The 144,179-nt window shown below is 39.3% G+C and overlaps 1 protein-coding gene across 1 annotated transcript; it reads right to left on the minus strand.

Annotated features, from left to right (window-relative positions):
• Positions 1 to 480: 480 nt before the first annotated feature.
• LOC134872703 (roundabout homolog 2-like) lies at positions 481 to 92,465 on the minus strand. The gene is given in 28 exon segments (XM_063896113.1): positions 481 to 1,739; positions 3,393 to 3,647; positions 3,779 to 3,940; positions 7,243 to 7,451; positions 8,544 to 8,801; positions 9,137 to 9,299; positions 10,004 to 10,276; positions 10,868 to 10,992; positions 12,849 to 12,888; positions 13,052 to 13,078; positions 13,984 to 14,160; positions 15,248 to 15,419; positions 15,516 to 15,640; positions 21,092 to 21,323; positions 23,959 to 24,080; positions 24,171 to 24,337; positions 25,190 to 25,355; positions 25,474 to 25,555; positions 28,339 to 28,544; positions 37,292 to 37,463; positions 38,823 to 38,947; positions 40,827 to 40,963; positions 43,964 to 43,995; positions 43,997 to 44,103; positions 44,240 to 44,360; positions 44,513 to 44,670; positions 87,111 to 87,437; positions 92,411 to 92,465. Coding segments are annotated over 28 exon segments (4,197 nt in total). The 3' UTR covers positions 481 to 1,737.
• Positions 92,466 to 144,179: the final 51,714 nt, after the last annotated feature.

The raw sequence follows: 144,179 nt of genomic DNA on the forward strand, positions 1-144,179 counted from the left end.
TACTCTGTTAAATCTACCAGAACAGTGAGCAGATCTTTTATCTGACTTTTGCCGTAAGCCATTTGAGAAATGGAATCACATAGGATCAATGATGTCAGAACGACCCATGTGTTTAACAAGAGAATGGTAGTGATGTCTTAAAACCACATTCACCTTGTGCAATCACTTTACGGCACTCATTCTGATTTATGAGATCTCTTGAGGAATTGAAAAAATAAAATCCTTTTAAGTAAATGGTTACCACAAAGGGTGATGTGGCAAAAATGTGCATATATTACCTAAGTATGCATTGAATCTGCAAACAATTTCATATATATTGTCAAAAGGTGAAAATCAGGTGTAAAAAAAACCTGAAAATGTCTTTTGGTCGATTAGTGGATAATGTATTTGGATCAGACTCACAGGCACTGTAAGGAAAAAGCTGGTTCGTTTTCACATACACATTTTATTTTGCATCAAAGGATTGAAAAACTGCCCAAATGTATGTGGCTGCTTATTCCTGAGGGCAAACCAATATGGCAGGTAAAGATTCTTGAAAGAGTAGAGTCATTACCAGAACAATGATCAAAACAAAAACCATCCAAACATGTGGAAATACGTCACATTGTGAATCTCATTGGCAGAAACATGCTAATTGGCTAGAATTTAAAACTGGAAAATGTTTTTTGGCAGTTAGTCAAGTAATGTTTGAAATCATATATTGTTAAATTCTGCATCTCGAGGGCATTTTGGCCTGGATAGTTCCCTATTAACTGCCCGATTGCCCATTCAATATTGCACTCAATATGTCACTGTATGTAATTGGAAAAGAATTAGCAAAACAAATGCATATACATTTTTATTAACATACTCTTTTTGTGAATGGCAGAGACGCTTAACCTATCTTCCTATGTCTTTGCTTTTGATATCACAACATTGTGTTGCCTTGTTACCAATAAACTATGTTCTGGTAAACATTTGTTGATCACCATTGTACATATGATGTATAATAATCTCCCAGCGATAAGTGATATATTGGCATATTATTTCCAAGTATTTACCTGTGTTTTTTTTCTTCTCAATATATGTTTCTTTAAAACAAGTATAGCGCAGCCAAGTATAGTATATCTTCTGTTTTAGGTTCTGTTTATCATAGACGTCCCTCTCTGCCATTATGATTCTCCTCCTCAGCTCAGCTGACAATGGGTTTGTGCTTGTTTTCACCAAAACGCTCTGTGCAAAGTACAACGATACAGTAGCTTCATTAAAATAAGCTAACAGTTTGAGCATTAATGAAAATCATTCACAGTAATAAATCACAAAAGATACAACATTGGGTTTGGCTTGCATAGCAAAGCAAAAGAAAAGAGAACAAAAAAAACATTAAAAAATATATTTACAAATTATGCAAGTCCTTTTTCATATTAGTCATTTTGTTGTGATTTTCTTCATCTCCACTGTGTGAATCTTTGTACACGCTGTGACAGAAAAAAAAGAAGCGGACATACAACATACGGTTTTGCTCTTTTGAAGAGGGGGATGAAAGTAACACTGTGAGACTGGTGTCTGTGTCTGTACATGACATTTACAGCTCTGCATTTTTATCGTGCGCTCTGTTCCTTTTGTCTTCATTCTGTCTCCTCTCCGTCCTTCTAAACATCATTCAGTGTCTCATCGCAGAGAGAAAATCTCATGGCGCTTACAAACAAGGTGTCCTGGGACCAGGGAGCATCTGCAGGGAATGATGCTTCACTCTGACTCTGGAATAAAAGACACACCAAGAACAACAGTTTAATATCTCGGGAGAAATTAAGTAGATATAAAACAAATGCATCTCTACTTCAGAATCCTAGGATAGATTTCGATGTGTATGCAAGCTCAAAATTGATGGGATCTACAGCTTTTCCTAGCTGAAAATTCAGAACAATTCTTCACTTGTTTTCTTTGAAATGTCTAGCTAATATGATGATAATTTTCAGGTGTGACATGTCTCCATGATTTAACGTTCAAAAAGATCTTTCTGTTTCTCATACTGCCTGTGCTGAGGCACCTCTTTTCACCCTCTGTCTGAAACCAGAGTCCAGTCTGCTCTGATTGGTTAGCTGGCTGGCTCTGTTATGATTAATCCACCACTTAGAGATGTCCTGCCCTTAGCATAATACAAACAATGTGTTTGAGCACTAGCCATATCTCCCTTTGGCATAAACTTTGAGGTTTTAGCCTTTGCAGACCATTTACATGAACAAAAATGTACATACAGTAACACGCTACATAAAAGGGAAAACCCAATAAAGCACAATAGGGTCTTTTTAACTTTATTCTGAAACTGTCCCAATAGGTTTCAAGAGGAACATCCTCATGTCCGTACTTCTTTAGAAACTGTCAAAGAACAGAAAAGCCACAGGATTTCATAATTATATAGCAAAACATGTTTTTTGTTGCTGTCACTTCTTTAACAATATGGATAAACCAAAAATAAAACTGGATTCTAAAAATGTCAACGTTTTAAATGAAACATGCACATATGTCCTCACTTGCTTAGATTACTGTACAGTTTGGCAAAAAATATCCAATCAGCCATTGGTAATTTGTTACTCTCCTTTGACACCCTTCAGTCTGCTATTATTCACATTAAACCTCTTTTCAAAAGACAGATAAAAGTAAAATGAATGTTTTTTTTTCTCTATTTAAAAACCCACCAGCTCTGCTCGAATGGTACATTTGACCAAGTTCCTCCAGTAACTCCATCTGGATTACTTTAAAACTAATATATAGACAACCTATGTGGCAAATCCAGTATTATTTTTTTGTAGGAACGGATCATGTTTCCTATTTAGTTATAGGAAAAGGATTGTGGAAGCAACCTTTTCTCTATCAAATTATGGTCGGATTATTTAAGGACATGCTGCTATCTCCAGCCTTAACCCTTTGAGAGTGGAATTTCCTGCCGGCAGCCATGAGAGATAGCAGATATATCTTTGTCGCCCTGGGGAAATATATTTATTGCATTGATGTTTAAACATCTGGATGCTGTCTCTCACATTTTATTACTGATGACCTGTGTTGCACCCAATATAGTATCAGAAGGTGGGCTGGCCTTGCCTGTCTGTAAACTGAGATCTGCCCTCTTTTTTTATTCATCGGCAAAGAGTACGACTACATCATAAAAGACCTCCTACTATTATATTAATAACATGCATTTCTGAGAAATAATGAATAGAGTAGACTAAAACTTAAGATAACGAAAGGGTAATTAAAACATAGGTTATTGATTAATGGTGTTAAACTGTTTATTTATACGCATTCTTTTAATTACTATTTTGTGTTCTGCTTATTAAATAAAGCATATTTGAAACGATTATTATCTGATATTTGCCCACAAAAACACATCCTCATGGAGTACTAACACCTACAGTGTTCCCTTTTCTCTGTGCTGTTTGTGGACTGATGCCCGTTGAGGGAGGGATCTGTGCCAGGTCTCTTGTGGGAGCCTCTACTCAGGGTGGCCCTGTTGGATGTTGATGTCCCACTCCAGGAAGCCATATGCTGCCTCTCCAGCGTCGACACGGTCACCATGCACTCCTCAGAGGGGTCTGAGGCCGCAGCTGCCCACGAGCTGTGCATGCGGGAACCCACGCTGTGCAGGGAATTCGCGGCCGGTGTGTGGGCTGCGGAGTGGATGGTAGATTTGGCAAAGTATACAAATGAGACATCATGAAAGAAGCACTCCTCACTGGATTAACTACAACGGAGGATACTCTGGCAAAGATTGGCCGAGAGTGTAAAAGACTCAACTAACCGTCTGTGTTGGTGTCTCTTCGTCTGGGCAGAGTCCCGACCTTGCCCGTCTGTGGTTTAAGGCCTGTCAACGTTGCCCTCTTGTGGCCGAGGCTGTGAGTGCTCTGTGAACTAGGGTCTGCTGAACCGGAACTGTCAGAGCGAAACTTCTGTGAGCTTTGACCTACAGAGAAGGAGTTAAAGGGGACATATTATGCTAACGTTCAAGTTTCAGAATTGTATTTGGGGTTTCTAATACACACGTGTGTATGCTATATGGTTCAAAACACTCTCTCATACTGTCTGTCTGAATATACCATTACTCAACCTCTGTCTCAAACGTTCCGTTTAAGTGCCTGTCTCTTTAAGACCCACTACCAAAAAAGCTGTTTTTATCGGATTGGCTGGTAACAAAAACATTCAGTTGCTTTTCTTATTTCTCAGTTTGAGGGATGGTAGGTGCTTCAAATACACAAAAGTATTTGTACACAAACCAATTTATCTAATCACTTAAAGAGTTTTTCATAAAACATCGGCTTTAAGATTTGCCTAAGCAACACTCTGGCAAGCTTTTACCTTCAGATAGGGAGTTAAAGGGGATATATTAAGCACATTTTTTAAGTTTCAGACCTGTATCTGGGGTTTCTAATGGAACACGTTAGTATGGTATATTGTTCCAGAACACTTTATTTTTCTCATACTGTGTCTGAATACACGCTAAATGCTCAGTTTAAGTGCCTGTCTCTTTAAAACCCATTGCCAAAAATGCTCAGTCTGATTGGCTGGCAACAAAGATATGCCGATTCTTTGTTCGTAGTGTTATTTCTCAGTGTATTGGTTGGTAGGTGCTTCAAATACACAAACAATAAGTGTAAGCACTTCAAATGTGAATTTTCATCATACGTCGCCTTTAATGAATATTTGGCGTGAATTAGTGTGCCTGAACAGATATTTGGCTCACACCCAGTGGATTGAGCAAGACACCAAAGAGTAATGTGGATGTACAAATGAATCCGCCAGTGGATTCAAAATTGGGAAAAAAAGGGAAAGAAAGAAATCTGATACTTTAATAGATATCGTGCCAAACCTGTTTTTGACACATATTTCTACATATTTTAAAAGATGATTCAGGCCGCTTCCATTTGACGTAATGTAGAACTACCTTCTTCAAACTACTTGCATATTTTGATAGGAAACCAGTTCATGTTTTGATCAGAAGGTTTGAACAACGTTTGTTCTTTGTTGCAGCATTACAGCAGCCCGTTGTGTTGAGTTCCATACTGTATACTGTAACAGCAATTTGAGCCAGGCATCATGGAAATAATTTTTTATTAACTTGCTATTAGAATAAGAAATGCACGACTGCTTAATGGCATCCCCTGTGGAAATACTGCCAACACACCAGCTTTGTTCCTGATTTGTTTTACTGGACTGAAGATATTTTCTCTGCCTTGACAGTTAAACATGACACAATAAATGTTTGCATTGCTAATGTTTGTGTGACCTGTATTTTGCCCCGGAATGGGTTATTAAAAGTATTGAAAACACATATTCTCTATGCACAAGTCAATCTCTTAACCCATCAAACAATGGAGTCTAAAAAAGGTACACTTCTGTCCCTGTGGGAGAAGCCTTCAAGTTTCTCTCTAAAGAAACACTTTCAGACAGAACCCTATTTATAAATGCATCAAATCTTAAATGTAAGACGTGGGTTTTTTTTTCCCAAGTAGAGCACTAAAATATTCTATGTTTTGCTTTTCATGTCTATGCAAGAATGGCTTCAAGCAACTGTTCACAGACTGTCTGAATATCTCTTTGACAAAGAAAACTTACAGATGAAAAGCGTATATGATTAAGATAGGAAGTTTAATAATTCTTAAGTCTATAAAACTTTTTCCTTTCTACCAACTATGTTTTCCATACAACCCGTGAGTGTCAATCACTGTGCCTGCTCTCTACATAAACACACTCCTGATCTATTATGTATTATCCCAAATAACAACCCCTAGACAAGTGGTCAGTGGGGGCTTGTATGTGCAGTTTAATGGTCAATTGTTCGCCTTGGTCTTTGTACAATGCAATGTGTCTGTAGGTGATAGTTCAGCCAGCCAACAACCTGCACTGTGATTGCTGTCCCAGTGGTCCAAACAATATTGGCAGACAAGAGCGCTGATATTGGACAATTCTGCAAAACACTGGAAAATATTTTTGAACCTTCAAAGCCATGTCTTTTTGCAATATTATCTTTCCCGGAATACCTGTGCATGGCAGCTAAAAGGCTTTGTTAGGAATAGCATTAGAGTCATTAGAGCTGCAACACTTATGACTTATCAATTTAGTTTATTGACGGAAGAAAAATCGTCAAGTATTTCCATAATCCAATAATGGTTAAAGTGTTTTTAAGAAATGGCTGTTTTCATCCTCTCAAGTGGAGATTTCCTCTTTCTTCTCTGTTTTATATCATATTTACCGGATATTCTAAAGACCTCACCTTTGCCTTTGGGACAATATTTTTGACATTTTATCGACCGAACAACATATCCATGAATCAAGAAAATGATCATCAAATAAACCAGAAATCAATGTTATTTATAGACCTAGTAGTCATGGTTAAAAACAAACAACATTATTGGTGTTGACACATGTGCGTCTACAATCGTGGCCTCCACACAAACAGACACTTGCTGCATTAAGGACACACTTCTTCCTGCACTGAAAATTGTTATAGGAGTTGAACCATGAACTGCACAATTAACTTGTAATAAGGCAATGTGGCAGCAGCCAAATTAAAAGCAATGAATCTACACTTTAAATAACATCCGTCCCAACACATTTTCAGATAACAGTTTAATTTACGTTATTACATTTACGCCATTGAACATTTGTTTTGTTCCATTTGATGAGAGGGTTAAAACAACCCATGTCAGGTGAAAAAAAGATGAATTACATTTTCAAATATGTGTATTCAGTATCTGAAACTTAATATAAGGGTTGAGGTTTTGACTTTTTTAATGTCACCCTTTGATAGATAGCCAAGGTTTCTTTTAATAACAATACATAAAAAAAACAGCCATAAATTAAAGCTGCATGTTGATATGATTCGGCCCTAGGACCCTCCCGACCCCAAGACTCAACTGTACATTTTGATTAATTTGGGTATTGCATTTAGGGGTATTGCAACTATGTTGACCAAATGTACTTGTAGTCATACTTATATCATCCACTTAAACATTCAGAATAATAAACTTGAAATGTATGTATTGTCATATATTTATAATAAAGTTGCACATGCCAATATCCCTATGTTTGCTCCTTCATGTTTTTATTATCATATTATTTATCTAATCTAAGGCTGCATTGGAAACATTTCTCAAGGTTGCATCATATTCAGTGCAGCAGAATTAATGTGGTGTTGAAGCTAGGTCCATGAACTCTTTTGAAAAGCAATAACTTCAGTCAAATTCCTTCTTTCACAGGCAAACATACCTGAGCCGTCAAGATTATCCACGCTGTGACCAGGAGTGTACTCGAAGCCACACAAATTCTTTGACACCATAGCGTATCTCTCCTCCTCCTCTGCATCCTCGTCTTCTTCAGAAAGTAAAGTCGCTCCCAGATCCGAGCCCAGTGTGCTGGACATGAAGTCCATTGGAGAGACTGGGGTGGTGGACACGTTTGGACTGCCCTTCATGTGCCTAATTTATTGTGTGAAAATACCGTGTATTAATGGACAAAAAAAAAATATTTGAAAAATGAAACAAAGGTCAGGTAAATACTCAACCGGGTTATATAATGCAAAATGAGTGCTTATTCAGAATGTGTAGACTGTGAATGCCTGCCTTGATTCCACTGATTACTTTCTCTGTTCTGGTGTGTGTTGCTCACACAATGCAGTTGTAATTGGGCTGGATGTAGGATGTCAGGATGGGCAAGGCTGTCACCAACATGCCTCTTATCTCCCCCACAGCTGTCCTCCATGATGGCTCACATCCCGCCATAGAGGAGATGCATGCATAATTAGCAACTCTATTTACTGATGTCAGAGCAGCATGTTAGACTAAACCCAGTCATTACCCTCCAACACGTGTCGCCTCTGACTTGTCAAGTTTTCCAATGTTCCATCAAAAGGTGCAATCAATGCAGAGCTGTGTTTATCGCCCGCAAGGAATGTGTGGCGCAGGATCGGGACTGACACATGTTAATAACAGTATTGTAAGACGCTCCAACATTGGCTATTGATATGCAAACCCAAACTATCAACAGCATAAAATGAATATAATTACAGGTATGTCTCCTGTGCATAGTAAATGTATTTTAACATTATTCAGGTGCAAACATTCATTTTAAAGTTTTCAAATGATCTAAGAGACACAATAAGTAGGAGTAGGACTGAGGAAAGTTTGGCTTATTGATAGCTAATAATAATCATACAAATTATTATAATTATTATCATAATAACTATATGAATAATAAAAGATCTGTGTCAATACACAACCTGTGTGACTGGAAGGACTGATTGCACATTTTTACTTCATCTTGTGTTTAAATAAATATGTAATTACAGCTGTGGAAAAAAATAAGAGACCACTGCAGCACTATCAGTTTCTATGGTTTTATCGATTTGTGTTTAAGTGAAATTAACTATTTTTTTATTTCATTCTATAAACTACTGGCAACATTTCTGTGTTGGAATTCAACAGACACTGGAATGGAATGGCTGCCATTCATGTAGAGATTGATATTTAAGTACAATTTGGAATGTTGTCTTAATGTTTTAAGTTCCTTACCATGACTGTTTGGCCACTTCGTATTGGTAAGCTCTGGTCAGCTCATCCAAATGGGCCTGCAGAATAGATTGCATTTCGTCGTGGTGGGCAGAGCTGAGAGAGGAAGACGAGGGTTGGCTGAAGGAAGCTGTTGCTGGAGAGGAAGATCTTCCTCTCAGCGGGGGGGTGGGACCTCTCTCCTCCTCTACCTCGTCATCCAAACCCTGGTGGCGGTAGGTCTGGACAGACATCGGAGGGGCCCAACTGTTGCTGTCATATCTGACATGTGGAAGAAATATGCTTTATGTGTTAATAATCATCGTTGACATCGGCGACCAGCTGATTGCATATCGGAAAGGAAAGGGAAAACCCCCAAAATCATTCTAACATTTGGTTTTCTATATTAGGAAAATAGACATCTATTGGTCTATTTCACTATTGTGTGAACTAAGTTGCTCGTTCAACCTCTCTGGAAAACACACACTGCTGGCCACAGGTGCAGGATACTGTGACCTCTGTGCTTGCATGTGTTTCTTTCGTTGACGTGTGTTTTTTTTGTGTTTGTGTGCATCTTTTCCAGGGGTAGAGATTGATGAGATATGAGTGTATCTTACCCTCCTCCATGGTTATCCTGGGGGTAGCGGTCGAGGTCAACCTCGGTACCAGGGAGGGGGTGCATGGGTGGCGGAGGCAGGGGCATGTTCGCCCAGCACGACCCATTTGATTTAGAGGCCTTCGTCCCACCCTTCACCTTCTTTTTCTTCCCGACCTTTGCACCTGGGGGGAGGTAAGTGAAGAGGTGGTTTAGTCTCCTCTACGCAATGCGAAGAAATCCCTGTACACACCGAAATCAACACATACCTTGAAAGCTATTTTCAATCTGAACTCTCTCAATCCTGTCTCGCAGCCAGTGTTCATTATTTCTTCTTTTTTGTGTGTGCTGACAGCGAATTAGGATTTTTTGTAAATGTTGACATTTCCTTAAAGAGCCACCAAAACCTGCGGCAAACCACTTTAAAGTTTCTTCCCCAATCGCTCTACTTTATCTACGGTAAGCCTGACATTTAACTGAGCACAAAGGCTATTGTGCTTAGCAACAACAAAAAAAGAAGATATATACAGACTTCCCTTTAATGTATATACATTGCATGAAACAACTCGGAACACTGAGGGATTTTTCCGCCATCGCTAATCAAGTTAACCCAGAGAAATGCGTCATGATTGGGTGACATTTCTGGGCTAGATGAGCTCCTGGGGTAGAATTGTGATGAAGACAGAAGGGTAATTAAGGAACATTATCCTAGGGGTCCATTTCTGTGAATATGTGAATAAATTCTCTCCTTTTTCATTTTGCTCGTTCTATGGTTTCCTTTGCCAACTCTTTTAGAGTCACAGAAATAAATCCCCAATACCTGTCATTTTGCATACACAAGAGTGAAAACATCACAGCATGAAAAAGCAAAAATTGATCTTCAACATACCACTGCCAGGGCGCCTGTCAGTCAGCGAGTAGCCCAAGTTTGCCATTTCCTGCTGGGCTTGGAGAGAAGCCTTCCAGCGGGGATCAGGCCGGTCCACAGCCAGCTCGTGGAAGCTGTTGGACTGGAGTATCTGAGTGGTGGCGTAGGGGGTAGGCTGAATGCCTCGCGCCGGGCTGCTGTACCCTGCCTTCCCCATGAAGTCAATACTGCTATAGATGGCACCGTCAGACAGCATGGTGCCAGTCTTTTCCACGGCGGCGGACGGTAAAACATCTGAGACAAAAGAGGAGAGCGACAGAGCGAGGATGGGGAAAAAAGGGGATCATGGAGAGATAAGTTGACACGAAGTTAACGATCTTTAAGGTCATTAGCGCTCCCTGCTGCTCTGGCACTCGGTATTAGTTAAATACAGATCTCAAATGGACTTGATATAAATGAAAGTGATTATGTACTAGCACAATTAGCATGCAACGTGCTGTGGGGGCCCGGTGGGAGCGTACACCAGAGTGGTATTCAAACAGCGCTAACCTTCAGCTCTACTCTCCTGCAAACAAAAAGCCTGCAGCTCAGCGGGGTTCCAATGAGCTGAGAGGACATGCAAATACATGATAAACACTTCGATCCCATAAAACCTAAAAAAAAAAAAGCGAGAGTATACGAGAAACACAACTAAATATCACCCTTGTCAAAGCTAATTAGTGAAATATAGCCCTCAGAGGCTGTTTTTAATTTGTGTGCGTGTGTTTGTGTGTGTGTGATGTGCTGTCACCGCGCTTCCCAACGGATGAGCATCAAAACTGTCTGACCAGGCATTGCTAGAACTGTATTTTCTAAACACCCACAGCATGTTTATTGGTTTCTTACCTCCTCGGCCAAAGTTGCTGCCGCCCTTGGGACTCCCTAAGCCGTTAGCTGGGAGGCTAGTGGAGGGCCAGGAGTCAGCCAACCAGGGGAGGCCTTGGTCTCCCGCTTTCAGCAGCCCTGGACGGCTGTGAGATGTTTGTGGGGAAGAGACATAGACAAGAAGACGTAGATAAATATCCAGCCTTCACTGTAACATTACGGCTCATTTTCTTCCTGCTGCAACAACAACAAATTGATGTGAAAACTCATTCAGCATATTCTCGCCTGTGGAGCAGCCCGGGCGAAGAGGCGACAATAAACAACAGAGAGACATAAAATGGCAAGTCTATAAATCAGACTTCTTTCTCCCCTTAACTCCAGCACTCCTAACTCTCCCCGGAGAAACAAGGCAAGCCTAAATACACACTAAATCCACTTTAGAGCCTTAGCACAACAGAAATTTACATTTTAAATTGAGAATCATGGACAGCCTCTGGCAGATCGGCTACACTGGTGCACCGTTTCCATAGCAACAGAGACAGCAAAAGCCCATTAGGTGGTTTAGGAAAGCTACCGTGTCATTTTGTCTTAGTGAAATACAACGAGCATGAATGCAGGCTTTGACTTCAAGGTAGGAAAGTTGTGGGAGGCAATTTAGGGAGAAAAAAGAGGAGGAGGTGGAGGAAAAAAAGAGGCAATTTACCACCACTTCGTATCAGCTGCTGCAAAAACGCCAAAAGACTCACATGCCTCGTGCACCCTGTCTGCATATGTTTGCTTAATGTGCAGCTACACAGTGAATTTTTCCACCGAGGCTGATTCGCCAAATGCCAAGGGAATTGTTTCACAGCTGACTTGATGATGGCTTAAAGGTGTTCAAACAATTACATCAATAATTTCCATTTTAGAATATGCAAGCGTGTTCATACATCTACATACATTTGCTTTGAAAACACGTGCCAACACCAACATGTATGTGGAGAAGCGTGCTCACGCAAACAAACGGGGAGAGAAAGTGTTTATTTTTAGTCCATTATTTGCCACATTTGTTCTAGCTCTGGGCTTATCTGCCTGTTAAGGTGTGACAAAAGGAAAAGAGACAAAAGGAGGGACAAGAAAAAGCAGAGGACCTTTATCCTTTCACTTCTCGCACAATCATTTTCTCTTGTACACGTTGATACTAAGAGATACAAAGGCAGGCTTTACTAAGGGCATTTTTTGTTATCATTCTCATGGCCGCGGTCTGGACTCTTTACTTGAGAAAAAGTACCCATGCATTATTTTCCAAATACTTAATTACAGGTAAAAATCCTGTATACAAAAGTACAAAAGTATTATCGGGAAAATGTAGTTAACATATACAAAATAAAAGTAATCATTGTGCAGAAAAATAGCCTTTATTTCTGTATATAATTACGTGACATTTTAATATTGATGGATCAAGTAGCATTTTATTGTTGCCGACAAACATTATTTACACTTTTAGATGTAGTGGAGTAGAAGTATAAAGTAGCATAAAATAGAAATACTCAAGTAAAGTACAAGTACCTCAAAACTGTACTTAAGTTAAGTCCTTTATAAATGTACTTCCCACATCTGTCTCAAGGTACGGTGCTTTGTTGCTCCATGCCCAGACACAGTGTACTGTAAATACCATTATTTCAAACAGCACATTTATCAGGACCTCCTCCCACGACCCCTCGCTCTGCCAACAACCTCTGTTGAACTGACAGAGAGCCAGCGAACACAACCCTCACCTGCATTAATTGGTAGCGCCCACTTCGAAGGAGTGATTAATGATATCCTCAAGTGTACGTCAGGGCAAATTGTACTCTGAAACGAGTAACAGCAGGGATCTTGGAGCGTGTATGCTAATTTTCTTCAACGTGAAGGAAGTCTTCATTACAATAGGCCGAGCACTATGCTTTGTGGCGGTGAAATGTCACATGGACAGCTCTCACTGTAAGCTATCTTCGTTTTAAAAGTTCATTTAGATTCTTACCTTCCATTTCTGATGAGGCCTCTGTCTCTTTGGAATGTGACTTTAAGGGCAAAAAAGGGGAGGACAGAGAAATCACGTCAATTATTTTGTCGGAAAATGTACAACCCGGCCATCAGTTTGAATGACTGATACATTATTGCTGTCAAGAATGTGGAAGAAAAGCGTAATTGCTGCGATGTATTATGCACGATGTAAAGACATACCTGCACGAGTAAAGGTGAACGACTGGACTGTGAATTCAAAAGAGAAGAATAAAGTGTCAAAAATCATACATATTAAAATCTAAAAGATGCAGCCATATTAACATGCTCAAGAACACTCATTAAAGCAGGAGGAGTTCTTTCACTTTTTGCTTTGCTTGGTAATTTATCACTGACAGTATGTCAGCAAAGATCATATTTACACATTCCAGCATTTTATAAATTATGCTGATTTACCCTGAGGGATAAAGGTGAAATGAGGGAGAAACATTTGATCCTGCTCAGGCATCGGCATATAAACACCATTTTTTCATAAACACAAAATGTAGCATGATGGATGTCTTAAAAAGCTGTAAAAATCAAAGTTAATAATGTCAATGTTCCATCCTAACAATTCCTGTAAACACATTTCTAAAATAGAAAAAACTGGTGTTTTAGTATTAAACTCCTCAATTTGTTTTGAAAGAATGGATCAGAGAGGCAGCACTCAATCATGTAAATCCCGTTTGAATTCAGAAACCCCAGCGCTCCATCCCTGAGTCACTGCAATACACATTATGATAATAGCAGACTGCTATATGCTTGACTCACGGAGGGATAAAATATCATCCCATACGTAAACCCGGACGTGCCTCGTGTTAATGTGCAAACAACACCAGCCATGGTCTAGTAATGGAAGGGGATGTTAAATTACTTATCTCGCATGAATGTATTAGGCTGTGGAGGTGCGCCGCTGATGGAACTCACAGTTGATGCACATCACTGCGCAGTGAATTAAAGTAAATAGGGCCTTTTTTTCCATCTGTGCTGAATATATTCCCCATTGTTCTGCATTTTAGCCAACTCAAATGGAGTCGCATGTGGGATGACATCAGTCAATTGTGCTTCTGGGATTCTGTATTGGTACAGAACAATGATTTTTTTTCTTTTCTTACCTGCATAGTTGCTGAGTCCCTTCCTCTTCTTCCTCCTCCAGTACAGCCAGGCGCTGAAGCCCATGAGGACGATCCAGCAGGCCCCTCCCAAACCGGCGATGAAGGCCGGCTGCTTTACCACGTCTGAGATGCTATTGTTGCCCTCCGAACCCGTCATTACGTCCCTCAGTTCTCCACCTGGGGGCACAGCACACAAACACACACAGACAGGAGAGACAAATGAGCAAATAATTATAATCCAATAGCTGTTGTGCGTGGAAATAATGTGGGATGAATATAAAATCAATTTCATTTCCATTGTGGTCCAAAACAAGCCTGAAATGTGAACAGAAAGATAAATATCTGATAGAAGAGAAAAGGAACAACAAAACAATTATGAGTATTGTTTGTCCCATTGTGTTTGGGTTCTCTGTTTTGGCTAACTCACCAGGAAACTCAATTCCGGAAATTATACGTTCAATAAAAGCAAAATAAGCATTGTTCCGGGTCAAATTATGAGTGTATATTAAAAAGGCATGAAACTACAGCTGACAGAGGATAGAAAAACACACAAACACGCAGGGGTTAAAGCAAAACAAACAAAACACAATGAAAACAGCATCAGTGCATCCAATATGTAGGCAGAGTAAATCAATTCAGCAGTGCACTTATCAACTTGAGCTGCAAGACACGAGATTGACAGAGCAGCTCTGACAGAGTTTGATTTTCCTGTTGAGGCTACTGTGCTGTGAAATTAGATTCACAGTCTCCAGCAGGAACCCCCACCCGCCCCTCCCGTCATTAAGCTTCAGTCCACAGGCCTGTATATTTCCCTTTCTCTGTGCGTTAAGGGTGTTATTATATATCAGTCAAAAGTCACAGATGATGAGCATCTGGCCGCAGACTCAGATATTGATTCTTGGCTTATATACTCCGGGCATCCTTTAGGTATTTTATAAGATGTGATACGCTGATAAGCTCCTACAAAAACACTGTCTCCTTTGTTAGCACCAGCTGCCCACATATTGAAGAAGATTATTGATATGGCTAACAGTACTTGGCACAGTGTTACCAGACACTACACTTAATGAACTGTGATTGATTTCTCCGAAGACGTCTGCGTTGTAAAGCGCAATCTTCTTTCTTCAAGTGCAATAAATTGCTAAATCATTTTCCCAGACCCCGCACCCCCAGTCTGTGATGGAGACCCCGGTCCCACATTAGGAGGTCATTTCATTTGACGCCAGGTTCGGTGTGTGTGTGTGTGCGTGAATGAGTGGATTACCCAAAATGATGAGCTGGGGTTTGCTCTTGACCCCCACCCCTGCGCTGGTGCCGGCAGCCACCTCCACATGGTACTGCACTCCGGTCTGCAGCCCCCCAACAACCACTGAACGGATGGTTGCATCCACAGACTTATTGACATGAAAGCGGGTTTCGTTGGCCAGACACCAGATCTGACAAAGACAGACACGGCAGACAGAATTCATTGTAACGTCGTAGAGTACAAAACTAAAATATTCAGTTTGGTATCAGGCGCAGTTTGATCCTACCTTGTACTCTTGGATGATGCCGTTCTGTTCGTCGGAGGGAGGAGGGTCCCATGACACGCTGATGGACGTGCTGTTGTGGCTCCCGACTGTCAACACTGTCACTTGCTGCGGAGGCGCACCAGGTGCTTATGGGAAAAGACGGGTGAAACGATTTAAGAAACAAAGGAAATACATATGTAGAGAAAACAAAAGTAGGAGGTTATGTTTTCCACTTGTTTTGTTTTTTTGATTGTCATCCGGATTACCACTTGTCCTATTTTGTTGAAACTTGGTTGAAAGGTTGAAATTGGGCAAAGAAGAACCCATTTCATTTTGGTGGTGATCCAAATCAATGGGTACACACTCATGTACACTCAGGTAATTCATAGACTAGTCTTTGGTTTCAGTCAGAGGGTGAACGTAGTGATGCAGCACAGGCAGTATGAGAAAAATAAAGAACTTTTTGAACATTAAAGCATTTGAAAAATATGTATTATGAATTTATTTCTTGAAACTTGGTAGAACAGAATAATTTGGGCAAAGAAAACCGATTCAACCCATTTGGAAGGGATCCAAATCAAGAGGTAGACACACTCATATTGTTACTTTTTCATTCTGTACGTCATTTTTGCTGCATTGATGTGATGTCAGAATAATACAAAAACATCCATGTAAACACCCCTCGAAAAGTCGAAACAACAACCCTTTTTCTTCGTAGATTTTAAGCTCATGGACACACCAAAGCTGAAAAATGACTTTCAAATTCGGAAATGGGAACATCCGAGGAACACGTGAATGCACCATTGCCCTTCCATTCTAGTTTTATCATATCATAAAGAGGATTTGTCTCACCCACAAACTCCACTCATGTTCATACAGCAAGCCTATAACAAGCTATTTTTGAAGTCAACATTGGCAGATGACTACCAGGGCACTTCATGTCAAATTCCTATCTTGATGGTAGGATTGTTCTTTTCCAGGGATACATTGGGACCTAAAAGATATTTGACATGCTTCTAGTTTACCGAGTTTAATATCTTGCTAGCATCAAAAGCTATACACAAGAAAGATCTAAGGTGCAAATTTAACTTTATTTCACATACACTGCCTGATCCAAGCACCCCCACAAGTTTACATACTGTATTTCCTGGGCTCTGAAAAAAAAGGCCTCACTGAGTAGCTAACAACACTCTATAATGTATCAGAACCGCTATGACCACATCAAAATGAATTCAAAGCAGCTGTATTCAATTTAGCATATCTTATTTAAATGAATATGGTCGGCCTCCATGTCCTATAATGAGGGCTCTGAGATGGCTTGTCAACACAAATGTAGCGCTATGCCTCGCCGTGCCAAACTCACTCTTTAATGGGTCATTTTTTTTGTACGTACCAAACTGGCCTGATAACCTGCCTGGGTAGATTGGTGATTTGATGAGACTCCAGGCAGCGGGAGGCAAACACCATGTCTACGCAACTGAGCAAATCATCATCATCTCTCTGTGAATGGACTACACAACCACTCTGGGCACACAGTTTCTCATGATTTCCATTAAAACTATCATTATTTTTCTGACCGAGTGGATGAAATATCTACTCTGAACCTAACTCAAGAATGGGGGGTAAAAAGAAAGAATGCTATCTGCAGTGGATACATGTAGGCGAGGGAATGAATGCCGCAAAATCCAAAGCAGGTACGCCATAACAAGATCACTTTCTTTGCCACATGGCCAGAGAGCAATTTGGTCACTGTGTCTTTTTCAAATGCGATTATTTCTGGTAATGGTTGGAGAGCAATGCAACGCACAGTGTCTCCAGCGAGGATTGATTGGTAGATCAGAGAAATAAAGCCAGGCCATGTTAGAAGAACATACCCTGCCCTTCTCCTCACAGCTGGAAAGCTTTCAACATCTAGCTCTGATGATGGCAAAACAATAGATATGGTTTTATTTTTCTAAGAACAAAATGAAAAAAACTCCCTGAATGATTTAACTTGTGCTTAAAAGAGAGACTCTAAACAGATATGGCATGTCGGCAAAATATTTGACAGCCTGGCAGTACTAAGGCACTTTATTTCTATTGCATTTAACAAATTGACTCAACACAGTTTGAGGATATCTATATTCAGCCGTTTGGACTGTATTGACTTTCTGAAGCAATTACTGTTAAACTGACTTGCGCAGATATGTTGTCACTATAAAGTGATGATGGTACTGTTCAGAAAGCAAAACGACTAAATATAACACTTCTACACTTATGATGTATTTATTCTGAGAAGCCATCTGCCATACATACAAATAATCTTTGTTGAATATTAACTAGTATAAATGCAGGTGGACAGACGTGGAAGGAATTAAAGTATAACAGACTACTTGGATTGCAAACCATTCTGATAAGAACAAGACTTTCAGCAGGGCTGTCTGGCTCATCATTTTCTAAGGCAATCCATCTCCTTGTCGGCCAAATTTCACAAAATCAAATCATAATCACAAATCTATTGAAGGGAAAACAAACAATTAAAAACACCCAATAGAGCGCAAACTGCCACTAGTGTTGGAGCATGCTCAAGTTTGACAAAACTATAGCCAGGAACAGTTTGTGTTATTTTTTCAGAAAATCAAATCAAGACAAATGATAAACACAGAAGAAAATCTGTTCTGCTGTTCAACCTTTGCACTAGCATATGTGCATTAAAGAATAACTATAACCACAGTAAGATGTGTGTATATATATATATATATATATATATATATATATATACATCTGCTAATGTCAGTCCTATGAAACGTCTAAATGTCATTTAAGTAATGCTGTTTCAGCAAGCTTGTGGAGCTTGCCCCGTGTGTCAAAGGCTTACATTAGGACAAGACAGGAACCATTAAGTGTAGTTCTGCTATTTCCGTTATGTACGAGAACAATCCCAGAGGATGAATAATGGCTACAGTACCAGGAATGACTCAGGATAACATTACATTAAATGGTCAAAAATGGAATAATACTGATATCAAGACTGATGAACAGAGTCATTTAAAGCAATTACTGCTGCAAATGTCGGAGGGAACATTCCAGTTGTTACTCACAGCTGTGCAATTAAACAAAAGGCACTTAAGCTGCTTAATGTCCTGCTATTCAGGGTTTAAAGTGGTAAACATAACCTGTTATGCAAATTAGTTCACCAATTAGGCTAAGTAATTCATGAATGAGCAAACATTTCTTTGTCAAACAAAACTGTCCCCATAAAACACACATGTGAACTTAATAAACTCTACCACCTTGGATGGTGGAGCTCAATTCCAAAAAGAGTCTTACTGACCCTCATGCCATGGTCTTATATTAGTATATCCAATCAGACATACAGTAAACACATTTAGAAAATGGATGAAGTTTCTGTGAAATGACCCGTAGGTTTTGAATAGCCATAAGGCTCAAATAGGCCATTCTGGTAGAGCCACCTAAACCTTACGACCGGCTAATCCAAAAATGAGGGAAGAGGTGGATTGTTGGTGGAGGTGAGCCCAGCGTTTGATTGCTGACAGCACCGACCTGTCACTCAAAGTGGCCACGCCCTTACATTTGCCTAACTATCAGCATTAAATATGATTTTGGGTAAGATGTATACAAATTCACCTCCTTACACAGTCTTCATGCACTTGCAAAAAAAATTCCCTTCTCTGTCAACGGGAAAAACTATTTTTGGACCAAAATGAAGTAATGGACTGACAGTGAAGTGTAGTACCACCGTCTGGTCACTACACACATTTGCATCACAATGAAGCCAGCTTAACTCGTGGGGGCCAGAGATTGATCAGTTTTTTTTATCTTTGAGGAACTGCAGTTTTTGGACCTTTCACTTAAGCTCCACTAAGCAGCGGAACAGCCTCCTTTTATCAGTAAAAACTGCCCGAGGACCTTATCACACAACACTGTAGCATTTCCTTTGATTTTCAGTGAGCCTGGTGATCCTATGGTTACATGGTCATATTGCTCACGCCAACAACTTCAAAGGGATGTGGGATCATTAATCTTAATGCACAATTTCTCCCCGTATGCAGTGGGAGACACCAGCTGTTTTGACCTCCGGGTCCCCTAAGACTCCCTCTGCTATGTTTTCACAGAGGCAGTGGCACTTTCCCAATCTGGTTTTGATGGATAGAGTGTTCTTCTCATAATTCTGCAGAGCAGCACATTTCCGGGCTCTAGAGTATTGGCGGATCAAACCAATTTTTCCACAACTCCTTGTTTCCAGGATACCAGTGCACGCACCCCAGTCCACAAAGACCTCTAGTGATCCTTTGTGGCTGTGTTAATTGGGCTTTGGTGGGGTGAATTTCTCTTTGTATCCCATGTTCATGACCGTCCTTATCTTCCGACTGTGAAGAAGATGCATTAGTGGCTTCATCATGACTCGCTCTCACTTCAGAACAAACCGTATTCCACAAAGTCCAGCTGGTGGAGCATACGAATGCAATAAACTACACAAAGAAATTCCACTGCCAAGTCAGCAGATGTGAGTATCCAAGATAATTGTTACTGTATAAATTGTAGTTAGAGAATATAATCAATGTTGACGGCCAGCTTTTTCCTGAGATTTCAACCTTACATGCTCCTCATTGTTGGATTGAATTTGTTCAGTGGTTATGGTGAGGTCTCTGGGTTTTTTCCTGATGTTCTAACACATTAGAGAGAGAAACTCCCTAATGTGTTAGAACGTGTGCGGGAGAGAAACTGCCGCTAACATATATATGCTGTATAAGCAATTAGCCGTTCCTGCTTACCAAGTAACCAAGGTAATACTATCGTTACATTACTTTGATACTGTATTAAAGTTCCGAACTTTAAAATCACCACATTTTTGAGTCATAAGGAATGCCCGTCTGTTTGTCTTTGAAGCAAATTCATAGATATATTCATGATAATTCCAGACTTATTCATGTAAAAATAACTCTGCCGTGTATTTGTTCCCAGTGATTGAGCTATGACTAATTTTGATGTAAACAGTTGGTGACAAGTATTTTGGGCTATAAAAAATGATACTGCACCTCATCCATTTTTCTAGGAAAGTATGCAACAGATAATGATATCTTGCACTCATGTGTGGGACAAACATAAGTGTTATCTCTTTAATAAATAAAATTGTAGATTTGAAAAACATGTATGTGTTGGCGAAGGCAGGCCTGGTTGGTGTGTGCGGTGGAGGCATGGCAGCTGGGGGTCCACAGATGAGCGGAGAGAGAGTTAAGCTCATGTCAAAGGAGACAGTATATGCCCTCCCTCTTCTGCCTTCCAACCCACAGAGTCCCCAGACTTGTCACAGACCCCCACTGCGCTGTCTGGGAGACCTGTTTCCACACACTCAGGGGACACGGCACTGCAGAACCATGCGTGTGTGGGTGGATGTACTTGAAATGCCATTATCCGTTACTATCTAGCCATGAAGCCATTACTAGAGGCAACTAAATATAAAAAAAAGTGGGCAGAACAATTTACACAAGAGCTTCTGCTCATGCACAAGTAACTAAATCTTGTATTTCTTGCAGCATAAAGTTGGCCGAGAAATCAATCCTTTTGTCAGAAATGTGAATTAATTTGTCGCTTACCTTCCTCCATGGTGCGTGCCGTCATGGATTCACTGTCTGCACCCTGGAACTCATTGAAGTACGGCCGCACTTTAATCTCATAGACGATGCCTTTCTTCAGAGCCGAGAGAGTTATGTCCCTCTCCGAGGCGACCTTCAAGTCCTGTATCTGCCAGGGCCCGGGGGAGGGCAGTCCTGATGTCTGCCGGAACAGGACACGGTAGCCTTGAATGAACTGGGATGGATTCTCCACCTGAGAAGAGGAGGAGAAAAATGTGGATGAAGGGGATTGTGTAGGAGGTGGTGTGCAGCTATGGTGGCCTACAGGTGCCAACACTGCTGTAAGGAGAAAACCGCTGCAAATTGAGAAATATCTTCACAAACTGGAGAACACGCGCAGCCTTTAGAAAAAACATTCCCCAACTTGACGAAACATGCGTAGGGTTTACTCAAAGTACTGAATCATGTAATCACGAAGTTAAAATAACCCAATAAAATATATATTGCGTATGTATTCCAGTCACAGTGACAGTTGGCCAACTGTATAATCCCCGGACGTCAACAAGCGCTCCTGTCCCAGCTATGTGCATAACTTTTTAGTGTCCCCTGTTTCCGTTGTGTTTTGAGCTTCTTGCAGCGTTTTTTTAGACGCACTTTTACTAAACCCCTTTTGGTCAAGTTGGGAATGTTTTCTAAACGCTACTGATGTCAAGTTGGAGAAGATGTTTCTTCATTGCATGCGTTTTTGGCCCATTGCTGTTTTTATATTTGCATCGTTTTTGAAACTGCAGCATGTTTCTGTGTGAACTACATTGAAATGGGTATCAGCATTCAGTTGGTGTCCTCCGTGGTCAGTTACAATGCGCGCTCAGTTATTTGTACAGTTTTATCAGTTGCACAGGAGGAACAACCTACATGAAGGAAGTTGTAGTCTATTGGCCAAAGATGAGCAACACCCCTGAGTAAGACCTTCAGCAGATTTTGGACTTGATGTTTTCATTTTCTGCCGGTGCATTTCAGGGGAAGAGTAAAATATGTAACACATAGGAATCATAGTAATGGATTGTTAACAAGGGCAGAAGCAAGGAAAGGCTTTCACAAGTGATATAAAGCAGCTTTTTATCATCAGGCCAGTCAAATTATATTAGGATATCTTTCATTCTTGCTCTGGCTCTTTCTCCTTCCCTGTCTCTCTCCTCCTTATCCTCAGTCCACATTTCATCAACCAAATGATTTGGGAATGTAAAAGCCTTATAAACTCCAGATGTAGTGCCACTCATGCTTTTGTTGTTCTATAGCCACTTAAACAAATGCACAACAGAACTCTCTGGAATTATCTAGACATTACACAAAGGAACTGTATGCGGTGTGTGTGCAAATATCCATATCATTCTGGTATTAAACAGATTCTACCCTGCCAGCTCCCTAGAACAAATTGTATGTTATTCAAGCGAATGGGGTTCTAAAGAAAAAACATTTATCCAAGACTGAGAAAAGGGGTAATTTAGACCAAACTGAAGACTAAAGATACATTTAAAGAAAAGCGGTTGTTTATGAACTGAATACTAACTGGGTCACGATCTGTCTGGGTTTCCTGCTTGATATTGAAAGTGTTCTCTCCGTATTTGTCAGTTTTTACTTCCTGTCTCTGTGTTTTCCTTTATGTTTGATTACCTGATCTGTTCATCTGGTGCCCTTGTGTTTCTCCTGCCCAGCTGTGTATGGTCAGTTGGTTTTTGCCTTGCCCTGTTTTGTCTGAATTACCTGCTGCACAGTTTTTGCTTCCTGCATTTTGGTACATCCTGCTCTGCTCAAACTACAAACAGGCTATGTGAATGCGGTGTTATTTGTGTCATGTCATAATAAGTGTCAAAACCAAACATTGCATGGAGTACGTCCAAGTGGAAACAGTTCTAACACACTCAGTATTTTGAATGAAAAGGTCTAGGGTTAGGAAAAGTATGAGTTCATGTAAGAAAACAACCTATGTTACTTGCGATACAATGTCAACGATTGAGGTCTTAATCATAAAAAAATATATCCGCCTGTGTTCTTATCGTCTAGAAGATAGCCGCAGAATTAATCAATATAAAGTCTGGAATCAAGGTAATGGATGCAACTGTTGTATATGAATAGCATTTTTTTAAGCATCTCTGCTTTGTCACCTAACATTTCCAGGAACAGAATGTTCAAAACATTTCTACTAAAATATAAGATCCAAAGTGGACAAACAGAACATTTTTGCAACTGTTCCCACAGGAAATACACAAAGCAACAAAGACTTCAGACCAAATCTAACAGTGAACACAAACCACTTTAATACAGACAATCTTTGCTTGACATTGGATAATGGATGACTGTGTTTCACTTAAATGGATCCTAGTCCAAAAATTCCGTGTACCCATTCCTACCGACCTCAGACGCAGGTTTAAACTGTCACTGTGTCAGCCTGCAAGCAGCAGTACAGGACGTGGTTGTCGTACAGACAAGCATGAAATAGCAGCCTAGCGTAAGCCCATCCGAGGTGTGTCATTAACCTCCAGCAGCACGCTACAGGAACACCTTGCCAACAGACAGGAATAACATTTTCCAAATAAAGGGCTGACTGCAAAGTGCCTCCAGAAGTGACACATGTAGCACCTAATGGTGATGTATTCATCCTGAATAGAAACATTAGTCTTGATTCCTGCATCACCTCCAACCATTCTAAATTGATGGAGCACCAGCTGCTCAGACTATGTGTATCCAATGCCTCCGTGTGCCAACTAATCCAAAACATGCCAAGTATAAAGTTCCCAAACAAGCTTAGGCAAGATTTGTTTTGCTGCTCTGACGGTCAAACTAAAATAAATCACTGTTCATTTACAAATAAAAAAGTTAGTACTCACGGTCCATGTGACCTGCACTGAAGTGGAACTAAGGACCACAGGGTTATGCATGCTGACCACCACGTCTCCTAACTCCTTCTGCACGCGACGGTGGTCCACTCCCTGTGCCGTGGGACTGATGTCTGGGAGAGAGAAAGTAATGCCGGCATGTGAAGTGGAATAGTGATTCTTATCACTAATAATTCATCACAGTCTATTTCTCATTTCTGTACCTTGAGTCCTGACAGGCTCAGACATGGGGCTGGGGTCCCCGAGCCCTTGAGCATTGACTGCCCGGATGATGAACAGGTAGACAGTGTTGGGTCGGAGGTCCTTCACTGTGAACCCGGTGGTTTTTACATGGTCTGCCACTGTCTGCCAGCTGTTACTCACTGACTGACTGCGAAATAGTTACAGGGAGACAATACAGATGAATAAGGTTAACAGCATGAAATCACTGCAGCAGATTACTGCATATAATTCTAAAACTGAAATTTAAGCATTGGATAAAGCAAGCCTTTGGATCACTCCATAAATCAGATAATACTATAAATAGGCATTTTTTTAATGACTTATTTATTAACACTTATTCAGTAAAAAATATGTGGCATGTAAACATGAAACTGGACTAACTGATGTATTTAAATTCATATTTAGTTAAATAAGATAAACATTTGATCACTTAAATGAAGACAAGTTTTTTAAATGTATTTTTAAACATAATAAAATACAGATTGCCACTAGGTGATATACCAAACACTCAGAACTCACCAGCGTGTGACAAGCACATGTTTCTGCCTGTACTGTCCTGCCCTTATTTGAAATTAATTAAGAAGACACTTTTCAGTCCTTTAAAAGTGCTCCTAGAAATTAGGGCAAAGTCAAATTAATGACCTGCCTTACTCACTTATACAATGTAAATCTAAAACATTAATAAGAGTTACACTTGTGACACATGCCACTTTATCCACGTAGTCCTTTTACCCCTTCATTTAGTACACTATTTATGAAAATGGCACGTGAAAACTAGCTTTTTTTTACTTCTTTTCCAATTTTCAGCTTGAAGTGAGCTTCTATATGCCAAATACTAGCATTTGAATCTACATGCAAAAACATTTCTCTTGTAAAATGAAATGGGAACCATAGTGAATATCCAGAACCATATCATGAACCACCATGACTTGATTGACTGCTCCCAATACAAAGTTTGGGGTCACTAAATGTAGCTGCAGGCCATAGGTCATAGACATACCCGAAGGCCTCGATGACATAGGAGGACACTGGGGAGCCCGCCTCTGGCCCCGGTTCCCATGACAACGAGATACTGCTCTTGGTAACATCGGTGACCTCTGGCTTGGAGGGTGGCCCTGGGAGGGCGGTGGCGTTGTGAGACATGAAGTCTGAGAGGTCAGTGGAGTCTGACAAAGGACGGAAAGTAAAGAGACAAAATGAGTACCTGCAAATGCAAAGCATATCAAGCACTGCTTTGTATGCATAAATGTTAATGTCATATGAATAATTTCTTCTGAAGCAGACCTGTGACATCCAAGTATGCACTCCAGGATGTTTCTCCACTAGAGCTGGTGGCAACACAGGTGTACAACCCCAAATCAGACAGCTATGGAAGACGGATCATAATGTTATCAATAAGAGTAAAATCAAATGTATTCCATTACAATTACAAGTTACCTGTAAATAATATGTAATCGGTTACCTAATCTGAATATTAAATGCATAAGTAATGTAACCTGATGACTTTCCGATACTTTTGGATTTTCTCAATATCAAATGAAATGCAAATAAATACAAGAGAAAAGGAATATCAAATAGATATATATATTTTTTTTACTTATGTGTATTATGTACGACTACAGAACAATGTAACCTTTCAAAAATGTGTTCTCAGCTCAGAGGTTTTATTTATAGGAAGACCTGCCATTCATTAAGCATATTCAGGCAGTAGCCTATACACCAACAATGAAACACATGAGCCAATACTACAGTTTAAAAAAAAAGAACTCCAATCTGAGCTGACAGAAAACGTTTTAGTTTTATACCAATAGTTGAACTCACACACTCTATTTTATTGAGTTTGTAAGGGAAAACCATACAGCAAATTAAGGCTGAGTGACTGTAGATACACAATTAAAGTATTAGCCTACAGAACAGTACAGTTTACAAAGAAGAAATGAAATCTGAACTTTTTACAACATACACTATGTACTCTTGTTTTGTAATGCTGCTAGTAATCCCCAATTTTTAGAAATGTAATCTGTATATGTATTTTTTTTTATGTAAGGGAATACAGTCACCTTTTTTTTAACTGGATTACATTAAGCCATTACATGTAATCCATTACTTCCCAAGCCTGTGTACACTATGATACATTTAACAGTTTAACACAAACCAAATTCATTATTAAAACCAGAGAGTTAGCTGTGTGAATTTCATATAAGGTTTTCTCCAGAATACAGATTTTCTCCGAAGGTACTGTTTTTCGACTCTGCACACTTGCTGTGCTTGAGTGAATCCAATAGTCTTTGTAAGTCTGATCCCTGATGGTTTCTACAAGCTCTTACGTCACTATGGGCTTCTGAAGGAGCAACACAGCTAGTAGTACAGTAAAAATGCATTAACCTCCACTGGCCTGCATTTGGCTCGAGAACAGCCGGAGAGTGGATGAGGAAAATTTAACACCGGCCAATTAAAAAAAAAGAGCCCAGTAAGAGCCTACATTCATTTTCTTAATTGATTTTCCCCAATAATAGTCAACCCTTATTCCCAGAGGGATCAACATTATCATCACCAGTGCTGACACAGGGAATAAGAGATATGACAATCCATTTTTTTATTGCTGGTGGCGGAGGAGACACTCACAACTGTGCTATCTCTCAAGAGGGCAGAGGAGAGAGTGATACAGGAAGAGCACTTTGACACTGCGACAGGACACTGTATATTGCACTTCCTCCCTCATATTACCCCCTTTACACTCCGCTCACTCGTCCCTGTCCTTGAGTCCTTGAGTGTAACTGCTGCCTCAGAGATTCAGACTAAATAGCAACGTTTAACAACTGATGAAAATCAATACACGCTATTCATCTTTCAAAAGCAACCTGACTGCGCCTGTCCATTTGAATTACATTCAGTTGACATCAGCTGGCAGACGACATAATTTGTTTTTGGTCCTTCACATGCAATGGAAGAATGTGAAGTACAAACTTAAGATCTTCAAAGACTAATCTGTGTTTCAGTTTTTTATTGTTTTGGTGTCCTTCTTTTTTGTACGTGTTTTTATTGACAGTGACGTGAAAGCTAAGTATTCAAAATAATGAAACCCAGACATAGTATTTTGAGTTCTTCTTCAGAAAAAATATGTAAAAAAAGGGGAAATTGGTAGACTGTGTGATTATCTGAAGACACATAAATAAGAAAAAGTTACTGATATGGAAATAAAGAACTCAATGTTCATATCTGGTAACGATTCAGTCTTTATATTAATGAATCCTTGCTACCTAGAACAATCGGGAGTAAAACCTTTTGGGTGCAATTGCTTGTAACACTTCCAGTACAGCCAGAAGAATGCAAATGGATTAAATGTAGCACATGATTTAAAGGTCCCCTATTATGCAAAATGCACGTTTTGCTGTCTTTTATCCATAAATATGTGTCCCCGGTGTGTAAGGAGACTCACAAAGTGTCAGAAAATACAACCCTCTCTCTTTTCCTCCTTACCTACATTTCTAAAAATGGGGACGAGCTGATCCAGATTTGCTGCCGATATGATGTCATAACCGAAATGTGGGCTGGCTCTACATTGAACTCCTGGCAACGTCCTACCCACATGACACGTCCCAACCTATCGTTCGCAATATACAGTCGCGAGCTGAATCACCTCCGCAGTACCTCTGTGTGTCTGTGTTTTCAGCAGGAGGTCTGCAGGAGGGACTTGGAGTTGTATATATAATACATATAATGTCACTGTTGTAGCGGTAAACACTGAGAAGTGTTTTAGAAATAATGCTGGATGTGGTTTGGAACATAACATGGTATTTATTCACGGCAGCATTTAGCTGAGTATCTCCGTTAGAAACTTCTCTCTTCAGACAGAGAGCTGCATGCGCATGGCTACAACAGGTGATCTGTTTGGTATTTTGAGCAAAACTTCAGAGACATGTTTTGTATAGATATTGCCCTACAATATATTGTTGAAATATAGCATAATAAGAGACCTTTAAACTGATAAAAATAAACTGAATAAACCTTTCAAAATCTGAGGCACTATTCACCTTCCAAGAACATAGAGTATGCTTTAATTCTCTAAGGTATAACAGGCAGGCCACTATGCCACATAATGCTACATGCTAACTCCTATGCATGTCTTTGTAGTCCACTGTTACCTACCCTGGTATTCTGGATCTGAAGGCTCCCATGCTCCAGCAGCGAAAATCTCGGGTCCTTCCCAAGCAGACTGGCCCCATTCTTTCGCCAGGTGACTGTAGGCTCCGGGTCCCCTGAGGCCTGACACCTCAGTAGGGAAACACCGCCCACCGCCTGCGTTTGGTTTGATGGGCCTTGTCGGATGATGGGTGGAGGACGGTCCTTCAGGGCTAGGGATAATAATCAGGGGACAGGTGTTATTTCCCTTCGAACACACATTTTTAGCACTGCAATTTCGTGGTCACGATCTTTGCATGAGGCAATGACTCTAAATTGAAGAGTTAGATCTTGCCTGATTTGTTGGGAAGCAAAAATAACATGACCTTATCACTAGGTGTTAATTTGTGATGGTAATTGCATTAGTGACTGCAGGCGCTGCAAGGTGTTCAGGTTTAATCTGATGGATTTGTTGTGAGAGGAACTGACTGTTTTTTGAGGCTTTTCCACAGTTAGACAGTGTGCTCATGGCACTGCATCACACCTTTGAGCTTTAATTACTAGGTGAGGATTAACGATGCTTCACCCGTGGTGCTAATTACCATACCTTCTTTATAACACCCCTCAACACATTTGTGCCTGTCCTCTCGCTTCCCTCTCTGACTCATGGCTGTACCTCCTCCCCCCACAACACACGCAAACTAAACTAAAGTCTTAGCATGCCAAGCAGAACAACAATAGATCTCTTTTAAAGCTTTTTAAAGCAGGTTATATCATCCAGAAAACAGCCGCTGCACACTGCAACAGTAATTTCTGGAGTGTAGAAGCACTCACCAACTTGTAACTACCCCCCGCTTCCAATTTCCTCACTGCTGCTCTCCACTGTTATCAGGTCTGTCTCCATTTGTACAAGTGTTTACAGCAAAAAAGCCCTGCCTTATCTTTCATCACACCTCCTTCAGCACCAGGAGGAACTCGGCAACTCAAGCAGAATGGCAGAGAATTGAAGCATAACTAAAAGTGGTTACAGTAAGCAAAAACATGTGCAATGTTCAAGTGGTGGAGGAGGTTAAATAGTTTGCATTTAAGCAGTAATAATGGTGTCTTTGATCCGTGTTTTCTAAGATTTAACTAGTCAGTGAGTGTGCCCCGAGTATGACACGTATGCTTTACTATATTTGTCTGAAGTTTTTCTTGAAGAAATTCAGTTGAGCATAAAATTAGTCTTTGTAACAGCTTAAGACAGATTGTCTAGTATTGCCATCCATCCATCTCCATCCATCTTCTCTCGCTTTTCCGTCGGGGTCGCGGAGGTAACAGCTCCTTCAGAGAGCCCCAAACTTTCCTTTCCCTGGCCACATCAACCAGTTCTGACTGGGGGATTCCAAGACGCTCCCAGGCCAGCGAAGAGATATAATCCCTCCACCTGGTCCTAGGTCTACCCCTCGGTCTCTTCCCAGCTGGACGTGCCTGGAACACCTCCCTAGGGAGGCGCCCAGATGGCATCCTCACTAGGTGTCCAAACCACCTCAACTGGCTCCTTTCAACGCGAAGGAGCAGCTGTTCTACTCCGAGTCCCTCCCGGATGACTGAACTCACCTTATCCCTAAGGGAGATGCCAGCCACCCTGCAGAGAAATCCCATTTTGGCCGCTTGTATCCGCAATTTCGTTCTTTCGGTCATGACCCATCCTTCATGACCATAGGTGAGGGTAGGAACGAAAATGGCCCAGTAGACACAGAGCTTTGCCTTCTGGCTCAGCTCTCTTTTCGTTACAACGGTGCGGTAAAGCAACTGCAGTACCGCTCCCGCTGCTCCAATTCTCCGGCCAATCTCACGCTCAATTGTTCCCTCACTCGAGAACAAGACCCCGAGATACTTGAACTCCTTCACTTGGGGTAAGGCTTCATTCCCTACCTGGAGTGGACAGTCCATCGATTTCCTGCTGAGAACCATGGCCTCAGATTTGGAGGTGCTGATCTTCATCCCAGCCGCTTCACACTCGGCCGCGAACCGATCCAGTGAGTGCTGAAGGTCACAGACCGATGAAGCCATTAGCACCACATCATCTGCAAAAAGCAGTGGTGCAATCCTTAGCCCACCAAACTGCGACCCCCTCCCCCACGACTACGCCTAGAAATCCTGTCCATGTATATCACAAACAGGATTGGTGACAAAGCGCAGCCCTGGCGGAGGCCAACCCTCACCAGAAATCGGTCCGACGTGCTACCGAGGACCCGGACACTGCTCTCGCTTTGAGAGTACAGAGATTGGATGGCCCTGAGTAGAGACCCCCTCACCCCATACTCCCGCAGCACCTCCCACAGTATCTCCCTGGGAACCTGGTCATACGCCTTCTTCAAATCCACAAAGCACATGTAGACCGGATGAGCGTACTCCCAGGCCCCCTCCAGGATCCTTGCGAGAGTGAAAAGCTGGTCCGTCGTTCCACGACCAGGACAAAATCCGCATTGTTGCTCTTCAATCTGAGGTTCGACAATCGGCCGGACCCTCCTTTCCAGCACCTTAGAGTAAACTTTCCCGGGGAGGCTGAGTAATGTGATGCCTCTGTAATTGGCACACACCCTCTGATCCCCCTTTTTAAAAAGAGGAACCACCACCCCCGGTCTGCCACTCCTTCGGTACTGTTTCCGACTTCCACGCAATGTTGATGAGACGTGTCAACCATGACAGTCCCTCAACACCCAGAGCCTTCAGCATTTCTGGCCGGATCTCATCCACCCCCGGGGCTTTGCCACTGTGGAGCTGTTTAACTACCTCAGTGACTTCCCCCGTGAGATTGGAATTGATCCCACTTCATACTCCAGCTCCGCCTCTAACATAGATGGCGGAGTTGTCGGATTCAGGAGTTCCTCAAAGTGTTCCTTCCACCGCCCTAACACACTATCAGTCGAGGTCAACAGCGTCCCATCCTTACTGTACACAGCTTGGATGGTTCCCTGCTTCCCCCTCCTAAGGAGTCGGACGGTTTTCCAGAACAACTTTGGTGCCGACCGAAAGTCCTTCTCCATGGCTTCTCCGAACTTCTCCCACACCCGCTGCTTTGCCTCGGCCACGGCTGAGGCTGCTGCCCTTCGGGCCTGTCGATACCTTGCAACTGCAAGGTATCGACAACTGGATAACATATCCCGGAAGACCTCCTTCTTCAGTCGGACGGCTTCCCTGACCACCGGTGTCCACCAGGAGGTTCGAGGGTTACCGCCCCTTGAGGCACCTAAAACCTTGAGACCACAGCTCCCCGCCGCAGCTTCGGCAATGGAGGCTTTGAACACCGCCCACTCTGGTTCAATGTACCTAGCCTCCACACGGATGCCTGAAAAGCTCCGCCGGAGGTGTGAGTTGAAGGCCTCCTGGACTTGGGACTCCTCCAGACGTTCCCAGTTCACCCGCACTACACGTTTGGGCTTACCAGGTCTGTCCAGGCTGTCCACTCGACCCAACTCACCACCAGATGGTGATCAGTTGACAACTCCGCCCCTCTCTTCACCCGAGTGTCCCAAACATGCGGCCTCAGGTCCGATGATACGATAACAAAATCGATCATGGACCTTCTGCCTAGAGTGCTCTGGTACCACGTACACTTATGAGCATCCTTATGTTCGAACATGGTGTTTGTTATGGCCAATCCATGACCAGCACAGAAGTCCAGTAACAAACCACCACTCCTACTGTGCAAGCTATATTATTTTCCCCAAGCGATAAGACAGCCAACAACAACATATTGCTGTTCTTACTTTAGCTGTAGTCCAGTAAGAAATGCAATCATACACTCCAAGGCTTTTGTGACAAAACTAATAACAAAATGTTGCTGTTTGAGATTGTGTATCACTTGTGACTACCAGAGGCTCCTTGGACTATGAAATAGACTGAATTGTTTTACAGGGGCCCTATTATGCTCTTGTAGTAATATAGGTTTCTGTGCATGTAAATGGTCTGCAAAGGCTAAAATCCCAAAGCTCCCTCCAAAGGGAGTTTCTCTTCCACACAACCCCCCCAAACCCCCCCCCCCCCCCCCCCCCAAGCGTGAAATGCCTAAATCAGAATCCATTGTTTTCTTCCGTAAAATAAAGACATGACTTTCTTACACCCTGTAACACGCACTTCTTTTGGCCAGCGCTCGAACACATTACACGTAATAAAAAAAGGGGCAGGAACTCTCATAGCGGCTAACCAATCACATCAGGGCTGGCCGGCTAATCAATATAAAAATAAAGCACTTTTTGAACATAAAAGCATGAAAACATGTCACAGTAGAGGCACAAAATATGAATATGAACTTGAAAATGAAGATAATGGGGCCTCTTTAAATTTGGTTTGCAGATAAATGGTGTACTTGGTAAATCACTAAGAAGTAAGGCCTAGGTGAAAAGGGCCTTAAACCTTCACTTTTCCTCAAGCAGGAGGCAACTCCATTCTTTAAAAAAAAGTCTGATCGGCACCGATGACGATTTTCAGGTCTTCTTCAATACAGCATGGTTTTAATTTAGTAAATGACAGTCCTTTTCGGAGTAGACCAGACCCAGTGCACTTATACCTTGTGGTTGACGACTTGCTAACACTGTATTGTCTGACTTGGGTGTTGTCCGTGTCTATGAAAGCTAAAACCAGTAAGGAGACATCCAAAAGGCCAAATTAGAGTCTTCAAATGTCTCCACAAACCAATGGTTATATCACGTCAACAACGCCCATTTCTTTTGTAAAATCTTTGGTCGTTTGTATGCTGAGTTTAGGATGATCAATAAAACATGATGAGTATCAAATCAAACTCCTACAACCACCACAATGTCCCTGTGGGAACCAAGAGTAGAGTCGAGAGGTGATTCTCGAAGTCCTTGTCTGTATGCTTTGATAAAGCATTACACCGTTAGCTACTTACGCCTCGAGAAATCCTCAGTGTCTGTAGGAATTGGACGGACAGCAATACTACCAGGGTGCGATTTGACAAAAAAACAGAGGGGGGGATGTTTTTTATTTTTTATTCATAGACAAGAACATTGGACTTTTAACTTGCATAGGGAGAAAAAAACGCAAAAGGTAGGCTATATATATACACCTGTTCACTAAATAATTCACTAAAATAGCAAAACGTGCTGTCAACAATTCAGGGACAGGTCTGGAAAACTAGACTAGGTAAACAGTCGGCTCTGGTGACAAATTTGTGGTAGCTTTTTCGGTTTTCCTGTCGGGGCATTGTCTGCAGCATTTCGGCCCTCTTTTATCCACAATTCTGCAAATGTGTGCGCAGGAAAGGATGCCACCTCTGGACCATTGACACCAATGAACAGTAGGCCAATCAAAGTGGAGACGTGCATTCTGTTTCGTTCTTCCGTGAGGATGTGGTTCATCGCACTAAAGCCACGCTCGCACTCAGCCGTTGACACAGGGAGCGTGGAGACAGCGATGAGCACTTTTTTCAAAGTCTCCCCAGTGACACCATTGCACTTCAGTTCATGAAATTCTTTGAGGAGTGTGGGCATATTTGTGTCTGCTATAGCAAGGCTTTTATGAATGGTCAGAAGTTTGTCATCCCCATAAAGCAACCGTTCATCTTCATCGGAGGGCCAATTTGAGGGGTTCAGCGCAGCCGCCGCAGAAAAAATGCCGTTGTCATCGAGCCTGCTCTGGATGTTATCGGCCAAGGAGATGAAAAAACGCTCACGAAAGGTCTCTGCCTTCCGCTGTTCTCCGTCACTCGGCTGAGACACATTAACCCCCTTAAATGTTTGCTTACTGCCCAATTCCTCCTTCAGACATCGTATGTTCACTCCATCGGCATTCATCATAGCCCTCAGTGTCCGCACGGCAACGCCCACCTCAGCAGTAGCGGTGATTGCTGTGGCATCTCGTCTCTGAAGAAAGAGGGACAGGGCCTGCATCGTTTCGAGCGCGTCTTTTACGAATGCCATCTCCACCACGAAAAGCCACTGAGTCATCTTAGCATGCATTCCCTTACATTTGGCCCTGTCTTTGGTTGATCATGATGTGTCTTCGGCCAGTGACGCGAAGAGTTTGACCAGGGCTGGATAGCTTTGCCAAAGAGCCGTCACAGATGTGCAAGACGAGGATAGCCAGCGCACGTCAAACACCCTTCCTATCCTGCGAGCTTGCATCTCCAAATTGGAAGCGACAAGCTCTAGCTCTCGCATGTTCTTTGGACTTTGAGAGAAGAAGGCGTACAGGGAGTCAGTGAACATCTGGAAATGACTTGCATCTGTAATTTGTTTGACAGTGTCATGGACGGCAAGTTCTAGTTTGTGATTCATGCAGTGAATGACAATCAGGTTGGGGTTAATCTCCTCACGTAGGAGTGTGGCGACCCCCTTGTATCGGCCCAACATAGCGGCGGCCCCATCCGTCGCGAACCCAATTAGTCGGGAGCGCAACATGTCTTTTGAGATACCCTGCTTCTCAAGGCACTGAAGCACAGTGTCACGGATCGCCGATCCAGTGCACGACTGCAACTCAGCAAGTTGGAAGAAGAAATTGCAACACTCCCCTTCAAATGGAATTCTAATGTAAATGATCAGACATGTTTTATTTGAAACTGTTGTGCTCTCATCAATGAGAATGCTGAACTTGTCGGGTGAGCTTTTAAGGAAGTCCACCAGACGCACTGTCATTTTCTCTGCAATAAACATCAGCATATTCCGACATGCCTTGTCAGAATGCAGCATGTTACCGAGGTTAACATCGTTGAGTTGTTGCAGTTCAACCAGGTGAGGCTGCATTTTGAATGACAGGTCAGTGTAGCAGATCATGTAAGCTGTGCGAATGCAGTACTCTGTGGTTTTTAAACTATGCTCATGATGCTTTCACCACAGAGCTGCACTGTTCTCATTTGCCTTTTCAATTGCGGCGTCTTGTCTTTTTTGTACAATTTCAATACATTTGATATGGCTTTGACATTTTCCGTGCTTGCTGATTTTGTCATATTTTTGTCGTTTTGGCTTTTATGCCTTTAATGAAGGCAGAGTCTATATGAAGCCTTTCCTGTGTGTGTGGGCCTAAATCCCTGACGTCGGAACAAGCTTGGCACTTGACTGACCCGTCTGTGCTGACAGCTAGCCACTCACGACCCTCTCTCCATTTAGCAAAGCGCCCCGGCTCAATGCACCCTCCTACCACATGCGTTTCAGAGTCGCTAGCAACATCGGCGTTTCTTTCATCAAGTGGCTGGGAATCGTCCTGCAGGCCTACATGAACGCCAACCTCCAGCGAATTTCTTGCGCTATCACTCTCAGGTGTTAATTTCGTTGTTTTATTATTTGGTCCCGTAAAGTAGGACGATATGCTGCTCTGAACGCGTTTCATGTTTGCATCAGCGCTGTTTTTCCTGCAAAGTTCCCGCACTAAAATGTTACAATGTTTTTGTTTTCGATGACGTTCCGAAATATGCGCAGTCTGCCAGAAGGCTGCTGAATAGCCTACTCTGATGTAAAGACACTGAAGATCGTTAGATTTCAAGAGTTTAAGTAGTCTAGCAGTTAAGTTGCATTCATCGCTATCAAGGGGGGGAAATCCTTGTCCCCACCGGAGATAAAAATAATTTAGCAGAGGTAGGGATAGGAAAACCAGAGGGGGGGAAATCCTCACCATCCCCCCCTACAAATCGCACCCTGAATACTACACACAAAATCCATCTTATCAAATATGTACCACCTGTAGGCTTGGAATATAGCTTTGGAAAGAGCATAGCTTGCTCATAAACTTGTAGAGAAGCAGCCGTGGTCAGAAGAAGGTCAAAGATGACCCAGTTCATATTTATAATATATTTTCAAACCTCTTCTGTTGCATCTTAATGATTCTTCAGTGTGCTCAGGGTCCAAACTACTTAGCGCTAAACATGCCTAAATACAATGCCTTGATTTCAATCCTCGATGAGCTTGCAAGCTATGCAATGGTGTGTGAGCATAAGACTGCACGCTGGAAACTTCAAGGGAAGCTTCCAGAACTCCATTTGGTATTGCGGCACTTCTTTGTTTAAAGCCATCCATCAACTCTCCGTTCCCTCATGCTCTGCATCACGTTTTGATATTGATCCATCTCCTCTGAGTGACAGAACACCAGTCATTTCCTCTCCAAAAAACACTTCAACAGATGTTAATTTAATAATGTGTGGGAGAAAAAGCCAAGAAACAAATGGAGAAAAGGGCATAAATAGCTCCCAGCCGGCAGCAGCACAGCACTTAATGCTGACATGAATGCTTTGTCAAAAAGGAGGAAAAAAAGTAAAGTGTCTCTCCATCAAGAGGACAGCTTTACTTTAGACAGTTTCAGTCTTTTTAGACTATTTATATTTACCAAAGTGAGGTGTTAATGTAACAGATGATGGGTGACTGGCTTTTAGAACATATAGATGCATCACTGCCAATCTGAGTGTGCGCTAAAAACAACTTTTGATTTACTGAGTGTTTGTTGGGCCTGGAAAATGCTGACGACTTACGTGTGTTTTTATAAAAGTCCAACATGCAACAGAAGAGAAATATAGAATACTATTGACACAGCCATTAAAATAAACCGTGTGTTAGTACTCATTTACTCGTGTTTTGCTCAGCATACATTATGAATAAAGTCATCCTAATAACATGACATTGGCTATTTAGGGCATTTGTTATTACAAACTTACACTTCTATACTAAGGAAATCATTACAGAAAGAAGTCACTGCCACCTATAATGAGAAGCCCCTCTAGATGACACCACGTGGGGAAAAGTAATGGTTCAATTCCAGTAAAATTACCTGTGTATTGAGCCATGCAATATTGTTTTGTACCCACTAATGCGGCATATGTGCTTCCTCGATGCATACAGTCATTAACATAACAAGGCGTAACAAAATGACGTACATTTAAAATGTTTAGACATAATTCTTATTGCCACATGTTGTTGCTGGTAAATCCGCTACTGTAACCAAAGAAAAAGTAGCTCTAGTCTGTGTGTGTGTGTGTGTCCAGCCTTACCGTCTGCTACCTCAAGCTGAGCCTTGGCCATGATGCTGCCTGCTACAGTGAGGGCCTGGCAGATATAATACCCTGCGTCAGAGCGTTGCACAGAGGAAATGGTCAACTCTCCAGTCATGGACACAGAAACACGGCTTTCTCCCTGTGTTGGCTGGTTGGGAAACAGAAGATCCTACAGGGAGAAAAAATGGGAAGCAAAATAAAGAAAATGGGCTGGCATATTTGCTTGGTGGTCCAAAGGTATAAAATCCATGAACACCCATCCTCTTTCTGAGTGGCACGCACATTTTCCATCTGCCTCTGGTTTTAACACTATCATTGCCTTTAGCCTTAGTAGATGAAATAATCTTTGTGTCAAATCTCAGACGATTTTTTGTTTAAAATAACATTTGACCCAAATAAACATGAGATCTTTTAGCAGATGACACCTATATATCTTTCTCAGACTTCTGGCTAGTCTGAATCAGAGTGAAATTAATACTCCATTTTGCTATTTATTCTGGCTTGGTCTCACAGAGCTCAAAGAAAAGCTGAATGCAAAAAAATCAATTGCTGAAGGGTGTATGAAATACTAGTGCTGCAGAAGTTTTTGTTGGTCAGAAATGTTGTGCTAAGGAATGTTAAATAGGTAAATAAAAGCACAGAAAAAAACGCAACTGAGCAATATGGAGTTGAACGTGAGGATCAATTGTATGGCACTGAGCATTTTAAGAAGGTATTAGAATAAACATCCTTGGTTCGGTCTTCAAAATTGTATTGATCCACCATTTCCAAGGAATACAGGCTGCATTAGAAAAATGTCTTTTGGTTAACTTCCAAAATGAAGGGTGGGGTTAGGGTTAAGGTTGAACTTAATGTTGGCTTGCAATGAGGCCATAAACTCAGAAGTCATTTAGAGGTCCTAAATAATCATTAAAACTATATCAAGAGTTGATTGTCGAAGCATTTGATTCGTGAAGAAAACATATGTTAACTTTCATATTTATCTAGCACAACTGACTTTAAAGAAATCACTTAATTAAGAAAAACAAATGTGCTTACTTTTTGAAACAATTGTGTGAAATTCAGCTAGAAAAGTGGGTCAATGTCTCTTTCCTTTTAGGTCTGAATTGCATTTTAGAGTGAAAATCCTGCTTTAATAACCTGCAGTCATAGTCATGAAATTGAGGCATCAGCATTGTCCGTTTCTGCACCCCAAGCAGACAAGCTGATGGGCAGGAAAGGACATTAGCCTGCTTTCATTATGTCTAATGACTCTAATGCTTCACATGACATTGTTACTTGCTAAGTGAATTTGTCGGTCAGACTGGTGTAGATTGGTGATAAATGACCACTTCATTATCTGTATATGGAAAATTACCACATTGCGCTGTCCCCTGATATGATCCTTTTAGTCTTGCCATTTTTTTATATATTAGATTCTTTACACTGGTTGCTGCTGCATAATTTATGCCTGTAAGCAAGGTGTGCCTGAAAGACAAATTCTCCATCATCAATATATGTCATTTTTTTTCCAAATCAGCATCCTCACCTGGCTACCCTCTCGTTGCCAGAAGACAGTGGGTTGAGGTTTGCCCCTGGTTTCGCAAGGAAATATAGCGGTTCGTCCCTGCGCCACAATCTGGTCCCGGGGTCGCACCACAAACTGGGGCGCCTCTGAAGTTAAAGGTAGAATAAACAATGACACATAGCAACACATACTTCAAATCAGAGTAAAGAAAAAAGCTTGGACTGACGATCCAGCTGCAATCTAAATGGGTCATGCATTTGTTATTACTTCACAAAACTATTTCTTGACTACGCCAATCGTACAAACCATTCATCCAGCTGCCAGGACATTAGAATGAATGATATCAACTTATTAGCAAGTAGCCTTCTCAATTCCAGTTTTTAAATTAGGGCATATCAATCATACTGAATCTGGACCCCTTGAAAGAAAGTGAGGTGGTACATCCATTGGACGTCACGGGTTGATAGAGCCAATGTAGATGTGCGTGTCCGATATAAGTTGGATGAAAGTGTCCGTGGAATGCCACAACAGTCCATGCATACATGTGTGTGATCAAAGAGAGAAAGAGAGCAATGCATGCACAATGGGATCAGCTCTTACTTACCGACGGGGCGAGCTGATGACACAACAATGGTGTGGGTGAGATTAACACAGAGAGAAGGACAGCAGAAAAGTAGACCAGAGGGACAGAAAAAAAAGAATGAAAATCAGAAATGAATGAGATGGAGTTGGGTTTCCATCCATGAAATTCACGAGGGGGGGGGGGAGGGTGGAGCTCAGTCACCGAAAGCAGGTGATGGCATGGGCCTCAGGGGCAAATGGAAATGGCACCTTGGCAACGTTAGGGGGGAAGGGTGAAGCCATTGCCAACAACGACTGAACAATTTACCCGGAGCACTTATGTTGCAAGAATAGCACATTCACACAGTTGACACATATCATGTAAATGAAGCAAACCTTTCACATGGCAGACTTTGATTAAACGCAAATTATACATATCTATCTCCTCTCTACATTCACTTAGAGAGAGCTTAAACAGATTGTGACAATTAAATCGACACAAAAACCTTAAGGGATGCATTTGATTTGGTCTATTTCTTTGAGATGTAATAGTTCCTTTAATCTTACATTTCTCATGTCTTTCTGAAAATATACGGTCTAGTGTATACTGTCTTAAAGCAGCAATTTATTTCTAAATATATTTAACCCAAGCACAAATATCGCTTGGTTTCTCTTGCCAAACCCGGTTCTGCCAAGCTGTAATTTCTCAAAATGTGCCTTTTTTTCAGTGGAAAAGCATAGTTTCCCAAAACTGCTTCCATGATGCCGGCTCCGCAAGGGCTTTGTGAGAAACTGTGCTACCTTATGTAGGGTCTGTCCTGATATTTTGGGGTACGATCCTAGCTGTTACTGGATCTTTTCAGGCAATAAAACAATTCATGCATGAATGAGAATCCAATTTATAAAATATAAAGTAATAAAGAAGGTATGAAATGTTATGAGAACTGCAATGTAATGTGTAAATGATGATGTGTAATGTACTTATCCAAGAATTGTTTAGGTTTCAGTTGCAAGTGAAGTGTTGCATATCTCAAATTATATGAACATTTATTTTTCATGTACTCCAGATTTATGCAAGTGGCACAAAGCAGTGATTTGCCAAATAGCAATATATTTTTATTATTACAATATCAACCTTTTATTATGAAATAGCTTTCCCCGCATTGATAAATATGGAGCGAGGGGGTTGTATTGAGGATAAGCCCCCCTGGAGAAGTTATAACAGTTCACTTAAATGCTGGTTAGATTGTTCATATCTGGAGCCTGGCTGGAGATCTGGAGCAATCAGCGACGCTATATGAAAGAAAAGCTGAGGCCAGGCCCAGAGTTTCAGCAGGGGGGCAATACCGCTCGTGAAGTGGGCAATAAATGACTGATAGTTCTGCGGGCTGCTTTGGGAGACACAAAAATATAAGGGATGGGTTATGAGCTTTGCTTCGAGAGAGTCCAAAAGCAGTTACCAACCTCTGATAGTCAGGTAGGCAGAGGCCTCCACTTTACCAACACGGTTCTCTGCCAGGCAGGTGAACGTGCCCTGATCACTGACGGATGCTTTCTTTATCTTCAGCAGGAGGTCTTCCTTTTCATATCGGATGTCGTACCTGGAGACAGTGACATGAAGTCAAGTGACGCCTCAGATTGATTTTCCAACGAGGGAAGATCAGTGACAATTACGCTCATCAAAACGCCCATTCCCATAAAGTAAATACAAACACAGCAATTGAATCAAGGTTGCGTTTACTTGTGTGATGTTTAAGATTGGAAGCTTTTGTAGGTACCGTCATCTTTTGATAAACTGAACAGACTTTCTGAACAATTACGACTCCCTGCTGCACACTCTCTGCTATAAAAGCAGAAAAAAGGGCTGGGCAATTATGCTGAGATGAAGGCAAGGCAAAATGAAAGGTGCTTTCAGCTGGAACCCTGACTGTTCCACTATTTCAATATTTATAGAGACGAGCCTCCTACTGGGGTGTGGGCTGTGCAGTGGGCTACATTGTGTGTGGAAGAGAGCAAGCAAAATAGAGGAAAGGGGGGAGAGAGATAGACAAACAGTCTGAGAGTAAGGGAGTGGCCCAGTCTGACAAACTGAATTTGATGAATGAGCCGAGCAGTAAGAAATGACTAATTCATAGATATATTCCATGCATCAGTGTGCATCTGCCGGTGCAGCATACTGCAAGGCAGCAGTAGCGCAGTTAGAGTGAGAGAAACATCTCAGCCACCAGAGTTTAGATAAGCGCCTTAGAGGGGCTACAGACACAGAGAGCAGAAGAGCAAGGAGTCAGGCTCTCCCTCTCTGGGGTCCCTTTTGGCGTGAGAGATCCTGTGAAATTGTCTAGCCAGCCATACTGATTCAGAGACGGGAGACAAGTCAGGCAGAGAAATGGCACAAGGGGTGAGAAAAAGTCACATTTTGAAATAGATGTTTCAGAGGGTGTGGGCAGAATATCGATGGGGGAGTTGTTTGGTCTGTCCAGAGTGTCTGGAGGACTCCATTCACAGCACATCCCTGACCCAGATACAGCCCTCCCAGGAGAGTGACGGGTTAACAGAAAAAGAATGAAAGAAGTGGAAGGAGGGAAGTGAGGCGAGGCAGGTCTGAAAGTAGGACATGTTTCTGGAGTCAAGAGGTACTGAGGTAGAGGGCACAACACAGGTGGGCATACAGGGAGATGGGCGTTATTATGCTCTACCTCACAATTTATTCTGACAGAAGAATGTATTTGTATGCTTAGGTAGAGGTGCAACTATTACATGATTAACAAAACAAAAAAAAGGGGGAAAAACTTGATATTCAATACAGATGCTTTTTAAACCCCTTATTATGGATTTGTTTTTGCTTTTCTCAGTTGTTACATCATATTTGACTTAATATCTTTGAGTTCCAGATTCACAAAACACATACTTTAAAGAGATCCTTGGAGCTTGAGTCATTGGGTTAGACATTATTCACTTTTTGTGACATTTTATAGTCCAAGCATGCAATCAAACAAATAGGTGACAGATACATATGATACATAAAATTATAAATTGTAATTACAAGGTAACAATGGCTTGAACCAGGAAATAAGATTCACCCTTTTCTTTGTGGATGATATTTTAAGTAGCCCTCTTAAAATAAACATCTATTTGGTCACAAGGTTATCAGCATCACATGGGCTCCACGTTAACTTAATTTTATCTGCCAGCTGAAATTCTTGCGTTGATTTACTTGATGCTTGATTTACTAAATATCTATTCTAGTAGTAACTGAATACATATCCAAGAACATATTAGTTAATTATATACACACATGGTTAATTATATAAACATAATTAGTTTTAGCTGACAAATTTCCATCAATCAAACGCAGGAGAACGGTTCCGAGCGATGAATGAACCAGTCAAGCACATTATAAGACCATATGGAAATGCACTGCTATAGTATTATACCCTGTACAAGGTCTGATTTAATGCGAAATTAAATTACGCATCTTAATTAGGGTTCTTAAAATTAGACAAGGTTTATCCAGGTAATTTATACATAATAGGATTTACAGTATGTCTATAAGGAGTTTGCATAGCTACAAAGCGAATTATAAAGGACTCTGTTGACACTTTTTCCAATGTTGTGTCTGAAATTCATTTCGTCCAGCTTGTACATCATTTTGCAGTAAAAATAATGTAATTGTTTTTTAAAGATATTGTTCATTCCTTTATAACACGGAGGAAAAATGGTCTTAAACTAGTTCTTAAATCTAGCGTAGGAAGGGAAAAAAAGGCCCTGATGGATGGCCAGATTGCATAAGGAGACAAACTGTAATTAAAAGTGTAAAGCGCTGAGCAGTACAAATTAAAGCCCACATGACAGGCTAATAATGACTTAAAAAAATAAGTGCTCTAATGGGATTGCGAGGCAATTAACATGCGCTCATGATGTGGGTACACGATGGTGAACCAAACCACACGCTTTTAAATATGACGCAATTAAATACAACACAGAAATCAACACTGAAATCACATTATACACTTCATCTAGGTACTTTTCCTTATGCATTTCTTTATTTGATACATATGCTCTTATGTGTCAACCTCTCCGCATGTTTTAGTCTCTCATGTGTACATAAAGTACAATAGTATTTCAAAAGACTAATTTTTCATAAGCCCATGGACATACTTGAATCTGTTGTTAGCATGTTCTCAAAAATGAGATTAAAGCAGGGTCCAATTGTATAGAAGTCTTTGAAAAAATGCCCCTACTTCTCACACGTTTCCTTACCTCAGTAAAAATGTTCCCACTGAGTTTCTACGTCTAAATTGGTAGTTTTGAGACTTCTTCAATAAAGCGTTAGGTTTATTTTGTAAATAATAGTCTTTTTTAAAGTGAAATTGACAATTAACATAGTAGTTCAAACAGGAAATACTACTATGCCCTGCAAATTCATAATTCTTTGCCATAGTGATACAAGTTTTCTATTAAAAATATTAGTTTCCAGTGACACTCATTAGCTCTGCTTCAGCTTTTATCAATTCAGACTTTTATTGCTTTAACATAGACAAATAAACATGCATGCTTTCACAGGCATTTTCACAATCCACATTCACACGCAGCTTCTTTACCTGCCGCGGGGAATTTCCACATCCTCCTTTTTTCCAGCGCAGTGTAGGAGGTGGGTCACCGCGAACCTGACATCTGAACTCTACAGCCTCGTCGACTAAGACTACCTGGTTCACAGGTCGTTGCACAAACACGGGCCTTTCTGGATGTGGGCAGAACACATAACACGAATGCTAAATATACTTCAGACAGAGTGTTAAATACTGTATGTGCTTGTGTGTAATTCCTTGAAAACAAACATGTTTTATTCTTTTTTGAGCAAAGCAAAAAGTTCTTACCAAACACAGAAAGCTGAGCTTTTTCACTCTCTCTTTCCCCGACCATGTTTGCCGCCACACACACATATATCCCCACATCACTCTTCTTTGTATTTGAAATGGTGAGTTTTCCTCCACGCACCTGACAATGAAAAAAGATGTCATTTAAAATAAACCAGTTCGATATAAAGTGCTTTCCTTTGTAGTAACCTAACAAGTAAATCACTGAGTATGTGATTCAGAAAACAAGGGTCTTGTAAAAGGCAGAAGCAAGCCCCCCTGGGAGGAACTCACCGTGATCCTGTCATCCTTGAGGTCAAGCCGAGTTTTATCTTTCCTCCAGAAGGTGGTGGGTTCAGGGTGCCCTCGTGGAGACTGACACTCGAGAATGGCCGTCTCCCCGACCGCCACCACCACATCCTGTGGGTTCTGCCTGAAGTCGTCACGTAACACTATGAGAAAAAGCAAAAGGAGAATGTTGGTTGGTGCTTTAACTGTAGCAAAGGCTCAGTTAGTTAGTTTGAATCATCTTCAGATTATGGGAAGCAAGAAGCCGCTCTGAGACCGAGCTGTCTTGGGCTTACTGACCTCCACCACCTTTTTTCTAATGTAAAAGTCCAAAGATAATTCTGTCGGCCTCAACGGACCCTCAGCAATCTCTCTGTCTTTAATAATACAGACGTCCCCCCTGAGGGTATGAGCAGAGGTTCTTGTTTGATCTCAGCAGCTAAATGTTAGAGCGAATCAAGCCAGGTAAGATTAACGGTATAATATACATCGAAACAAAAAATCTAGCAGAAGAGCAAGATAAAAGAGGAAAGTTAAAGTTTTGAAAGAATACAACAAAGTGAAATCTAGAACAATATGTTGGATCACCCATTAAAAATGATTCTCAAATATCCTGACATCCCACATAGTTGGATAGTACAACCTACATTTTTCATTGGTTAATTCAGAAGTGTGGGCAAATTTTGCTTCATGGATATAGAGTATCTAGTGGTATAACATATTTTGCCCATTTACCTTTGTGTGTCTTCAAATGAATGGAATTATTATTATCTGTTTTTTCAAAATATATATTTTTCTTAATCTGACATTCTCACCTCAGCAGCACTTATATACGTCAAATGTTCCACTTTCATTCTTACCTATATTCTGATGGTTCTTACTAAGTGGTTGGTTCATATATCATTCATAATCAGCATTATATCTAACATGATGAAAAATGTATTTGTTTTTATGACTTATTGAGTGGAAAAAATGTGAACAAAGGATTTGGAACCTGGCTTTATTGAATGCTCAGATTTCTAAAACAGAATTTTTGCCATCAGCAAATATTCAATATTTAAACATAAGATTTCAGCAAACATAAGTCATCAGCTGCAATACCGGCTTATTCCCCAGTACACTTTCCACGTAAAACACCAGCATTTGTATTTTTTGAACCCACAGAGTATAGGCAGCAATGATGACAACTCCTAGTGAGTTGAAGCTTGTGCTAGAAGAAACCTTACAGTGTCCATAATGGAACAGGTTCATCCCCTTGGGAGTATGAATGAGCTTAGTTCATTAAAGTTATAGTGTCTTGTGTACAAGTGTGGTAGAATGTATAAAGCTATTGGCCTTTGTGACTGTGCTGGAAGGAAAATCATAGGGTTACCAAATCATTAAAATGAATCCTCTGGGAACCTGGAATAGCCACAGAGAATTGTGCAACATTACATTATAAATGCAATGCAATAATCAATACAATCTACTCTGTAGTATCAAAGACTGCACCGTGGGCTCTATCCCGTCTTCTAAGTTGTTATTTTCACAAATAAAATATACCAGAAGTTCTTTTTTTAAATCTGGAACTTTGGATAGAAGCAGCAGTTTAAAGTTGTGTAGCAGGTACAGGGTCAGACCTTGGTTACTTGAAAAGAAGCTGCTCTACTGCATGTGCAAATTGGAAGAAAAAGCACCAGAGTGGCCAGGGATATTGACTGAATCACTCCTTCATGTAGCTTTATGAAATGACTAGGGCACAGGTGCAGACTCTCATTTAGGACCAAGGTTACAAATGGTTTCAAAATATCACATTTACAACAGCAAATGTTCCTGTTGGAGCTTCAAACTGTCGTTTCATACTTTTCTGCAGAAATATCAATCAATGCTATAAGAGGTGCATCTTCTCTAGAGGACTAAGAAATAGTCTAGTATTATGACAGCTTCCCTGAAATACAGTTGGTGAAATCTGCAAAAAACATTCCCTTTTTTTATCTGGAACATACACACCTTTTTCTCATTACAATTCCATTTATAAAAAGCTATTTCTGCATTCTTCTACTGTTGGACAAGTGTTTTAATGTATCATTGTCAGGAATGACTGTACTTGTAAGCTCAAAGGAGCGAGAACATCAAGAATTGTCAAGCAATGCCTAGAAAAGACATACTTTTGCAAAGTGAGGTATGAGCTAGCTGCTGATAAGTTAAAAGGTCACACCTTCAAAACTTCCTAATTCTGTCAGAACTGTTATCCTACATATCAATTCAAAGGATACTTCTTTAACAAGAATGACTGTCCTGTGAGGCATCGCTGGAATCATTTTTAAAAATAGAGATTTAGATCCTGCAATGAGTTGTTCCCGCTTTGCATTAATAACTGATGACATGTTGTTTTTGTTAAAAGCCTTACTGCAGGCCACTTTTGTACCTTGTGTGACAACCAGTAAACTAAACTATGAAAATAAAAGAACATTTGTTTTTTGAGAAGAATTACAAGATTATTTTGTCCAAGAAAATGAATACTGAATGAATATCGCCTGCAAAGTGTCATTTTGGATTAAAGATATAAAGAATGAAAAAAAAGTTACTTGTAATTGACACGAAGATGTAGATAACAATTTAAGCAATCACCTCTTTTCAATTATCCAATTTATTTACACCAGTAGCAAAATATAGACAGTGTTGTGATTTTTTTAAAACGTCAAATCTAAATCTAATGCATGGTGCATACTGTAGCTAAAACTAAACGACAGTTTGCAAAACTCAGCACAGCATCGAACAAAAACACCGGCTCTGTGCTCAGTTTGCTTTTCATTCTCATTACAGCCATAAGCTGATATACTGTAGCACCAATTCCAAGTCCCAGAGGACATCTTTAGTGAAAAGAAAAATCAAGAAGGAGCCAAGGGCCCTTTTGCCCAGCTGTCAATCACATCCAGTCCGTGCGGGAGTAAATGAGTCTCAGTTGCAGACGCTACTTTGGCACAGACATATGCCTGGCTGGCTGTCACATGGTACGGTACGCTTAGTGACCCATTCCATACACCAAACACTCATTGAGTCACATAGCTACCTTCCTGTTCCTGTGTTGTCACATTAAAGACGCTTCAGTAACAGCCAGGCTAGTCCCAAGAGACAGAGAAGCCAAAACACTCACAGAGGGAAAAACTGATAATTCAAGACAAGGGAAAACCCAATTACACAAAAGAAAGGCAGATAATTGGCTTGGTGTCAATTTAAATTGCACTGAAGGTTTGAACCGTAGGTATGGCTGGGCAATTTGGAGAAAATCAATTTTCACAAACATCTTAAAATTGATGTTGCTATGATATTTTAGAATTGACTAATGGTGATTTTATATAAAACATTTACAGGAGATTGATGCTAATTGGACCTAATGATGCCATGAAACATTTCTTTTTTTTAAACAATCATCAGTAATGTGTGACTAATTGTATAAAGGTAAATAATAGAAAAGTATCGTTAGTGTGGTAACATGAGAAATGGACATCCATTTACTGTAATGTAAAACAGCACTCAAAGCCAGTAAAAGACACTTGTCCCATATGACGATATCAACAATCTAAGACGTTACCCGTAGTCCCTTATCACAATATTGGTATAACATATTTGCCCAGCCTTCATCCTTTGTTGTGCAGAAACACAACAATGTTACCTGCTGTTGGTAAACATGTTCAAGGTCTTAGACATTTGCAAATACTTCTACCTCATTTAAAACAAATACCGCGAACGCTTCAATTCTCCTGCATGGTTAATTTATTATTCCAGTTTTGAGGATATTCCCAATTTGCAGTTCGCCGACAGTCATAAAATAGGGTATTCATTTGTTTCATGATTGATGGTGTACATAATAAATGATGTCTAAATAAATTGGAAGTGACTTACTAATTATATACAATCGCTTGGTAATAGGCTACTGCAAATTTGAAAAGGGTATGGGGGTGGGGACTTATTTCAAATACATAAACACTGTTGGCTCTGTGGTCGGGATTTATTCACCCCAGACACTATGCATTCCCCAACTGCAGTGACAGCCACCCTTCCCCCCCAACTCTGCAGTAGGTGTCTCCTTTCCTCTGCAGGTTTTCCTGTAGGTGCTGTTCATCATGGCATGTGAGACGTAGTTTCTGAAATACCGAGCCCCCGTGGAGGCAGCACCCAAGTGTAGTCTGTTGTTGGCTGGTAATTATTTCAGATTGCTCGGGCCGCCGCCGCTGACTAATGTTGTCTGATTGAGTGCTGCTCAATTATTCAAACATGCCATTCAGGAGGCTCACTCGTTCACCAGTTTTCATTTATCAAATCAGAAGGAGAATGATTTGTAAATGCGCTTCATTTCATGGCACAATAGGTGGTAAAATAATGTGACAAGGTGGAATACAAGTAACTATACAGGGACTCATTATATGATTAATAAGAGAGAGGGGGTTGTGTGCATTTTTTTATATATTCCATCTAAGCATCCTGATTTCTTGGCTCCCTCTTCAGCAGCACTCTACAGCTGAATTTCATTTCACTATTTCAGCAGCAGATCCATGAAGATCCTACTTGATGCATGTTGCTGAGCTCCGTGAATCATACAAATGTGGAATATCAATGAAAAGTAACAAATTCATGGATTTAGAGCGGTGTGTTTATTCCTATGTAGTAGGCGTTGTTTTAAAATGTTTCAGCACATTTATCAGACAACACATTTATTATCTTGCCCCTCACACTTTGTGTCTCGTGCATTCTTCAAGCTTGCATATATTAACTGCATTGCCTCTCTTCAAGGACACAATTCAGAGATGCTGAGTGTTATGAGAGTACAGCCAGGCTAACGCTAGGCTGTATTGTGGCCAACCTGTTAAAGGGCCCTCAAATGCTCATTTTTAGGTTCACATATCTATTTTGTGCCACTACCGTGACATGTTTACATGCTTTAATGTTCAAAAGGCTCTTATTGTTCTCATACTATGTGTCCTGTGCACCTCTATTTACCCTCTTGCTATCGCTGATGAATGCCTTTTTCTAGCTTATTTGGGTAGCTTCATAAGGATAAGATATCTGTCGTCACTGTGTTGTGTCATTGATACACTTTTTGTTTGCTAAACAATTCATGAAAATGTGTAATCCAAATGACATTGAAGTCACTAATATCTTGTGTATGAACTTGGCAATAACACCATATGATCTATAAGCAAGAAGTATACGTAATAATCCTTTGTTATGTTTGAGTCTCTCTGTCATGGCAGTGCTGTGCTGTTTTGTCTGCCAGTTGGACTGTGGTTCCACTTCTTTAGCCTGGAGTGAATGGAATGCCATAGAATTGGATACAGACACGGTCATGACATGATCTCTATTTTTCCCTCAGTCCCTGTCACCCACAATATCTTTGTTAGAAGCCAGGCTAGTGGCATGGCTCGGTGGATGTCTGTTGGTCAGTCCATGACTTTTGTCCAGACTTAATACCTCTGCAACATGAAAACGGTTTTTGTTCTTTAGTGACATATGTTGCTAACCATTGGATAAACCATTGGATGGAATACAATGACATTTGGTACGCAATAACCCCACAACCACACCATCATGTGGTCAATACTTTAATTACTACAAAAGCTACATTATGCACAGCTGCATTCTGTGTTTAGTACTAATTAGCAAAAGTTAGCGTGCTAAAAAGCTAAACTAAGATGTGTTAGCATCTGGCTCAAAGTGTCACTGTGAATATTTCAGCCTTACAAACAGAAAGCATGGCTGTTAACTCTTAGGTGTGTTATAATTTAATTCATTTTATTTAGCAGGCGGCTCAAGTTTGACTGTTTAGGGTTTCCTGATATTACCAAGGGTTCTACCATTGTTTCTTGTAAGTTGTATCCCTATGTTAATATCTTCCTATAACATGTCAATTGTTGCAATAAAATGGCCGCCTCACAGGAATGAAATGGCCATTAGTTATTAATAAGGATATTAAAAATCAGCTATTTGGGATTAATGCAAAACAATAGAACAAGGATGACTTGACAATCAATTATTCAGACAACATTTAGATGTGTAACACAAATAATCTTGATTGTATTGTAACCAAAATAAAAAATAAAATAAAAACATTTTTGTTCAGTCCTTTGTAAAAGAAACACGAGATATTAAGATGCAAACTCCGATGTGATTATGGAGTTGAATGCTTTAATCATCTATGACCTCTTACTTCATCACTAATTAAGTCAGTTCAGAGCAATAATTAATTGAAATAGACATACATTCACTTCATAATAGAACATGGGAAATAAACAAGGTGTGACAGACATATGGTGACAAACTTATACTCTAATTAACCCATGCAGCAATTTGTTTATGTTTTAGTGATCTGTTTGTGCATGCTAGTGTTTGTCCATGCAAGCAGGCTGGTCTTCCGGCAGGGGAATATATGTGCAACCCCACCCAGTGGAAAATGGTTTCGCTAGTACTGTGAAGCAACACTGCAGAGGCAAAAAGAAACAGAATTGTATATGAGGAAAGATGAAGACACTAACACCTTGCGAGTCGTTGCGAGTAACAGATGGCTGGATTTCCATTCGGGAATCACAGATGCAATAAAGAATTGATATGCTGGATGTGGACAAAGCTTGGCTCAGAGCAGGTTTGAGAAAAAGCAACCAGGATGTTGTCTTTTATACACTTATATTTATCTTATATGAGCCTAGTATCGGGTACTGTGATGCAAAAATCACAATATTACTGTTTGTGATCCAGTGTCTGAAATGCATTACAACAGCAAAGTGATTCCTTATGACAGTGGTCTGCTAAATTGTCTTTTGGAGTTTGCTGAAGATTCCTTTTGAACACTATAGCCTGTAGGGGTGTGTCACATTCTCAACAGCGGTCAAGGATGTCCCATATCTGTCACATGCATAAAATGCACACTGACGCATAAACACACTTGCATAAACCCAAAAAAAACAGCTGCCCTGTTCTTATATCGTAAACTTCGCTGATGACAACAACATATCATCGCTGCTCAAGAGTCAGACACAGAGAGCAAGACAGATTTGCAGACACAAAATCGGGGAGAGCGGGGGAGGTTGTATCTGGAGTGGAGAGGGCTATTTACACTGGGGATTTATTTTTGAATAAATAAACAACTTAACATGTCTGTGCCCTGAAAAAGTCATCAGCAATCAGTCAGGACTGCGATCAGCGGGGAGATGGGGAGCATTTACACAATGTCCCTCGAGGCTACGAGCCCAGTGCTGACGTTCATTACCTATTATAATCCTGCCTTCCCAGCAGCAGGCCACAACATGAGTACATCAAGGAGCATTTTCACAGAAAGAATATGCCCCCCAACATTTCAATCGTTGGCAGGGTATGTTATCCTGAAAATATGCTTATATGAGAAAAACGCAAGGGCAGAAAATCAATATTGCCTTGGAAAGCAGGGTAAATGGAATGATTTCAGTAATTTAAGTCTCATTATGTTAACTCAATGGTTGTATGGTAAAATTCCCAACTCTTATTTGCATTATCGGTCAGTACTTGCATGAGTGTATGGGTAGAAATGTCTCTTATTTTATTCACAAGCCAAGGATTCAGTAGCGCAGACGGACTAATGTGACCCCAGTTCATTTCCATTATTAAAACCAAGCATAAATCTAATCTACAAGCGTGATATCAAAAGTTCCATGGTGACCAAAGTCTACAGTTTCCAAAATTATAAGCAAGCGGATAGAAAGCCTAGCAATGCTTCACTTTTTTGGCATCATTAGTGTCGGGTCCAATTAGCGTCAATGAGAATGATGGAAATAGATGCGGAGTGAAAGTGAGCACGCCTCTGGCTGACCAAAATTTTGTCTTAGATGAGATTTATTTATTTCTGTAATCTAGGGTTAACTTTTGCAACAGAGGCAACATTTGATGGTGAATGTTGTTTTTCCCATGGTTCCTTTAGAATTATTCTCTTTGGTCTAAAAACAAGCACATTGTATTAACTTTTTACCCTTTTAGAAAAATGTGTACCACAGACAACCATAGGGCCCATTCTTTGAATATCTTACCCTTCCAAGAGAAATTCAAATTGTGAATTTACACTTTAGGTCAACTAAAATATATCTGTTATGCATTCTTTGGCCTTTGAGTTAGGAGCCAGTCAACCACCATGAAGGGTTAAGAATAAACGCCCCACCATTGTCATGTTTAATTAACCTCCAATCTTCTGTCATGTAATGTAAATTGAAGTTGTGGATGGTATAGAAGGAGGGTCCTCCCTTCCCCCTCTCCCTTCCACTACATTTCTGTTCCCTCATCTCTCACTTGCCATGCCTCTAGTTACAGTAACAGCATTCCCTCAGACCACATTTCCACATCTATAATTAATTACCCCTGTCTCCATACATTTCTTCAACAGAACACATTCCTCTATCTCTCAGACTAACCTTTTGTAGATCTGCCTGCCCCCCTTTCTATCTTATACTTACAGCTTTACATTTCAAATGCATATTTTTGAGCATGGCCTTATGAAATAATTGTACCTGACCTTAGTTCATGGTTTTGCATTTAAACATGCTCAAGTCCTCATTATTTGTATTGTTCTGTCTTTTATTTTTTTGAGTATTGAAAGGAACATTTCCCAAATCTGATTATGCCGGGAGGCACTTGTGAACCGTGTTCATAAACCTGGACGCTGTTCTGGTTTTTATTGGATGACGATGAAGAAAACGGGGAGAAAATAAAAGGGAGAAAGCAAAATATAGAAAAAGACAATCATATTATTTCTCCTCCAAGACCATGGATATCATAGACCCCTTGCAGCAATATTGCGAGATGCACAGCATGAGCTGGAAAATGAGTCAGGGATCAGAATCTAGCCTTTTATCCGCCTTGTTTCACTAAAGCAGCGGTCACCCAGAGAGAGAGCTTTCTTACATGCACTCGTCTTCTCTAACCGAAATTATGCACGCTGCTGTGTTTCACAGTCATCCTCATCTTCATCACTACAACAGAAAGATCTGGATAAATAGAGCCAGATAAATGCTTTTGCCTGCAGATCTTTTAGGGCTAGAATATATTTTCTTACTACGCATTTCCTATAAATCTCTATGGGATATATTACATTTCCCTTGCCTTGACTTTTGGAAAGTAATGCAAGAAAGTGAACGCAAAAGAATGGTCCGCGATAATCTGTGCGTCTGCACCATCCTGCATGATCAAACACATCTCATGATGGCTACCAAAGACGGTGCTAAGCTGTGTTTACCACAACATTCATATACCCTTCTTTGCACGGGTACATACAGATGGCCCTCAATATGTGCATGTTTGTATAGTATATAGATATGTGTGAATGCTTTCGAATAAATGCTTGGAGCTGTGAAGCAGGGTCCTGCACCCCCACTACTGCAGGCATTCGCCACAATAGAAAACTAATTAATATGGTAATGGCATGCTGCCACGTCATCTGATAATGTATGGTACGCTTTGTTTGCACTGATTTGACCTTTGATCTCTAAATGGAAAAATGAACTGAAATGATCAAATATGAATGTGCTACACAAAGTTCATGGGACCTGAGGTGATGTGGTTCATAAGCACATTGTACATAATTCCTCAACCCCAGAAAAATCCACCATATTACCCACAGTAATGACATACACTGGTATCAGAAAGGGTCAACTTAAATATTAACGATACTGGAATTTTAACAACATTGATGTTGATTTTTCACAGTTTAAAGAATTTGATACATATACATATATATATATATAGTATATATATATATATATACATATTCTGTACTTATTTGGACATTTTACAATATTTTGAATTTCTCTGCAATTTCTAAATTTACCAATGATTGATTGGTTGAGAAAATGTAATGCTTTTTCTTTAATGTTTAATTGGATGATAAAAAGAATAACTCAATAAGCCTACATCTTTTCTTTCTGGAATCCTCAGCTATGACTACCGCATTTTGATAGGGAAAGTTCTTGGCTTAGCGTGTTTACATTGACAGAGATGCACCAAAACATGTAAGTAGCATGCACTTCATTCAGCCTTATACAGTGTTTCCCCTTCCATACATATTGACCACAAACACACTTCCTTGAATAAGAAAAAAACAACACTTTTTTAGCGCTTTGGAACCTGTTTGACTGCTGCTAACAGCTAACCAAAACTAGCTTCCTGCTGTCGTTTTCAACACGGATTGTTGTAAGGAAAAATAGTTTGTGCTGAAATTAAGTTCACTGCATTCCAAAACAGTATTTGTATTGTCCAGACAAGGTGAGTGTTGACTCAAGCCAGTCATTGGTAGATTCCGATGTACTTTTGCCACCAATTTGGTTCCGTAGTATGAGTTCTCATGACATCCCTACGTGTTATTAACCCTATAAGCTCCTCCCATCTATACCCCAGCCCCCCTCACAAATGCTCCACTGAGCAGCTTAGAAGATTATTCACCCCAAATCTCTGTTAATCACATCCATGCACACCCCCTGGTAAACCCAGGGTCACCCGGCACAGAGCATGTTCATACATAGGGAGCAGCTGTTGGTGGATGATGCTGACCTGCTGCTCTGTAACACCTTACCAGAAGCTTTTCATACCTCTTCTATCACATAAAAAGTCTAAGGAGATTAAAATGTACCATCTATCAGAAGAAAGACAGTGGTGCCACTTCAGAAAATGGCATACATTTTTTATATATGACATTTCCATAGATGGATAGGTATGGAAAATCAGTCCAATCTCCCAGTGATCACCCATCATGGGGTGATCAGTCTCCGCTGAGAGAGCACGTCGTTCCCCGTGTGAACACACACATGCATATTCATGCGCTCGCTGGTGAAGGTACAGGGACACACACAGAGGGAGGTACGTGTGCAAACACTATCGCACACAGCATCTCTTTCTCTCTGTCGCACACAGAGAGAAGATAAAACTGCTCAATCCATCAACAGCTTTATGCCGCAGACATTCAAGTTAATCATCTATCCCTTCCTCTGTCAGTCTTTCTCTATATTTTTTCACCCACAGATCCATTTTATAGTACATTATTTGAAACAAAGGAGGAGGCTTCGTATCCAATAACGATCAACTACGTCTATCTCCACCACACTGCATCTTTCCATCCATCTCTCCCTAAATGCAAATACGTTTTCAATGATGTTCAGAGTGAATCCAAAGCCAACTAAAAAAAAAAATACGAATACATAATTGTGTTATTTGAGTGTGCTCTGCAGTGGTTGACAAAATAACTGTAAATAGTGACATAGCTAATCTCAGCACAGCTGTTAGCACTAGGTCCTTTAATCCTGGTCCAGATCGGTGATGTGCTCACACTGGCTTGGGGACAGATGAGCAACAGCCACCAGGCTGCCAAGTTTGCTAAAGGCAGCAGACTGGTCCGACGCTCACTTTGAGGCATGATAAGCTGTGAATCTGCGGGTCTTGGAGAGCAGCTCCACACAGCACAGTCTTTGTGTTGCATCATACAGCCTTTTGACAAATGTGACTTACTCTGCTGCTGCAATCTCACACCAAAACTCACAGCACAGAAATACAGGGGTGGCTGAGAAAACTGAAGAGGCAGTTTCCTTCATTAAAGTAACAATATTAATACATGTTGTCTTCAGTGATTGAGGGGATTTTACAGAACCACACTTGACTATTTTCTTTTTAAATGCAAAATATAAATGTTTAATCTTAAAACTGTAAACTCTGAGGACATAACACACCATTGTTTGTAGTTATACACTAGCAATCAACATTTGTGCATTTTCTGTGATGTTTTCCCATCATACTAACACAGTAACAGTGTCATCGTGTTACCATGGAAACATGAGAGCAACTGTTTCCAATGTAGTGTAGTCAAAGATTGTTCTCTATTTTCTTACAAATTCTACACAACTAAACTAGAATGACACTTAGAACACGCAGACCTCCGACAAGGCCAATGGTGCATTGAAGTGGTCCTTGAATGGTGCCATTTCAAAGACAACACGTTGTAATCGGTCTCTGAGTTGTTGATCTTACTCAATGAGGCGTTCATGTGAATTTTACCAGTTGGGAACTAATTTTCCCAATTATTATACACCACATAAATGTAGCACAAATGCCCTCATCTCACAATGTTAATGAAAGTGAAACATAATTGGTGTATCTGCCCTGTAACTTGGATCCGCTCCAAAACGTTATGTGTTCCTATTTGTTCCCAGGCTACACTCGGGGAAAAAACGGTCCAGTAGTTTGTCAGCAATCCTGCTGAAAGACTAATGAAGTCAAAAACATTACCTCCTTGGCTATTTGGTCACACATTTGAATTTGTTTTAGGTTCTGTTTCTCTTTGTCTCTTTCTTCACCTATTTATATTGGAATTAATTAACAAAAGATTGTTAAGATTGCACAGCTCTGCAAGCAAACACACACATCGTGTGTATGAAGAAAGTTTGCTCAGATGGTCTCTGCATTAAGAAGGATCTGTAACATTTGATTTTCTAGCCCAATGATTTATCAGATTTTATCAGAATCAAATCATATGTGTTGATGCTTTCATAACCTGTCAATCAGAGTTACAACTTACATGCTATCACTCATCACAGAGAGCTCTCCCGGATGAAATACAGTGCACAACAACAGGATGGTTCTTTTTTTCCTTGCAGGCAATGTATTAACCCCTGCAAATCATGATAAAAGTGACAGGAAGGCTGACTGTGCAGTGCAAAGTGCTTCTCTGTTCCTGACAGACCGGAGCCAGGCTGACTGTACTGTCTGATCTGCATACTGTACAACGCCATGTGCCAAACCCAATTCCAGTCTGTGGTCAGATGGACAAGAAAAGAAAAAAATAAACATCTGTGTCACGTATCAGAAAGAGGAAAGGTCAGAACTGTAAGACATGTGATAAATGACTGACAGCTGCAAAGCTCATGCATGGATGCCAATACGTATTCCCTAGGCACAAGGCGTAAGGAAACTGACAATCCTGTTTTAATCTCCTGGATAAGGAAAACCAACCAACACTCCCAAAGCAGGCAAACAAAGAGTGCAAACAAAAAAAGACCCATTGGGTTTCAAAGCCTGTCCGCTTTAAACTCCGTTTGAAATAAAAATATTTCTTATTTAAATTGAAACTATTTATTAAAATCACGGGACATTGTATTAAGATTGAGTTAGTTTCAAGCCACTTAGCAGGAAATGTATCGACCTTAAATCTAATTGGCGTTTCTTAATAAAATAAGGATGACATTGACTAACCCGTTGCTGGCCTTCGACAAAATAACTTGGTATTTGCAAGCAGCTAAATGACTAAATTATTCAGACCTGTTATCTAATTGGCTTTTAAAAAACAAAGAGTTCCAGAGATGCCAAAACAAATTAAAAGGTTGTTTTCCTTTCCATGCTAATCATGAAATCCTGAATTCTACTAGGTAGGCACCAGGATGCTTTCAAATGCATAATAAAATGGACAACAATGTGAGGATACTTTCTGCTCATTATAAAACGATCTGTGCAGTTTTTCAATGTGAGATACACATGCAAAAAAAACTCTGAGACATGAAAAAAGGAGGATATGGAGGAATGAAGAAAGGGTCAATCAATAAAAGTTGACTTTTTATAGTTAATAAAGCTGTATGCAGCCTGCGCTTGCATTACTACAAATAATGCACTTATTGTTCAGTTGCTCCAATTACTGGCTGGCAGAGGCATTTGAGAAAAGCACCATTAACCCCAGCATCCGAAGAAACGGGAAACAGCGGGGTGTTTTCTCTCAGGGAATGTAATTGATGAGACACCGTGGAACAACACACCCACTGGAGCATCCAGTCCCACGGCAAATTATTACTTGGCGTGCAGTAAGTGAGGAGTCTACCTGTTTCCATGATGGTTAGTATAGCCTAGCATACAGTTAAACATCTGATTTGGTGAAATAAAACCAGTTTTCTCCTGTTGTATACCAATATAAAAGTGTGGATTGTCACTGTTGATAGTAAACATTTCCTTTTGTGAAGATGACCATGTAGAAAATGGATGTGTATTTCAACGTTTTCTTTTCCTGGCAGCAGTCGTGTGCGTAAAGTTAACACAGCTGCATTCAAAGTACTATCAGTAGACTGTCTAATCCACCCAGCAGCAGAGGAATCATCCTTCAGACTGTCACTGTCTCTTCAATGTTGAGCCCACAAACATCACCAATCTTTTTTTTTCCTAGGGATTCACAGTTTTGATATTTCTTTACTAATTTCCAATATTTACAAACTAACTTTTTGTGATTAGCATTAACATATATATTTCACTAAGTTGCAACAAGATATGGTTATTGGACATCAAGTTTGTGGAATTTACATATTGTAAGCATGGTAACTTACTGGCAGATTTCAACATACAGTAAAATACAATGCTTATTCAAAAAGGACATATTCACTAGCCATATCCTTTTTTACATCAAATTGTGTAATGTTTGTTTCTGGTTAATGCCAAGTACAATGTGTTCACATCCAGGAAATTTGCTTAAAATGAAAGATGTCCTCCCCCAGATATCCCCACAATTATGTCTCCATCCAAATTAGTTCCCATTAGTTTGCACTGATATCAATTCCGTCATGTACATTTTTACATTTTCAAGTTGTGCGACAAATTAAGGATTTCTGATGCTTGTGTTTTCAAAGCGTGACTGGTACTGCAAAGCAGCTTCAGTCATTCTCACTTAGACATCCGGCTCTAACTGATGGTGCCAGTGTGTGAAGTGTCCTTTTGGAAATTGAGGACATTTTATCAGTTAAAGTCAGGTGCTAGCTATTCATGGATTGGCCGGGGTTCAGCAAGATAAATGACTGTAGAGCTTAAAAGTTTCCAATATCTGGAATCACATCTCGGCCCCCATTGGCTTAATGGACTAAATCCTATGGGAGCCTTCACTCCTGTGTCACTCTGCTGCACCACTTCTGGCTCAACCAATGCTACGAATATTACAGTGTAGAGGTGAGTGGACTCCACATTCCCTTCGAAAAAATTCAGTAGGCTATGATTTATCCCGTAAGTGCCTGAATCTTCTTTCAGAGCATGCTTAAGAGCTTGCTGGAATCTCCTCCACCTTGTCAGCCATTTGGTGTAGGTATTAAACCCCCCCACCCTCTGTGCTTGGAGATAGGGGCTAAACATAATCATCTCAGATAACTAGGCTATCACAAAGGTGTATGCTTCCATATCCATAATTTATGCGTTACATTATTTTAAAAGAACACTTTTTTTTCACTTAGCTTATGCGTTTTTTTTCTATGGACGCTGTCAGAGTTATTGCCAAGCAAACAGGGTTTCTTTGTTTCCTTATCATTTAATTGATCAGCAGAACGATCTGTAATAATGAATTGTTTCCGAGCAAATTCCTAAATTACAGAGTGCAGCGTGTACTAACAACTTCATTAGCCGGGGCTTGAGGTTTTATCAGAATGAAACGTTCATTAAAGTATTAGATTGCATTTTTTATCTGGGATAGAAATATCCAAACTATGGCAATATTTCATAAAAATCAACATATTCCCACACGAACAAATACAGACTGTTTTTTACTTTCTTTGTTTGAGGAGTATATATATAAATATGAATTAATAATAAGACCAGTATTCCCCTTGCTGCTAAATAGGTTAGAGGAAAGAATATATAATCATGTATGAGGGAAGATGGGGGTTGTGACAGATGAAAAAAAGAAAAATAGCAGATAGCAAGATGCTGAGGGGGATACAATATAGAGACTGTGTTTATTCTGGATGGGTAGCTGTATGGTTTCAACCTTGGTGGGTGTGCTGTTGAGCGCTGCATGGCTGAGTTGAGCTGCAGTGCAACTCGCTGTGGCTCACTCTCGAAACCATCACCCACAGTGAGTCCCCCAACTGTCACATGCCACTGAACCACAGTAAACAACACACACACACACACACACACACACACACACACACACACACACACACACACACACACACACACACACACACACACACACACAAGCACATACACACACACACACACACACACACACACACACACACACACACACACACACACACACACACACACACACACACACACACACACACACACACACACACACACACACAGCAGAGTCATTTTCATTAACAGAACCACTGGCACACTCAGCCCAGCTGGTCCCTGAGTTCACACTGGAACTGCACATCTGGTGTCATTGCTCTGTTAGAGGTAGGCCATCTGGTTGCATGGAGGAAGGTTGGGGGAGACAGAAAGAGAGACGGGGAGTCAAAAGCATCGGGGAAGGCAAACGAAAATAGGAATCTCATCGATACTGTGCCATTGAACGCATAAAAAATGAATCTGTTTGTCGGATGTACTGTATACTCAGCGTGCATTAGTCCTCTCCCGCGTAAGAGGATTAGATGTCAAAGTCAGGTTTGCACTTTGAGCATTTGGAGTTAATGGCAATGAACAGATAGCATGTTTAATGGCTCTCAGCAAAACACACGACTTCTCAACATGAATAATGCTCCCTCGCCGTTGTCCCTTTGGCTTCCACAGGGAACTTAATATTACACAATACATGGAAACATTAATATTTCTGCAGTGTTACAAACGCTGCTGTACATTTTAACTTCCCAGTTCGTCGTGCTGTAATGTATTATGTTATCCGGTGTTGCAATGCCTACCAGTCTGTTTGCATTAGATTGCTGGCGGTTGAAGGAATGCTTATAGATGGCATTCAACGCTCCAATTAACCCTGTTGAGCTCCCTGTACTCCACTGGAAACTGTACATGCAGAGTTGAGGGTGCATGGTGTGGCAGAGATACTCCATATCCAACTGCAAGCATGAAACCAATGTGTAGACGCAAGAATGAGCCATGACAACATCTTCTTAGGCCATCTTTACACGGAAACGATCAGAACAGAAAACGCATAAGTGGCGTTGCATTCTCACTTTTTATTCAACGTTTAGACGTGCTTTTTTGGGGGGAAATCTGGGGGTATACCGTGACGCAAAAGTGTGTGGAATTCCATGTTGTATGCACGCCAGGCGGCTAGGTGGTAGTGTGAAACACTTCCACACAACACCACCAAGTCCATGTGGTTCTCCCAGGTCTCGTCCAAAGCCGTCTGGTTTGCCTCCGACAAATTGGTGCATCAACAATTTGATGGAGGTAATTAATGCGCCTTCTCTGTTCAGTAATACCATCTGTAAAGATGAGGTACAACTGCTGAAAAGACTTTTGGGTTAAAGATGCTAGGGCAACTTCAAGGTCCGACGGATGGAAATAATCCAACATGTTTGTTGTTATTTTCCTGTACTGGCGCATGCCTGTGAAGTAAACGCCTACGCGACGTGATCCGATCGGAGCAGACTTTTGGGTTTTTACTCTTTAGACGGGAACGCGAAGGTGGAGCATTTTCAAGATTTCCACTCTGGAGGGTGGTTTCACTTTTTTGCGTTTTTAAGCCCGAAAAACGCTGTCCCCATCTAAATGAAAGGCACATCCGATAAAATATTTTGTCATTTTCAGCCGCGAGCGTTGTTGTGTAAACAGGGCCTTAGTCACATATTATAAACGGGCACAAGCTATTTGATGGTATAGGGACTGGACAAAGTCACCCTAAAGTCAAACCTTTTTGAAACTGTTTGGCATTTTGGCCGTCACCATCTTGGTTTTTGGTTGCCACCAACTTTTTTGAGTGAAAAGAAGGTTGAGCAAGGCAAAATCTAACACTGAGGCTTTAAGTCAAGTACAATATTACTAACTTTAACTGATTATTCAATATCAAAGTGTTGAAAGTGTAAGACAAAACACACACACGTTTATCATTTAGCCATGCCTTAAAGCCTATGCTGCTTGATGGTCTATTTTACTCTAAATTAAGACCATCATTTACAAAATGAGCATCATTATGAATTGAGGAAGACTTGTGATGACGGTTAAGACCATGAACGGTTCAGTTAATGTTTACAGGGAATAAGTAGTAAAAGAAAGGTCATTTTTTCATAGACTTCTAAACAACCAGATTCCTTTTTTTGCAGCCAGTGGAATAGCCCCCTGCTGACTATTAAAGAAAATGCAGGTTTAGGATAATTCCGCATTTTCTTCACTTTTCAGACCTGAACCCTGCCGCTTGGTGCAAGTCCAGAATGAGAAGTGAGGTTTGTAACCAACTACACCTGCCCTCATGTTTACATTAGTAATGGCTCATGGTGCTCTCTCTCTAATTTTTACTCATCACAGTTTGACCCTGGCGCCAATAGAGACTTGTGACGCTCATCTAAGTCTCACATCTCTGTCGTTGAGAGGCAAAAGGTCAGAAACCCTTGGATGCACCAGCAGTTATGCACTTATATTTTACGCTAAGAGACATGTACACATACACACATGCCTGCAAACACACACACACAGTGCCTCCTGCCGCCAGTGGCCGACTGAATCATGCTCTTATTAAACCTTGATCGGAATTCGAGCTAGGGCATTATCCACTTACAGTTATTAATGCTGCAGCTCTCCTGGGAGGGCAAGGCAGGCAGTGAGGGAGGGACGCACGCCACACATACAGATGCTCGCATAAAATCTCTACGAGTGGAGGTACGATTGTTTACATTACATGCATCGATGGAGAAGGTTTGCATTGTTTCTAGAAAAATGCTGCTAATTCTAGGTAAAATGCACATATACTATAAAAAGAGATACAGAAAAGCATCCAGCATAATCCTTTAGCAGACACATTATCATCAAACCAATCAGGAAAGTGGTGAGTATCCAGATATGATAACCCTGCACTAGATGCATGATGAGACATAACAAAAGTGCTCCAAAAATCCTAGCCTCTAGGGAGACAAAGAAATGGAGATTCTCATTTGACTTTTCCAGTATACTTAAACCTCAGCCCCTTAATTAGAAATCCAAAGACATTCCTTCTTTTGACAAAGTTAATTAAAAATGTGCACACTCTACCAGTGCTATGAAGAAAGAGGTATGATGGAAGCATTAAGAGTAAGAGGAAAGCGAATGAGAGGGAAAAGGAAAGGACATTTAATGGAGAGTTAATTTTGCACGTACATCAATGGCACACTGGAAGGCAATTAGAAGATGTTAAGTGTTTCGCTGATTGAAGGTCTTGTGAGATATGTGGAAGACGGAAAGGTATAAAAAAGTAGATTTATGCAACATTCATATGTGTTGCCATATCAAGGAGCTGAGATGATTTTTGCATTGCTTCAAGGCATATGAGCGGAGAGCTGTGTCCACAAAGCGGAGCAGGTGCAGAAGGAATATGAGTAGTTTCACTGTGTGAATTATTTGAGTCTGTGTAGACTGGTGAATTATGTGATGTGAGTATAAATCAATAGCCTTAAATCTTGATCTTTATTTTGATCTCTATTTTTACACTATAGCAAAAATGATTCGTTTTTTAGTCAATCTCCAGAGAAACTGCAAATATTTTGACTGATTCATTGATTTAATTTTCAAGGAAAATTCAACCCTAAAAGGTTTTATTCTTCTCTGATAGAAAATTAAATATATTTTGGTTTTGAGCTGTTGAGCAGGCAAAATTAGGCACTTTCAAGACATAACCTTGTCGTTCTATAACATTATGATGGACGTTTCCACAGTTTCATTACATTTTATTGACACTCAAACATTGCAGCTCTATTTTATGACTTTTCGTGCCAAATCACCTTGTATTAAAACTGTAAACTCATGCATTGGCTCACTCCTTGCTTGCAACGCTTCAATTGGATTCCTTTGTTTACTTCCATAACAAAGTGACATCACTTTTTAACACTTGTGTTTCCATTGGCTAGCGCTATAACCCATTATACTGTACGTGATATGCTGAAGGGCGGAACATTTCCGACAAAACTCTGAGTAGTTGACCAATCATAACAGAGCCATCCAGTTAACCAATCAGAGCAGACTGGGCTCTGGCTCTGCAGCACAAGCAGTTTGAGAAAAATAAAGACCTATTTTAACATTAAAGCTTGTAAACATGTCACAGTAGAGGCACAAAATGCAATTATAAAACCTAAAAATGAGCATAGTAGGGCCCATTTCAAGAAGCATAGGCCTACTTACAACACCTTGATGCAGTTTGGTCATTAACATGTTGACCTGATTATTACCTTCTCTATTTTGTTCTCCTTTGTCTTTGTGGCGTTAATTAAATTTCCCCTAAGCTGTCTTTTTGCATATGATGGGATCTGTTTACTGTTGAGGACAAAGAATAACTGGAATCCAATTTATATTGTGGCCACCTACACAGATAACTTTAAATTGGATGGAACAGCTAATGATGGTGTTTTTGTTGCGGTTTGGGAAAATATTCTCCGCAATGTACATTAATGTGCACAAAAGTAATCAGTGTTTGGATAATCACTATCTCCATGAGAATTATACCCAGAGAGCACAGGCTTTTGTCAAGGTGAATGCTGCATTAACTTGCTTCTCGGATGGCCCCATGTAGGAAAGTCAGGTAACACTTTACTTGAATGGGTGTTCATAAGACTGACATGACACCTGTCATAAACATTAATGAATACTTATGACAGTTGTCGTTAAGTGTCATTCGGTAAGTTATGTCACTTTTGATGCAAAGGTGACATTGTTTGAGATGTCCTTGTTATGACAACTTGACATAAACCAAGACAACAACACCTGTCATAAACATGTCATAGCAGACCTAACTGTCAAACTTAAGAAAAACATTTAGTTTGATATCTTAGCGCGACATTAAACCGTCATATATGGAGGTCTGCTATGACATGTTTCATAACAAGGACATCTCAAACAATGTCACCTTTGCATCAAAAGTGACATAACTTACCGAATGACACTTGACGACAACTGTCATAAGTATTCATTAATGTTTAAGACAGGTGTCGTTTTATGAACACCCATTCAAGTAAAGTGTTACAGAAAGTCTTTCAAATAAGTAGTATTCGAACAACACAAAACTTTATGCACAAACGTTTTTTTTTTCTTTTTCCTGTTGATACACAAACAGACAAGACAAAAAACAACCTCTGTTTGGCAGATAAAATCAAAAGATGGCTGGGTATAGATACTGTGAACCTCTAGCCAATGAACAGGAGCCAAAATTCCATCCTTCTAAGCTCATGTGCTATTCCTTCAGTCAGTGCCTGTAGGAGGTGTTGCACAGTAGACGACAGTGAATTTGTTTGCTCAAACATGTGGTTTGCACCTGTAGTCAGTAAAATGTCCTTTCCTACATTGCCAACTAACTTTAGGATTTGCGCTTTTAGCAGTTTGAAATCCTTCCTAATCCTTAATAGTCCTTCCAAGAGACTCAGCACCTGCACGTGCATCCGTCAAGCTGCATGAATATTCCTCCCAGGGATGGTATGATACCAGCAAGGTCTTACTGCCTGGACAACACAGTGATACAAGGGGACTGGTGGCGAGCCAAACCTGCTAGACAGGAGGAAGGGAACACATGCTGGGAAAGGGAAGCGACAACTGTGGCTTGATCTGGCTTTGATGAGGAGGCATGAGAAGAGGAGAGGCTCAGTCTTCGAGGGAAGCAGGTGTGTGAAGAGGTGATAAGGAAGCTGTGGCGGGCACTACATACACACACACACATATGCAAACAAATAAAAATACTCCAGAACTGGCTAAAACTGCTCACTCAACTTCAACACACAAATTAAATGGCGTGCCTTCAAATAACTGAGCTTGTACTGGTGCAGTGCTTAACTCTCCCTGTTCGCTTGAATCATAAAAGGACAGACAGAGAATGATTGAAGAAAAACTAAAGAGATGATGAAAAATGTAGAAGTGATGTTAATTTAAGGAGCTAATTTTGTGATGTTCGGCAGGACAGTATGTGTGTGTGTGTTAACCGGCGCTAACTTCAAGTGCTTTCACACATATACCACACAGATATATACATCAATCTGTAAGAGTTAAAGCATCCCCAGGGAGTGCTCTGTGGCAATGGGTGGTACGAACAGAGTAATTCATGGGTATGTTTTTTTTTTTTTGGCTGGCTTATTACAGAATCCATTAAGATTAATTAAGTGTTGCTAAATGTGGTGCTGTAGAGTTCAGATTTCAGACGCATTCTAATCATTAGCTCACAGTTTATACAGCCAGCTTAACAGCTGCTAATAGCCTGAGTGAAGCCAGACCAGAGTGTTCTAATGGTAGCAGAACAGCGAGAACGACTATTGGGCTGGTGGATGTTGATTTAGTGATGGACAATTCCTATTGCTCCGTTAATGTATAAACCACGGTGTTTGAATGTACATCGAAACCCCCATACACATCAACATAGCATGCACCTGTCCCTGCTTGTTAATCAAAGACAGAGAGAGGAAGTGAGACAGAAAGGAGGCAATTAGACACTCTGTCATCAAATATTTGATTTGTTTGGCAGGAAGACTGCATGAAACAGTGAAGCAGACGCAGCCAAACACGTTCGGCATACTTCACCTCCACTGTTGTTTCAGATAGACCTTCCACGAGCAATTAGCTCCAATCAGGAATTAATTGAGCTAACACAGAAGGGTTTTGGATTGTTCTGCTTTAGGTCCAATTAGAACATTATATCATTGATTGCCTGTCTGTTCAATAATACGTGTATGCATTTGTCAGAACACGTGTATTTGTTTGCATGTGTGCATATATGTCTTAAATCTCATCATCAATCTGCAGTTTCATTGATACAGTTAAACCGAGACAGATGAGTACTGTAGCATGACGTATAAGGGACGTCTAAGGTGACAATTGTTCTATTAAAAACAGAGCTGGAAGAGAGGGTGATATTCAGAAGAAAAAAAAAAACGTTTGATTTTATAAAACTCAAGCCATAAATCTCCAAAGGAAATGTGGATAGTCTCTGAAAATAGAGTCATTTATGAGCAAAAATGTGCAGGTTTTGCAAGAAAAAACGTGTTTACTCAGATAATCTGAGTAAAAGTGGTTAATTTTCATGAAAAAACTTGGCTCTGCTCGGATACTTACTCTAATTGATAGAGTAAAAAAACATACCCTTTCCCTGGATAAGATCAAATCCATGTCTGTGTTGTTTTCAGTTTCACATTCTGTCAATGTTTTTTATTTTTTTATTTGTAGTATGTGAGAACAACACAAAAGGTTAGCATATAAAACAATATCAACAAATATACAGTTAAGAAGTAGAGCTGAGCTTGACCTATGAGACTGCTTCAATAAACTGAAGAAGAAGCTAGGTCAGGAATTTCACCACACAATAAGCAATGACATAAGTTATCTTAACAAGCAACTCTTCTGCATATAAGTTAATGAAGTCAAACACCCTTGTGTTTTTAAACAGAACTATTCAAGCGTTAAGAGTTATTTGGGTAATTTATAAAAGTCACTTGTTCTAAACAGGATTATAAATGAATCTATTTTGAGAAAATAAATAACTTTTCTGCACTCAACATTGTCTTGTACCAGTCACGTAATACAACTATTGTTAATTGTAAATGTTGAATGACAAGATGAATTAATTCCATAAAATATGCAAAACAGACATGATAAATGTCCATATTTGATGGTGAAAAACATTGCATGTGGATCAGTGCACACGGATTAACGTGTGCTGAGAATCTGGTCATCTGAGGCAATGTGCACCAAGCCGGGAGAGAAAAGGAATGGCCTCTTTACAAGTGCACTTACATAAACTTGTACCCTGAATTGCAAATTATGTGAAATTACTGTCTGTACCACTCAAGTAAGATTTTTTATCTGAACATGCTGAGCTTTTCATACCAGTCAATTAATCAGAGAGCTGTATTCATCATATTTTTTAAGGCTTTAAAGTAGTTTTTTTTAAGATCCGTGCGTTATGATCATCTCTTGCGTCTTCTTAGTTAACTGGCTGTCAAAAGTATCAAGCAGTAAACAAAGGGCTATAAATTAGCACTCTGTTATTATTTAAAAGAAAGTCCAACTTTAGTAGGGAGGGTGACCATTACATTTAATACATTTAAAAAAGGCCCCCACTTCGAATCAAATGCAGCACTCTCTGTAACTTTGATGGATTGTGACTAAAACTTTTGTTCTATATTCCACAGGCATAAAAGGTTCAAAACAAAACGACCTGTGCTCTGTGCCTAATCATGTGTCCATACTATATCGCAATAAATGTAATAAAACATCCATGTGATTTACTCCCGAATGAGCAATCATGCACATTGATGACTTAGCAAAAGGAACAGGGGCTGTTAACTTTTATATTTAAGGGGTTCTTTAACCCTTTAAGTGTAAAGTAGGAGAACTGCCGATTAAAAAAGTTAAAGTTTGTCTATATTGTCATTTTGGCTAGCAGAAGATTTCTAATCACACAAATACGCAACACAATGAGGCCACATTGTCATATTTACAACTGATGGAACAAAACAGCTTACAGATCCATATCAATTCTCTCACAGATACAACGAAAGTAGTGAAAATTTGATTTACTTTGCAACTTCAAAGCAGAAAAAAATGACCTCCATCTATTTCATCCATCCCTTCCCTTTAGTTATTGGCATGTTCTCCACACTATGAGCAAGCAGGTTACTACTTACTCATCCACACAAAAAGTGCTTTTTGGCAGAGCAAATTACATGAATGGAGTCTTTTTGTTTATCTTCTCATCCATTTTCCTCCAAATGGTTCCATCCAAGTGGCACACCTTAAGATATACATGTATTATGTTGAACGCCCACCCCATTGCCAAAAAAAAGGCTTTTAAAATATGGATGGTTGGATTCTCCATTTAAAAAAAACACAAAGTATTAAAACATCTGACTCCAATATAAGTTAAGCAAGTTCGAGGACACTATCGATATGTATATGTATGTAAGGGGGCTGATAGGAAGGGTTAAGATTGACATCTACACTCCCACAACGTGGCTCCACCCACTTCCAATTAGCAGTATTGGAAGCAGGTGTGGAGAGCAACACACCTGGAGCTGATCACCACAACAAGGGAGAAAAAAGGTAGGGTTTTTGACTGGAACACTGACTTTGTTTGGTTACTGTATTACTTTTCCCAGATAACGGTTGAATCCTGTTACATCCAGAACAATATACAAATGCTTCAGCTCCGATAGTCACAACAAAACAGCAGGTTAAGGAAACCTTAACCACTAATTCAATCAATCCAAAGCTGGTTGCTAACAGCCAACATTAACTATATTTCCAGCGGTCAGCCCTTAGAAAGCATCTACTGACCAAATATTCACAACAATCAGGGCATACCTACTACATTTCTTGCTTTTGAAAGGAAAATAGGCTTGATATCTAGGAGACAAATATTTTTCCTAATTAATTTTCCTTGAGAAAGCACTTCGAGCTTAAAGCAGGGGTTTCATCTATTGTGTTTGTAAAAAGTGTTGGCAGCTCAATACTTATAAAAGAAGCCTAAAATTGCTTATAATGGAAATAAATAAGGCTTTTTTTTTTTATACATCAACTAATATTTGTTCTTTTCAGTGAATTTAATAATACAATACATTTAATTTGTGGGCGCTTTTTCAGGTGCTCAAACACACGCTCATTAACACATAGTGAGTAAAATATGTTTACGCCCCCGGGCCGTATTTTGAGCACATCCCTGGTCTAGAGTAAATTCTCAGAATCATTACAAAGTGGTTTATATATTTTCTGTTCATATACTTAATTCAGTCATTTATTTTTATTTGACCAAAATTACAACCGCAAGTTTTTACTAACACTCAAATACATGTAGACACATTGTAACATGTATTTCATTCATTTGTACACATGATTGTCTTAAACACTGCAGCATCAAGCCAGAAAGGAACCCAACTGTAGCGTCTGAATTGAATCCATTAGATACGTGTAGGAAAAGAATAACAGAAAAAAGAATCAGCTCTAGCAGTAACATTAAGTCAAAGAGACAAAAAACAACTGTCGTCTTTTTGTCATTGGTGATTGTGATCACAACTATAGCCTAGGGCAAGGCTAAAAGAACACCACCCTCCATAAATCGCTTCATCTGTTGGTCACGGAAGTGTCTGCTCCCGAATAGGCAGAGAGGATGCGGGCAGGCAATACAAACCAACAACCCAATGTTTCAGGGGCTTCACGACCCCTTGTGACAACTGCTTCCCTACGAAACATCCATCATGGGAAATGATAAGGTGTATGTTTGTCTCTACTTTATATGCATTTCTGCACACTCTGACAGAAAGCTGTCAGCTGTGGGGCTGGAGTGATTTTCCGCTGGCATCCATGGAGAAAATCCTGGTTGGATTCAGAGCTGCCTGGCTTTTCTGGATGTGTAAGAGTGCTGGAGACAGGCATAGCAGGTTTAAGCAGATTAATTAGGGTGTAGCAAAGACTGTGAAGAACTCTCTCTTCCATAGATCTCATATCCACTGGCACAGCTTTGCATACTGGCAAGTCCCTGAAATGTGCACACTACCCCCCGCATCTCCCTCTAGGTCTCTCACAGACTCAAACTTATACAGGAAACACTGTTGGAGGGCAGAAAGTCTTCCATGGCCCCCACTCATCCTCCCTACCTCCAGGGTTAGTCCAATAATTATACCCTTCTATTTTCCCTGGATGTGTTTATCCGCCCTGTTTTCATCAAATGCTGTTTTTTGCTTAGAACGCACTTCCCCTTGTTAGTGCACTTGCAAGGAAAAAGCTGTTCTATTACGGATGATTCTCACTTCCTGTGTCTTTATTGGAACATTTTGTTCATGTTGCCCAGGAGGTAAATAACAAAAAAATCTATCCAATATGCAATAGGAAGACCAAGGGATTAGCAGCTGTGAAAGTGCTGCAGTTTAGAATTCAAAACGGATGCACAACACCACGAATAATGGAAATGTGTTCTTTAAGTAGCACACTGGGTGTTGCTCAAGCGAATCGGAAAGCGAAAAAGAGCCCATCCAAACTGAAACCAAAACTTGTTATTCCTTTTCCACTTTCCCGTGAACGCCCATTATCTTCCATCTTATCTCCCTGCGCTGATTGATATTGAAGAAAAGACAAGGGCAGAAAATAGAAGCATCACCTCCCCCGCCCCTCCCCGAATCCTCATCACCATCATCATTTCCATCATTACATGAAATATGACCGAGAGCATAATCCCACAATGCCGTGCAAATGTCGACGTGAGTTAGCATCAAGAAGACACAAGAGATATGCATGCATCATCTGGCCAGGAGAACATCACTTGTGGGGAGACAGCCAGAGGCCCTAAGGAGGAGGATGGGGAAGGGAGGGGGGGTGAAGAGTAGAGAGTGAAAGTCAAGGAGTAGAGGGTGCAGAACAACAGAGGGGGAATTGAGAGGGAAGAGAAAATGAGCTTCAATATTAGCGAGGAGAAAAGGATGAAATAAGTGGGATAGTCGCTTTAGCACAGGGAAATAACACAGAGGCAATCAGAGAAAATGGAGGCATAATATCCCAGCACTGTATAATCTCCGCAGATTCAAGCTTAATGCATAATCCACAGGTTCAACAATACACCATGTGCCCTAATTCTGAGCCAATTACAGCATGTGCAATTTGGTTGCTTTGCATGTGTGTGGACAGGACTGGGAGGAGCTTGGGTGTGGATTTGATGTGGGTGTCTTCAGACAGCTGGGGTCCCCATGCATCCACCATCCCTCCCCTCTTTGCTTTCTATATTCTCTAATGCCCTTCACTGACCAGATTAAAGCCCAAAAGACAAACGTACAAATGCTGCAAACATCTGTTCTGGAACACACTGTCCATCCCTCTCCACGCTGTTGGTCACTCCACAGTCCCCATGCGGACAACATCTGCAGCAATGGACTAGTGCACATTAACCACTGGAGCATGAGACCAAGCTACCCAGTAACCGTGAGGGAGTCATCCTTTTCACAGGAGCACAAGTGCTTTATAAAACTGCTTTCCACATGGTTGCCTTGTGTATAATTAAATGGATGTTACCTGTGTTCTTTAAACTAAAATGAGTTTTTTGACTTTCTCAATAGTGTCCTTTACCATAGCTAGTGCAGTGATTGGATCTTGCTGCTGGGCTGGTGTTGGAAGCTTTCCCTACTCGGGTACTGATAAGTGATACCATATGCTGGTACTGTGCCACATTTATTTGTAGAATTTGTTTCAGATATACCCTTAATTTGACCTACAAAAGCCTTTTCCTGCCATATGCTATAAAGCAGTCAATCTTGGAACCAGTGTTGGGCAAGTTACTTCCCAAATGTAATACAGTACATACTACTTATTGCTGTCTTTTTAAAATAATACGTTACATTACATTATTACTGTCTCTGAACTCGAATGCCTTACACTACTTTTGTGTTACTTTCACCAAAATAACTGCAGATGTATGGCTTTAAATGCTAAAATGTGGTTTATTGTAGCTAATTTATTAAAGCTATCTATCTATCTGGCAGTGCATGCTGAAGATTAGGAAAATAGCTAGAAATTAAACTCATGCTCCGTTTAAGTGGGCTAAATAATAGTTCATAACGGTAACATTACGTCGCTGTTTGTTGTTAATAACATGTTAGTTGAGCCTCGGCAGGGCCCTGTAATCCACTCTATGGCAACGTTAGCTCACCTTGTCATTGGTGTGTTAACGGGGATTTTGCTTACAAGCTTTCTAAAAGCTGGCGATTCGACAGAGGACAGATGCTGCAGATCTTCAACCCTCTGCCAAGAGTCTCTGAACTTCTCGGTGTTCAAGCAGCAGACCTAGAGACAGTTACCTTCCTGTTGCATTGGCTTGCGCGCACTTGTGTCTTTTTCTTTTCTCCGAGCCTGCAGCTCTCCATTGCTTATTGGTTGGCTTACTGAGCTACTATTCTACCCACACAATTGTTTCTCTGGTGTCGGAAAGTCTTGTGATGTTTGTGAATCCTTAAAAACAAAACTCCACTTAATTTCGGGTAAAAATGTGTTGTAACTGCGGTACTGAGATTTGTAACGAGTATTATCCTACCCACATTTCATAAGTAATGCGTTATAACGCGTCACACCCAACACTGCTTGGAACAGACTCACGAAATTCCCACTGGTTGTGAACGAAAGAGTTTTGAAATTAAGTGCAACTTCCCCAACAGATGCAATTACACGGTGGGCCGTTCTAAATTGTGAACTAGTGTAAAGGGTCTTTAAGAGTTAAGGTAATTCAACATAGGCCCTGTAGCTCACAGCATGTGCTTTCTACCCCTTTAATTCAGGTAATAGATTGCTACAGTGAGTAGAGCATAGTAAGAGTGCAGACAAAATCCAGGAATCAGAAGACAAACTTAGACAACCTAGAATCCAAATGGGTTTGCAATTGCTAAAACATAGAGTACATAAAATAGCTATGAGGGTCACATGATCACTATGGGGTCTGATGGGTTGAGGAGTTGAAGGACACCAAATGGTGTGTTGTTTTTAAGGCTGTATTCTAGAGAGGAAACCAAGGCAGCAGGGAAAGTGATGCTTTAAAGCAACAAGGCCGTAAATTTACTCGCAGAAGTCTTGCTAATTGCCAAAGAGATACTGGTTGTAATACTGCTTTGGTATTAGTGTCCATCTTAACGAATGCCCAAAGCAGGTAGCCTATAAACCCCTGCAATTTGGTTAACTTCCTGCAGTTGGTTTGGAACTGCACAATAGTTTGCTTGGAAGGCAAACCTAAGGCACCTCACGGAAGACAAAGCAAGTTTATTAATATAGCATTTTTAACACAAGGCTATTCAAAGGGCTTTTCAAAAACATTAAAGCCACTAACATATTGATAAAAAAGACTACTACGACAAATTCAACCCAAACAAACTACAGGAGGGTTGAACCACACCAGTGTCCGATTTAAAAAACAAACAGTCAGACACAGAGTCAAAACAGGCTATTTGCTAAAAGGACGGGAAGTAAAGGTATGTGGTTCATGGTGTTTAGAAGCTCAGCACTTAGACCCAAGGTACACTGGCTCTGAATCTGCCATCCGGTCTAACAATAGTAACTATTGCATTTGCTTAACACACACAGGTGAAGATGGAATCTCATTTTCTGCCTTGTTGCACTTACATCCTGTACAGCGGAGAATGAATTGACACACATTAGGGAGAAGCACTCCATATGAAAGGCAGTGACGAGCCACAGAACGGTACTCTGTCTTGTATGGAGCATTTATTTATGAAATAACCTGACCCAGGTTAAAAGCAAACAGAAGCACACGCTGAGTGTACTGGCTTGGATAAAAGAAAGACACTACGTTCGGTGGATTTCATAAATTAATCAAGCTTCTGGTATTCCCTTTGTGTTTTATTCACTGGGCTGCATACTGGGGGAAGTCATATATTTTGCTTTTCACTGCCCCCGCCCCGGCACTCAACTTTGTTTGAATTGGAGGATACGATGGAAGTTTCTGTTGGCGATTTCTCGGTGAATTGATGTGAAGGAAGTGAATGAATGGGCAAACGGAAGTCTGGACGGTGACACTTAGCAGATATAACAGCGCTTTGGCCTAGATTGGTGGAATGTTGGGTTGGCCACATGAATAATAAATTAACTACAGAGTCCCTTTTTGCCGACTGATGATGTGCTTCTCTCTCATCACCGTCGCCAGACTTGAGACCACTGAAGGGAGTGGATAAGCTTAGTGGCATTACAGCATGAAAAGACAAGATATTTCAACACAATGACTAGCTTGCAGTGCTGCTTAATAAACCAGAAAAGTATGAGCATACTACATTATAATCTTGCTGCTTGTGCGAATGTCCCTAGGTGGTTTTCTTTTCCATTTATAACAAATTTGCCTGAAGATGCCCTCTTACCCACGTACCAAGACAAGTCTTTATGCAGAGATTGCACATCAATCTATGCACAGCAACAATATTGAACCATTACCATTTTGCTGAGAGACACATGACTTAGCTTTGTCACACTCAGATGCACACAACATTGTGAGTAAAAGCACGACACACACATGCATGTAGCATGGCATTCTAGGAGTTCAGTTTAGAAACATGATTCTTCTTTTTCAGAAACTTAATTTTCTCTGTCAAGTAGGTTTCCCTATACGGGCAATTTGCTTTTGTGTATAGTTGTGCATAAAGACACAAATGAAAAACTTATGTGAACATTTTTTACAGCATATCTGAAATATGTGAGAAAGAGTTGTGTAGTTTTCAAACAACTTATTTGTAATACCTGACTTTACATAATGGTTAAAAAAACATGGCTCTATGTAGCTTTCAGACAACAGAAGGACACTGCCAGCTTCAACAAATGACAGTGGCAATACGTTAGAGCTGTATCTGTAATGGTGTGAATGCCTCTTTCAAGGTCGGCTAATGGAGAAGCTTAAGCCAGCGCCAACTCATCTAAAAGAGATGTAAAGCCATATTTCACATTTAAATGTTCTAAACACGACTGCACTAAATTATAGCCAATGATGTGCTGTGTATGGCATAATAATGTACTACCTTGAAAGGTAGACAGCAGCGTGCAATGAATCATTCTGTGATCTTTCATTGAATATGGATTGTGTTTGCCAAGTGCTAGCCAAAACTTGTACGCTCAAAATGAAATGACCACATGTTTTTATATGTATAGCATTATATGTGATGCAACAGCGTCAGCAATCGCAATCAGGTCATCAATAAAAGTTGCTATTTTTTTAGGCCTTGGCAAGATCTTATATTTAAAAATGAAGTTAAAGAAGGTATACATCTTCAATTGGCATTTATTCAATCGCAGAAAGAATGAGACAACTATATTTTCTAACCCAAAATCACGAACATATTAAAATACGTAATCAATGTAGAAGAATAACATAAAAACAAAGAAGAATTATGTATTGTTTAAGCTGTCTGTAAGATAAATAAGCTATAGCCTACTGTAAGCTAAAGTTGTGTTCAATTTCACAATCAAAAATATGTTTTGACTTAACAAACGGTATAAAAATGTTGCATTGCCGTGGTTTGAAAGTACCGAGATGACCCCTTAGCAAGTCAAAGTATAAATGTGTGTGCCTTTTTTCTTTTCTATCCTTCTACCAGTAGATTTATTTATCACCAAGATGAAAAATAAACACATTTTAGGAAGAGGCATGGACTGAGAGATGTAAGGGTTTTGAATTTACCAGAGTTTTTTTCAAAACAACTTAGCAACTTAAGCATTTAAACTCAAGGCCACGTTGACAGGAACATCTTTTTTCTTCCTATCTTTCTGACGAATTGGCAGTTGCACCTTTGTACACTGTTTTGCCAGACCATTTTCACTGTGGACACCTCAGGCAGACAAGAATATCTGGTTTATTCATAACAACGATCCTCAGTCACAGGCTATGACAGTTGCGTGGTAGTAGCTTGACCCAATATGTCCCTTAGCAGAGTTCCACCAATGACTTCCTGAACACAGGCACTGTTATACTAATGGGTGGCACTGACTGCTACCATCATTAGATCAGACATTACAGTGAATACAGCCAAGTCATAGCTACGCATCTTTGATTTAATAACCTTTCAGCAGGCCCCATCCCTATGTCTTTTGAAATAATTAGCATAAACTTGATGATGCATTTAATAAAATAGCATATCCAGGAAGGTTGAATAATTTCTATGAGGGCAAATTAAAAAAACTCAAATGGACTGAGCACAACATTGAGCCAGATGATTTAATTTAATTACATATTTAGCTTCAATAGATTTGATTGAGTCAGCACTCTGCGTTTTGTCATGGAAAAATGCTGATTAACAAATTGGCTTTGTTAAAACTTCCTTAGAGAAAATTATCTGATGGTGGAAGAAATGTAATGGTCAATCGGTATATTATTGATAGTAAAATTGAACAATTCAATATGTATATTACTTGAAGTAGAGATGCTGATTACTCGGAATTATTATAGAGACATATGAAAAGCTGTTAGCCAAATGGAGACAATTTTGATTACATTTTAATTAAAGTCAATATGCCCATTGCCAAAGCATTACCAAAGATTGGATTTCCACCTAAAACCATTTACCAGGATATAATAATGAGGCCATTTTATTAGGTCTACCTGTCAATCTAATTTCATACGATACAATAGCACTTCAAAGTCTTTACAGAGCACATATAGTTTAGTTTTATGCCTATGTTGTCACAAAATGAGTATATTCTAATATCCGTTTATTATTGAAGTCATATTTAAGGGTTGTGTTGAACTCAACTACATCCTACCCAGGTTATCATTTCTGGTCTGACCCATGGTAACATGAGCGGGGGAAGACTGCCCCTTTTTACTCCCCCTTTTTTTTCCCCTTTTTGCTCCCCCTTTTTTTTCTAGGCTCTTATCTTTTTATGTTATATGTGCTTGTTTATATTTGCATTGTGGGACTGCCAGAAACGGTATTTCAATTTTGTGTATGTATAACACATGTGGAAATGTTGAGAATAAAGTGGACTTTGACTTTGATAAGAATATAATGCAGTCCAATTCCGTCGCTCACTGATACATAATGGCCAAACATTACAATAGAATGTACAGTTATATGACAATGTCGTCCGAAATAGAACAATATAGGCATCAAACACCCCTAATTCACCCTAACATATAACAATGTATCTTAAAATAAGACATGAATCTGAAAGCTTCCTGAAGAAAATTAAGAAAAAGGTACATCAAGCTTTAAATCGTTTAAATCCAGTTAGCATGCTTCTTCACACCAGGCATATGTTTCTTCCAACCAACTGTAAGAAAGTGCACCAGAGCTCTTAAAGGTGTTTGCATGGTCCAATTAACACCAGATGCTAGCCCTTAGCTAACTTACCGAACCTCGTAATGCACAGACCTCTAAGGAGTGAGCATGGTCCAGTTAGCACCAGATGCTAGCCCCTTGTTTCATCGTCTTCAGCCAAAATAAATGCATTCATTAGTTCCAGTTGCCTGCTCTGGCCACCTCTGTATTTGCACTGCCAAAGACCACCTTAAATGGAGGAAAATGCATCTCCTTGCACTGTTATGGTTATATTAGTGTCTTACAGTAAGAGCAAATAACAAATGCTGAACTAAAAGAGACGTTTGGTCATTTACCGCCATATCAGAGGTAAATATGCGATTATTATCAAACACTGCACTGGACAGCAACAAAAAGTCCATTACTAGATGGATTTATACTATGAATGAGAACAAAGACGGTAATCAATCATACATTATCATAATACATTCATTTGTCTTCCTGTGTGACCTTGTTGTAAGCAGCCTAGTGTTCTAGGACCGTTCAACTCAAACCTTCCCAACATTTTCAGGGAAGTCAGCAAAGGGGAAGCAAAATCGTCATACGTCATGTTTGTATTCATCCCAGAACACTAGGCTATATTACATCAGGATTAGAGATATTGTGACAACAGCACGCTGAAAATAACAAGGCAAATGTAGTTTCTTTGTGAAATCAACCTAAATGTTTTTAGCACTGGCTGCACATTACTATGATTAATTTCAAAGGCTTTTAAGCTTTCCGTGTGTCCTAGTGCCCTGGGTTGGAAAAAGTTCAACTTAACACAGATAAAAGCTCTGCAGCTTTTTTTCTGCCGCCTAATCGTAAGAGCTCAGGGGGAGTCCTCCTCTACTGCTCTGTCAAACGGATATGCAGAAAAAGGCTAGTAGTGGTTATTACTGACCACCCGGAGCTACGGAATCTGATTAAACGGACACAACTTGCTGTGACATTAACAACACACGTCAAGCTAAAAGGAACATTAGCAGGGCACTTAAACCTTCGGGTAACTTTGTAGATTTGTGTTGTTGTGTTTTCCATTGCCTTAACATTTCTACTGTAAATAGTTATGTGCAGCTCGATGGCACACAAGGCAATGATAACGGATTATGTACTGCCCAGCAATGTGCCCCATCTGCACAAACTGCCTCAATAAGATTGGGATCAAATATATCTATATAAGGTGGAATATGATTTTCTATCCAGTGCAACCACCACCTAAGGCTATTTAAGAATATAGGTATTTAGAACTTTTTACACATCTTGAGTGTCCAAACAAATACTCTGCTTTATGTTCTATTTAACTCAAAATAGGAGGGTTATTTGCAAAATGAACATTATGTTGTAATGCAAAAGCCTTTAAACTAGCATCATTTATACATTTGATAGGAAAATATTTATTCAGGAAATATCCTCATAGACTTCTACACAATCCAACTTTTTTTTCAGTGGATTCACCTCTTGCTGGCCTTTAGAAAAAGTTGCAAGTGAAAGGCTCTTTCACATTGGCTTCACTTTGTAGTCTTGGAGTGTGGATTGATGAAATGTGTTTTTCCAATGAAATTCCTATAAATTATTATTTTAAGTCAACCAATTTATGTCTTGCACAAGGTGTCTTATGATGGTTAAGGGAGCAACAAGACTCATACATCCTCAACACCTCAACAGCTGGGAAAGATACGTTATGAGTCCGCCTGGTTGAAAAAAAAACTGCTCTCGTTAAGCTGGTTTTGCAAAGCAGAGAAAGGCAAACAGGGGATAAGTACACAGGAGGGCTGTTGGACCGGCAACAGATGGTGCAATGTGGCCAACCTATCTACTCAGAGAAAAACATTGACAATCTGCCTGGGAACACACAGGGCTGGCAGGCACTAACTTTGGATGTTGTCAATGGGTAAGAGTGAAATGCATGATTGATGGCAACTTGCCACTTTCCAAAACACCAGAGAGTGCCTCCCAATGAAAACCCCACTGAACCTTACTGGTGTGCTACATTTTTAGAATCCCACCACTAGGTGCTTAATATGTTAATGGCTGACCACAACCGGACTGCCAACCAAAACCCAATGCCTGACCAAACACAAATACTTCCTAATCCACTATGCACAGGCTGCACGCCATATTAAAGCACAAATATGGAGGTGGAGATAAATAATTCCTTCCATGTGATGTACTTTGGTAGAGAATACTATTTCATGCCTGGAGAAAGCATGGCTTTGACTCTCAAATTACGCCAATTAGGCTAATGTTGTTTACTGCGTAGTCTACAGCGCTGAATGGCTCAAAGGAATGCCCATCACTGAAGAGAACACAGTGACAAGGAGTCAGGGAATGAGGGCGCGGATGATTTCTAAACAGGGATGAGACACTGCACAATATAAGGTCACATTTAAATAACCTTTATGGCCTAAATTGAATATATTAATAATAACACTGTATATTCACATTTCGCTCCTTTCATCATGGGTATTTTTCATATGGTAAATAGTGTTGACTATTTTTTAAAGCAGTACACAACATCGGTACAACTTTGCCTAAGAGTTTATTTGAAAGTTACTAAAGACAAGGTATTTCCCATTTGGTGCACATTTTGTGAGCATATGTTATCATCAACTGGTACATTTTCACATTTCAAGAGATGTGAATTGTTGACCCTAAGAGGCTCTCGTGTTTGCATTTGGGATTACTCAGAGTTGGTTAACATACTATTACTTTAAGTGAGTATTTGAGTATTTTTGATTACCGGTACTGCTACTTTCAAGCATTTCTACTCAACTAAATCTCAAAGGGAAATATTTTCCTCTTAATGCACTATATTTATCTACCAGATTTAGTATACCTTACATACAAGCACACATGATCTGATAGAGTATCCCAAATTTACATATTACAGTATGAAAATCTTCAAACGAGTGATGATAATAATAATAATAATGACACTAATTATAATATTTAATAATATAAAAGTATCCATTCTGCATAAATATATATTTGATATTTTAGCTAAATGTTGTTGATAATACATTACAGTGTCATTTAATTATTATAAGTATGTTTCTTTTCTTCTAAATGATCTGAGTCCTTCTTCTTTCACAAAAGGGATTTTGGGAGCACAGTTGATTTGCGAGCACAGCTTCCAAATTACGGATTCATTTGAAAGAGCATCAGGACTCTCATGCATGGCTCGTTATTGTGCTGTTTGTTTTGATTAGTGAAACGTGTGAAAATGAGAGGGAGGAAACAATCTCATGTTGTTAGTCATAGCCTATATATTGCAAAATAGGTCTGATAACTTTCTATCTAATCTAATTAATGAGATAAAAGTCAGTCGCTTTGGATAAACGTGTCAACTAAATGAAATGTGTATACCTGACTAACTCTCAACTGTTTTTCTATTCCGTTTGTAATTTCAGGTGACCTTTGAAAATTGAATTCAAAAGTGAGACTGGTGGCAGAATGTGTGAGTTGTAGGTAGATAACATTCAATTTGTTAGTTACTAGGCAAAAGGTCAACATGAAACTCGGCAAAGCTGGCAATATATTGGTTGCATGGAGGAAAAACAAACATTGCTTCCAGTGAAACAAGCTGATAGCATCAATTTAAGTAGTTACAACCCTGGTAAAGGGTAAATTCACCAACAAAATAAAACATGTATGTTCATGTTGGTCTGTTGGTTGGACTATATTAACAACTTTTATTTTTACAGATTACCATTAGATATATTGATGATAGCCTCTGTAGGCCATTTACATGCACACAAACTGAATTACCTCCATTTTGCAGGGCAAGAACTAGTTTGAGAGCCAAATGCCTAACAGTCAGTCTTCTTTCTATAGATATCGACTCAGAGTCCAAACAAAGAATGAGTCCAAGCATTAATCCACTCTCTCTTTTAACATTTCAAATAAATGTCCCGCATGTTTCATCTCTCATCAAAATAATTACCATAGTGCATTAAAAAACACGACACAGACGCTAGATTTATCTGGCACTGAGGCTTAGTTTGATGGCTGCCTGTCACCGGGAGGATTTAATTGATGATGGTCTGGCTGAGTGACTATACTTTTAATTCACTTGAGTTCACTTGAGTTCTGTACTAATGAACACCCTTCCACCCACACTCCTTTCAACACATCACTGTTTATTACGTCTTTCTGTCCCTTCCTAATAGTTTGTGGGAGCTGTTCTAATTCCATCAGCAGCCACTCACTCTGATGATTAGTGCCAGTCCGCTGGTGGCCTGGAGGTCGCACAGTTGTTTTGTTGACGTGGCTCTGAAGTAGTGCTCAGCTGCAGGCGTCTGAATAAACACACTGAAGATGTGAAAAGCTGGCTCTGCGGTTGGCCGTGTGTGATTGTACACATTGACAGCAAGTGACTGTTGATTATTAAAATGACATACTCAGATGTGAAAAGCTAGTTACATGCTACATACAGTATACCAGAAGCACAATATGTGTCAAGCAAAACATACATAAAAGGCTGTCTAATAATAAACAGACACAAATGTGTTTCTCTATGAAATGGCTGATGTTATCATTTGTGTCAAATATGTACCCGGTACAGGAAATGGAATTTCACAAGGGTGAAAAATGCTCCAGATTGTTGCCTCCAGTGATGTGTTTTCAGCTTATGGAGTCCAAGTTCTCTTACTGGCCTTGGATACATGTGTTAACTCCCCAGGGTCATCTTTCTTATTGCAATACAAAAAAGTAGTTTCTTACTGAAGTTCAGTCATTTTCAACTGAAGATATGTGTTGATACAAAGCACTTTCCTAGTAAATACAGGTTTCTATAAAATATTGACAGTATGCTATAATATTTAGCAAGAAGTGCAGATAGAATAAAAAAGTGTTCATTTTATGTTAACAGTTGCCTAAAATTGGACTTAAAATTGAAAATAACATGCATAACTTTTACACAGAACCTCAAGAGAGCAAAGCTTTAAAATACTTACCGATATGTTGTAATAGGTGTAAACAATCACCTGCCAACCACACACACATGTTTTGGTCCTGTCCGAACCTTACCGGCTTCTGGCGCCAAATTTTTGATACACTTGCAATGGTGCTTGAGATGGATCTTATTCCTGAGCCTTGCATGGCCCTGTTTGGTTCCCCCCCACTTACAGCACCTATTCTCCCTGTGACAAAGCACCGGGTATTGGCCTTTACAACCCTATTGGCCAGACGCCTTATTTTGTTTAAGTGGAAACATGTTCTCCCCCCCTTCACACAATAGCTGGCTTAGGGAGGTCCTAACTCATATCAAACTTGAGAAGGTTAGATTCTCACTTGCGGGTTCTGGTAATGTTTTCAACAAAACCTGTCAGCCCTTCATTGAATATTTAGATAGAACTACTATTCACCCCCTTCTTTTTCTTGTTTTTTGTTTTTGCTTTTTGTCTTTCTCCTTTTTCTGTGTTTTACTTTCTTTTCTTGTCCTAACAGTGGGTGGGAAGGGATAATGGGTAACTAAGGTTCAGTCATAGAAGCCGTTCTGGCTTAGGTTAAATTGGTTGTTGTTTTCAGCTTACACTGTAAGACAAACCGCCTTACTACCTCTTAACAAGTCTACCTGGAAACATTGTATGTGTCAAGTATTGTTGTATATGAACGAAAAATCTAATAAAAAGATTTATAAAAAAACAAAACAAATAATATGCTAATAAGTAAAACAACATAAATGGTGTGGAAAGCTTAAATATTTCCTCAGATATAATGAACAGTTGTTTTGCATGTTATCCGTTCTTCTCCCAACACCAGACATTTAAAATGATTTTGTAGAATACTGTCTATTGATTTTTGATTTTGTGTCACAAAATCTACTATGCAACGTGCATGGCAAAACAAAGTGTTTTTTAGCATGGCTTGGTTAATGTTTTAGACAAACAACTGTTATGATTTATATGATTTGTTTTTGCCAGGCTGCCAGATGTAGATTTCCGTCACATCTACATCATTTGCATATTTTAGGCTTTGCTAGCATCTTAAACAGCTCAAGTGTTTTGCTTTTCATGGAATGAATAATGCCCCCTTCAAATATCAGTCAGACTGACGCTAATAAAATGCATGACGAACCACCAAAATTGAGCTTGTACAGCACAAACGTGCCCAGGGGAACAGCCCACCCCACCCCCCCCCCCGCCCCTACATTTTCTAAGCCACTGGTTGAGATACAATGGTACAGCCCATTACAAAAAATGGAGGATGTGTGTGGACTCTGAGGGAGCATTTGGAGCAGGGCTCGCTGTCAGAGCATCCCCACAGCACTTTCATCTACCCGTCCGCTCGCACCCGCAGCATCGCATGACAACTTTGGCTGCAGCAATGCTGGCAGGATCCTGCAGCCCCCTGAAGGAGTCATGCGATTATGCATCCCTGTAGCCATGTTGTCCTGAATTACACAAAGAAGACTAGAGTCCGCCTTGGACAGACTGTTTTTTTTATGTGAGAGAACACCAGAGAAAAACAAACTACTGACATTGTCTGCACAAGAGGAGACAGCTTAGGACAAAATACGTTAGTGGCCGTTATTTAGAGTGGAGAACAAGACTGAAATAACCTTATTTGTGGGTGAAGCTGTGAGCAAGACATCCGGATAACTTCTGAAACTAGGAATCGAAAGTCAAAATATATATTTATATAGAGCAATTGGGATTCAAGGCAAGACAGGACAGGAAAAGCAAAAACAATGTCATGCACTGCTCAGTTGTTTGTGCTGTTTGCTTTCATGACATGTCTTGTTTGGACTATACTTAAAATAAAAGCCATTCTAGTTTTGATTTAACAAAAACATTAGTTTTCCTACATTCTCTGGTGACCATCCGATCATTCCTCATTTGTATAATTTGTATAAATGTAATAATAACATTTTCGTAAACTTGAAGTAGAAAAACAAATGGTCTTATTGTAAATAATCATCTTTTTTGTGTTCTGAGCAAGGTTTCTCTTATTGAGTAGCAGGTACGTACTACAGGCTTTTCAATTGTTTTACCAGTTTGTTGCTGTCACAATCAGGCAATTTAAAATCCCACAGAATAAAAAAGCATTGCCTGACATTTAACATATATTTGAAATGGTGTATTTAAGTGTATTAGGTTGATCTGCTTGGTCATATAGTAGCCAGGAGACTCATTGAAGTATGACGTGCACTCCACTGTGCAAACACTAATCCCTCAAACCGCCCCCACACCCTAAGATGGAACTGCTTCAATTAAAACAGCAAAAAAACATTCACGCAGAGACCTAAACATGGCTCCAGGAATAATTCAATATGTCTGCAAAACACCATTCAAGACTAATGTGAAAGCTCCTGTGGAGTGAAACTGAAAAAACATGGTATGTACATTCAACCTCTGTATGATGGTATTTGTTTGCTGCTGTTACTGGCAACCTCCCTTCAAACAATAGAAATTAAAAAACAATAACAGGTGAAACTCCTATACAACCAATGCGACATTTAGCTGGGAAAATGAATTCAGAATGACCGTTTGAGCCGTGGAAATACAAATTAGCTTTATCGTATTTAAAGGAGGATCAGAAAATCCCCACAAAATCACCCTGACACAGTCATTGTGTTCATAAAGTCGGTCTCTATTCAGTCAAGGGAATCAGCCGAGCGGCTATAACATTGTCTCTTGACACCATAAAGACAGTTTTGGGTCTCTGGTTTCTTTATGAGAGAGGGAGTCAGTCACTATCTTAAGATACAACTGTGCTGTGCAATGTAAATGTGACATATAGTACAGTGTAAATTCTGATACAGAGAGACAGGGATACTGTTATAGTAAAGCGTTAGGACTAGAGAGCAATCAACTGGAATTTCAAACACCACAGTGTTCCATTTTATCTGTAGAAGCCAATGCTAAATCCTTACTCACACACATTTATTTTATTTCCAAGCATCTTCTTAAGCATTAGTATTTCCAGGATGGTTATATTGATTTGTGAGAAATGAGAGGATACAGCACAATAGAAAAGACAAAAGGAATGCAAGTGTCTAATGTGGAGAAGCCAATAAGAGAAAGAGAGCATGTGGTGCACAAAACGACACTAAGATCTCAGATAATGCCTCGACGTTGTCCCTACAGGCTCTTATCTCAAAATTTTCTTTCTTCCCATTCCCCCATAAAGCCAAGAGTGGGTGATGTACTCCAGGAAACATCATAGTCGAGCCATTAGGTCAAACAACCCTCATATTTTATGATCCAAAAAAGGCATGTATAAAAAAATAACAGGGCGGGTGAATTTTTGGGGGAATAAACAAATTGCAAATACACTGGAATTCCTTACTTCATACAAGTGAGAAACAGAGAGCAGGAGAGACAGTGTGGGTGTTTATGCGAGCATGCAAGTCTATGTGTGTGTGCGTCCGAGCGTGTGTGCATCTTGTTCATGGCAAGAAATCAGCTCAGTTTAGCACATAATGGAAATGTGAATAGCCCAGAGCGCCTCTCTCCCACACAGGGAGCGAGCTGGCTGGGAGCAGGCTGCATGTTTCCAAACCCAAACAGTGAGCGGGAGTCAGCTAGGTTAAAATCCTGCCCCCGTTTTCTCTCCTGACCCCCGGAGCCATTCACAGCTCTTGCCCATACATTACCCAAACAGGTCATCCAAACAGGTCTCACTAGCAGTCGGAAAACATATTCACACACATATGTGCAACGAGTTATGCACACGGCTGAGCGCACACACACTGGGTGGAAAGGTGACGTTGCTGATATTATGGGAGATGACATCTTGTATATGGATCTCTCGGCACAACAACCACCAAAATGTTATGGTTAATTTAACATACCTTTTTTATATACCCCCAAAAGGTTACCAGCCTCAATACATCCAGCACAGCAATTTCATTTTATCTTCATGCAACACTGAGATTTCCTTCCCCAGGTTAGTACCTATGCACCCAGAGAGTTTTGATAGGAACTTACATGCTACTTCTAGAGATGCGTTCCGGCTTACAGCCTCTCCCAGATAGTTTCGGGCCATGCACACGTAGCTGCCATCGTCAGGCTTGCTCCGTCGCCCGTGGATGATACGTAGGAAGAAAAGGGAGCCGCTGGGCAGCAGCATGCGGTGGGACCGGGGGTTGTCGCGGTCCGTCTCAACGCGCTCGCCGTCTTTGTACCATTCCACCGTTGGGGTCGGGCGGCCCTCGGCCTTACAGTTGAGAGTGGCTGGTTCCCCTTTGGACACAATGAGGTCAGAGGGGTGCTCCACAATGCGGGGAGGGAAGTCTTCCTGGCGAAGACGAGACCCTGGAGAGGAGAAAAGGGAGAGTAAAAAGTTCCATTAAAGCAATTGCCACAATGAATTCTTAGGCATAAATAATGCATTTCAATTCTGCTACAGCCACAGCAGCAGTATGTTTGGGAAAAGATATGTTTACTTTATTTAGGATGGCAAAACAGTCCATCTACCATGTCAATAATGGATAAATAACAGACAGAAATGTTGAATCATATCTAAAGCTACAACGATAAGATCTCTCATTCATTAGTTGATCAACAAAAGAATATTCTGGAATATGATAAAATGCTGGTGGTAAAAGTAATTTCTCATGCAAATATGTCATAAAAGGCTGTTTTAGGCTCTCAAATATAGCACATTTCTTACTTTTCTCTGTTTTATATCACATTAAATTGAACGTTCTGTGGATTAGGACTGACCAAATAAGACGTCACATTGGACTTTGTCATACATTCATGATCATTTTTTCACAAGATCAGACATTTGATTAACAAATGTGAAATTATTTGTTAGTTGCAGCCTTAGTTGTATCTCTAGTAATAAGGAATAATAAAGGGGTTAATATATTGTTTTCTGCTATCACAACCTGTTTTCCAATGTTTTTTAAACAGGAAACGTTATGCACACACATTTTGAGAGTGTGACCGATGTGATTGGCTCGACTGAAATTAAGTATAATTTGATTTTGGTCGTTGGAAGGAAAGTTGATTAGTGGAGGGTTCTTACTGGCTGCAACACACGCCATGTTACTACACTCAGGCTCCCATATTTACTTCCACAGACAGGAGCTGAGGAGTCATTACATCTCATTAGCTTTTTCATTAACACGTTCCATCAAACACTGACATCATCAAACATGTTGTGTCAGTGGGTGTGGAACAGCAACTGCTACGTAGAATTCCCTTTTCTTGTTCCTCCTTAAAGGCTACACTGTGATATTACCATGTGTGTTATTTAGATTCTAACCCAGCTGTTTGATGGTAAATCCTTGGCTAATGTCATGAGAATGATTCTGACTTTCCAGATAAGGATAAACATCATCATTTGTGTGCATGGTTAACATAATCTGTTTCATTTATTCGGCCGTGTGAACATTTTTGATGCTCTTTTTAAAATTCTACCTTTAATTAGGGTTAGGGTTGGAGAAGTGGCACTGCTTGTTTACAGACACAACACTCGTCTGTTTCATGGTTTATGAGCACATTATATTATCAATGGTGAAAGGTCATCTTTTTTGCATTATGTGCATGCAAAGGCAAAACTAGAGAAGTATTGTTGAGGTGTTTAAAAATACTTTTTGGTCCTTCATACTGCAAATAAATACATAAACTATAAAAAAATGAAAATGATGTTACACAGTCTCTTGTCTATTTGCCTTTGACGGTGACAAATCATTGACATTGCAGAGGCAAACGTGATGAATGGCTGCTACCACAGCAACAGAAATAAAGCAATAAATGTAAGTAAAATTGATGTGACTGTCTATAGTGTTAAGAGGTTTGTTGACAGAAAGCATTCCATTAGCTGGCGCCAACACAACAAACTGTTAGCATACATTATGTTTTTTAACGTGCTTTTAAAAACCTCTTTTCTTGAGTAAGTAACATTTATGTGGATCCACAACAAACCTGGCAGAGGAAAATACTTATAAATCTTCTAATTGGTTGTCCCATTAAGCAGTCCCCACTGTGGCTAATGTAGAGTTAGACTCGTGCTGTCGGACAACAGAATATAAATGGGTTGATTTAAGCTGTGGTTCTAACTCAGTGGTTGGTCTCAAATAACAGGAAGAAGGTCCTGTCAGTCCGTTTGCCCTGTGATGGACAAGACCACCCAACCAGACGGTTTGCTTTAAGCATTCCCCAGCACAACGTGACCCTGAATATTAACAAATATGGGTTGGAAATGAATGGATGGATATTGGTTTTTCTATGTGGCTCCTTAAGTTAGCTTTATAGGTATTGACTAGTCTTGCATTGATAGCTGCTTGATGTGAATGTGTTGTTATCTAAATTTGCCATATTGTGAGTTATCGTTTAGGTAGGGACATAGAATATTGGATTGTTTACAATATTTTCCAGCTCATTTTGGTCCATTGCTGATGCCAACATGGATTTATACCCTCTTTTAATAATGGAATAAAGCATGCTGTTGTCGTGATGCAAACATAACATTCAATGCTTCTCAAAATTGTATACTTTCTCTAGGAAAAATAGGACAACTAAATCAACTTAGACTTTATGTTAAACATGCCATACCATAACTTCTTGGAAATGTTCATTATATGATGACGAGGATGTTTTATTTTTAATACATTGCCAATACTGATGTGTCGATGTCATTGTGCATTATTAGTTCTATCCTAAGACTGCCTCAATATGGATTCACAAGATATGTAATTTGCTCGCTGCTCAGGTAGGACTCAAAACTTTGCTGTAAAACCAGTTAGTTTTGTTTTAACTGTTACCTCCCATATTAGCTTGTACCGCTTTATAAAGCCGTTATCTGATTGGTTGCGTGTAGAAAGGGCCATCGAAGATGTCGCACCGCCTGATAGGTCAGCACCGCTCGCTGCATAATGATGAATACAGCAACGTCAGCGCAGAGCCGTTTTACCACTGGTCATGTTAAGGCGGCCTTAAGCTGTTAAGCATCAAGCTTTGTGTACACCCAGGGCTTTCTCACTCCGCCAGAAGGTCTGTTTATGGGGATCTGTCCTTGGTGCTGAAGCTGAAACTCAAGGTCTGGCAGAAAAAGATGGTCAGGAACATGTCTGGGCTTGTAAGCAGGGACCATTCTACTAAAAGTCACTTTGAGGTGACATATGTCTACCGGTAGATGAACTCATTTCGTTTTTAATAACCTAGAGATACATGTGATTGCCAAATAAAGAGAACCTGTCTTTTAGGCTTTTTATCATTTAAAAGTTTGACATGTCATAACCACAAAGTCAGTCAGAGCCCTGCAAATTCAAAATCAGTTATATTTATAAAAGATTCACAGAGATTGACACAAACAGTGAAAATGGGCACATGTCATATGGATTTATTTTGTGCACAGAACGCAAAGTCTCAGCATTACTCCCCCTAATATCACGGAATACCTACAGTACTCCCCCAGGCATAGTCAGTTAGACACAAACGGTTTTCACTTTGGCACAAATGTTTACAATGTAGCTACTAAATCCAGAAGCTGAAATGCACACGGTTTATAAGACATATCTGCAGAATTGATTGTCAAGCGGTTAACACCATGTGATGTATTCTACGTGTGCTACATCTGCTAGATGTTAATAGGGTGGTTTAAATATTACAACACTTTTCAGCTTGGATTGCAACTAACAGTCACATTCTTGATTAAACTGTTGATTGGTTTCTAGATTAATCAATTATATCTATAAAATGTCAGAACATTTTGACATAAGTGCAACAATTTCCTAAGTTAGGTGTCTTGCTTTTTCACTCTCAACCAATAAACAGTCAGTTTAATTGGATTTCAAACTGAAAAAATAAGAGAATAGTCATATTTGATAGGCATAAAATAGTCTTTGTACAATTTCCACATCGAGAATTACTGTAGCGATTGAAAGCTTATGAAAATAATTGACCAATCGTTTAGTCGACGAAACAAGTAGTCGACTAAGCGCTTGCGTCTCTACTTTCAAGCAGTTCAGTACAAATGTAAGCCTCCAAAATGAAAGAGCTCTATCAACACTGTTCTGAAATTGTCAACAAAAAAAGATCGCTATAAGCTTCACAAAAACACCCTGGGATTAATTGCTCAGCCATTTCTGTTGCTTTGTTTCAGATTGCACAAATGTGCTGTACCATATAAACTGGCAACACAGCACCTCCACTGTCCTGGAACCACCCATATCTACACCTGCACTTCATTTACTCCACTGACACAGATTAATGTTACTACCGGGGGTAAAGTGGTAGCAAAACCACTTCCGTGATAAGGACACTTCCTGTCCAAAAGCTTATATATCTCTTAGGTGCAGCTGCAGCTGTACATATAGGTCTGTGTATTGTAGACACAAACAGTCGTGTGTATGAGTAAGCATCTTCTCTATGGCACATTAGCCTTTTCAGCTATAGGATAGCTTCAACATCTGCCTGAGCAACCTTTCACATTACAGGCCATCCATAATATGACCCCAAATAAGCCCATTACAACAAACCGTGAGCACAGTGAGATAAATGATGGGTTTGCAACACATTTTGAAGGGACTTTACAAAGGGCTCTCACCTCCAAGACGATTAATTGGTCATTTTGGTATATATGTTTTTAGTGCTTTTTTTTGTTTTTTTTTCACATTGAATTACTTGTTTTCAATAAACCTCTGAACATAAAACACCCAGCACAAGATTCAAAGTGGTGCTTTCACAACAATCTTTGGGGAGAAAAACTGTTTAACAATCGCAGGAGTGTTAATCACTGAAGAATTTTCTAATTCGAGGACAGCCTTACTCCACCAACATAAGAACACCAGCAAATGAGATCCAACGAGGTAAATCTATTTAAATAAACTTGATTAAAGGTTTTTTTTTTAAGAGAATACAACGTGTTTTGTGTTTTCTTGCACACAATTCAAAGGACAAATCTTTCTCAAATTCAATTAAAAGCTGCCAAAGATCGTACCACAGTCACAGATGTGTTCATTTAGAGCAGCCTTTATGAATAAATAAGCAACTTTCGTCTAGCCATTTAGCAGTTGGTCTGCACAATGTCTTACACCCAGACTGAATAAACTACCTAAGATATGGTGCATTTGCCTGGTGCGTTTTTTGATTTGTACAACGAGTTTAAGAGGACAGACAAATGCACTGTACTTCATCCAGGATACTATACTCTGCATCTGCTTCATGCACTGTACTGACAAAACCATGAGTCCAATACCTTTCAGGTTGCAGCTGAAGGTAAATGCGAGGCAAAACATCATTGTGATATTTAGTAGTAAGTGAATTCATCAACTTACCGTCGGTTTGAGTGTACAGAAGTCCGCAGAGAAATAAATACTGTAGAGGACCCATTCTGGCATATTGGCCCCGTTGGCTAACGGTGCATGAATTCCTCCTCAAGCGAAACGAACAATCAATGAATCAATGAATCCTGTCTCCACTCGTGCGACTTTGAGACAATTTACTCAAGTTAGTGAACTAAAAAGAACCGAATCGGTTATTCGAGCCGCTGAAGGAGATCATTCACATGCCCATTCGTCCTCTCCAAGAGCGCACCAGAATACGGCGAGTGGAAATTTCTGCAGTCACCAATTGTAAAGAACATCACCGACGCCCTAAGACACTCCAGTTACTGACGGTTTCCACCACCGACTGCGTTCTTCTCACACTTCACTGGGTCCGACCGACCGCGGGAAAACGCATCCATCCTTACGCGGGACAAGTGGAGAGATTGAAAGGTGGAGACGGGATGCAGTCAGAGGTGAGAAGCTGCACGGTGCAGCACAGCGCAGCAGCCCCTCCTCTCCACTCCGCTGCCCTGGGAGAAACTAACAGGCGAATATAATATACACAATATATGCAAAACTCAGCAGCACTTTGCATTCTGGACAGTTAATGCTGTTTATGGCGCTCATTAGTGTTTATTTTCTTTCTTTCTTTCCTGGGAGGCAATTTATTGCGTCTGGGAAATTCACACGTGCTTAATGATCAATGCATATTACGATGATGGCCATTTTGTTAGTCATGTACTTTTTTCTTACTTTCAAGTATTTCTTGGACATATTGTTTTTTTTGTTTTTTTTGTCTTCTTTTCATCTCTTCCATTTTATTAACGTTCAACATTTGGAGTAGAGCTGCAACAATATATCAATCGACTTAATACAATAAATTGTTGCTTATGGGGTCATACTTTTGTGTAATATATCTGAACTGTGTGATGAATGTATCACATTAAACTCCTCTTTTGTTTGATTTAGTTTAGTTAAATGGTTAAGGATAAGTGTATTGCAAAATAATTTGTATATTTTTCTTGATTATCGATAGCACGTTAAAGGAATTGCAATTGCAAAGATGGCAGAAAATGGTGTTATAATCCTGTCAAATGGGGAAACTTCCTTCTTTGACTGACTAAATAAGACATCAGCCTGGACTTTGAGGAACTTAAAGGGGCCCTGTTATGCATATCTTCAGGTTTTATAATTGTATGTTGCCTATACTACTATCTAACACGTTTACAAGCTTTAAAGTTAAAAAAGGACTTTACCTTTCTCATATCTGATGCAGCACCTCTTTTCACCCTCTGTCTGAAACCATAGCCAATTGAAGCGCATGCATTACAAAGTGATGTCAATATGTAACAAAAGTAAACAAAAAAGTCCAATGGAGGTGTTACAGGCAGAGGGGGGGAGAAAGTATGTGGGATGCTATGGCCCAGTGGGATAGTGCGCTGATATTCGGATCAGGGAAGAGTCGGTTCCAGTATCTTACTCAGTTTGGACAAAAGTATGAAACGTTAACATAATACATTTTTGTTACTGGATCTATTTTGTTTGATCAACAAACACATGCCTCCACTGTCTGGCAGATTTGATACCACGGAGTTGATGTATTATTGCTGTTTTGTTATACCTTGACTGTCTCCTCCTTTTTAATTCCGCCTTTGTTCCGACATCCTGTCAAATAAAACATAATGTGTCAAGTGAAATAATTCAAATATGGCCTCCCAGACTTGCCAGGTGGCATTTTATTTTCATGTTCATGGTTGGAACAGCTTTTACAAAAGGTGAAAGCTGTAAAGAAATGGCACTTCATTCCCACCCACTGCCCAAGGTGCTTATCCTGCCCCGTGGTCAATACTGCTCAATATTGTCAATAGCATTATAAATTCAGCGCCTCGCCGTAAGACGAGAGTGAAATGGGCTGTTTCAGGTGTTATTGATCCAGAACGTGAAATTAAACCATTTTTGGTATTGTGTTTAGAGCGGTGGATTGAATTGTAATTTGTGGGCGATGGCTAAATCGGGTCTGAATGAAGGGGGCTGTACAAAATCATTTTAATTGGATCGATCTCAACCATCAGAGAATAATATTTTCTATAGAAAGTGCCGGTGAGATTGTTCTCATGGCAGCTCAGCTCAAGTCATGCTGTTGTGAACACCTCCTGCCTCTCAATAGCTTTTTTGATTACACTCCAATTATACAAGCCTTTAAAGAAGTGTTGGGATATTTAATTGGCATATATCAAAAACAAATAGGAAAACGTATTGTGGTTGCATTCCTGGACAATGTAGTGGATGATTGGTGTGAATTGTCACCGACTGTTTTTATACAATGGTTGACTTTAACCCTTTGCATGTCCTGTCTCTCACAAGTGTAAGGAGATGATAAATAGGCTTTTGAAGAAATTAATAACCTCACAAAATCCATCAAGGTGAACTTTAATGATGAGAGAAGGAAACTTCAAGAACAAGTGCTAATTGTACCAAATGACTTCATGCACTATTCATCATAAGCACTTACGGTTGAAAAAAAATGTTGATATCAATCTCCTACATCCATCCCACAGAGAATTGGGATTAAGTAATTGACATAGCGGAATCCTGCAATGGAGCTAAAGCTAAAATGGCATTTCAGTTTCTTAATGCAAGAGAGATATTAAAATGTTCCGTCTAGACGCTGATAAAATGGGATGATTAATGAGCATACTGTGTATGGTGAAGCAAATGCTATCAGTGAAACTCATATCAGTTATTGCTAGGACAGTTTGCAACACAGACTGCACCTACTCTAACACAAAGGAGAGATTTTAAAATAAAGCATTAACATGCATGGGATTTAGATACATCTGTCAGGCAAGTCCATTCAGAGCTTAATGCCAAATAGCTGATTTTATCATCATGTTATTTAGGCTTGTCATTTAATGTTGAGCCATCCTACTCCGAAATATTCCCCATAAAGTATAATAGGCAAATGATTTTCGAGATGTATTTGTAATCACACTTTACCTCCTTTCTACTTTTTTTTGTAAATCATTATGATCTGAATAAAAAACATACTGTACATTAAAGATATTGCATTACTGTATACTTAAAGATGCTGATCATCTTTGGCAGAGCCAGCCCTACTGGCGGGAAGACACACATTAACCTTCTTGGAAAACAGCTATAATGTATCCGGGAAAAGCACCTTCATCTAAATGTATATATAGTGAGTAGATTGAAAAAAAGCATTAAAATTAGGAAATCCAGAGGAAAATTGCAATTGTTCTAAGTTATTGCGTAGTAGCATTTTCTGTCTATCATAAGGTCATGTATGTACGTTTATCGAGTGAGGTGATTTGATGATTATCTTTGAAGTTGAATGAGATAAGAGGGGCAGAAAAATCACACACTGAGACGGACATGTTTCCTGGCAACGTGGAACTCTGTCGCCTTTCTCATAAAAACCAAAAGCAAAAGGGCAAGCAACTCTCATCAATCTACCTCTCTCTCTGTTGATCACACATAGGAGACAGTGTCAAGGTCACGAGTTTTGTCCGCACCATTACCTACTCATAACCGTGTTTGTCCAAGCCAGGAGTGTAGGAGGTAACAGATGGTGCTTGTGACAGTGTGTTCAACACCAGGCACGCTCAGCCTTAGTGAGAGTCGACAGAGTGGACATGTGTCCTGACCACAAAGCCCAAACCTGTGTACAAGTGACAGAGCTCCGTCTAACAGCTTAGGGTGTTCAGTCCAGAGGAAGCCTGAAACAGTGCTTGAAATATACACCAATGAGTATTTCCATTTGATGCAACTACAAATGTAAAAAAAAAAAGGCACAGTGGACTGTATTTTTTTTGTCATAACTGAACTGTATCACACAGCGTTTCAAATTGCAGCATCAACATATTTGAACACTGGCGTTGTGGTTGGGCTTATTTCCAAATCTAATAATTGAATGTGTGCAGCTTTTTGCTTTAAAAAGTGCTGAACAAGTCTGAATTGAAGCTGATAGCGCTTTAATTTACAATGTGTTAACTGTAACAGAAGCATAACATTTTCTTCTTTCTAGTCATTTTTTTATTCTTATACTGTACAACATAAGACAAGCAAAAACTTAAACTCTATTGAACTGTTCACTGGTTCATAAGAGATCTGTTAAAATGCATTGTTTATCCATCAGTTGCAGTGTCTTGGGCAGTTAGTTTCTGTACACCTTATTGTTCAGTTTGGCTGAGTTCCATACGTTATTAGGATAATGTGTGGGGGTCTTTTCATGGCGGTCAGGGAAGGTGATTCCTTTCGATTGTAGCATGGGGTAGCAAGGGCTGGGAAAAGTGAGACAGTGAAAGTTGGCAGTGAAAGTGGGAAAGGTCCAACTGAATGTTCCAGGAAGCGAAATCCAGTGGGGGATTTCCTGCTTGAACAATCCCACACAACAACCCCCAGAGGCTTAACCAGCAAAGATATATTGCCAGTCACTCCCAAAACAGAATAAAGTATATGACCGTATATGACTCCTTGTGTTGGTGTTGTCTCCCAGCAACGAAACAAAGCTCTTAGCCCCCGGCTTTCTACCTCCAGTTGGTTACGGCAAGATCTGGGTATACTGTAGGTTGCATGGTCAGCTGAAAATTAACTGGATACATCATCTTGCTCTGATGGACTAGTTCATGAACATAGTACTAGCGTCTATACAAATGACACTCGTGTGTTCACAGTCAGAGGTTCACCAAGTAGGAAGAGTTGTAAGGGGACAAAGGCACCACACTAACTAACCTTGGCATTTTGATCCATCACTTACATAATTTAGAGGTTTTGGTCGGCCTGAACAGTTAATATTGATCATAAATATCTACTGACTTCAAAGTATGAATTTCGGTGTGTTAAATTTAGTGTAAGAAAAAACATGAAGTACCATGTTTTTTTCTGGATTGAGATAGCTCTTTAAATCTGGAACTGTACCATAGCTCTCGGGATACCATTGAAGGAATGTGCTGAGGACTCATGAAATCAAAGCTAGACATCACAAGAAGTTTCTTCTCAAAAGATGCAGCTTTCTATCTTGGAGATGAGTGGTGTTGTCGATGCATTGCTATCACTTAATGCTCTTACGGTGGACAGATTGCTTCCTCTGTATACATTCACGCATCACGAAACACCATTGAACTCCTGACACACCTTGCTAGAGTGGAGAGCGAAGGACCCAAACCTACCAACTCCATTTAGATGCTTTCAAGGTGAAAAGGCCCCATTCAGCTTCGTAAGGTGGAAGTGGTACTTTCGGGGACACTAGCGAGGTATCTCTCTAGCGAAATAGACATGTAGGAGGAAGAAAGGGCTTCTGTTAAATCAGGCGCACAGGCATTTACACCATTTGTTTTTCCTCTGGATGAGCACAGGGAAAAAATAGAAAAACAAGGAAGAAATTGCTGAGAGCAATTTGCGGGAGAAACCCAACGAAGCACTGCTCAACATTTTTAAAACGGCAGATAATAGACTTCTTTCATGCGTGTAAACATTGCATTTCCATAGAAATGGCCTCTTTCTTTGCCTCAAACGGGTAGTCATGGGTGAGAGTTATGTAGCGCTCACCTTTTTAATCTTGTCAGATGTTTCTAAAACAGCGACGGGTCTCTGGTTTTAAAAATGAAACAGAAAAACAAGGTTCAAATCTGAGTCTAAAAAAGATCATGTGTCAGTAAAAGCATTTAGAATTCTGTCTAAAGAGTGAGGTATTTTCCATCAGGCTATGGGGCTTTTTTAAATTGGGTCCTTTTATTTCAACATGTTTAGGGTTAGGGTTGGCAGTGATGGAGTGGTCACTTGCAGTTTGAAGTTACTATAATTATCATGAAAAGAAAACATTCATTTTGTCCTTAAGTTTATTACAAGTTTCATAATTAAAATCTAACATTTAATATAGAAAATATATTTACAGCATCTTTTTCTAAAAAGTGGGTTTCCATACGTATCATTGTTTTATCGGTGTTGCAACTCTTTATTCTGACATTCTTTGTAGGATTCCTGAAATAATACACACCATAGCAGTTATAGATAGGCATCGTTTTACATGTGAATATGATATGTATTCAAGAGAAGCTGCTCCTACATCCAAAATAAAGTATTTGGTTATTTTCTATTTAAAATAGCATTGTGTTTTAATGCCAATCAGCACATCAAACCATCAAATAAAGAGCTAGATTTCTGTCTCTATCAACATGATACAGTGGAATAATAAAATACATATATTTATTATACAGTTTCAGGGTAGAATATTCTCCATCATTTATTGTTCCGATGTATTTATTTGAAAATAAATGTGGAGTTAAGAATGGCAATTACAATGTGTATAATCTAATTATTATTGCAAAAAGCAGTTTTTCAGTCAGTGTTTCTCATTGTATTCTAACAATGCACCTTTGGTACATTTATATGTTTTATTAATAAATATAGCCCTTTATTTCAAATCATTGGAGGAGCAGAGCTAAATCTAATGAAAAACGTATCTCATGTTACAGTGGAGTGGGACTTTATGCCATCATTCTTGTATCTGTGTAGGCACAGTCGTGAGAACATAATAATTCAAGAACAATACATACCAGGAACCCAATACGTACACCACAGGTTTCCCCTAGAAACCTGTCGTGTACTTCTCTACAGTAGATGATCTGATTACATTTTGGAAGACTTTTGCCGCATAAATTTGCATTTCTGTGAGGAAAAATACATTCATTTTCCAGTACAGTCAGGCAGGCAGGACCTCCATCTCTAAGGAAATGGTTCCCTCCTGGATAAATGATGGGATGCTTCATGATCCCAGCAGTAGAGTTCAGGTGAGTCAGGGAGTGCAGGGAAGAGCGACAGTGAGTTTGGCCACCGATTTTCCGCATCACTTCCAACTCTATGTTCTCTCGTCAGTCTCCCATGTGTCCCTGAACTATGGGCAAGGGGTTTCTGGTCACTGACCGAAAGAATGACATTGTGAATGCAAGTGACTGAATGTTTATGGTCTCAGCCACTTGATTGGGAACTTGAGTTTAGAATTTAAGGATATTTTGGACCTTGGAGTTTACATTTTCAAAGTTGAGCATGATATTTATTGTATTGTCCCTCGTATTTCACGTGCCGATGGAGTATTTGCTGATATCATTTTTTTAAGCAATTCAAATATACAGTACAAAGCTATTTTAAAATGTATGGTTAGGAGTGTCAAATAAGATGAATTACAGCAAATAGGTGGCAATGCAATAAATAAGTTGATCTGCGGAGATGCCAGATAAAGGTAAAGTCTGGTATACTGCACCTTGTCAGGGTTGAGGAAACAGGACCCAAGTGCAGTAAATCAAGGGGAAGCAGGTAAGGGTCAAAAACAAAAAGCGAGCTTTATTCAAAATGACCGAGGCCCAAAGGTGGCTCGAGGGGTTCCGGAGGCGGGATTCGGGCAGGCGGCCCGGGGGCAAGACAGAGGACGAGAGGGTGTCTCGGGCAAACGACCCGGGGGCAAGACAGAGGACGTGAAGGGTGTCTCGGGCCGACGGCCCACTGGCAAGGCAGAGCATGAGACAGAGCATGGAAAGGGCTTGTGGCAAGGGAACTCCGGAGTCCAGAGACATGGGCGGAGGCCACAGCGAGGGAACTGGAGGCGGCGAGACAGCTCCGGAGGACGGCGAGACAGCTCCGGAGGGCAGCGAGAAAGTTCCGGAGGACGGCCTGGAAGACGATGAGAGAGCTCCGGGGGGCAGCCTGGAAGGCAGCGGGACGCCTCTGGAGGACGGGCTGTAGGACGGGCTGGAGGACGGCGGGACCGCTCCGGAGGAAAGTAAGGAGCAGCTGGAGCAGGAAGCGGCAGGGCCACCGAGGAGACAGGAGCACCAGTCGGAGGGACCCCCGATGGGACATGAGCTGTTGTCGGCAGAACCCCAGTTGGTACTGGCATCTGCGGGAACCCCAAAGAGGCAGGAGATAGCTTTGTCGGGAACCCGGGTGGTACTGGCGTCGGCGGGACCCACGAAGAGGCAGGGGCCGGCAGCACCACCGACGGGACATGAACTAGAGTCGGCGGGACCCCCAACGGCGAAGGATCAGGTGTTGGCGGGACCCCCATCGGAACAGGTGATGGTGGGACCCCCAACGGAGCAGGTGTGACTGGAGGCGACTGGACAGGCAAGGCTGGAGTCAAGGCTGGGGTCGACTGGACAGACGAGGCTGGAGTCGACTGGACAAGCGAGGCCGGAGTCGAAGCTGGAGTCGACTGGACAGGCGGGGCTGGAGTCGGCCGGCCGCCGACAGGGCAGCAGGGGCTGGAGTCGGCTGGGCCGCCGACAGGGCAGGTGGTGATGGAATCGACTGGACAGGCGGGGCTGGAGTCGGCCGGGCCGCCGGCAGGACAGCAGGGGCTTGAGTGGGCCGGACTACAGCTGGGAGCATGGCAGCCAGGGCTTGGCCTGGAAACATGGCTGCTAGGGCCGGAACTGCAGCCGGGAACGCGGCTGCTAGGGCCAAAACTTGAGCCGGAAGCGTGGCTGCAGAAGGCTTGGCTGCAGGAAGCGTCACTGCTGCGACACAAGGTTTAAGGAAAGGGTGCAGGCTTTCTGGGGAAGTGACAAATGTCCTTAAATAGTCCGGCAGTGAGCTCTCTAACCATGGCTTATCTGCACGAAGAAGAGCTGCATCCTGAGCCTCTTTAGAGCCTGCTCTCCTCAGCTCTCCATAAATACAAAAAAATGGTAGAATAGAATCCTCAAAATGTACTGCTGGATCCATATCGCGTTCGGTCGTTCTGTCAGGGTTGGGGAAACAGGACCCAAGTGCAGTAAATCAAGGGGAAGCAGGTAAGGGTCAAAAACAAAAAAGCGAGCTTTATTCAAAATGACCGAGGCCCAAAGGGTGGCTCGAGGGGTTCCGGAGGCGGGATTCGGGCAGGCGGCCCGGGGGCAAGACAGAGGACGAGAGGGTGTCTCGGGCAAACGACCCGGGGGCAAGACAGAGGACGTGAAGGGTGTCTCGGGCCGACGGCCCACTGGCAAGGCAGAGCATGAGACAGAGCATGGAAAGGGCTTGAATAAAGCTGTTGACGAAAGCACGAAGCAAGGGGAACACAGGACATGAAAAACACTTAGCTTCAGACATGAAGGGCGACAGGAACAGGCAGGTATCTTGGACAAGATCAGGGAAGAACAACGATGACCGAACAACAGACAAAAGGGAAACAGGGACTAAATACACAAGGGTAATCACAAGACAAGAGACAGCTGGAAGGGGGAGGAGAAACACAGGGGCAACAGGTGAACACAATGACGTAATCAGGCACAGGAGGGAAACGCAGACAGGAAGTGAAGCTTAACATGACAGAAGTGGGGAAAACATTTCAAAATAAAACACACAACACAAGGACATGACAGATACGAAACAAGGATCATGACACACCTACACTACTCACAGGTTTATTAGATTAACATGATACTAACTGAAAGCTTTTGGCAACTGCAATGCAATGTTTGGTTTTAAGTTCATACTAGCCTTTAAAGCAGCATAATGCAGGATTTCGTATTTTTACAAATTTGTGCCGCTACAGTTTGAGAATGCAATTCACTTATATATTGCTGTTGTATGATCAAAAACGCTTACAGTAAGCATAACATCAAGCTATAGTACGACAACACAAGCAGAGTTAACTAAGCTTACAGTTAACTAACAGAAGCTATTGCTGTAAGCAGCATCACCTAGTGTTACTTTAGCAACTACTAAAGATTTCTGGCCATCAGGAAACTCTGTAGTCCTCCAAGACTCAAGACAGAGCAGTTCAAGAACATCTTAGGGGAAATATCTCTGAGTGAAATATGATCCAGTTTCACCAAGATCAATTTAGTGCTTTAAAGTCTTCCACACTTTTCCGAGTTACAAAGTGCAAAAACAGGCATTCACGCAGCGACGGGGACTGGCAGAGGCACCATTCTCCATATTATTAAGTTAGTGTAGCATACCAATTATTTTTAAACTGCTATTTCAATGTAAAATACAGTAGTTACATAATGTTGCTTTTAGATACACACTGGTGACCAAGATACTGTAAGCCATGACAAAACTATAGATAAAGCACAACATGAGAGTCATTATTTTTCCCAAAGATGGAGCTTGTCTTAGGTGACTCACAGTTTATGTGAAGAAATTCAATACTCCTGACTCTCAACATTGGAAAAACATTGTGTACTACACAGCCAAGGACACTGTGTTGTGCAGTGTTGCTGTCTGTGAGACAAATAGCAGCAGCCCTGTACTCACATGAAGCCTCCTCCATGTGCACTAACCTAACATTACTCAGGCACTTGCAACACCATAACATTGAACCAAGTCATTTCTGATCCCACTAGTCTTAAAACACAGATTGCTGTTATGTTCCAACATAACTGGGGATGATAATATGACTCATCATCACAAAGCCGTGTCATTTTTTAAAATACAAATCATGATTCATATCAGCATAGAACAACTCAGCGACTGGATGTTGAAATCTTCATCTTGAATGTGGATTTGAATGCCACAAACAGGGGTTCAAGTATTGGAAGGAGAGCTTAGAGTTTGGGTAAGGGACGTGACAGCATGAATGTCAACTGTCACCTTCACATTTTTTGTTTATCAGCAACATCAAGGGGAAAAGGACTTGCAATATATGGCTAAGTAACCCTCTAACACCAACACAAAACTCTGAAATCATATTTCTTTTCATTTTTGGTGATTATCTTTTACAGCAATAAGATATCCACAGATAGTAGCAGAACAGCTCACTTAAATATACCATGTTGAAAAGCTTTAGTTTGTCATGCTCTGACCACAAGATGTTTCTCCTACCTGTTCCCCAACCCAATCATTCCTTATTAACACTCGCTGAATGTCTGTAATTGATTCCGTTCGACAGAGGAAAATTGCACTGCCTGGAAATTAAACTAAATGCTGACATTTGACCTATTTCTAAATTACCATAAGATTTCAACCTTAAAATGCATTGTCCACATTTTAGCAAATTTACCTGATTGTTACTGTGTCACCAGACCTTGCAGTGAGACTTCATTGTGGTCTCCTTTTCCCTCGCTATATGGGATTTGTCTATGTAAATGTATACCAATGAAGCCTGACAAGAAAGGTTGTGATACAGCTTGAGGGTGGTGGACAGCTGGAAATAGATCAACTGTTCTTGGTGGATTTTTATTAAAGAGATCAATGTTCAAAGTGAAGTTCCTTATATGGGTCTTATTATGGTAATAAACTCACAGATGAGTGATAAGCTTTGGAAAAGTACTTGTGAGGCTGTTGAGCTGAGGACATATACACATGAACATTTAAACAGGAAAGAAACAGGCATGCCTTTATTGGTATGGGAAATTGAATGATGTGTATCTTTGTTCCTGAACTTTAATACCGTTAGAACTTCATTTGTCATCTCTAATAATATTCTTAGCTAATGTGATGCCTTCAGGTGTCACTACAGTAAATCAGCAAAACTAAATTTCTTCCATTATCCACTGAGGCCAGAGGAAAAGTGAAGCAAAGGGCAGAGGCAGCCTCTATGACTGGCCTAAGTTACAGAGAAAGTTGTCAAGTATTGTTAATGTTACATGCCATCCCTAATACTGTACACAAGATTAAATATTGGCTGAGTGAAATCCTCTAGTAAATGATGGCATATTACTTTTCGCTTCCCATATAGAAGACTGTTGATTTGTATGATGAGTGATGTTTTTGGAGGCTACGTTTGTGAGAGATGATGATAATGTGAGCAGGCATGATGGATTATTCCTGCTGCTGTCATTAGACCTCATTTTGTTTTGCTGTGCTACATTTAGATAAGCTACCTGAAAAGCAAGGCAAACTCAGTGGTGGGTATAAATGACATTGTCTATTTCTTTGGAAACATGAGGAATACATTTTAATTACATTTATAAATAGTGATTGATGACATATTTGGCTGGTAATCCTGAGGCATAAGAAGTAGACAATGTACTGTATACAGATACAGATGTTGTCACTGTGTAATAAAACTAGTTGTATCTTAAATTTTTATTCAAAGCACCAATCCTAAATCTGAAACATGGGTAAAAAGTAACCAAAAAATGTAATTCAGAGTCTTTTTTTCTGTAACTTTATGTGATTTCCCACCAACAATGTAAGATAGCGGCTGCAAATGCATGTCCCTATCCTTCATCTGTGTTGAATATATACTATATATGTTCAATATATATTTATTTATCAGTGCAATACATTTAGCTTTCGCGAATTCCCCTGAATTCTTTCCTTTTCACTGTCATGCAATCTATGGTTAATAATCTGCGCTGGAGTTATGGGATGAAGTTGGGCTCAAACTTGGTAATGTGGGTTAATATGAGGCTGACAATATGGATGAAAGAGTGGGAATGAATTATTTCTCTTTCGGAATATGTAACCCCTAAAGAATTTGGGGTGTAGGTGTTGACCAAAGAACGCTGTATAGGCTGACTCTAACTTTTCCTTCTTATTATGATCATCATCATTTAACATTTCTGTTTGATTTCGGTGTTGAATTTTATGTGGAATTTTAAGCTTGTTTGGATGAGCTCAACTTGATACTGAACTTTTCTCTTTGCTATTATATAGAGAAGTGGATACATTTATGTTTGGACATGTTTTGTAAGGTTTAAACAGCACATTATAATATAAAACAATTCTGTTGTGTATGTTAATTTGTTTAAATTGAATACCTAGGTTAAAACAGATACAATTATAGCCAGTCCATGTCCATAATTAAGCATCCAAAATCTATCACTAGGAAAATAGCTTTCATTTAAGAGGTTTACCTGGTTTATTGGATACAATATTGCTCTGTTTTATCTTAGAAGTCCATTTGTGTTCTCCTGAGTTGATCGGAGGTTATTCCGATCTCCTGTTGCACAGGCTGTGAGGACTGGCTCCTAATTAAGAATTGAGAACAGCTTGGTGCATTTCCTATCTCTTGGCCAATGCCCTTTCTTAAATTCTTAAGGGAGGAAGAGAATTGCACATTCTGATCCTTCCTTGCGATTTTTGTGATTTTTTTTTTATTGAAGTACAGTGACTATTCAAGACCTTTCCATTCCGTCATAAATACATTGCACGTTTGCCTAACGAAAGAGGAAAGGCCTACAGGCTTTTCTTGTATGTCTTTATTTTAGTCTTTCTCAAACAGATTTCCTTTTTATTTGCACAAACTATGCAAGTAAAGAAATTAATGTTTGGTGCGAATTACATTTTCTTTCAACAAACTATTGTCCGTAAGGTTTCCCAATTTTTTTTGCAATCTCTGGCATCGCATTTGTTTGTTAATCGGTCCTGGCTTTGTTAATGTTTTGAACTGAACATGGACATGCAATGTGTCACATAATGTTGCGAACATGTAAACATTTATGTAAAAAAATCTCGATTTTCTAAAACATTCAAAAACCTTTTCAAACAAAATGTTATGAGGAAGGAAATGCTTTCAACACATTTGTGAGACCCCAAGGCTGTGAATATGTTTTGGTGGGAGAAATGAATGTTTACAAGAAAACTCTGAAGACCATAATTTTAGAGAGAGTACAGTACCTTTATCTCGACAGCAGAGACATCTTAAAGCCTTCAAATATCAAACTCTGCACAAACAACCTCCTGACAGTAAGGCTCAAACATTAGTCAATCATGAAGAAGAAAAACATATTTTGATCTGATTTACACTCCAAAAATGTTGAAAATCCTTATTTTTATTATCTATCACCACTGGTAACATTTGTGAATAAGCTTGTGGCCTTCTGATGAAAGCCCTAGGATTTGCATTATATCAGAATTGATATTTGTGGCGACATAATGTGAACTAGATTTAAGTGATCCATTGAACTGAACAGTGTATTACTCCCGCCAAGAAGGTAATGTTTTTCTGCTAGGTTGTCAGTTTGAAAATATTTTGTCTGTAGGATTACAAATCCAAATCACAGGGTTTATTGACCTAGAATTGACTGTTTAAAACATAGGTTTCAATGGAGTTTAATGTGAAAAATCCACCATTGTTTGGTTGAATACCTTCTGAAAGTTTTTGGTGTAGCAATATTGAATCAGGTATGACTTGACAGGGTGCCGTTAGATGCAAACTAAAGGTTAATGGTTACTATAAATGTTAGAGTCTGCTTTCCTAAACAGAAAACAAGGGCTGCAGGGAATGGATTACATTTCATTCTGTTTTGGATACAGCACATATGAAGACTTCTACTAAGCCTTATTGTGTGTTTATAGCACTGTAAGACTGTTTGTGCGAGGATTTTAGAGGTAATCAGAGAGAATGTGCCACAGCTGTGGGGGGTGAGCAGCTGTTGAAGTACTTATTTAAAATATTCGTGTTCCAATGGCTTTTTTGCCTAATTCCTGCTAGTCTTCAACTAGATTTCAAAAGCAACCAACTGTATATTTATAATAAAGGAAGCTAAGAATTTGGCCAGTTTTGAATATGACTGTTTAAATGTTCAGTTGCACACCATTACAGTACCACAAGCATCTGCCTTGTCTGCCACCGCTGTTTTTAACGCCTTCCCAATACAGCAATTAATGACAGCAGCTAACTCTCTGTACTGCACTGCTGCCCCCTACTTATGTGCTGTGGTAAATAAACCATATAGGGAACGACAGCCTTTTCGTGAATGCAGTAGGAGAAAGACATGTTTCTCCCAAACAACACATGTGGTCATTTTAGCTCCCCAATGTTCAGGTACAACATACTGAATAAACTTAGTTTTTCGTGTTAAATTATGGAACACTTAAGACATTTCCATCAAAAATGTCCATTCTTTTCCAAACAGTGTACAAAAGTAGCAATGACAGAAGCTCTCTGCAGAAGCCTGGAGACACTTGTTATTCAGTGCTGTTGTTTTGGGTGTCAAACAGACAGCTGATACATAATATACAATAGATGGAACTCTCAACACTGCAAAGATACAAAGGAATATATTCAAGGCATTTGCATTCATTCCCAGGAGAGGTTCCACTCACGGTGCATCTAGCTGGAAAATCAGCCTACCCTTAGATTATTCAGAAAAATGTGCTTTTATGACATTCATTCAATGTTCTGTTGGCCTCAGAAACAAAGCACACCTCCAACAGGGGAATATTATATGGACAAAATCTGTCAATATATTCTTACTTGAGAAGGCAGATCAAAATGTTTTCATTTGGGTAAAAGTAGTTCTGCTTCAATGTACTCTCAGGTAGATTTTGAGAGGAAAACAGTTTAAAGAGCTGACATGCTTTACAATCAATAAGATGTACTAGCATAAAAACACCATTCCCTGGTGTTAACATCTAACTGGAAGACGGGGAGGGAGCTTAAGGGGTCTGCTTGAAATTATCAGTGCACATTGTCGCATTAAAGGTAAATAGATGGGTGGCAAATAGAGGGAAATGGGGTAGTCTGCTGAATCTACACAGCAGCCAATACTAATAAGGGAAAGCTAAGCCGTTACTGAGGCTTAAAGCAGCTTACAGATGAAGAGAGTCTCAATTTGGCTGCAGTATTTTTATTTTATTTTTTCAAAACACTAAAATCTTGCAAGGCTTAGTAGTTTCTTCACATATACTGTATGTCAGACATAATGAAAGGAAATCCAGCTCTTGTGAAATGCATCCTATGCCGCCGCAGCTTAGGTTGAGCACTTAATATATAGTAAAAGGAGCTTAATTGGAAAGGAAATGTAGACACTTTCAATCCTGGCTGGTGTGATTTTAAACAATGTTAACATTAATGCAAGTGAACCAGCCGTGTCTGTGTGAGATTTAATTTTCTCTGGTTGTACTATATTTGAAATGGATGGAAGTTGGTGCTGAGTAACATAAACTTTTGTATGAATATGCAGAGGAATCTACATATAACAAATCATTATGATAGGAAATTAATTGAGGTGGTGTAGTGATGTGCATAGTGTTCTTTCATTTTACAAGGGTGTTTAAACAATTGCTTATTATGCAGGATATCTCAGGAGGTTGCTTTCATATGCTCAACGGTTCATTCTGTACTCATTCTCCTGTTAGTTGGGATGTGGTATATATCTCAGCATCTGAAATCAGTCTTACCATTTTCAAAAATGGGCCAAGCATATTTAACTTAATCCTGCACTGGAATGGTGCCATATAAAACTATGCCATGCAAGTAAGCACAGCCTTAATCTTTCCAACCCAAAGCAAGAAAAACTAATATTTATGTTGTCAGAATATATATTGCCCCAAAATGTGCTACTTTTTGGCAGGTTTCAGTCTCATGTTTGCATCACATCTGGCTGTGTCTTAATTGGCCCTCCTTTATCTACCACCAGCTGTTTACATCTTTCTTATCAGCCAGGTTTGCAGCATTTTGTCACATCCTCAGAGCCAGTGGATCTGCATATCCAAACAAGAGCTGTCATCTTAACCAACTGCTTGTCATTTTCTCTTAGTGTGTCTGAGTGAGCCAGGTGTCTCCTTCCCGTTTTTTTTTTTTTTTCATGTGATGCATAATCATCACAGTTCTTGAATTTATTTCCCTTTTCCGCACCAGCTTTGCTTTATTTTTAATTTTCAATGTGTGTTTATTACGTTTTACAGTTCGCTTTTGAATGTGTTAGAAATTGCACACTTACATTTCATTTGCCATCTCTTAATTAATTCTCAGCCATGCCATTTTTTAACAAAAGCAATCATGAGCTGTTCAGCTCATTTGTTACGTTATTTCAATCCTTTTTGCTTCTATGCAAATATTAAAAAGAAATGGGGTTAGTGCTCTGCAAAACTTACTTACTGAGGGAATTTTAGAATTATAATGTTGTTAATTTAAGATGAAAGAGAAGTAGAAATTCTCTCCGATGTGTTTTACTGTACTTGTGATTGTGAACAATTTAAGGCCAAGCTTGCAGCATGTTTCTCACCTCACATCACCATGAAGTTGACATTTTGAAAGTTTCTTGACACATGATGGAAAGATTACAGTAATATTTCAGGCCCCAACATCATGTCAAAGCTTTCATTTGTCCAATACTTTCACTTATTACTAAACATAATCTGCTCAAAATTCTTACACAACCTTCATGCAGATATTGAGTTTAAGGTCAATTGTACAGTTTATTAGTTGTTCTGTATTGTTATGCATTAAATATAACATGACATTTACATACAGTGGTCATCAGTACTCTATAATAGAAAAAATAGTCAATTTTTTAAAGATGTTTGACAGCAACTACTGGTCTGAATGATAATGTAAAAAGAAGCTATGACTTAAATTGGCGTTCTTATTCTTGTTTCAGGTTCATATTTGTATGTTCTGCCTCTACTGTGACACAAACAGCACCCCTTGTCACCCTCTGTATGAAACCAGAACTCAGTCTGCTCTGATTGGATGGCTGGCTGGCTCTGTCTATCACGTACAATATATTAGAGTGCTAGCCAATTGAAGTGCAAGTGTTTCATAGTGATGTCATTATTTAACGTAGGTAACCACTGGGAAATGGAAAACCCTCAAAGTATTATGGGGCCCATTTAAATATTACATGAGATGTACGTACAATTATGTAAATTAGTGAGGGATCATGAGGGCTCAATGCTAAAAAATATGTCCCTTAAAGAAAAAATGACGGGAACTACTGATCTAAATGATAGTGTAAATAGAAAACTTGACTTAATAGTTAAAAAGGATAAAGAGCAATAATTTGATTTAATAGGAATAGTGCAAATGTTAGTCTGTAAAATATCATGTAAAATTAGTCATTTTGTCAGTTACATATAAGCATATATTTACAGAGCTTGCTAGTGTTGATGTAGACACTCTGTGTCGTTTGAACACACTATCCAAAGGTTTTTTTTACTTTTTTCTTTTTGTAGCTCGGTTAGGGATATTGGAACATCATATTCTTAAAAGTTCTTGTACTGTACAGAAGGAAAAAGGGCCTTCAAAAAGGCACTTGAACACTGGAAAGACAATGATCGACAAAAAGGACATTTTTTAAGGATTATTTGAATCACACAGAAGAAAATACGAGCAAAATGGCTGTAATGCAGAAAGGCAAAGCGTTCAGCTCAATGCTCTGTCTCAGGCAGCACTACAGGGACCTAAGAAAAGGATGAACAGGGAAAATGACTTTAGCTCTCTTGGGACAGACTGCATAATATCAAGACACTACACAGAGGAAACCAATATAATAAACATTAAGTAATGGGAAATTGGAGAGGAGGATTGTACTATTAATAAAAACCAGCATTCACCAACCTCCTCCAGAGGACGTCCCTTGTTCCAGACCCTGCCAATTTGACTCTCCCATCAAGCGTGACAAGCTACTGGATATATGCTATCAAAGAATTGAACTCATGTGACCTGCTATCCCTGAGGACGAAGTAGCACCCTCACAAGCTCACTTAGAAGCACGAAATAAAGCCCATCACGCACCCTTCACGGCGGGGCACGCAACATTGCTCCAGCTCCCCTCAGCAACAGCCCCACTGCTTAATCTAATCAGTTCGAATTAACCTTAATACACACTGTGCCTAGGGCTTTTGACTCTGCTGTATCTCGCTGACACACCTTGTACAACTTCACCATGGTCCCCGCTGAATGAGTGCCACAGGGCCTAACTCGGGCTGACACGCGGGGCTTGAGAAAAGTTAATTTGGAGATAACTTTGATAAAACTAACATCAGGGAACTCAAAGAGTGAAAATAACAAGATGATATCATTTCATATTCAAAAGTATCAAGAAACCATTTATGAAGGATCACTAATGCTTTGTCCAACTGTTATTCTAAAATTGGGTAGCTAATGTTGGGAAAATGTCCTTTAAATTATTGTGGTTAACATTGTGACTTAAGACAAAAATATTTAAAGGGGTCTTATTCTGCTCATTTTCAGGTTTCAGATTTGTATTTTTTGCCTCTACTGTGACATGTAGAAGTTCTTTAATGTTACAAAAGGTCTTTATTTTTCTCATACTGCCTTTGCTGCAGCAGCTCTTTTCACTGTCTGTCTGAAGCCAGAGCCTAGTCTGTTATGATTGGTCATTCGCTCAAAGATGTCCTGTCCCTATCCTATCAAGTAAAGTGTGTTGAGCGCTAGCGAATAGAAGCACAGGTGTTGCATAGTGATGTGAATATGTTATGGGAGTATACAACGGAGTCCAATGGAGGCGTTTCAGGCAGGAGGGGAGTGTCTGAAACTCCTTCTGGAAGGAACTTTGGGATTTTAGCCTTTGCAAACCATTAACATGCACACAAACTGTAATAAAACATTACAGGAAATGGAAACCCAAAAAGGCTTTAAGGGCCTCTTTTTAGCTTTATTTGCTTGTGTTTTAATTGGTATTCAGCCATGTGAATGGAAGATAACAGCATGTGTATTAGATTCCATTGTAACCTGTATTTAGGAAAGGTATATACCTGTCATATGTGATAAACACTGATAAATCGCATTCAATTGGCTGATAACATTTGTAGCAGTTGACAAAACAGTCTGAAATTAGATGTATTTTGGCCAAGTGCATAGGTGACACAGCGAAGGGAAGCAACATGAAGTCATGAGGAGAAAAGTTAGTGGCCTTCAAATGCCCACAGGTTGCCCACTTAGTGATATCAAGAGCTAAAAAAGATACACTGATAGTACATAATTACATTATATTGCACTCATCTTGCACCAGACTGGACACCCCACTGACCCCAGAACAGCCTGACATCTTCAGGGCAGGGATTCATCTAATTATTCCTGCCAAAGCACAGCACAGAAAATAGCAGGATGCTGGTCATTATACAATGTGGAGGTCAACTCGCTGCATGCTTATGACATTCATAATGAAATATTAATCTACGCTCAGTACACAGTGCTCTGCTTAACATTAAATCTTGGCCAGCAGGCTGCTTCTACACTTCATAACACCGGTGTTGCCTGTCTCACAACATTTTGTTTACACTTCTTGCTCCATCAAATAAGGAAAACACTCAAACTGAATCAACTATAGAGTGCTTGAAAATAATTTAATATAATTGATTCAGTTCCCCTCTTTTTTTATTTAGACTAAGACGTGGACTTCGTATGAATGAGGACACCCAGTAGATTGTGTTCAATAGTTTTGAAGCTTTGAATTTGGCATTTTGGCCATTGCCATTCAGTTCTTTACTCTAAAGGGTACCATCATTTCCAAGATAAACATCATGCTGTCACGAAAAAGACTTGAAGATAGCAATTGAGACACATGTTAGTACAATACTGTATGTATTAGGTGTCAAATCAAGGTAGAATAGGGCAATTTTTTTCATAGACTTCTATTCAATCAGATTCGTCATGCAGCTCTTGGAGTTGCCTCTGTTGCGCATCCATATCACATTTACCTTTCAGACTGGAAGTTTTTTACTTTGATCGTGTTTTGTCACTAAATAATCTGTACACAACCTCTACTTATATTATAGCATTTTCTCTCTATTTATTCATCTTGATTCAAGCATCACCACCACGTTTCTTTTACACCTTTTTAACATGGCCTGTATCTGTTATATAACATAGTATAATGATTTTTTTTTAATGTTGTAATGCATCCTACATTTGACATGATGTGTTTGAATTTACCCATTTAATAGCAGATTTTGCACACCGAACAGATCATTCTGCTTTTTGCATGCACAAAGTAGACAAAGTGTGTTCTACCTCTGGTCTATAATTACTTTGCACAGACATTCAGTAACACCCGCTGGAAATGTACATATAGAATTTTGTATTTTTCTCCTTAATATTCGTATCTTTACCCAATGAACAGCAGCTACAGGCCTCTTGAGGTGATACTAGGCCCTTTTTTGTTGTTTGCAATTCTCTGCTGGTCTATCATTCTCATGAGATCATTTTGTCCTTATCTCATCTGTACAGTGCAAAAATCTTTCTATATTTTTCAAATAAATATCTGGTTGCCTTCATGTAATAAGGCTGACATTTTCCGCCACAAAGCCTGTTTGCATTCATTATTTAGGCAAATGCAGATATCCACACTTACACTGCCATCAAGTGGCGGAAAGAAGTAATCTGGTTTAGGTTGAATATCACCCCGTGTGACTCAATACATGTGGGTTTTCCTAGCATTGTATCCCTTCAGTAGACAAAGCTGACAAATAATAGCAGGTATTTTATTTTGAAATTGCATCTAAGATTTAATGCTAATAGATAGATTCTTCATCAGAAAATGTAAATAATAAAGATTTGATTGAAATTCATTTGTATCTTAATACTTCATTGCTAATACTTAAAATGTGTAAAAGTACTTGCTCACATTTCAATAAAGTGTGCATTTAAGGATTGACAAATTGAGGCATTGTACATGTTGTTTGTAGACTGAGAAAATAAATATAAAAAAAGACACAAGTACAATGTATTTATACTCTCATAATATTAAAATGGCATTATAATAAACACTTTGTTTATACACAGACTCTGACTATGATATTTGATTTTTAAATTTAACAGTAAAAGGATAAACAATAGGTATTTAACTTTCCTTTCAACGCCAACACCAGACAAAGGGATGAAAGCTGAAACTAAGTTATGCTGCCATCTTCTGGTCACAATGTCTCATTACATGGGAATGTTTTGTTGCCATATCTAACAAGACAATTCACTTTGGTTGGAAAAAAAGTTAAATCATACCATACCATCTTAATATGCCATCTAAATCCATAATTATATGTTTTTTTATTTTAAAAACAATGAATTTTCCCCACATTTCACAATCAAGCGGAATAGTCCTTTGCTCCAGTGGGTGTAATGAGTTACTATAGAAACACCAGATTAGTGTCTGGATTCATTTGTTAAGGATTAGTCTAAGTTAAAGGTTACAGTATGAATGCGTAAACAACCTTTACTGAAGACCGACGCTTTGTCACCTGTTCATTATAAGCATTTGGATGTCCTAATCACATTAAAGCTTTTGCCACCTCATCCTCACAAAGGCACGTCTTAATACCCAATATTCTCCGTGCCATTTACAGCAAGGCTCTGATACAGCCTCCACAGGATCCGCAGGAGAATCGATGTGCAGTATCTTGGCTCATTGTTTAACTCTGAAGAGCGCTATTAAGTCAACCCTTGCAGCATTGTTTCATTGAGCCTTCCACACATCCTGTATTTTTCACTTGTACTGCCCACAGAATTCAAATAGTTTGAACTCTAACCCCCCTCGCTGTGCAGTGACCTTGCAAAGCGTTTCCAGTGAGATTAAAGCTGACCAAGAGGGCTGGAACATGGAGAGAATATCTGAGTTTCCAGAGTCACAAATATTGAGCATAAATAAAACAAACCTTGAGATAAATGAATGATAAATATAAGTGACACTGACTCAGGCAAGTTCACAACCTTTTGTCATTTGGAGGCAGTTTCGGGATCCAATCCAATTCCATCCAAATCTGTGTTTTATTGTGGGGTTGTAATGAATATTGCAGTGCGGGATTTGTGTTCCTATTAGACTCATTTTAAAAGCCTTGACCTTTTGCATTTTCATACCGTTTAATACTGTGACAACTTGGCTGTGACACATGTTTGGTAAGGACTCTTTAAAAAGGGAGTTCATTTCAGGCTGGGGTTCATATCCACGAAGTTGATTGTTGTTTTGTGTACATTTGTTGACGTTTAATTGCCTTGAAACCCATGTGGGACACAGAAGGTAATTGGTTTGGATGTAAAGACGATGCGATGGGGGGGAAAGCAATTGGAACTGACAACGGAAAATACTGCCCTATTAAAAATGTTACAGCAGTAATATACAGAGTTAGACAAAATACCGTAAATACTTCAAGGAAGAACTGCAGGTGGACTGGTACTCCTGCAATTGGCCGGTACTCCTGCAGATTCGGACACTTTTATTTTTGGAGCTCTTTCAGTTGTAACATTTAAATCAAAGTGCTGTCCTTTTTTTTATAGTTGACAAATGCCATTGCCAATTTGCAATTCTTCCACTAAGATCCACCTTTTGCTGCAGTGTTTAGCATTCGTGATTTGGACTTTACGATACAAGCCCTTGTCCTTGAGGTTTTGTGTGTAACTCAGGATTTTACGTGAAATAATCAATTATCTAGTTGTTTTACTTTAATTAAACAAACGTTCCTTATCTGCTTTCTTAACTTTTTACTGACAGATAAGAATGCATTGAATCAGCTGCCATATGAAATACTCTTGTTTTCATATACTGTATGTGTAAGGTGCAATATACTTTCATTTATTTATCTTCTTATTACTTTTTTCTTATTGTATTTGGGACACTGGCACTCCCTGGCACACAATCCCAATTGCATTCTATTGCTATATTGTATTTATGTCATCTTATTTTAGATATTAAAATATCTTATCTTTGCCTTTCAATCTGGGTAATATCATATTATCTAGTCATTTTGTTTTAATTTATTTTGTCATATGGCTTTTGCACTTAAATGCAACTAGTGCTTTCATTGCCGAGCTGACTCGTACTCTCATTAAAAAAAACTTTTACTGCATAGTTGACCCCCATATGAGTAATGAAACTCAACCTTGGAACTTGAACAATTAAAAGCACCGCTTAATTGAATGTTTACATCACAGAAAGATGATAATAGTATAATACCATGCTTCAAAGTAAGCAAACCATCATCTGAACAATCAGCTATTAAAACTGAAGATGTGCACAGCTGGCCCCCATTAAGTCCCACAGCCCACTCAACGAGATTCATTAACCGTATTGGATCAAAACAAGCAAATTGAGAAAAGTGGAAAACATTAACGACTCCAACGTGAAGTCATCAGTTCAATTAAAGCTTCTATGAGAACGGCTTTTCAAAGCATTGCGTTGGAATCAAGATAGTAATCATGACACTGTTTTGATTATATTTGAAAATGTGGTTCTCTGTTGAGGGCATTGTTTAAAAAAAAGATGGCTTGGACACTTTGTCTTATACAGAAACAGTTTATTTCCATTTGCAGTGAGGTCTCCAAGGTCGGCTTTTTAATCACTCCATAAATATACTGTAATATGCAGTGATTTATTGAACAGGCAGCTTTAGGTTTCTGTAATTCATGTTGATGTGCTATTATGTTATATCCCTAGGTGTCTGGCAATGTGCAATGTTGCTGACACTGCGCTAAACCTAATTTACATGCTGCTGCACTCAACTCTGGTCCAAGAAAATGAAGTGACCACAAGGGCTTTGTAAAGGGAAAAACGGCAATAAAGCAGTTAAGGTTTATTTGTAATGTAGAGGTTGAGGAGATATGGAAGATTCCAACACCAGTGAACAAGTAAAAGCCATTATGACAAGAAGCTACTGGAAGGCAATCGGAAAGCATTTATTTCCAAAGTTTTTTTCTCAACTTTGGTGTGTTTATGAGCTTTAAGTTGTAATGTGGAAACAAACATATTTTATATTTCTTTATTGATTAAAGCCATCCGCCAAACCTTAACTTTCTTGCACATTTTTCTCAATAATATGATGTCAACTTGGCAAGTGGAACTTTTCACAATAATATTTTTCCGACTTCTGACTATTATTCTGACACCATACAAATCAAACATAGAATCCCCTTTCCAAGTATATTAACAACAGTGAAACACATTTTTTGAAACCACTTAGTCATCAGATAGTCTCCAAAATCTGATGGGTTCTTTCTTGGCCAGTTTTACACCCTTTCACGAAAATTCATCCAGTACTTTTTTTTCCAGCTGACAGAAAAAGAGACAAAAACATTTCCTGGCAAAGCTAGGCAAATAAGCAGCCATTTACAGTTTACACTAACACCCACGGAAATAATTTACATTTCCTGTTACGCAGGTACTCTGGCATTATAATACCTTTGGCAACAAAGCCCATAATACAAAGCTATTTATCTCACTGGAAATTGGCTAGCTCAGATCAATTTAATCTAATTGTTTAGTTTTAGGTTGATGCTGCAAACGGCTAAATGATTGGACGACTATCACACACACAATCAAGGTCATTTGTATGTCGGAAATGATTTACATGTAAAAGAGGACTCTACATATGAGTAGCTGTTCACAGTTGACTAAATGGAGTTGCTGTTTTTACGAAGAATTGTGCCCGACTGATGTTATAGATGTTTACAGACAGGGTTAAGGTAGCCTAGTGATGATCTTACCTCTTTTGAATAATACCGATTTAAAATAATATGGACAAGATGGATAAATATTGACTTTGGTCATGTGACCTTTCAAGACATGTTCAAGCCTTCAAATGCTGTTGTAATCAGGGTGCGATTTGACAAAAAAACAGAGGGGGGGGATGTTTTTATTTATTTATTCATAGACAAGAACATTGGACTTTTAACTTGCATAACTAGGGAGAAAAAAACGCAAAAAGTAGACATGCCCTTTTTTCGGGTCCGTGGATTAGTCCCCATCACAACATGGCAAAACTTTTAATAACCCATACATGGATTTCTATTCAACGTCACAAAAACATGCGTAAGCACTAACAGGCAGAAAGCACCATAGAACAGCATCAATGCCCCCCATGAAAAGACCCTCCAATTAACTTAAATCAAACACTCAAAATATTTCACTAAATAGCACAACGTGCTGTCAACACTCAGGGACAGGTCTGGAAAACTAGACAAAGTAAACAGTCGGCTCTGGTGACAAATTTGTGGTGGCTTTTTCGTTTTTCCTATCGGGGCATTGTCTGCAGCATTTCGGCCCTCTTCTATCCACAATTCTGCAAATGGGTCCTGTAAAGTAAGATGATATGCTGCTCTGAACACGTTTCATGTTTGCATCAGCGCTGTTTTTCCTGCGAAGTTCCCGCACAAAAATGTTACAATGTTTTTGTGTTCGATGACGTTCAGAAATATGCACCGTCTGCCAGAAGGCTGCTGAATAGCCTACTCTGATGTAAAGACACTGAAGATCGTTAGATTTCAAGAGTTTAAGTAGGCTAGCAGTTAAGTTGCATTCATCGCTATCAAGGGGGGGAAATCCTTGTCCCCACCGGAGATACAAATAATTTAGCAGAGGTAGGGATAGGAAAACCAGAGGGGGGGAAATCCTCACCATCCCCCCCTACAAATCGCACCCTGGTTGTAATTATAAGTCATGCATGGTATACGCACACTGCAAAGCTGCACATAGCTTTGTAAAAAAAGTCCTTTTTTTATTTTTCCAGGTCAGGAGCCATTTGACAAACGGTGACATTTTCATGTCTTTGTGCTCGTTCATATCACAACTGCCTATAAATCCCAAACTCTGCTACCCAGCCTACTGTAAACAGGCAGCATTGGAGGGGAAGAGTTGCTATTGTGCCTTCTCAGCATTTACCAAAGGACAGTGCTACCCTTAGGTCTTATACTTTAATGTCATACTGTAAGTTAGTGTCTCTGTAGTAAAGAAAAATGCTCTGCTGCTGTTATCTCGATGACAAAGCGATATCAAACTTTATCTTTTGCACCTCAATGGTTCCTTTTCTGTTTAAACACTTCAATGCCATTCCTTTACTATATCTTACCATTTAGCAAATTAGAAATGTGACACAACCTAATGTCTCATTGCCGTTTTAAATCAAATAAACATATAATATGCAAAGATGAGCACAGTTTGTGATAGAGACAGATTATTGATGATTGTTTCTTTAAACTCCCAAGCGTGGGCCGGGACTGCTGATAAACATGTCTCATTAATTTATGAGGAGGCTGTCAAATGGCTTTTAAGGGTTGTAAATATCAGGGTGGTATCATTTCAGCCTCGTAGAGCAGGTGAGGAAAGGGGTCAGATAGATAGGAAGGCATTCTTGGTTTAGATAAGATGTGCAAAGTGAATCCAGTACTAGATTCTTGATTTAAGGCTGCTATTTTCTGTGTGGAAGCTCAGAATGAAAAATATTCTATTCAGGTCTTATCATGCTGAATACAAAAGTGGGATACCACCAGGGTTACTTCAAAAATGTATTCTGTTCTTATTGATATGTAGATACAAGAAAATCTATCCTAATCCTACTCTTTTTTGCTTTTTTATTACCTCAACATCAAATGCAAATGAAGACTAATAAGATGTTTTTTTTTTGCTTTAAGTGGGCCTTACATGAGGACATCACTATGTAACACTCATGCGTCTTTGACTAGCGCACCAACACATTGTACTTGATAGGCTAAGGGGCAGGACATCTCCAAGCCGTAGACAAATCACAACAGAGCTGGCCAGTTAACCAATCAGAGCAGACTGGGCTCTGGTTTCAGACAGAGGGGGAAAAGAGGTGCTGCAGCACAGGCAGTATGAGGAAAAAACAAGTCAGTTAGTTATACAATGAGACTCAGCCCATGCACTTGAACAGAGGCTTATACAAAGATACTCAAGTATCACTCTATATGGAAACAATTTCTAGGTAACCGTTAAAAGTTATTTATAAAAAGTAAAAAAACTACTTCTTGTATATTTTACAGTTTTTATTTGGTGCATTATCAAGAAAAAATATATTCCAATATCAGTAAGAATAATGTATAACATAAGTGAAGTTATAATATTATTTATAACGTATACATTACTGAAATTAATTACAATTGTAAATCATATTTGGACACTACATTTCTGAAATGTTTTTTAAAATTTTGTTTAAATGTATGTGAGACAAACTGAAATTACATACTCAACAAATATGTTATTACACCACCACTCAGGATATTTTACAACATTGGGGTAGTTATTACATTGTCAGGTGATATTAGATTTTTTATATCAGGTACGTACATTTTCAAGCATTGTTACATATTTAGGTAATGACAACATCATAGGTTGCAACATGCATAAGATATAAACCAAAGAAATATGTTTGCTTAATACAGGTCTCCTTAAAACCCAAACTATTTTTGACTCATTTGCTGCATAGAAAATCTCCGGTGCATTTATGGACCAGCAAAAATGGAAAAACAAAAGACAAAGCCAGTTTATTTATTTTTTAAAATGTTGTTTAACGATGCACCTCAGCAACACTAAATGACTGATGGGTAATAATAAAAGCCCGTTATTGGTCCGACCCTGATATAAACATAGCTGGAGACAGTAGAGTAGCCTTTAATGAGGTGCAGCAAAGCATAAATTCCTTTCACGCTCAAACAAGTACAGTTTGTGGAAAAACTTAAGCAAAGTGTCATCTGGAGGGGACTAAAAACCGCGCTCCGAGAGATGGAAAGACACACATGACTACAAATGACGGCGAGTTATTAACCGAGGCCAGTTTTATGGTCTCCTCCCTTACTGGTGCACACCCGAGTTAGCAGAGGATACAGCACTGCCCTGCTGGGGTCTCATTCCGAGCAGCATAAGCAAAACAAGAGCTCTGTCAGGCTCCCTCGAATATCTCTGCTCTCCCAGGCTCCGGCTTCTTTCTCTTCCAATTGTCTCGCGTACAATTGTCTTGTATGAGCTTGTGTGCTGAGAGCGCCTACCCACTATCAGCTCTGAATTAATTTTCATAGAAAGCCTGTTGGGGGGTGACTCCTAGAAAATGAAATAGTTTAATGGTGTGTAGTAAATATTTTTCATAATGGGATTGGAAATTCAAAAAAAAGAGGAATGACTCATAAATCATTGTCAGATTCTTGTGTCCATAAAAACACAGTGTACTGAGATCCTGTACTGTCCATTTTGATGCAGCAGTGTGAGAGTATGCTGTTGTAGCTTGTACAGAACGAGCTAATATTAGCAACTGCATATAGATGTTTAGTATTGTGGTTTCTTTACGAAGGGTCAGGGCCCCTCCATAGAGGCAAAAGATAAGTAGGAGATGGCGTTGGATGACAAATGGGAAAGAAAATAGGAAATATAAAGCCAGGCTACACAAATTGGTATCCATTTTTTCCTGAAAAAATAGCTTGACGTTACTTTTTGAAGATGGTTTTTCCTCTCTGAGCCTCAGTTGCTGAAACAGCCCACGACATCTGAAACCTGTGACAAGAGACCCCAATTAGACACAGCCTTTTGATAAGAGGTCACAAGCCGAAAGAAAAGGGAAGGAAACCATTGGTTTAATCTTTAACTGAGTATTGCGTTTTACATGCTTACTTGTCTTTTTTATTCAAAAAGTAACCCCTACTTTCAACTAAATGTAGTGGATTTCAAACGATGCCTCTTTTGTGGATCACAAGTATTAAGCATAAAGAACAAAGATTCTTAATCTGGTTTGTTGCCCAGTAGGTTTATAATGGCACATTCATAAACACAAAAAGGGGTATTAACATATAGAAAAGCAACACAAATTGAATTATGATAAAAAACATTTTATAAACTATTACTAAAGAAAGAAAGAAGTTTACAAGAATACAAATATATAAGTACTATTTGAGAAAAAGTGGAAGAGCTTTGCTGTTTTATAAAAGAAATAAAACAATTATGTACAATTATGAATACCTAAATGCGCTACATTGCAGTAGTTGACTAAATGTACTTAGTTACACCACTGCCAGGGCTGGACTGGCCATCTGACATACCGGAAACTTTCACGATGGGCCGACGTGCCTTTTGGGCCGACACAACTTAATATTATTTTAGATTTGTTCTGAAGGATCATTCAGGTACATGATGGTAGTTTTGTGTGCACTGATAGTTAGCATTTTCCTCTGGTCAGAAACCACTACTGTGTTTTTGTTTGATGGTTGTCTGGGCCAAAATGCCAGGGCCAATTTTATATATATATATATATATATATATATATATATATATATATATTATAAATGATTTTGCCTTGTTATTGCAAATCATTTAAAAGGAAAGTAACACAAGACATATACCCTTTGGATACTGTCATGATTACAACAGAATCACATGTTTCAGCAAATGCGTAAAAACAACATATGTTAACTTAATGAAGTGACTTAGCCCTCTAGCTGTTACTTGGATGGGTCAAGAAAACAGCAGACTTCAACAAAGGAGATAGTTGTTAGTTTCCTGCTTCATTCGTTTCTTTGGTACCAACATGACCATGATTTTTCTCTAACCTTATCAGTCTTACTTCAATTACATTTTTTTTTGTGAATTCTTGCTGAATAGAAATACAAATGTTAATGTAAGCCTGGGAAAACAATGTATTTTCTTAATTTGAAAGACTTGTTGGGATTTATAGTAATTGGTGCCACCAAATACCATGCACTAAATTATATTGTTGATATTTCATGATATACTGTAAGTTATATTCCTTTTTGTATTCGTATTTATCCTTATGTGAACTTTACCTGTCTTTTTCTGTGTTTATGTAATCACATTGTTAAAATAAGCCAATAAAACTTACATTTTAGGTATGTTTTTAGGGATAGGGACAGTTGGCCAACGTTATAATCTCCCAAGTCATCAATCGCTCCGGTCCCAGCCAGTATTTTTGGCTGTTTGCATATTTGCATCTGTTGGCCACCGTACTTAAAACCATAGGCATTAAAAACACTATAATCCTTGAAAATAAATTTTCAGTGAGTGATAATTACGAGGTTTTATAATACTTGACTTTATAAGCCATTATAAAATGCTATAAAAGGTGTTTTAATTATTGATATAAGGAATTATGAATATTAATGAGTCTTTACAGCTTTACTTAAAAAGGAAAGACAAGCCGATGTAATACTTCATAAAATTGTTGGGAATGCACTATAGACACTGGCTTCATAGAAAGTGTTATCCAACTTGCAAACACCAAAAAATAAATAGCAAAGAAATGCTGAAATGTTTATTTTATCATTCTTACCTAACAGTCATGATAGTTCATAAACAGTGCAAACTGTGAAGGATGGCAGAACAATATTGCCACTCTAAGCCCTTGGTTTGAGTACTGGTGAAAGGAATAATTTTGTTTTTTAATCCAGAGCAGAAGTTATTCCTCATAATAATAAGAGTATTTGAAAGTGTTTTATTACACTAGTGTCTGTATAAAGCAATTTGTGCAAGTTATTTGTCTACACTGTCATGCCCCTTTTTTTTCTTGGTTAAGGCATCGCTCCCGTTCTTGATGAACACTGAGCAAACAGAACATCAAGAAATTACAGAGCGGCATTAACACTGACTAACACAGCATGGCGAAAAATGGGAGAAAGAATTGCCTCTCAGCACTTTCACAGCCCTGGGAGATTTAAATAATAAAAAGCACTGGGTCTCTGAACAAACAGGATAATTATGGCCTACAGTCTTCCTGTCGCCCGTCTGGCACGGCCAAGCGGAAAGAAACATGTTATTACCACTCAAAGGTTCTGCGAGGGGAATTAGGAGGAATAAATGTTTCATGGAGAAGGATGGCTTCACGGTGAATCCCTCTGACCAAATCGACGGCCAAATCTTGATTGGTTTCATGTGTTTTATTATGGTGAGAAATCCCACTGTTAGGAACACACAGTAAACACATTTGTAATATTGTATTTGAATAAAATGATCCATTTAGTTTGATTTATTGATTCTTTTTGTCAGAGCTGGAAGAAATATTGAGATACTTTACTTAAGTCCAAATAGAAATAGTGTAGTCTTGGAAGCAGTAGGACTTAATATGCAGATGGCTGTTTTTAAAACATTATATAATATTGAATAGATTATTTTAACCTATTTCTAATCATTGCAAACAATTATTCTCATACTGGATTAAAATAAGCATTTTATGTGGTTTTATATATAAAGAATATCTCAATTATTAAAGAATAGTATTTTTTCCTTTTTTATTATAAACAAAAACATACATTTCAAATACCTCAGTATGTGCACAATGTGCTGAAACTATGAAAAGTAATATAATTTAATATGAAGGATATTTGTTTTCACTTATTATTGTAAAATTCTATTTTAGACATTTTTTTCATTAAAAAAATCTAATTTGATTGAAACACCTTATCAAATACTTGGTATTTATCTAAGCTTACAATGTTGTTTTATATGTCAAAAGTATCTATTTAATTATAGCATATTATTGTATCATATTACAGTATAATTTCGAAACTTGTCAAATATTGGGTTAATAATTAATACAGTACTTCATTTTATATTTCATTTCATTTTTATTTGTTCCGCTCAAGATGGTGCACAACATAAGAAAAAAAAAGAAAAGAAAATCAATTCACATTCAAAAACACAACTCTATTTACACATTCCATGAGCGAAAAGGAGCAGGGAGAAGAATACATCTTATTTTGCCTGGCCCTTACTCAAAACATAAGTAAACAATCAAAGGAGATGGTCTGTCAATTATAGTTACTTACAACAAATACTTACAGTAATGTGAGAAAAGAAACAAGCGGCCTGTACACTAACTCACAATCAACTAAGGAAACAGATTACCTGCCACTTCATAAAGTTTAGTTACTCTTTCTTTATACATCTTCTTGAACTGAAAAATATTTATACAACCCTTTAAATCATTCTGTAGACAATTCCACAGTTTGACTCCAACCACTGAAATACACATCTGCTTTAAAGTAGTCCGTGCATACTGATGCTTAAAATGAAATTTCCGTATCCTCTGAACTAAAAACACACAATTTTTGAAAATGTTCTGGTAATACTTTGCTTTTTGCCCTGAATATAACTATTAGTGTCTGGAACTCAACTAAATCCTTAAGTTTCAAAAGTCCTGACTTGGTAAACAGACTATTTGTGTGTTCTCTGAAGTCCACTTTATGAATAATTCTTACTGCTCTTTTCTGTAACTTAAACAATGGATTTATATTACTCATGTACGTGTTGCCCCACACTTCCACACAATAGCTCAAATATGGCAAAACCAGTGAGCAGTATAGAATTCTCATTGCCTTGTAATCTAACACATGCTTTATTCAAAACAGAAATATTCTTTGACACCTTTTTTGTTACATATGCTATATGTGATTTCCATGTCAATTTGTCATCCTTTGTCACACCCAAGAACCTACATTTAGACACTCTTTCAATACAAACTCTATCTATTGACAGTGAAACTTTTTCACCCTTTTTTTTTTTAGCAAAAACCATAAACTTCGTTTTGTTCAAATTTAAAGATAACTTATTTTCATCAAACCATATTTTAAGTGTGGCCATTTCATTTACAATGCGTTCTGCTAAAACCTTTAAATCATCTCCTGAACTAAAGAAATTGGTGTCATCTGCAAACAACACAAACTGCAGTATCTTTGATATCTCACATATGTCATTGATATACAAAAGAAAAAGTTTAGGCCCCAAGACCGAGCCCTGTGGAACTCCACATTCAATGTTCATACTCTCAGATGTTTTACCAGCAAACTCTACGTATTGTTGTCTGTTATCTAAATAGCTACTTAACCAGTTTAGAACTATTCCTCGCACACCATATGTATGTCATTTAGAAATTAAGATGGTATGATCTATAGTATCAAATGCTTTTTTAAAATCAATAAATACGCCTATTGTGTATTTATGATTTTCTATGACTGTTGTAATTTGTTCTGTTATTTTCATTAATGCTAAAGCTGTAGATCAGATATCTGTATCTAATCATAAATGTCATTAATTTGTTTGTAGAAGTAACTAAATGTTTATTTTATTTTATTTTCACCTTGTTTTACCTTGTAATACTTTTTGTAAAATGCTGGGGTTTTATTGGTACAGTCCTGCACATTATCATAAAAGTATATATTGAGCTTATTATGTAAAATGTAATTATTAAATGCATGTAGTAGAGTAAAAATAATTATACTGGCCTCTGAAATGTAGTGGAGTATAAGGATATAACATAAAAAGCTGAAAATAGCATTAAAGTACTGCATGTTACTTGACTCAATCCTCTAGGGACTGATATTAGAATAACAAATAATAATGCTCCAATACATCAAGTGGAGGAGTCAAAGACTTCCCCTGATCTGTTTAGCTAATTGGATCTTGGTTATAAGATATCTGGCTGTTGGGGTCTTCTCGGAGCGCGGGGACTCGGACCTTTCCGTCTGGTTTTTCGGTGACGCTCCAACATGTGTGCAGCTGCCAGCAGCACTGTTCAGTGGAACAGATGGTGTTGTAATGGAAAGAGCTTGTCTCCATTAGCTGCCCTGCCTTCCTGTCACATAGGCGTTCAAGGCAGCCATTGCTTTTAGAGTGCCACACTTTTCAAAACACATCGATGATATAACAACACTACAGTATGTGACCTTTATGTCTGGTGCTACAACACATGCTACATACTTAATGCATCCCTTTCATATATTCCTTCATTCTTTCCTAATTTTTACAATTTCTTTCTTTTCGCTGAAAATGGACATGAATTATTCTAACAACAAACCCCACCCCCTGGATGTTCAAAATACATCACATCACGTAGTCATGAAGTTGGTAATGGGGGCAAGCAATTCTCCCATAATTAAAGCATTTTGTGACGGGTTACCAGGGGAGTTTTTCACAAATTCAAAGGCATTGACTTCGTTTGGTTGGGAAAGAAATACTCTAGAGGGAACTTTGGGATTTTAGCCTTAACAAGCCCCCTTTATATTAATGTATTAGAAAAGGTCACAGATCATTTGAGATACACTTAAGAAAACCTAATGTTTGTAATGAGGTTTTATGATTATCTTAAACACTAGTTAACGACCTGGGGGTCTTCAGAGCTTCACTGGTGGTTGTGAGGCTTTTTGATTTAAGGAGGTGTAGGACAAGTAAAACAAATATTTATATAAAGTTAATGTATGTCTTTAGATTGAATTTCTTTCTGTATTTTTTTCTACAGTTGAAAGAAAAAGTAATCCATCTGAAAGGTTCAAAAGGGAGTCTTTTGTGGAACTAGTAACAGCCCTTTGGACTCATTCGTACCCCAATTAGACACTCTCCTTTTGTAAGAGGTCACAAGCCTGAAAGATTGAAACCTCTAGTTTAATCTTTAACAATGTGTTGAATTTTACATGCTCAGGGGACTTTTTTTAAAGTAAAATGTTACTCGGAAAAGTCACCAATAACTCCAGCTGTTAAATAAGTGCAATCTACAACATTTCCCTGTCTTTTTATTTTAATTTCACAGGATAAGGGCATGAGGAAGACCTTGAACACAAGCTGCTATATTCAATGAGCCGCCTTCTGTCCTGCATTAGCAAGTTAGCCAGTTAAAACAACTAGAGGTAATAAAACAATGGCCAAGGGTCAAGCAGAAGAAAGCACTGAAAGTTGTTAATTATGCATGAATGTTATAGTAAAACATGTGAAGAAAAACATTTTTTACACCAAAAGAATCCTAAAAATAAAGGGAAAACTAATTTAAGATATTCATAGAAAATAATCTGTTGTTAAACACAAGCTCCCTGCAGTAATGTTTTAATATTCAGATTAATTGTATAGTTTATCTTCTGCAATGTTATTTCCATACAGTGAATATAATATGGAACATCCATGAAATATGTCACTTAACGTTATAGTCAAAGGTTGTTTGCTTAAAGGTGGCCCTTAAGGAAAAAGGTTGGGGACCGCTGATCTAAAGGGCTTTCAGTCCTTTACGTTAAGTGACAAGGCTGCACACAGAGGAATCACGTCTGGCCTCTTTACTGTAAATTTAATGAGAGCTGCATGCTCTAATCTAAATGTCATACTCTGGCATGCCAGGCTTACATCTTCTTTTCATATTTAGCCGGGTTTAATGCAGGAAGACCTTCGCGTCAAAGAAGCCACCTTCCACCACACTTTGTGTATTAATTATTAATATGCTTTCAGGGCAAGGCCGTCCAGATGTCTTGTGGCAATTGGAAAACCTTTTTGCCTCTTCGCTTATTTTTGAATTCAGATGGTGGAAATCCCAAATGTAACTCGGGAGGCCGTTCCCACAGTCCAATTAGCATCTTAAGCAATTAGAGTAGAGGAGAAGCCCATGGTAATTTTCAGGAGACGCAATTTGAACCTGGGGATAAAGCAGTGGAATGCTCGCGACGAGAGAGAAAACATGCAGGCAAAAGCAAAGCAAATCTCATATCAGCCAAGAAAGAAAAAGTAATATGTATGCTTGCACTCGATGTGTCCTTAAAACCGAATATGCAAGATGAAGCAAATGGCAAATGGTGGTGTTTCAAATATCACGTATTCACCAATCTAGCTTTCCACCATACTTTTGATTTTAGGGCTCTTTGTGTGGTAACAGCTTTGTCATTTTCTTTGACATTGTATTCAAAGCATAATGGGGTTTAAAGTGCATGCTTCGCTTTTCTACAATCATCCCCTGCAAATAAGACTTTATTAAATTGTGTGCACTGTATGTAATGTGCACTTAAATTCATGAAGTAGAGAAGAAAAGAAGACCCAACAAAAACAAACTGCACTTTTTATTTTAAAAAAACACTCTAAAACTTGCTTTGTTGCACATTTCATTTATGTTGAAAGTTTTGGAGCACAATGGGCTGCTTAAGTAAAAGCAAAAAGGGCAATTGTATTTAATGGCAAGCCATATGAGCAATGAATGTCTGCAGTGACACTGCATGCTTAATGAGGTATACTACGATTGGGCACCCACACAACTTATGCTGCCTTCATAAAAACTCTATATGCATAACAGGGATATATTCCAGTAAAGATAATCTCTAAATAATTATAACTTTCTTCATGGCTTCCCACACTGCAATCCAAAAACATTTCATGTTGTTTCACGATAATTACTTTTTTGATAGCTTTCCAGCGGTGCACAAATAGTCCCTGGCAAAGCAAAGCCATATTGTAACTAATTTAGACTTAAATGTTTTGTTCTTTTTTGACTAAATAAGCAATGACAGAAACACAGAGTTATTAAAACCCTGATCCCAAATCTGTGTTTAAACTGAGCAGATAACACTTGATGAATGATCCTGCTGTTACAACAACATTGTGTTTCTTAACAAGCTCCAGGACCCCTTTAAAATGCTGCTGCACCGCCTTACATGTGTCCCGGGCCTAAAGTCATCTGCCACCTGAAATCAGCAGTGAGCAACACATTTCATGTTCCCTACACCGCCTCGATGCTAAACAAATGCATCCTTATTTCTGTTGAAGTATGTTGTGTCAGTTATTTTGAATCTGGGATTTACAAATCTTATTTTAAATAGTTTTTTCCAAAACATCTAATTCTCACACTTCAGTGAATGTTTGTCCATTGCAAGGAAACATACTTTGGAGGGACATACACAAAAATGTATGAATATCATATCATCAATCAAATATCATTTAAGTTATTTAGGTTCATTATCAGTCACAAACTTTAAACACAAGGCAGTAGGACTAAAATGCACGACCCCAGGAGACAGAGTTAAAGTATAAAAAAATACTTTATTTCCAAAAATGCAAAACAAGAACTCAAGATGCTCACATGGACGATAAACAAAATGCTGGTACGCTGGCTAATGATCCACAGACAGGACAAGACGAACTGACAAAAGACAAGGGGAGACAGGACTATTTAAACATGATGTAACAGGGAACAGGTGGAAACATCAGGAGCAGGCCTGACGCAAAGAGGGCAGTGACAGGGAGTCAAGAGTCCTGGAACTAGACACAGAAGGTGAGTATCAAAATAAAACAGGAAGTGGAAAACGCGACAAAAATGACTAAACAAAACATAAAACATGACCAACCATAGACATGGGGCATGATGACACAAACAAGAAACTTGACAAGACTAACATTTTTGACGAGACAAAACAAAACTGGGTAACAGGGGTGCTGGGCCCTTTCTTTCAGCATGCACCAAATGTCGATTTCCCACGTAAATTAATTGAAGTGACTGTTGTAAGAAATGTTCGTTTATTTGAAGCCCAGGAGACGGTTTAAAATAAAGAAAGCAAAACTCCCTTAAAAATTATAAAAGGAGTGTTTAATAAAAGGATGCAGCGGTAGGTTTTACAAAAGCTTCACAGCTGTGGCTCAATAGCCCGGGACACGCGTCCACAGGCCACTGACTGAGCGGAGCTCATCAGTAGTTACTGTCTGGCGGTCCGGAACAAAAGAGAGCTCGATTTCACAATCCTTACATGTTTTATAGAACCACCCCTTTCCGACCATACAATAAACAACTTCAAAATCAGACGCGCCCCGCTGTCGTGCTCTCATTGGTTGGTAGCGGGGGGCTGGATCCTCCTCTATAGGCTGACGTCGTCGGGGCGGGTCCTCTTATGACGTCACCGTCGCCATCTTGTTAGCGAAGTCCTGGAGCTGTCATCTACGATAGTCTATTATGCAATTCTTAGGAGGTTTATCAGTTATTAAACAGGCAACTGTATCATTGCAGCATCAATGAGTGAGAGGTAGAGGCGGTGTGTTTAGTATGCAACTCCACTGGTCCTTCTCCCTCTACTCATATATACAAAACAATATTAGCTTTATGCTATCTGAGGCTAAAAACAACATCCTGTAATACTACCGGAAATGGACAAATATGATCCGTCCAGAAACAGTGAATTATCTTTTAAAGTTCCGCTCTAATATATTGATTATTTCTAACACTGTCAAGAACAGTATTAATTAATTCAAAAATGTGAAAATCGTGTCAAATAGACCGCCAGACGGTATAGACAGCTTTGTTTTTACGGAGCACCGAATAAATGGGGGGTGGATGTCCAGTCCGAACGGGAGACAGCAGGCTTACACTGAAACTGTGATTTCTGAATTAGATCGGTTGTTTTACTTCCCTTTTTCCTGTAGAGTAAGTAGGGAATCCGTACTTCCGGATTTATTTGTTGTTTGAGGTGCAATATATCACTGAATTAAGACATAAAGAAAATGTGATTTTTGCTTCGCGCTAATGCATTATTTTCGCCAGAAAGTGGGTGGGGCATAATTGTAACCGGAAGTGACGTTAGTGACCTCATACTGTAATTTCTAGAAAAAACCCTGATTGTAATGATTTAGTTAAATAAAGGTGTGGTATTAACAAACACGATTGATCACTAGTTATTGATCCCAATAACGACTTTAATACACCTTGGAGGATGGCTTGCATACTGCTCTTAAATATTTTACAAAACTGGCAGTCTTCCTTTGTTTGTGTTTTTCTAATTACCTACATTTTACTACTGCTGAATTGTTTTTTCATGCTCTTAGCCTGTTTTTGTTGGTATCTCTCCAATTCACGGGCATGTTCTCTGGAGCACATGACACATAACCTGCCTTTTTAAAGTGTTACCGGCACTGAAACTGGGGTTGAGAATGTTACTGTATGAGGCCCATCCACTCTGATTGGGTTTGGCCTCGCTGGGCCAAAGACATCTTGTGCTAGATGGAGTATGTTGTCTCTATGCGGCCTATTTAATGCCAATTAAAGGATTCCTTCTGGATCTCCAAGCGGCTTGCATTAAAGGACTAGGACCTTTCTGTGCCAGGACTCTCCTGAAGAGATGACAGTACAGCATACAGTGGTGAAATGCTGTGTCTGGGATTATTCCATATGCCACAAAGCTATTTCACTTCTCCTCACCCAGAAACGGAAATGCAGGGAGAGGACTGTTCAGCTTTGTCTTTTCTACTCAATACTCAGTACCAACTGAAATTATACTAAATAATATCGGAACTTATACAGGATCTGAATTCAATTCTTTTTGTAAAAAAAATGGAAAATAACACTATAATACACTGTCCTGCTTGCTACAATACCTTTAGGTACTAACTGACATAACCCAATACCAACTGTTATCATAGGTTTTAAAGTCAAACAGTTCCTGCATTCAATTATTTTTATAGAATTTAAGGACATATCTTCTGCTTGGTCTATTGTTGCTAGGACTGCCTCAATTACTTATCGTATGAACTCAAATAACCCAATACCAAATAGTTGTGGAACTTCTACAGTACATTAATTATATACTTGTTGTACTAAAATATATTAAAAACACAAAAATGTGGACAGTTCTGCTTGGTTTTGTCGTTGCTACGACTTTGTATGGGACTTAATAACTTTTGGTGAAAACTGAAATAACCCAAAACATAGTTTTATTGGAACTTTTTCTGACAAACAAGTGCTGCATTCAATCCCTTTTTATGAAAATGTTAAAAACATTTTTTTTTTATTGATTCTCACGATTGCCTGCAATCGTTGTTTGATTTAAGGCATGATGTAATCAGCCCACTACAGCTGCAGCTAGAACTCATATAGTCTGTGGTATGGTAAAGAAGACCGCGGTATACATCAATATTTTTACAATTTGAACACTAGTAAAAATCATTTGGATGGGAGTTTTGGCTGCATTTCACATAACTGAATGCTTAAATCTCATAGGAGATTTTGAATGAAGTAGGAAAAAAGGTATCTAATGAAATTCCTTATATGGCGCTAAATTAACCTATTTTAGTTTTAGTTTTGATAGATTATGGTCCCATCAGATGCAACTACATTAGAGACGGACACTGTGGAGAAAACGGTGGGAAACATTTGAATCATTGCCTTTACTTATAAAGACTACAGCTTCTTAAAATTGGGATTAATGGAGATACACTTGAAATGTGTGCTATATCATAGCCAGGAGCTCTGGGGAGAGGGTTAGACACTGCTTGAAATCCATAACTACAGCACAGGTTGAAACGCACATGGTTGAAACGTCCTTCCAAGAATTCTTAAGAGACAGACTAATCCTTAACAGAAACATTTGTGCAATTAAATATTTGGCTCGCACACTGCTTACCCTTGCCCCTTTGCACTCACAGACTGTTCTCAAAGGTAGGACTTGCTCATAAAAAACAATCTGTAAAATTATTTAGAGTACTGACTTAGATTCAAGGATTAAGTTATATATATAATGTTTTTTTATGAAATAGGTTGTGAAACAGCCAAGGACTGAACTGGTCAGTCATTTTATCATTTTCTTTTTAAGGTTTAATTAGAACGATTTAGAAAATACACACAAACAAAACAAAAATATCAAAGTGAAAGTCAATATGCAGAAACTCCAGATGCATATGTAAGAGTAAGGAGACAGCCTGTATGACAAACTATTATCTCAAGTTGTATATTGAACAGTTGTATGACAATTAACCTGACCTGGTGGTGTTTCATCTCTGTTTTTGTTGTAGAATTAGGCGATGTAATGAGGATGTATTTTGTAGGCCAACTCGGTAGTTTTCATAGCAAAGGGCTCCCTCGACAAAAAGGATTTGATTTTGATATTACAGAAAACATGATCTATGGCAAACACATGTTTATGATATTTACCAGTTATGTTCAGCAGGATAATCCCCACATATTAACGCCACCTTGTAATTATTTAGTAAAAGCTAACGTAACGCTATAAATAAACTACAGTGTGTATCACCACTGTTAAGACTTGTGATGTTGTGATGACCTGAAGTAGTCGCATTTGGTCAGTTGTTAGCTACCGCTGTCATTATGACACATAGAAGCTTGGATATTCACAAATGAGAATTTACTGGCATATTTTATGTCGTAGCCCCATTCTTGAATATCTTGTAGGTTTGTGTTAACCACAGCCCTAATTTTAGGCTTCTAACCACAAACACGTTAAAAAAACCGTTGACAAGGTAACTACAGGTGGTAAATACTAACTAATGTCTGGGTTTTAGGACTCATTCCTGCACCACTTTCTTCATCTTTAAACAAGCAAAACGAAAGTCACTGTAACTCACTCTTACTGACAGCTCTTACTTTTTTTTGGAGATCATTGAGGACACAATTTGATGTGTGTTATGCAGACACCTCAGACATAACAAAGTTTCTGAGTTTCGAACAGCTGTTTCTACCTGGCAAGTTCATAAAAAACAAAATATTTTGAGCACTGACAGTTCAACAGCACATTCTTATGAACCTTGATGAAATGCTTTATTTGATTTGGGAAAGTTGCCTTATGATGTTGTTTTTTAAGCCCTTCTGAGGGTATTGCATGATTGCTGAATGAATTTAAAAATCCCCCTCAGTCACTTCATCTTTCAGCCTCGTACTAAAAAGTGTGCCGTAACTACTCACCGGTTATACAGGCCTTTTCTCTGTTTAAATGAATATGCCTCCTACTCCCTGTGCGTGCTTTGAAATGATGCACCCTCCTTGTTCAGAGAGTGTCAGGAGCTAGTAATGTTACATCTCACTATGGGGAAACAATGCAATTAAGCATGTGTGCATGGGCAACATTACATGGAAGATAAACAGCTACAAAACAGCAGATACATGATAGTTTTAAGCAAAAGGTTTTGGTCAGGTGGGAAAAGAAGCTCTATAATTTGTTTCCTTAGTCTAAATCTTAAGGACCCCTTCAAGTAATAAATGTAGGACGATAAAGATTTTTAAGACTGAAGAGTTGAGTGAGCATGAACCAGAGAATTTGCTTTAATGTTTGTCTTATTAAACGGCTCAAGGATATTCCCTTCAGCTCTCATAAATAAAAACACATATTTGAGAATATTGATGTTGTGAATAGGAAGAATCAAACGTTTCCTAAATGGACTTTCTTTGGCTTTACAATCCTAGAAAAACACTTTTTTTCAGTTTGGTAGGACATTTCCAGAATATTACAATACGAAAAAATGGGATGGATTAGATTGAGTTTAAGAGTAAGGAGACAGCCTGTAGTGACAAAATGTCCCTATGTACTGAAATAAAAAAAAAGCCTGCTACATATTGGTGCACATTGAAGAATATTGGCAGTGTTAAGTCCTGCTATAAATAGGAAGGCTGTATGCAATGTGTTTCATCAGAAAGAAAAAAAAAGCTGAATTAAAAGTGAGTGCTGAAATGATGGATGTAAGATGAGTGGTTAAGATGGAGAATGCAGATGGCACAGTCCTCCCCATCTCAGTCCACTCATCCTCTGTCCATGCCGCACCATGTTGCTCTTACACTACATTTCCTGCCACTGCCCCCGCCCCCCCCCCTTAAAACAGGCCGAGGTATTCAGAGAAAGAAGCTTTTAATTGCGTTTTCATGTAGGTGTTTTTTGAGGGTGTCGTTCCCAAGGCGGAGTGAAGAGTGCTCTGAGACAAGCTGTACATGGAGTCAGGCCCCCACCAGGGGAAGTGCGTCAGAGTGGAGAGGTGCTGGAAGTGCAGACAGCCCTGTCGGGACACTTGAAAAAGCCATAACAGCCAGAGTATAAATAAATGCATGGGGAGAGCATTTTTCCTCATGGATGAAAAAAGCCTTTAACCTTTTGGTCCACATAAGAGCAGAAATCATTCTGTGTCATTTAACTTGCATATTCCTCTTTTTTTTTTCTTTACAGAAGGATAATTTATATTTCTTTTTTAGAGGTTAATCAGCACAGCATTAGTGGATTCCATTAAAACATTCTCAATTTAGCTCCATGCAAGGGAATTTGAATGCATTTGGATGTTCCAGGGGAGCACCTGTGAATTTGAAGATAAAGTCCCTTTTGCCCGGTTTGTTCAGCATTAGTGAACACTCGCCACTGTGTCCTCCAGTGTAGACAAAAATAAAATGACAGAAAAGAGTTTTAGCCCCAAATAAGTGAGGCCACGCTGATGCATAATTGATTTGGAAAAAGGACAAAAAAGGACACTGTCTGTGAGTTGGATGTCTTAGAGTAGCCTCACTGGTTTGAACAGATTTCTTAAAGATAATACTGAAAGGAAGTAAGAACCATGTTAAAATTCAGCCTTAATTGGCCACTGTTGAAAAATAAGAAGTCACTGTAAAATTCCTACCAGCTGCAAAAGCGAATGAAAAAGTATGATACACTTTTTGCTCCAGATATTCTTCCTTCAACCCCATTGTAAAATGGAACTCTGTGGATTGACATGTTTGAGGAAAGGATACAGATGGCTGTGTTCAATGTTGCATAACCAACAAGACAACATAACAAGGCACAAAAGGGCCCGATCACTTATTTCTGAGTGGATTTTCACATGCTGTTTGTGATTGAGGTGTTTGACTTATACTGCGTAAATATAGCAATAACGGTCAGTTTTATTCTTGCTTATGCAAACAAACCTCTTTCACCAGTCTGGTCTAACTCCCGGGGCGGGAAATCTTTGCGCAACGCTAATGCACTGTTTAGTGTCTATAGGAGGCAAACCAGGCTTGTTTTTAGATGTTTTAAAGTAAACATCTGAAACTGAAACTTGAGTGACTTGTACTGATGAAGTCACAGAGTCAAATGATGGCTTTACAAACATCCTTTGTTTAACCCAAACCAATATCTATCTAACCCTAACCGTGTGGTTTTGTTGCCTACATTTTCCATTAGAAGCGTGCTTGCATGTCATCTTGCATTTGTTCAGTGAACACAATTATCTGTCTCTGTAGACTTATAAAAGGATGGAACAAAAGTGGGCGTGGTGAAGTCAGAATAAACAGTTTTTGAATGTCATATCTTCTAATGTAATAATATTTATTTGTATTGCAATCCTTTTCCTTTAACAACATTAATTAAATTAAATGTTGAAACGATTAATTATACACAATGTATTTTTCCACATACTCATACTGAACTTTTCACCTTTTATTTTTGTTTTGAATACTAAGTTTTATGAACTTTCTCTTTAACTGGGGGACATTACTTACTCACAAACTTCATTTTCATTGTACTGTAACCTATATTTGATATAGAGCATGAACATGTTTTATGGATGACTATTGAATATAATGTAAGGTAAAACCAAAATGTTTTTTTATCTTTTTTATTTCAGATTAAAAAATAAATGACTGCAGCAAATAAACAACTAATTACTTTTTGGGATAATGGGCTGTCGAGCATGGGCTATCGTTAAAATAAGAGATTTTTTGGTATATGGTTGTCCTGTCAGCCCACTACTAGCTGTCTGCTGACTCTGAAGGGGCTGGGGACAACAATACACATATATATATATATATATATATATATATATACATATTGTTTGTTAAATTAAACAACTGAGGTCACATTGCTAATACAACAGTATCACTACATCATTAAACATTTAGAAGCAGTCCTGCATTGGCATCAAAACACAATCTATCTGACGAAGATATCACGGTTTGAGGTCTCGACATTTAGCAGTGGGTCAAGCTAACATCTGAATCACAAATAGCCCATACAAAAGTGCAGAAGTTGACTGATCAAAGGTTTCACACTGGTTTTAGCAGACAGCCCAGAGAATCCATTACATTCATGCTGACTAGTATCATGTCTGCTCATTCACATTTTACTGGGTAAATAATGGTTAAAGAAATCCACCAAGTCAGCTCCCACCCATTGAAGTAGAAGAACAGCTTCGGGCTGTACATCAATGTGACATCACAGATCATAGACGCCAATCTCTGAGGGCTCATTTATAAAGCTTGTATACACTGAAAATACATCCTAAAAAAACGTTCACAGCAGCTCCCTTTCTCTGGCAGAGATTTAGAGAACAGGAATGTGCCCTTATGTGTCTGCAGCAAGGGAATAACACTTAAATACGGAATACAAAGAAGAGGCAATCTGGAAAAAAATTATGGAAATTAGGGTAACTGTTATTTGCACCATTTAAACTTGTTCTTGCTGGAGTGTGTTATATCTACCACATATGACTTGCTTGGGTGGCATATATATAGCATTTAATTACTAGGTTTTTAATGAGTCTAATGAAATGGTCTATAGTGCAGCAGAATATCAGGGACAAAACAACCCTGATGCTCAAGTTCATAATATTATATAAGAAGCACACATTGTCCATTAATGATAAGCAATGTACTAATATATGAAACCAATTACATTTAGTTCATATTACATCCTGAACTAGTCAGTCTTGGTTCTGCCTTTTTTTAATTGATAGTTTTATGGTAAAGAAACAGGAACTACTTCTTCTCCTTCATCATCGTTCGCTTTCTCATTGTTCTTTATTTATATTGAATTATTTTATAAATTGTTTTCTCTCCAAAGCAAAGCTTCTGACAGCATCAAGTGGAAAATGAAGACTAAAAAACATTTAAATGCTGAAATTATCTGTTTCTGAATAAAGTTGAGTTTTACCTAGACTTAGACACTTCTGGGCCAACCGTCAAATCTATGGCTAAAAAAGATGCACATAGGGATGATGGACAAAATGTTATATTAAGATGTTAGAATACACAACCTGAATTTTTTGTTTGTTTTTTTGCTAAATAAAATGGCAATTTTATAATGAAGATGACTGTTATTTACAACTGTGCTTTCATTGTAGTTGATTAGGATCTTGGGGGCATGAGGGAGCATAACACATAAATAACATAACAAAAGCAAAAATATGGCTTATATTCATGTAGGTGATAGACATCCAAACAACATTTGAAAAGATAGAAGATTAAATAATAAAATAACCTAAATAATTCACCGATTCATCCTTCGTAGTTCTGTCAGTCAAAGAACTTCAGTTCTGATATTTTGCAAGTTTTGAAATTTTGACCTTGGAATATTATGTCCCCGCCAGGCACATAAGTGTACGTTATTGCCAGAACTCTGTGCCAAAAATCGTCATCCCTTCTGCTTCAATCAAAATCACAAGAAACATCTCTTAGTGATTAAGATGAAGTCTTGAGTCAGTTCTGCCTGCAAATATTTTTTAAAGATATGAGCATTTACAATGTTTATGACTTATGCTGCATTTTCTTTTCATTATTCATTTATTTTTCATATTTCATCAAATCACACAGTAAGCGCTATCCATGGCACTAATGACTGACATTTTATTGCTCTTTATTTCACTGAATCCTTGAATAATGCATGTTTTTGGATAGCTCAATAGCTCAGCCCAACTGAGCTGGAACTGCAGATACATCAATGTCGGTTGGTTGTTCTATTGCCCACCCTATACAGTCTTAAGTGTGCAGACAAGTTTGCTAACACAAAACGAGTGTTCAGGACAAACACAATTACTTTCTGCCTACCTTTGGGAATGGCTTCAATTCTAGCTTGCTGCTCTCCACAAAATGTGGCTGATCAGCTACATTCACTGGAATTAATCATGAATCAAATGAACCGGCCCTGAGTGTATTCACTGCAGTTGGACAGCTTGCAAGAATTAAAAGAATCATCTTCCCACTCTAATTCGAGTCACTGGGGTTTCAAAGAGAAAGCAACTCTCATCATCATCCTCAATCAATACGCGTAGTAAAGGGGATACATTCAGCAGACTCCTGTTCAATTTCTCCAGACGTTCTTTGTTGAATTAAAGCCAAAGTGCCTAATTTCCAAACTTGGCCAGTGAGATACAAGCTTCCAAAAACTATGTATTTCCAGCCTTCATCTATAAATCATACTCAATGTTACAAGTAGAAAAAGTTTTAATAGTCATTCATTATATAGCTACATTGTGGACTAAATCCGTGGCTATACTGAAAACCTTCTTTCTTATTGGCCAAAGATTATGACTTTTATGCACTTGTATAGATCTTGGAGAATTTCTCTGAGAAATGCAATTTGCAGACAGTTGGACACTGAGTATTCACTATCAGGTATACCTTTTTTTCAATATGCTTTTAGTTTTCCAAGTATAAATTATTTAGAAAGGACTACATATTTGTAAGTTTGTTTCAGTGTATCTATCCGCTTGCTTCTTAGTTTTGCAAAAGTGCATTCACATTGAGAAGTAAGGTAAAACGCACTGTACGATGAATACCCATTTGGTACACTTGTTGTTGTCGAAAAGTTGAGTGTGGAATGCTGAACATGTATCACCCTCAACCATCTACATCTTGGCTATGTAAAATAATAAGTGGGAGAAGATATTTTTGCGGTTGCTCCGGTATAAAAGCATTTAACAAATAAAAGTTGTACTATACATGTTGGTTTTCTTTACGTTTTTAATAAACACACCACTAACTGGCATATTTTATTGGGTTAATTAAGAAGTCTGTAGTGTAAACAACATTGTACAAATACAAGTTTGAAAGCTTTACCTTTGTGTTGGCTTTACTTGTTTAATAAACGTACCACTAAACTGTTGCAGCGGCCGTTCATTTCAATGGGTTATTAAACAATCTGTAATTATTTGGGACTGCGAATGGTACCTAGCCAGCTACCTAGCTAAAGCATTTACACATCTGGTGAGGACACTGCAGCTGTATGCAGTTTGAGACAACGCTAAAAAGTTGGAATTAACACTTCGAAGTATACTAAGGGAATAATCCAAATTGAGACACAAAATATGGCATCCAAATGCAGAATTATTAACAACATTTTCTGTCACTGAGAATAAATTGCGCAAGGGATAAAGTTGCAGGAAATAATGTTTAGACACCGCTGACATGCTTTATTCGATAATATCAGCTACCTGGTCACTTACCTTGTGAGTTATGCTGTCTTTTTTGCCTTACTCTGTATCTTCCTCTGCCTCCCCTGGGATGCCTGCATTGACTACCTCAATATGATCCTCTGACAATTTATTTTATTGTTTTGATCTCGCGCTTGGAATGAATTACCCATGTATGTTGCAGAAAATGTCACGGCAGTGTATGAGTAACAATGCGGTTCACAGTGTGCAGTCTTCTTAGCTGTTATTTTCTATCGCGTGGCTCTCGCTGTCTCTTTCTCTCTCTTTGATGCCTGCATTGAAAAACACTAAGCCATGCACTTGTTCTGTTTTCGTGCTTAGAAGGATTGTTTTTTTATTTTTTACAGAATGCTCCAGAATTCTTATTTTTCCCCCTCCATGTGGTAATAAATACATCTGTTATGACTTTGTGCTGTAAATAAGTCACAGTACACTAGCAACATTGGGATTACAGTAATGTTGTTTCTACTTTTCTACTTTATCAAAAGGAAATGGTAATTGGTTGCAAGAGGCAATGTTGAGAAAGGCAACTACACAACCATTCCTTCCACAGTCTGTAAAGCCAAGAGGCACATTTGTGTGAAACAACCCTCAAATACTAATGACATTTTCTCTGTGATAATACTTTATTATAGCCCAGGCTCATATTCCTCATCTGGTCCTCTCTACTTTCTCCCGGCCTTGCCTGCGGGCTCTCTCGTTCTTTTTCACCCAACAGCCAGAATGAAAGCAAACAAGTCTTTATTTGTTAAAAATTCAACATTAGAATTGAACATGAATTACTTATTTAAGTATGCTTATGATCGGTTGTGTGCCTACAAGGACAAAATGGGTGTACACACATTGTATACATTGTATATATTGTGCGAAAGAAAGCCCTTTGACTGACACACGTATAACCTTTTTCTTCTTGATAACATAGACATTTTAAACAAGATATCAAAAGAGACAGCCACTCAAGATAAGTGCATATACTGGCTTAACTAAATAACAGCAAATGGTAGTGTTTGCTCAACTTTTTCTTAGGAAAAGCACACCATCCAATTCAATTGAAACAAATAATTCCCTGACAATACAACCAGTGCCATTTAACCAAGCTTTAACAATATCTAAGTTTTTTGCCCATCACAAACTGGAAAATGGACTTGGACATCAGTAATAACCTAGGGACAGGATGGGGACTGTTGGCCTTCCCTCAGACACAGATTGAAAAATGTGCAAACAAATCCCCCTCATAGTTAACTTGCTGAGTTTTGTTTAATTCCTGGATGAATGTTATGTTTTTTGATCCATTATTGTTTGACATAACTTTAAACTATACCAAATAATAAGGGGAATTTATTTAAGGATATAGATGTTTTTATGACTCTAGGAATGTTTGGAAAACAGTGAAATTCGTCATAACTGCTGAACTGTTTCTTTAACAAAATCACACACATTCACATTCAGTGAGTTTGTTATCACCCTGGGGATAATTGTCTCCAACTTTGTCCTTTGATTAAGACTGAATCAAGAAAAGTTTATTAAAATCAAATGTTACTGCACTTTGACCCTAACAGAATATGTTTACAACAAAACTTTGTGAAATACATATTGAGGGACATTTTTTTCTCGCTGATCATTTTTTTCAATTGAAGTATCACCAATATGTTTCTACTCAAAGTCTGCATAAGTCCATGGATGTGTGGGTAAGAAAAGACACACAGTCTATACCCAGGAGACCCCTGTTCATGTTGTTTTGGTTATAACAGTTGCTATAACATAAAGTCCCCTTTTAAAGTAAGCAGCATTTTTCTTCAGTAAAATTAATTGTATTTCACCTTTAAAGCAATTCCTCAGATAGATATTGCTTAGTACAATTAAATTGGACCGCTTCAAAGGAAACTTCCTGGAAGACATTACACACAGTTAATTAAAAACATCTTCATTAAGAAGTTACCTTATGCTATGCAATGGTCAATTTATTTAAAGTAGTAATTAAAGTAATTGGACTCTTCAGATGTCTGTTTCTTCTTCGTTATTGTGACTGCAAAAGAGACAAAATGACTATAAAGCTTGAATAAATACTGCCTATTCTTTGGGTTTAAAAGACAAGTCCAGTATTGTTATAACATCTAAGACGTGTTCTTAGGGGCGGCAGTCGCTCAGTCAGTAGGGACTTGGTCTTGGGACCGAAGGGTCGCCTGGTTCACGTCCCGATTGGACCAAAAAAAAATATGGAGTGAGCTGGTAGCTGGAGAGGTGCCAGTTCTCCTCCTAGGCCACTGCCGAGGTGCCCTTGAGCAAGGCTAACCTAACCTCTATCTGGCGTGGCTGCCTCTCTGCTCTGCCACCTCTCCTCTGCATGTGGTTGTGTGTGCATGTATTTCCTCTGTGTTTGTGCATGTATATACTCTGTGTGTTTAATGTGTGTCAACACAACAGAGTAGAGAAAGCAATTAATAAAGTATGTCTTCTTCTTCTATGGACTGATTTTAGTACGATGGCCGATGTGTGCCAACTCGCACCAATGGCCCAAAACACTTTAATTAGGAGTAACGCAGAAGATATAAAGTTGGTCAACTGTCAAAAATAATTCAGTTGTTTATTTGAGATAAAAATGAAGGCTTACTTTTAAGATGGGTGTGGTCCAGGCATTGGTGTACAAATACGAAGTTTCACTTTAATATTTAAATATGGTTTTGTTTATTTATTCAGGAAAGTTTAGGTTAATGTACATGTATTTATATAGCACATTTCATACAAAAAGGCAACTCACATGCTTTACACAATAATATACACACAATAAATACAAGTAATTTATTGAAACAATATGGAAAGAAGGCAATTCATAAAATGCACAGAAGGTACAGTAGTAGTTGATGCTGCAACAAAATGTTGTTAAATAAACTGAATGGAGACCACTGTTAAATTGAAAGGTTTTTGACCTCAATTAAAACGAAAAACTCAGGGTTGGGGAGGACCTCAAATTTGCTGGATGTTTTTTCCTGATCTGCCAAGCATAAAAAAGAAAAGACCCTGGGATCGATTGGTAGACTTGTCCCAGAAGATCTCAGAGCTCTTTGTGGCTTGTAGCAGAGCAGCACAAGTATTGTGTTCCCAAACCATTTAGTGCTCGGAATGTTAGCAGTACAATTTTGAAGTTAATTCTTTGAGTTACAGGAAGCCAGTGCAAAGCTTTGAGAACTGTCTTGATTTGATCTACTCTTTTTGTTTTGTTAGGCGGCAGAATGAGTTGCAGTTGCCTGATTGATTTTTCGCAGAGACCTGCGAATACACTGTTGCAGTAATCAAGCCTACTTGAGACAAAGGCATGGAAAACATCGAAAACATCTTGTTGAGACACGAGTGCTCTCAGCCTGAAAAGGAAATAAATGATAACGCAAAATGTCTAATATTACCAAACTATTCCATAACATGCATTCTTAAGATTTGTTACACTGTTCTTCTTTTTGTAAGCTGAGAGATTGAATCTCCTTTTTAGTGAGCATTTATGCAATCATAATCCTATAGTGGTCCAACAATCCTGTGACCAGATTGTAAGAATTCTTCATTCTCTCTGGTCTATTAGAAAATGCCAAATCAATTGTTTCTGGGAAAGTGGTTATCCTTGATGGTCCTACAATAACCTTTTAAAGTCCAAATGGTTGATCTGCCGGAAAAGTACTGAAAAGCACATCTCTAAA

This window comes from Eleginops maclovinus, chromosome 11 (genome assembly GCF_036324505.1).
Source record: "Eleginops maclovinus isolate JMC-PN-2008 ecotype Puerto Natales chromosome 11, JC_Emac_rtc_rv5, whole genome shotgun sequence".
NCBI lineage: Eukaryota > Metazoa > Chordata > Actinopteri > Perciformes > Eleginopidae > Eleginops > Eleginops maclovinus.